Here is a 140,866-nt window from a genome sequence, read left to right on the forward strand (position 1 = left end):
TCTTTTATTTTCTTTTTTCTTTCTTTTTTCTTATTTCACCATGGGTCGACAACTCTGCCAGATCTGGACTAGGCGAAGGCGTCATGGCCCTTGCGCAGCCGTCAACCACCGTTCAAGCCACTAACCAGCGGAAGGAAATAAGAAAAAACAAAAAGTAAAAAAAAATGGCAAAAAATTATTAATGTCAACAGCTGCGCCATGTAAGACATCCATTGTACACATCAGCAATTTCCAGCCAAAAGTGACTGAGAACGACTATACTAGTAAATCGTCAAAAGATTTATGACTAAATTGGCCAAATTGAAAAATTTAGAATTGAATTGGCCATTGTACAATAAATTGCAAACTTTTTTTTGGTAATTATCACCTTGGAAATTGAAGGCTCCTTAATAGAAACAAAGGACAAATCGTCCTATACAACCGTACAAATAATATAAGACCTGAACGACACATACTACAATTATCTCATTCATCTTCACAATTGTCATTAGCTTTAACCTCAGCCCACTATATTGGTCCGACCAAATACATCTCCAGATGCGGCAAATGGTTAAAAACTTAATAGAGTGATTTCCTAGTGTTACTGCTCTTAAGGATCAGCTTCTGCAACACTAGACTGAGTCAATTTCTTCGATCCTATCAAAAATAGATCAAAATACATCCAAACGAAGGTTTCACAAGGAATTCATCTGCTTCAAGTGATTAGACATGCAACGTCGTAGATTAAACAGAGGCTTCATACATATATGTTTATCTAGGCATGCAATAAGTGGGGAATGAAATCACCTCATGATTATTTGAAGCCGAAGAGACAAGATGAAGCAGAACACAAAAAGAATGCATACAAAGCAACACAGAAGGCAGGAATGAAGCTTTGGAGACGAACTGGAAGTCAAGGGTTCCCATCAATGTAAATTTGCCTCAAACTGTACGATTGAGTATGACCAAAGGCAAAGAAGAGTAAGCGACCTTATTTATGGACAATAAACTGAGACTAGGTAGATGACAAGGCGATAAGAGATGGCCCTCAGAACAAATGAAACCATTCATGACATAAAAACAAACCACACCAAAACTATGAACTTGCCTTCAGTAACTTCCCGAAACAGACCAATCAACGCGATTGCAGGATGAATTGCAAATACATAATAGAAGTTGAGCACGATGTGACAGATACTCTTAAAAGACATAATCTGGAAGCTCAACAGGAAATTGTGCCACTTGAACTGAAAAGGGGCCGCCCTTTGGATCTGCCAGCCTGGAATAATACAACGTAGAAATGATTCCAATTAGTCCTCACTAGCGTCATCAAAGAGGAAAATAAAATTTTCACTAAAACTTCTCTGCCCAGCATATCTTGATTCACTTTATCAAACTACAAAACAGAGTGATGGTATTGGTTACCTAGAGTCGAACCGAGACACTGGACCGATTCATTCACCAGTCCGATTTTAAAGACATTCGTTGAAGAATAGCAGATTTAACTTAGAAAACTGGGTTTTAATAGTATACCTTCCGGGCACAAAGGTGAAAGTGCCTTCAATAGATCCCCTGGGAGATCCTAAAGACGTGCAACTCTCGTAAACAAACTCTTTGCCACCCGAATGCAAGAGAGGGAACTGCAATATATATCAAGATATTCAGATCCCAAATAGTCCTCACGAAAAGATTCTGATAAATGAACATTTTGATGATGATCAACACAAACAAGATTCTCATAGAGAATTTCACAAGAAACTCCTACTTGTACGCGTCAAAAAGTCATGGCCAGTTTCCAAACAGGCAAAACGCCATAATATATAACTAGTTCGACAACCGTCCAAGCAAGGCAAAAAGAGAGAGAGAAGTCTGAGAGCTAGGCAAGGATGGCCATACTTTGTAAATCCAAAGGAATTTCTTTGCTTTCTGTTTTCAGCTGGATATCAGTACTCGCAAAGGAATTTGCTTAACTTTTATAGCATCAACCAATACAATAACCTATTTCATATATGCTCCAATGAATGAAGACCAAACAAAGCCACTCAGGAACCCAGACAACTAACAAAACTATAAATCCTTACATAGCCAATTGGGGGTTTAAAATGATAAACCTTGAGGAAAACTACCTCACAGCAAAACCATCCGTGCATGTTAGACACATGAGAAGATGCATGTTATATCTACAGAAGATACAAAACATGAGGAAAATTCCACACAGATCACATCCTACCTTTCCAATGACAGCCTCCCCATTGACATCTGAGACTACAGCATCATTGGCACGGATAATCCAGTGCCTCCAATTCAATTGGCAAAAGTCGTAGGGCAGTCCATTGGACATGCATCCCTCGGGAACGAGTGACATCCGGATTGAATATGAAAAAAAATATTTTTCAGATTCATTTTGGAGATCAGCGAACTCCGGAACAAAGACAGCAGAAGATCGAATCTAGAAATTTGAAAAAAAAAAAAAAGGATGTCAATGTGAATTTCAAAAAGGAGATCAATATAATATGAGCCCCCAAAGTGCTGGCATCGCAGGACAGATAATCAGATGACACATGGCAAAATACAGATCATTTCTACAAAATTAGGCACACTAGTCAACAGAAGGATATAATCTAATCCAACTTTTTTTCAAGCAATTTAAGAGAAAATAATCATCAGAAATTCACTGATCAACAAAAAAGAAAGTGCACATATCAAGAAATAATCATATTAGACTATCTTGAACATATGGAAAAGATGAATTGGCTAGATTGACAAACTAGACACACTTCTGTAAATTAATCAATCGTTGGCTATTTTCCTTCTCCAAATACTCTCCCTCAATCACATAGATACATCTGTATAATTGCATTTTTCAATCGAGTTTGCATTTAACTTTAAAGAACCAAAGTTACAGTTCTGTGTTCTAAGCATTTTCAGATGCTAAATATTGAAGCAACTTTTGTTAGTGGATAGCTCATATAACGGTTTTGTGTAGGTCAGTCAAAACGAAATATAGCAATACTTAGGACATCAAATGCCAAATATAAAGAAAGAATCCATCCCTTACAATTTCAACAAAGGCACAAGTCTCTGCTTTGGAATCCTTGTCATCTTTCACCTCCCTCATCTTTGAATCTTTTATGAATTATGTTGAAAAGTCAAATTTCAAGATACAAGGGCATTATCACCTTAATGACTATGTAGGTCAGAAACTTCTTATAATTTACTCCGAATCTGGAAGAACAATCCATCAAGTTTTCGGCAATGTTGAGGGACTTATTTTAGGTCTCTAAAACCTCTAGAAGACTTTTTATGCCACGGGACTCCAAAAAAAATTAGTTCCATATTAGCATAAAAATTGGTATAATTTGTGTATTATGGCAGTTAAACAAATGTTGCCGCTGAAAAAAACAGAAGATGGACAGATTGGTACTGCTAAAATAAATAGTTATCGGCATGAGCATGAAAAGATAGTTATTGGCCACATATCATAGGAGTTACACATGTGTTGCAGCCGAAAAAGTATAAAAAGGCAGGCAAGGAGACTGACTCGCTTACCCGGACACCATTAGTTATGGCAGTGGAACAGAGTGGAGGTTCCTCCGGAAACTGACAGATACTTCTGATGCCTCCTCCTTCACGAAGTTTGATCATGCCACTTTGCAAGCGACGACCATGTTCCTCTAACCAAAGTAGCATGGCATCCTGCTGCAGATCAGCATTTCTATCATGCACCGAACTTATCAATGCATTTGGAACACATGGCATCATTTCTCCATCAATGGGAAGATTCCTAGTGCCAACATGAAGTTGACCATCTATACAGTTGAGGAAAAACAGCTTCTCTCCAGATGTGCAAGAAGCAGCCACGACTACGTAGTTGGATCTGCTCGAAAATCCAAGGTGCCGTATGATATGATTCGTCTCCAGAATCACCAGTTTTAAAGGTAACAAGTTCACATTTACCAAGTGATTATAGAAAGAATATCCGCCAATGATGCCCAGGGAACCGCCAAGCGTACTACTTGTGAAATCGCTGTCGGCAAAATCTTGACCATCATGAAAACGATAGAGTATCCTCGTCGGGAGAGGTAACTTTACTCTTAACACGCTCTCCAACTCTTGAATATCAGCTTCGGACGCGCCCTTTCTGAGAGTGGCCGCAGCCTCGGGGAAATTCGTCAACAGCCATCCCTGCAGCCCGTCCCAACATCTCTTTACTCGCCTGACAAGGGGCCAAGGATACATGCAGAAAGCGTCCCTCCATTTTTGATAAGCCGCCTAGGTACGGGCATCACATTTAAAAGACAAGCATAGTCAAGTCTCAATCACAAAAATCGCAAATCAGACAACCTCGGTGGCTTCACGATCATGTAAAGGCCAAGCACACTAAAAACCAAATGCGTTCCGATCGCACGCACGGCCTGCAAAGAGAAATTACTAGGTTCCCCTCCGCGCCTCCAATTTCCCAGCGAATTGGAAACTACCCCCCAACACTAATATCCACACGGTATCGAAGCTATCGAATTCGAACCGCTAAGCCCTCCATTTGCCTTCAAAACTCGAACGACATCGTAAACAGGAGCCAATGTCGGAGCAATAAAGAACAACCCGGCGCTTCCAAACACAAAGAATTAAGCTTCTGACGGTTTGGCGATCACAAAAATCACAAATTTCTCGATCGCAACAACAACAACATCGCACAGCACCAGAATCACGCACAGCACATACCGAGGGCGTACGACACCACAGTGGACAATTCGAATTCGACGAAATGAAGCTCTCGAGGGAGAAGAAGAAGAAGGAGGAGGAGGGAGGGAGGGAGGAAAGAGAGACCTTGAAAGAAGGGAGAGGATCGCCGTGAGGATCGAGAGGAGCGGAGAGATCGAGCTCCTGGGAGCAGAATCTGGACCAGAGGGTATCCTCCGCGGCGGAGAGCCGGAGCTTCCGGTTCACGCAGGCGACCCTGCCGACGTCCTCGGGCCCCAACTTCGTGAGGATCACGTGCAGGGCCAAATCGCCCACCGACTCCAGCTCCATCTTCTTCTTCTTCTTCTTCTTCCTCGCCGCCTCTTCCTCGCCGCCCTGAATCCTCCCCTTCTTCTTCTTCCCCCTCTTCTATCCGACGCCTCTCTCCTTCTCTCTCTCTCTCTCTCACTCCTTTCTCTAGAGAGAGAATGGCTATGGCGGTGGGAGCTCAGTAGCCACCACCACCAGCAGGTCACTCCTCAGAGATTTTCTGCGAAAGAGACGAAGGAAATAGTGATCAGGACGCTTCGACTGCTCTTCTCGGTAGGCGTGGGTCCACCCGATCTTTCCTTCTGTAGCATCCGCATATCCTCCACGTGTGCGTTTCGCACGCAAAGAGATGATGACACATGATTATCCATCAACTTTGGGCCAACGCGTCATCTATGAACTTCTAATTTGTTCATTTTTATTCAATTTGATCGCTGAATTTAGATTAAATGTGTAATAAGTTCTCTAAGCTTTTTAATTTGTTCAACGTGATTTTCAAAATTTTGGTATATGTTTAACTCAGTTATTGAATCATATGAAAATGTTCAATGTTGTCCTTTTAGTAACTTAAGTTCAGGGACAATAGGAACGACATTAAATATCTTCATATAGTTCAGGGATTATATTGAAAATGTACCAAAAAGTCTAAAAATTACGTTAAACAAATTGAAAGTTCGAGAACCACATTATGTATTGGGTTACAGTTCATGGACCATATTGCAAAAATTAAAAGTTCATAGACCACATTACATATTGGGCCAAAGTCCATGAACCAATTATGTCATTTGCCCGTTTGCAAACTGACTGATTTGACTCTCCTTTTCACGAATTTTTTTTAGAAAATGATCGTTGCTATCTCTTTTGAATATGAATGAACAAAATTGTTGTCGATAATTAAAATATTTTTCGTCAATTAATTATATCAAGCGATATAATCGATTATTTATTAGAAAATATTTTACCGATCATCCATTTTCCGCGAAACAAACGGAATCCTCGTTACATCTTCATTTGTCCAGTGACTAGGACTCGCACGACCAGGAACATAAAGAACGGTAACAACCTCCGATGAATCGCAGCAACTGGCTAGTCGCTTTGCTTGAACGTTGAGTCCGCATCTATCGCATCGCTTGATATATATTGCCTGTTACTCTCTTGAAGAACACTTGGCAGCAAGAAACTGTCAACATGACCCAGAAGAGTGTGCAAGAAAAATGCCAGACGAAACCGCAGATGCCCAACAAAAGGCCGAAAAGTTGCAGACACTCGCAAGGGATGAGATCAATGGTGGATGCCGACAATGCAGATGGCATGTCACAGACTCCTGAAAGCAACGTTTTCGACCTCAGCGACAAACCGGTTCATCGCGACGGAACCAGATAAGCTCGCATCCCGCAAGCAACTCTGGGCGTAACAAGAGCTGAAAGATGTTTTGAAAACATTCACCAGGGAGAGTATTGACTCATTCATGTCAAACATTACATCATCTCCACACAAGCCGTTCGATTTGTATGGTTTCAGTATACAAAAAATCCTTCATTTTGCTCCATCGAATTCAACAAAGCCCCCCTTCTTCCTGTTAAAAGAGGAACGAAAATAGATACATAAAAACAGTGTGACCCGAAACTTCACAATTTGATAATCGCCCGTGGCTAGCGGCTGCTCCACCTATACCTCAATACCCATGTTGGACTGTATATACACATAACAGGACACTACAGACTAATGGAACTGGCCCCGTTACCGTCTCGACTTTGGCTCCATTGAAGGGACGAGAGGGGAAGACTGGGTGGGTCCATTTCCGAGAGCAGCGGCAGCTGATTCAACATGCGTTAGGAGGTATTCGTAGATCTTCTTTCTCAACCTATCGATGACCTCACCAGAAACGCCCGGTGTTTGTGCTTCCCCTTCATCTGTTTTAGTCGAACCGATCTCATCCAACCAGTCATTGACACTCTTGAGCTGACTCAGCATCCCTGCTATCTGACCATTATCAGACAGAACTGATGCGTCCACGTCAGTATCTAAAAATCTCTCCACGAACCCCAGAAACCAATCTCTTGACTCCACCTTCAGCACCTCGGCCAAGTCGACTGTCTCATCGAGGCCATTCCCTCTTTCCCATTCTAATAAAGGCGGAGCTTGTAATTTCGTGCCATTGGAAGCAGCGTCCCCAACCCGCCGTGAAGTTGCAGGTCCTGCCAGCTTTGCACGGGTTTTGGCCGGTGTTTTGGCGGCATCGTTCTTTCCCGAGCTCCCTAGGAGTACGACAGGTTGTTGGTTTCCAGATGCAACCTTTTGGGTTTGAGCCGGATTCGGACCCAAACTCGAGATAGGTTCTTTAGTATATACACTGAAGGATGAAAGATCTGTGGCTAAAGCTGCTTGTACCCATGAAGCTGCAAGCTTTCGCTTCTCTGCTGTCGTCTTCAGGGCCTCTTCTGGCGGGGTCTCTTCACTAGTGGGAGATGATCCCATCGTGATGGTTTTGGTAAGAGAATCAGCAATGGTGCGAGCATTGTTTAGGTTTGCATGGAGGGTTAAGAATTGCTCCACCGTAGGTTGTGGATTATCCTCTTTTGCATTTGTTGTCAGCTCTGTGTACAGGCTGCCAGAGACACAAACAGGAGATACTAATGAAGACGACAGAAATTAGGGTAAATATATAATCCCTGGAGAAGCAGTTTCTCAGGAGTTGGAAGCCATTAGATTATAGAAAAATAAATCCCGGGCGATCAATAAAAACTTTTCGAGTGTCTTTACGCAATACTTCATATTCGAATTACGACATACGCACTTCATTTTGGAATTAAGACATAATGTACACCATTACAACAAATTACAACTGGAAACCATTCCTCGAGGGACCGTAGAAGGGCCTCAGAAATTGTACATTGGGTTACAGGACAGGGTAACATTGATGAGGAACCAGATCACTACAGAAGAAATTACGGTCAGAAGGTCAAAATTTTCTCTGTCGTACCTGAATAATGCAATCAAACAAACAGAACCGAAGTTTGCATAGTTTAGATAGAGAGATACACAGTAACCTCACTAGCCTTCTCTATGAATTTGACAGCACAATTATGGAAATTAATTTTCCAGTCGGGTTATCAATTGAGATTCACTGACCCTCATCTTTCTAGCAGTATGCAGCCAAATATAGTTTGTCCATGATAAATGCTCGAGCTTACTTTCAGCTTGATTCGTAAGCAACACAATGGACCTCTTGCCCTTTCCAAGTACATCTACATGTAGAAACTTCACTTCTTGAAGAAAGGGTAAGAACCTCTAATCCAGTGATTTCCATGCCCACTTCAAGCCTATTTTGTCTTGTATTTTTTAAGCATTCTTAGCATAAAGGACACCAAGATGAGATTCTCAAAGCCATTACAACTTTATTCCTCATATTTTCCAGATTCTTACAATAACACAAAATCAATACTTCTACATAAGTAGAGCCAGACAAGGGCAGTAATCCTTTGGAAACTTGGGTAGTACAGCCAGGCAAGCACTGGAAATATGGCCAATGTGCTAACAGTTACAATACCACCTTCAGACAACACCCAACTTCTACTATGATTCTACTTCATGATGATATAATGTGATAGGAGATGACCAGTTGAAGGTTCGTTAATCAGGCATTCTAGTCTTCCAACCATGTAATGTTACTGCCGGTGCAGTGGTCTAAAATTGACAAACACAAGAAACAGAGAGCCGTGTCTCGGCCAAAGCTAATGGACGACTGATTTTGCATATCAAAGCCAAAGCTAGAGAAAACTTTTAAAATGCCTTCAAAGATACTCCTACCATACCATGACTCATGTTCACTGAAATCATTTTACCTTAAGCATCGAAGTAAGCTCTCAGCAGCAGAAGCCTCCTGCATAGCCTCTATTGCTGCTACTTGTGCCCCATCCCTATGCTTCATTACCTCCTGAAACAGCAAACACAATGAATTCATTGCACGAGATCAGCAGATATAGGTCTCCGAAGCACTTTATGCAAAGAATCTGATAAACCTCAATCAAGTCTCAAGCTCATGACAATCACATGTTCAGTGGGTGATGCATCAACTAATTTGTATTGTTTGTGTTGCATAAGAAAGGGGAAGTACTAATCAAGCTTAAACAGGGCATTTCATATACAATCAAAACACGCAAAACAAGCCAAACTCCTTGGCAGCTTATATCATCAGATGGGACCTGTCAGCAAGAGGACTCAACTGTGAAGGCATTGTTTCATTGAAGGTGCAGGCATTTTGGTTCTGAGGAGTATTCATGAAGATTGGGAGTACGCTAGCAGCCACTTCAAACTAAAATGACAATAATTTGCACATGACGACCTATTTTCCCTGAATAGACACTCTAATGCTTCACTGAATTTCGATTTCCGCAAACTTCTCCTCCTTATCGCAAAATTTAGTATCAAAGCACGTCTAAAGAATCCAAATAGTCCTCAGACTTGAACATTGATTATTCACTAACAATGCACAACGATTTGACAAATTGAACTTATGAAGTTAAATTGCAGAAACAAAAGCCAAGAAGGTCATGACTGTACCTTCCCAAGCTTCGCAAGAGAAGATGGAAGGGAACCCCATGCAACATTTCCATCTGTCAGTCTCCTGCTATTCAAAGAAACCCTGACAAAGTTCCCTGGTAATCCGTTATTAGATTCCGTCGTTGATTTCCTCACTATTGGTCTTTGCTTAAGAGATTTTCCATGATCGTCCGTTAATCCATTACCACTTCCAGCAACATCTTTTGCTGACATGTGAACAGTGTTTACCTCTTTAGATAACCTTGCAGGCACCACTTTATTTTCGTCTTTTGATGGTAATCTCTCGCTTGAAGTACTTTTCCGCGGAGCCTGAGGGAACGCACAATCAGTTAAATTCACGGTTTAAATGAAATTCACAAACGAGAACTCCAAAAGCATGCAGTTCATTAAACTTACAGAGGCACTCCGAGATTCAGGCTTATGATCATGCTTGGGGGCAGTCAGTTTCGACTTGTCTTTGTTCTTCAGCTCAATGTTGCCTTCCCAGCTCTTCCTTAATGCCTTGGCCCCGTATTCAATCCCTTGGAGCAAATCCTTGATGGGGCTTCCTCGAGGCAACTTCTTCCTAACCGGACTCACACTTCGAACTGAACTGGCCTTCTCCGCTGACCCCAACTTCGCAGCCACCTTCTTCAACCCCTTTATCTCAGCCTGCTGCTTCATCCCATTTGCAAATTTCTCAAAAGAAGTAGGCAATGAGTAACAGCTCGATGGAGAGGAAGGAATCGACCGAGAATTCAATGACTTCATCCTCGCCAGAGATTCCTTCTTCACCTCAACGGTCAACCCCGGTTTCGTTAACTGAGCCTTTGATCTACTGAGCGCCAAGGATCTTTTATCCGATTGCTCATCTCTAGACCCTACACTCAATCTAACCGGTGACATTTTGCCCTTCTCACTGGTTACATTTTTACTAGCAATCAGAACTTTCGAATCAGCAGAAGGTTTCCCTCTCTCCCCATTTTTCGAACTCGAAGAGCTATTGCCATTAAGAAACCCGAGAGAATGAGTTGCCACAATATCCTCAGGGGTGCCCACACAAGGGTGCCGACCCGGAACTGGCCTAACCCCTTTCACAATGGGGACAGGTGAGGCGGGTTCAAGCCTCTCCACATGAATGAACTGACCCAATTGGATCTTATCACTAAGAATGAGGTCATCGTGCTCATCAGGGAGGGACACATATGTGGCGTGAGATGAATCAGAGACCTTGAGGTAAAAGCCTTGGTTTGGGAACAACTCACCAGCAGCAAGTGCAGGGACTATGCTCACCACTTGCAGCAGAGATGATCTGTGCTCGCCCCCAACTTTCACGTCCGTGTTCATGTGCTGTAGAAGCTTGAGGAGGACACCAGGAACGAGATTCGCCATTTTTGGTTGCTTCAGTGACTGTGAGCATCACTCTGAGAAGAGACCCAGAGAAAGAAAATTCAAGATTTTGCGTGCAAGTTCAGGAGATCTAGCGGAACTAGCATCTTCAGTATGACCCAGATTCAAAGATCGGAATTTTTTCTTCACTGTAAAAATGGAATGAGAGAGAAATCTAATTAAAGCAATAATCTTTGCCTGATTAGCAGAAGTTACCAATAAAAAAGGGGGTCAATCGATGAAATTTCGAGCAGAAACTCAAATGCGCCGTCTTGATTGACGTGAAAAGCAGTAAAAAAGGTGGACAGGAAGAAATTTCTTGTGACCGACCCAGAAGAGAGAGAAGATGAAATGAAGCTAGAGAAGGACCAATGGTTCGTGTGATGTGCAAAGTCACAGAGATTGCACAGGGCGAAATCTCCGAAGCTAAAAATGGGAAGAGCCGCAAGATTGGGGAAACATTATACGGTTTCCCACACGCTAACTAAAAGGTAAAGGAGCATTCATTACCCACCAAGAATGCAGAAGGGGTTCGATAAAAAGAGGAACTTTATGGTCTGGAAGAAGAAGATGGGAGGAGCAAAAGGTCATCGAGAAGTGTCCAGTTCCAGGCTGAACATGGGATGGTCCTGAAAGTAACAGAAAAACAGAAGAAATGGTAACTGGGAAGATAGTTCGATTGATGCCAAGCCAAGTAAGCCTCACTGCATCATTGGGTAGATGCACAGAGAGGGGAGAGAGAGAGTGTGCGCGTTTGTGTGTGCGTGTCAGAGTCTGACCACCTATACACATGCAACAACAAAAAAAAAAGACAGACCTGCTCTGGCTCAGCAACCAAAAATGAGACCTGACCCACTATAGATTTCTCTTGGGCTTCAGAATTTCACAGAGAGGGAGAGAGAGAGAGAGAGAGATGCAAAGTACAGTCTTTTGCTTTTTTTCTTTTGTTTTTTGAGGTTTGGCCAATGAAGCAGGATGAACTGTCGAGTTGTCACAGTGACTGGGAAGGAATCTCGGGCAGAGAATTTGATGCTGTTCTCATCGATAACGTATGCCCAAATGAAAAGTCCCTTATTTTTTGTCGTGTATGGTGGAGATTTTTCTCTCTTCTGCTCATATAAAAATGTGAATATTGCTACTGCTTCTGGTTTTGTGTGGTATTGGGAAATTATGGGCATGTGCAGAAGGTAGTGGTGTGGGGTGCGAGCAACAAGGTAGTGGCGTGTCGGCTGGCTCAAAAGACGTCACATCATGAGAGATAATCGAAGCCTCAGTTTGTTCTGCTGTCCCTGTTTCTCTTTCTCTCTCCTTTTTTTCTTCTCTTTCTTTTTTTAATTATTGCTGTTATTATTTCTCTCGAAAATGATCTATGGTGAATAATGTGCCGCATAAGTCTCATCAAAGATGTGCTACAAAGGGAGGAATAGTGCAGAAACATTTCACTGTTTCAGGTGGTGGACCTCAATGGTCCATGTCCTAGAATCACCTGAAAGTAACAACAGAAGGGTATCGAGAATTTTGAGTAAAATGGGGTTGGAAATTGATCATTCACGTTAAGATGTTCCCTGTATTTTTCCTGGTCGAAATCAGATGGACATGTCTGAGTAATGAACCTTGTGGGTAATGCTATGATGATGTCACTTGGAAAATGACAGCAGGATATTTCCAATGGTAATGATAGATGCCATGACCAACCTTAGAGATCATGGGAGGACTTAAACCCTTAAAACTTTGTGATTCAGTGAGGCTTGCCCTTGCTAGTGCCCGGCGAGGTCCTTGCCTCTGGCTTGTTGCGCGACCGGCCAACAGGAAGAAGGAAAAAAAAAACAAAAGAGAATGAAAACAAAGAAAAGAAATAAGAAATAAAAAAATCGAAAAATATTAAAAATATATTAAAATTGTCTACGTTAGCGTCGGCTGTACCACGTAAGACGGTCAACGTCAATGTCAGCGATTTCTGATTAAATTGACCGGATAGACTATATTGACACAAACGTAAAAAGTTCATAACTCAATTATCAAAATAAAAAAGATATATAACTAAATTGGCACAATAATAATATATTTATAACTTTTTTTGATAATTCTCCCCTCAAAACATTGATTAATATTGATTATTTTCGTTTGTATATTTCATTTAATTGAATTTTTATCTTTTCATGCAAAGTGAAAGTACATTTTTCCCTATAAAACGATTCCTTTACTATGAGACACTTAAGATCATCGCACACGCTACTATTCAATGCTTATTTTTAGAAATTTATTTTTCAGTTTTGTCGGATGAGCCCCTCTCATCAGTCTTTGCCTTGACGTTTAACATTATAAGATATTGAAGATAACAATATACAAGTACATTTTGTATATCTAAATACAGATTCATCTTTTCATCTCAATCATTACGTTCACCTCGAATCATCACAGGCTCCAAAACTTGCCGGCACACTTTGTTGGTGACTCATTACCTAATTATGCTTTTGCGTGCGAATCTGATCCAATAAAAACAGCGAACGGTTCCAAATTAATCACTGTTCTGTCTTTTGCCAAAGCACTAATCAATGCAAAGTGGAGCATAGTTAGTGCCAAAGTGGCTGTACTCATTTCTTGTTTTGAAGTATGCCCATAAAGGCACAAAGTCTGCAAATTCTCCCTCGACCTCATTAGCGGAAGCAGCAATCTTATATTCTCCAAGACTAATTCCACTATTGTTAAGCATAATTCCCCCAGCTGACCCTTATTAAATTAGTCTGACCAAATTAAATCCTTGTATCAGAATCATCGTTTTGTCCTTAATTATAAGATCATTAGCAGATCATAATGTATAATTAGCGATAGATGGGGTCCATGTAGCCTGCAATGGAGGATGGCTGGTGTATATTTGACAATGGCATGTTCCATCCACCACATTTGTCCTTGACTTGATTAAACAACTTAGCCTTAATTATTTGGCAATAAGTTGGTAGGAAGGATGGCTTAATTACAACGTGTGAGCTAGCGAAAGGCATCCGGAAACGGCATGAAGACAAAGGGTTACGTTAACATCTGTGCTGTAGTGAACCTAATCAAATGATATTGGTGGCAAGTCACAGGTGATAAATTGACTTATGGCCTGTAAAAAGAAAGATGAAGTTTGACAAAATTGAATAGAGGATGGTAAAGTCAACTGAATGTGTGTTGAGGAATTTTGGGCTACGCCACGAGTGTTGAAGCACTTGGACCCCGTCACTTTTAGAGCTAGGGATGCTCTTCATCTGCAAAGATAGTGTCGTGAGGACGAAGTTGTGTTGCAATTTACAGCGATTAATGTGTGAGAAATCAATTATCAAGTTCTCTTGGCGCGCCATGTCACGTTACTGCCAACTTGTACGTCAACGGTCATTACAATTTGTTTCTTTTGGCTAAGTAACTGGCCTGGTCACTACAATTTATACATGGTAAAACGGAATGTTGCAACGACAATCCATCTTATATTTGAGAACATAGATTGTCATGTTGCTCATACTGTGATGCTTTGATGAAGACAAAAGTGAGGAGATCATGTGGTTATGACTTATAAATCATATGGAATATGAGGGCAAGACCCAAGTCTGTTTTACTAGCTAACATGATTCACCAACAAATGTATCGTTTACTGTTGTGCGCGCGTGTTGAAAATGACTTATTTCCTTGCACAATGCCTCTTTCTGTTTTTTCAAAGAACCAAGACTAATCATCGAATTTGAAAGTGCAACAACCATCAGTGACAACAACATTTCTCGCCAGTGATGACATACTATATACATTCGACACGGATGTGACAACATAAATCAGTTAAGTTCGTCCCCAAATAGATCTAGCTGGTTATGAGAAACCAGTGCGTCCGAAAACATGTTGGCTAAACTCGATGATGTTTTGGCAATCCCACATTTTACTTGTCGCCTTCCCTTCTATTGAGTCACTCCATTTCTATTTTCAAACAAGCTAACTGCTTCTAAGATATGCCACTGCCCCCACATGAAAACGCTGCAACTAATGTGTTGAACCACCCAAGTATGACTTAGTATGCTCATAACCACAAAGGTCAACACCAACTGTCAAGCAAGGAATCACACACATTACTGGAAAAGTCACTGCCTTGAAAAATTAAAATTTTTGTTAACAATAATGTGAATGATCTGATAAGACTTTTGAGCTCCTTCTGCGAGGAAACAAAATGATGTACAGATAATGCCACTCAGAACTACCTAATAGCATACAAACACTAAGTTAAGGATCTGGCCAGTGAGATCTCCACAGATCAACTCAGTGCTTCCATCCTTTCATGTGACCATCCTTCACATATGGCTCTAGAAATCCAATGAACTGAGAGCAAGCAGCCAGATAATGTCAGTACTAAAAGCTCCAGGCCATTGTCGTGAACAAAAGTGTCGCAGCTTCTGCATTAAATATGAGATTTAAATAAAAAGAAAATGTCCTTTTGTTTCTTGTTTCCTGTCCTAGGGCTTTCACTGGCCTATTCCGTGTCAACATTGCAGAGGACAAGGATCATAAGGATGTGGGCACGTCTTTTACCGTATTATTCAAGTCCATTTCACTTATTCTTCCGGTCCGCTGACAGGATTGTCAATGTAATTTTCAGAAATGCAAATGATACTGCTGCAATCTATCCGAGCAGGTTTAAAATAATTGACGCATATATTTGCACAACCAGTAAAAGGGATCATCATAACTAGAAATGTTTGCTCAAGGCGTGTACCTTAGCGCCATCCTCTGACCACCGTGCACCATAACCGCTAACATCCCTTATCTCAAACACAACTCCATGTGGTGGAACAGCATGCAAATTCTGCCATTGACAGGTTGCAACTAAGCGGCTGATTACATCCTTTGCTAGATTATTTTTACATAAATCTGAAGAAAAAAGCTCAGAGATCAGTAACGAATGAAGCAATGGTCAGGAGGAAATTGTAAGCTGATCATTTTGAGAGGTAGGTGATCACAGACGTGCTTAAATTCCACGACAATATGATTTCTGTTTTGAGGTAACTAATTACTTGATGTGCACTGGAAAGTTTATATTTCAGCTTTTAAACAACCAAATTATTCTTCTTCAACAGAAATGTTTTGAGGGCACATAGATGAAGTTAACTAATAGAGTTTATGTTCAGAAACCAGAGTTTGCCAGGAAAATATCATTACAGCTGGAGTGGAAAAAGTCAATTCGGCAGCAATAAAGCATGAGAAGCAAGCCGAAATTCTCACCGCTCCCTATGAAATTCCCCCAATACTTGTCACTACTCCTATTGACATGCTTTGCCAAAGCCCTGGCTCCATCAGTTAAGGTGCTACCTTTAACCTCGTATGGTAAAGGAGAAAGCTCTTCAGAAGATCAAATTCAACGAATTTCTACTTGATAAAAAAGGCCTTGTAATTATTCAGCAGAGCAACGTAGAACACTTGAATGAGACATTATAAAGTAATATATGTACATAAGGTAGAAATTTCACATTAACCTCATGTGATTTGTTTACCATACACCTACATGTAATATTCATCTACTTGAAATTATGTCGTTTGATCAGCATCTTGCAAATCTCTCACTACACAGCAGAAAAGGAATTATATTCTACCAAACGAATGGATTTTATCCATGAAATCATGGAAGAAATATAGTACTCATTAAAATATAATTAGTGACCTCATGAATCCCTGCGGTAAGTACAATTAAATTATATCTAGGGACCCCACTAGCAGATCCTAGCTTTCAGGCCTCTGTTTAAGTCTCTAGAAACATATATAGGACGGAGTAAGCATTATGAGCAAAGCGAAAGTCCCATTACATGTCAAATCCTGCCTGACCTTATTCATCGAAAAGCTGTACTCTAAACAGGACAGGTAAAAGAGACAAAAGTCAGAGCACCATAATCATACATTTGGATTGTAAGGCAGCTGAAATGCGGACAGCAGAGCAGATCTAGGTGGAGGAAGTGACTCAGGAACTGTCCCCGCAATATGAACGAGACCTAGAAGTTTTTGAACACCCTTAGAAGTCAATCCCTGTGTCAAGACAATTACATCATTACCAATTTTGGCACCAAAATGCTCTAAGTTTGTATATCATAAGGGAGACAGATGTAAGATCTGGAGATTTCCATCACCAGCTTCCAATAAAGTATAGAAATACAAGGATTGTAGTCATACACACTCATGTCAAGTCAAAGGGCTAGTGACATCTGAAAAGATTGCCCGTCAACAGAAGTGTAAAGTGATAATGATATTATACATTTGACGATCTATTCCAGAATCACATCACAAGATCGATGAACAATTGAAATGAATTTGATGATGTATTGTCGCTATTTAATATAAAATGTGAAGTGCAGAATCCGTCTTCCTCAACCATGAACGCCCAAGAATGAACTACAAGTCCACAAAAGAAAACCCACGGTTGGATGTACAATCCAGATAATTGAAGGATGGTTCTACAACTTCGCCGATGGTTGTGAAAAATTGCATCAAAAGATCTGGTCATCAGTATATTATGAATGACTAAATCAAATTCTTGGACAGAAGCCAGCATTTCTTGGACTGAAGCCCAGCATTATGAATGATCCACCTAAGCCATGGTCTGCTGCAAGGGATATTTCAAGACCAACAGACTATTTAATAGATGAACTTGCGTGCTTCCTCAGGAATCAATTTGTCTAGTTGATCCTTCAAAAAGGTTATTTAGGAGGGTGAATAGGTTTAGCTGCATTAATGCATCACGAACTTTGGATTTTTGGATTCTTATTTTGGCTAACTAATGAGTTGCATATTCTTTGGCTTGTCCTCATCGGTGGGGCTGAATTTCAAAATCTTTCTGGGCTTTTTTTTTCCTCTTCAATAGTTTGTTTTATCTTTGTAAACATAAAAAAGTATTATTAAGAAAGTACCAGGAGGCACAGCTCCCATACAAAACAGCCTCAGATTTAAAGCCACCTATCCGCAAAGATATGGATAAAAGACCATTTCTAAAATATCCAACAAACTATGAGTATGAAATCGAACTCCGCACTATGCCCAAGGTGAAGGATGTATAACCAATTGTGCCCAGGAGAAACGCAAGACGATCTAGCTCCTTGAAATGCGCTCTAGTTTCTTTCTCTTCAAATGAACCAAAAGACAAGAAAGGTATTATCTAAGCAACTCTCTTCTTTCCAACACAAGAATTAATGGTACCTCTCCAAGCCCAAATTGACAATGCAAGACCAAAGCAAATTTACTTACAGAAATTATTCTAGCCAAAGAGATGTAGGGCTGATCAACCAATCTGGAGACACCAATTGCAAGAACACCATTAGACTTTTCTTTCTCTTCAGTGTAAAACTTCCTATAAACTTGAACACCTGAAAGTAGCTGCAACACATTATACGCAGCCTAAAAGATAACAGCAAGATCATGTCAAAATGGGGGGTTAATACTTAGTCCCCCAAAACAAGTCATACAATTGTCTTTCTCATGAAACATCACAAAAAGAGCATGAATTATTCCATAAGAACTCTCTATTTATCCCACGTCAACAACACCGAAATATACAATTTGTTCAGAAGCAAAATATTCAAAGGTAGACTCTCATTAGAATTTTTAGATGGGTATTAAGTGATAGATCATGTTTCTTAACCTCTCATTTTGTCATACTAGATGAACAAGAACGACTTTTAGTTTACTAAATTACAGTAAAATAATGAGCGACTTCTGCATATTATTCGTTGACAGACATTTGGCACAGCAATCCTGCATTTTGATCACTGGTAGAGTAAATACTGTCACTGCATACTATCCAGTCAGGGAACTTGATGAATCACTGAGGTGCCAAATTGGTGTCTAGATACTTCCATGAAATTGAACCGTAACATGTGACAAAAGACTAAAAAGACATGCATACCAGTGGAAGAATTCGATTTGTATATATGTATATCACTGCCTTGCTGAAGACACCTAGCACCAGTTCAATCTCCAACTCATTGGCCATTTCTCCTTTTTCAATTAGGAAACTGGTCATGGGATGTACTTTAAACTCCAGTGCCACAACGGCAACGGAAATAGTGTCAAGCATCGGCATGGGGAATAGGCACTTAATTCCAACAAATGCAGAAGACACGCAAAAACCGCAAGGCAAAGCAGAAGACATCAGGATATAGGAGGTGAAAATCCAATTGCAGTCTAGTACCTTCATCGACCGAATTAACACCAGGAAGAACTTTACTCAGACTTTCTGCACCCAACATCTCAAAAAAGGAAGCATACCAATGAACATCCTGCAACTTAAAATGTTATAGACGTGTTGCCCAAAGTACCATGACTGTACGTTCACAAAAGATCATCACCTGAACCTCAAGAACCAAACATTTGTTGAACAGAATCAAGTCCGCTGACACAATGCTGAAGATATAGCTATGTAAGCAACTCAAAGATGTTAATTCGCCCAAACACATGATTAAAAGGCAGAACAGAAAACACAGCTACACATTGGAAAAAACAACAAAAGAAAGGCTAACGCCAAGAATACCCTTGTTAATATCCATGTCCATAAGAAATTACACATACCGTTTATAATTTCCATGAGCACACCTTCCTTCAATTGTTTTCAGCCCATCTGAAAATAATATCAAATTCATGATAAAGAAAGGCACTCCTAATGCATCATTATTCCGGGTTTACTTGGGAATATACAACTATAACAACAATGTGATCATAGAAATGATACAGTTTTTTAAAGGCAAGAATTAGAGTTGGAAGGGCACCTCTAAGTTGAGTAAAATAAGGCTCCTGCGCATGAAGTTCAAATTTTATGCTCTTCAAAATCTGTAGATATACAGCATTAGATCAGTACAAAAGGATTAGATTCCGACTCTGGCCTTGAGACATATCTTTGATACAAAATAGTAACTCCCAACGCATGAAAAAGATGCGTACATTCAGCAATTCAGCTCCCTTGCATGAAATCAATTGGTCTAGCACTTCCTTATCGTGTATGTCATCCTCTTGATTAAACCATGCTGGTGACTCGTGCCTCGGAAATGACACTCCAGATGATATAGCTTCCTCCAAAGCTGAAGCTAGACGCTTGTATAAAGGATATGCAGGCACACCTTGACAGCTTTCTGCATAATGTCGATTCCACAGATTAAAAAAAAAAAAAAAACTGATTCTGCCGAAGATACGAGCGTACCCATAAACCATGTTACAGTGGACGTGGAAACAAATTCAGCACTTTTTTACAAGACATTGCATGAGTCTCACTATTATAAATGAAGTCTCTTCCATTCTGATTCAGAGGAGAGAGGATGCTCATGGTCCTCAAGCGGGTGTCTTTTTTTTCAACCTTTTCTGCTGCACTGTCAACTTTTACATATTCAACTTTCATCTAAGGGTAAGATTTATCAAATCTTGAACAGCCAAACACCTAAAGATTGAAACTTCAACATTCTCTTCATCAACTTCTGCAACACCGGCCACGACGAAGGCCATCGAGGGAAGCGAGCGCGATCAAAACCAAAAGCGATAGCGTGAATCGGCACCTGAGGAAGGAGACGGCGACGACGAAGGGTGGTGATCGTGCGGTGGGTCGTCTCTGAGAAGAGCGGAGCAGAACTCCACGGAGAGGCCGAGATCGAAAGCGAGGTTCAGGGTCCCGTCGACGCGAGACTGGAGGGTGAACCTCAAGAGCTCGGCGATGCAGTGTCTCAGCTCCACTGGGCTCGATCCTGGCGACGACGCTCCTGAGCTCGCCATTTCTGCACTGCAACTGCTGCACCAGAGAGAACCCAGAGAAGCACTAAGCTCTCCAGGTTCCACGGGAAAATCGGTCAAAACGTATTACGGCTTACTGTACCTTTTGCCAAATTCAATCATAAACATCTTTCCTCATTTTGTCAATTGAATTCACATACGTGACGCAAGAAATTTTTAAGAATATATTTTTATTCTTTTTTCCATTTTTTTTCTTTCTCCTTTGCCCTTTTTTCGGTGACCGGTGATGCAAGGATCATCATCACCACAGGCGAGGGTCAGTCGTCGTCGCCACAGGCGAGGGCGGGGCTCGCCTTCCTCGTCAAGGGTCAGCCTCGCCCAAGCTAGATCTGGCAAGGCCGCTCACCCATGCCCAGTCGGGCCTTGCCTATGGCGGGCGACGGCAATCTTCGCCCAAGCAAGGCCCGTCCGCCTGGTCATAGCCAGTGACTGGTGACTGGTAAAAAGAAGGAAAAAAAAATCATATGGATAATAAAAAAAATTTTAAAAAATTAAAATATTATTGTTGTCCAGGCATATGATGTTGAAATTAATCATTGCCACCACGGAACGAAAAACACTGAATTATATCTTGGATTATTGCTCTAAATTTGATAATTTATGTGGATCTGATTTTTCCGGACCATATTCGTAGCTGATTTCCATATATACGTCGTCGGCGTCGATTTTGCCAGAGCCGAAGACCGAGAAATTTCGATGGACTGTTTTACGAGATAGGACTTGGTTGTAAAAATGAAGGGAAGTAAGATACATAACTAGAGAAAGTCAAAATTCAATGAAATGAAACCAATGTTCATCTTGACAAATTCCATTGCTTTCCAATTGCTTATAAAATGTAAAATTACATTTGAATTCTATGGCGGGGTTGAATCCCCTGATCGACATTTTCCCTATATTTTCTTTAAAGAAAAACAAAGAAAAAAAGATCATATTTCCCTATCTAAAAGAATTCAAGTCTTTGCTCATGCTTCTTTCCTGGGGAGATACCAGCGACTGTTCACCTCGAAGCTGTGTAACAGTCTCGGATCTCTCTCTCTCTATCTCTCTATACAGTTGACATGCTTAATCCTATAACCCGGGTTCTCGGAATTCGCTTGCGCGTTTCCATTCCGACATTTCCTGCCCGAAAAATCGAACTACGAATTCCAAACATTCCCTAGACAGAGCCATATTCGACATTGTCCTGGAATTCTTTAGTTTTCACAGGTTCCTGCGGATCCGGTGCTGTGGAGTGAGGCTTCACCGAACCGTTGGGATGTCGATGTTCCTCATCCTGGATCGCCTTTGCGGTCCATATCAGAACCAAGAACATCATGATCACCGAAAGGAACGCAAGGGATGCCCAGACCATCCGGGCGTACCTATTTAGCGGCCCGCAATGTTTGGTTAGGATCTGTGAGAATGCGTCTTTCACCGATTGGCATTCAATCAGGCTCTCCATGCCCGGGTAAGCATCTAGCAGGCTCTGGATTGAGCTCGTGTAGGCCTCGACCATCTTGTACTTGCTGGCGGATAAGTACTGGCTGCCGGCGCAGTTACCATCATTGGGGTCAGAACAAGTGAAAATCTTCAATACCTTCATGGGGACCGGGAAAAATAAAAGAATCAGAGAAATCCATAGTCATGGACAGCGGAATGTCCAAGTTTCCAAGCATATATGCCTAGTGTAACACTGCGCATACCTTTGGGATGTCTCCTATTCGAATTGAGTTGCCAGGGCATTTATCCGGCTGGTACTCATATTCGGGTGGTGGCGAGAACGGGTTGCAGACGTACATGATATTCGGGAACGATGTCGCCTGAAGATATGATATGTTTGCATTCACCTGTAGGTGCATTTTTTTTTTCAATTTTTAGTTGTAATCTGATGCTTTACATCGACAAAAGGCAGTGTGATCGATTTACTCATGTTGCACAAATTTTGTACCTTGTTGACCATGTCGTAGATTCCTGCACTGACATCCGAGAGAATGGACTTTGCCGAGAGCAGTTCGTCACAGGGGAGGATTGAGCTCAAGCTGTTGTTGTTCGGATCTTGTTGGAAGTCGTCCAGAACTGTGCATGTATCGCTCGAGAACCTGCACAAGAAAGAGGAAATTCTCTCAATATGTTGCTGCACTATAGGAAGAACCTCTACTTCGTTTTTCATTTCAATTTTGTGATAAGAGAAGGTCATATACGAGAAGCGCCATAATAACTCGGAGCGCATTACTTGTTTAAGAAGAAATACAACCCGAAGAAGATCCAGCAGAGGACTGTCAATAGCCAACATAATGCAATCAACCTGTCCAGAGAAAAGAAGAGGAAAGCCACATTTTTTAGATCCACGAGGATCTTTCAAGCATACACAGGGAATGGCTGTTTGATGTCGGATAGCCAATTTCTTACCAGTAAAGCAGCCGCCGTAGTCTTAAAAACCCAGAAACTGCATCAAGAGGGATGAAATGAAACCATGATCAGTTAATACTCTTTCATGGGGTAAGAAGAACTGTAATAGTCAGATTTTCATCGGATTCCAATTTTCGTTTTGATCGATTTAAGGCAAGATTTATGTTTTCATCAGAAGATTCAAACTCGATTGTCAAAGACATAAGCTTGTGAGACCTTGACTGTGTACCTGACAGAGCTATAACCGCGACCAAGTTCAAGCATATGGTCACTGTGGTTACTATGTACCTGTAAACAGAACAAGCTTGTCACAAAATGGCTTCGGAAGATCTGGGGAAGACAGAAGTTGGGATTACTTACACTATCTCTAAGCCCTTGTCGATCAATCGCCGGTTCTTCCTAGCCTGTCTTCGGATATCGGCAGCCTCAGAGTCCAGTTTCTCGGACGTGGTCGTGAGGAAGCTAGAGGTATATGCACTTCCGTTAGACACTTCTAAAGTGTCCTTGATGTCCCTCATCGCTCCTGTGGTGTTGTGTATCTTTTCTGATGCATCGTCTGCTGTATCGATGATTATGCTCACTACAGTCTTCGCCCTTGAATGGAATTTAGCATTGGCCCCAAGCACTAACCCGACCGCCACTCTGCACAAATTCGGATTCATGAATTCCAGATTCATTCTAACAAAAAATTGTTGTGCTTTTCATGCGACTTACATTGCTAAGACCATGTAGACGAAGGCAATTAGAACAGGCCACAAAGGGCATAGCTTGTGGCACTGTGATCTCTTCTGAAGTTCTCTGCAATTTTCTGCACTCCCACGTAATCTGACCAAAAGCGTGTAAAACCCAAATGCTACTCCAATCAGAAGCCACAACATTGCGATAGTGTATCCATAAACTCCGGTAAATATTGTCGACTGCATGTGTAAGGACCAAATTGTCGTCAGCACCACATTTATGGCAAGCGCATGTGAGAGAGAGAGACAGAGAGACAGAGACAGAGAGGCTTACACTCCAATAGTGCTTGTTGGTGAGGTTATATCCTCCTCTATATTTCTTGAAATTGTCAAGCGGATCAACTCTATCGGTGTTGTCACCCGAGTACTTTGAGGTATCAGAAGCATTGTCAACCTGAAGGAGACGTCTCCCTGAGAAGAAAAACAGAAAGTTTTGAACATAGAAATGTTGCCTGTGCTGGAGATTCCAAAAAACAAAGAGATGATACCAATTTACACAATCATTTAAATGAAATCAACTCAAGTTGGCACGGAAATGGAAAACTTTGGAGCTAAAGAATTCACGACACTGAATATCGAGAAATTTCTTGTAACTTGGTTTTGCACATATCTGCCACTCAATTTGCTGTTTGGTTCATATTTACAAAGGGATAGGGATGGTAACTCAGTGGGATGTGCACTGTGGATCGCTTACGCCGCCCTCCACTGGTGTTTCACTCACCTCATGCCTGTACCTGCCAGTCGTCCAATTCCTAGGCCCCGAGCGGGGCATTATATCTACACAGGACAGGTCAAGGACTCGACGCCTCGCGCCCCCTCTCTCTCTCTTGCTCTCTCTCTGGCCAAAACTTTTTTTTCCAAGCCAATAACATGGAGAGAAGAACTCTTTATTTCATTGGTATTCCTTATTACCGATAACAGAGTTGAAAAGGCACATGTTGATCGGTGATCACTCACCTGGTGCACGACCGTGAGATGACAATGTGTTCTCTGCAATAACTTTCCAGCCGACTCCGAAGATCACGATCAGCAAAAGAATAGGGAGGACAGCTTGTCTGCGACTTCTGGTGCCCATTCCTACTTGAAACCTGTGAAAACAGAAGATAAACAACAAACCATGAAGATTGCCTACAGAAATCTCACAACTCTCATGTTAACAAAATCCAATGTGGGCTATCACTCCATAACAAATCCTTTACCCATAAAAGAAAAAAACTCGTATCAATTCCTCTAGGAATGATCATTCCATGCAGACTCTGTAACAAAAGTTCATCGGTGAAAGAGAGAGAGAGAGAGAGAGAGATGGGTTGGGCAAGAGGCTTGAGGTTCATATGTGCAAGTAGAGTTGCAAGCAAGTAAAGCACAAAACTCATGCGTCCAATCTTCCAATAAATGGCATCATCCTATCACACCTAAAGGAAAAAAAGTGGAGACATTCAGTTTCAATGTGAAAGATACTGGCATTCGTCTCTTTTTGGGCTTTATAAATCAATGACAAACCAAGGATGCCTTTCCTAAAAGCAGATAAATTCTTCCTGTTGCTACCAGATTGTTCCCACATGGACACGAAGGCTTCGCCTTTCTTTTCCATTTCGTTTTTTTCTTTGGTTTGGAGATTCTTGAAACAAGGACTTGGAATGAGGATGAATGTGATCATTCAATGAACTGATTGAAATATTACTAACCAGAGCTGAAAAAAAGAGCGGACGGATTTCTCAACATCCAAAGCAACGCGAAAAGCCGGCAAAACTATATCCGTTCAGAGTCGGGTTCTCTGCATCTTCTTCGAGAATAATCCTCTGTTCTTGATCAGCTTCACCTTCTTCTTAATCTACAGCATAACGCCCTCGAAATCAGCAGCAAAATCTCGTTGTCCGTCTCCAGTCTCGACATGTTCATACGTGAAGAGAGGCATCTATATATCAGCCCCCCCACCGTGACTCAAGGCTGTCCGAATCCAATCCTAATTCCAATTCTTCTGCAACTTATATAATGATAAAACAGAGAGAGAGGTGGACCCAAGTCAATAATCTCAACCGAAACACCGTCAAAAAAACTCCCACTTCTTTTTGTTAAGTTATAAAATGAATCCCGTTTCCTTTTATAATGGTTTAATAACTTAGAGATCTCGGGTTCGAATCCTTTTACCTTTTTCATCAATTTATATACTTTTTACGTTCGGTCACCCGTGTGGCACAATTAGTTTGCCGCCGGGCCCCAAAAGTAGACGGTCGCGCGCTCAACTTTAGACATACATCAGATGAATGTCATTCGTGTAGGTCTCTCTTTTCTCCTTTTTTCATTTCTCGTTTTTCAATCACACGACGTCGACTCGAATTCGGAAGCGGGTCGCCATTCCAGGCAGGGGGGGCGACGAAGGAATTGATAATCAATTTCCCCTTCAATACTTCAGGACCAACGAAACGTGTCAAACACTTCTTTTTATTTGTGTAGACGGAGAGTGGTTTGTTTTTCCCAAACTTAATCCAATTCTCCACAGCAACAACAACTCCAAGGTTTTGTGAAGTCCAACCGAAGGAGGCATCCATTCGACTGCAATGATGCCATTTCATGTCTGAAAACGATGCAGTCTAATTCCAACTAAACTTCGACCAAAAAAAAATAAAATTCCAACTAAAACTGCCCATGCTGCAGATTCCACCGCACTTCTGGTCAAAAAAAATCAAATTATTAAATATAGGGAATTCCTAGTCAAAGCTTATGACTTTATGCCGTTCTTCCGTCTTCGTTCCCGAGTTCTGTGACGAATTTTTCAACGTGGAGATCACGAGTCTTCACGTCTCGAATCAGAGCACGAATTGCTGAGAAAAATGACGACAGAAGATGGGAAAAACAGGGGAGAAATAGCAGAGTGAATTGGACACGGTTTCTCTGGCTTTTGGGAAAGCAGGAGAGAGTCAAAAAGAGACCACAAAAATTGAGACAAAACCCACTTTTGGTCGTTGATGTCCGTCGTTAATTACAAGTATCTCGTGCTTAATTAGTCCATGGTCAATAGTTTGCTACTTTATACACGAATACATTTCGTGCTTCTAGACGTACCCTTTTTATTTTATCCGGAGAAACACCATAAAAAATCCGGAAACCGTGCCCGCTATAACATCAATACCTCAAACTTTTTTTTTTTTTTGCATCACCAGAACCTTGAACTTGTACTGACTTGCCAAAGAACATAATTTAGGGTTTTCAGCAATACGAAAGAAAGTTTGGATATAGACGTCATAGTGGGTATAATTTAGAGTTTTTAAATGGAATTACCTTATTTTTTTAACACGTTACGACCTACCTAATTCAAAATATGATTTCGTCGATTATTACGAGAATGGGTTTATAATAAACGAGTAACAAGAATCTGAAAGAGAGAAAACATAAAGTGGAAAGAAACTAACGAGGCTAATAGCTGGTAACGACGATTTATATTATCTCATCTAAAATCGGCAATTGAGGCACTTATCCTACGATAAATAAGTTGTCAATTTTAGTATTTTAGGGATTTTCTTTTCCAAAGGGAGATAGAAAATCTAATGCATTATCAGTAAAATAGAAATAAAAGGAAAGCCAAATTATAATTAATTAAGGAAGCCTCTACGTGGAAGGTGAGCGTATAGCCTAACTACTACACATGCAATTGGCACAACATTTTGCCGCCAAACATCAAGAGGTGGGGCCCATCAATTATACTCCTAACTATGCCTATGAATAACTTCGATTAGGAAAACTTTAGTGGTCCAATTTTTTTTTTTTAAAGATAAAGACACTATCGTTGTCACATTCACACCATGATTCGATTAAGGTTAACAAATGTGACTATGTAGGCAAAATTTTTGTAATTTCATTTTCTATTGGGTGGCAAAAATTTGAGCTATAGCTATAGGTTTTTGGCATGTGAGGTTGAGATCGTTTGAGAAAAATTTGTCATTGATTAGGCCTACTCGTTCGTGTCCGATCGACGTCCTAAATTTGAGCGCGCGGTCCTTCGCTAAAGAAAATTGAACTATACTAAACGAGGTTACACAATTTCGTACACATCTCGATTACTCTATTTCACAAGGATATATACCAGAGTAGTCCTAAGCCCTATTATACGGATGTCAACTTCCTAAACTTTCCTATTTGACCAATGTAGTTTAGAATTTTTTGTATGAAATTTCAGTGTAGTCCTTGGGTCGAACTTTGGCTTGGAATCACCGACATAGTATCCAGTCATCGCCGACCGTCCTACGTGGCGAACTAACGTGGACAACTTCACTCGAAATGACGCAATGCATGGACTACAACATAAGCAATTGGTTGAAAGATTACATTAAACTTTCGTACAAAAATTTAGAATATGTCGATAAGATTGGAAAGTTTAGAATTGAATTGTCATTTGTACAATAAGTTTAACTCAACATGCAATTGCTCCACTTCGACTTTTGGTGGGCTAGTCGGGACCAAGAAAACAAGAGACTTGACTATTCGAGCTGGTAGCTGCCCAAGTTGTGTTGCCAATTTTTCTCCCCAGGAATTTATTGCTCGGGAAAATTATGGATAAAATTAGAGACAATTGGTGTCAGCCATAATTAGTTGAAAGATATATTTTTGTTGCTCTCTTTCATATATAATTTTCTCAGAACATGAAATTTTATTTTTTTCCGAGTACAACTCAATTGAGTTAAACATATCGAATTGGGGCTCGTGCAATTAATAGCAACATGAGTAATTAATTGCGCGCATCAAGCTGTTGGAAATTGGAGCAGAAAGTCCAATTAACACCATCATGATTACCCAAATCTATGTCCAGCTAATGGTCAAGCGAAGATAAATTAACTAATTTTTTTTTTCTGTTTAAAAGATGAATTAATTCATAATTCCATGTATAATTACCAAAAGATATCCAAAATCTGCAATTTTTTTCTCATTTTTACGGTAGAAATTTTGGTGTGTAGTGGGTAGAGTGTAGCATAGCCAACCTTTCTTCCTTACGGATTAAGGAAACAAGCAAGAAAAGGGAGAAGCTTCCTTTTCCCCAGGCTGCTAAAAAGTAAGAAGCCAAGCACTATCTTATGAAAAAGAGAAAGAGCAAAAGGAAAAAGAAAAGTAGACAGCAGCCCACGAGAAATTCTTGTTAGAAGATGACAGGAGTTAGATTGATCCGCCTAATTGTGTTTACCGTTGACCACAAAGGGCTTTTTTGTTGTTTGATAGTTTGACTCTTGAGCTCAGTTCTTACAATCTGACCATTGTCATTGCCCATATTGACCTTAACTTTATACCACAGCAGCTTAATTGATATATGCTTGACCTGAAAATTAGGTAATTATGCATAGACATGACAAGAGTAGTTACGTATGTGTCACATCCCGAATCCTCCTAGAATAGAGGAGTGACACGGCCGTTTTTTCTCTCAAAGGACGCAGCTTCTAACGACCCAAATCCAACTCTCAAAAGTCCCCGTTGAAATCGCTCTCGCTCTACGGCCACTAACTAAGGAACTTGACAAGATTGGAAAGGAAAGATATGTGACATTTATGGTATCAGAGCGAGACCCCCAGCATTAGGTGTGTGGTTCGGGGATGAACCAGGCGGAAGTTAATGGGCATGTAACAACTCGGTTCGACGAGGGCGGGGAGTGATTACCAGGGCCAGAGGGCTTGGACAAGGAGTGGCTCCCGACAGAATTTTAGGATGACGAAGTGAGCAGGAATAAACTAAATTGTGCACAAAACAAGAGGAGAGCGAATATGAGAGATGTGTGTGTGTGTGTGAAAAATGGAATTAACTCATGGATGCGCCTTTTGACGTAACGGCAAGTTTTGTTTTGGAACTCTAAAATTAAGCAAGCCTAGGCTAGAGCACTATCATGATGAGTGACCTTTTGGGAAAGTGCCTACTTATATGCCAAAAGACAAAACTGTGAGACTTGATATGGGAGTGAGTTAATCCAGCAATGTTACAGTATAAACTCGGGTAATTTAGGAAGTCTAAAAGTGAGAAAGAGAGATAGAAACTAGAAAGTAAAATGGTTATTTATGAAATGCGTAGGCATGAGAGAAAGAGAGGGAGGGTTGGGGATCTACGGGTGAGACGAAATAATGTTTTGGCTTAATAATATACACGCATTGAGTGTATGCAAAAAGAAAATTAATATTTAATAAATTTTGTAGAATAGCTTATTATGAGATATCCGAATTATTAATTAATGGTAATAAATTATAAACAAAATAAAAGTTGTACACATAGATGTGTAAAGAGATAACATTTCGAGATTTGAACTTTATTGTGGCAGGTTGTTTATAAGATAGAAATGATTCAAATTGTAAATTGAAATGCGAATGAGATGAAATAAAATCATAAATTTAGACGCTTGTCCCATCGACAAAATACATACAAAACAAATAGTTGAGAATATTTTGGAAAGGAAAAGAAAAGATTGTGATCCCTTAAATAAGTATTAGACCCCTCGAGAAGGTTCATCGAGCTTTTATTATCATCATTAGTGACGCATAGATTTAAATAATCGAGCGCCTCTCATATCACTATATTGCGAGAACGACAATATTTCCCGTGTCTTCATCAATATGCATATCATACCCTAGTAATGTTGATCCATATTATCGACATGCTTTTCCAGGATACATATGCGTGTAAACTCTTTACCCCAAGCAGAGAATCGAATTATTTGGACACATGGTTCTTTGAAGACCCAAGTTACGAGTCCTTTTTCTTTTTGGTAAAAGTCATGAATCCATTCCAAAAGCACACGCCCAACTTCACAAAAGCCATCAGCCAAAAATCATAGACAATTCAATGAGGAATTGTTCATGATCTCTTTTAGGAATTGTCTAAAAGAGACCATGAACACGACAATTTAGACGGTTTTCGCAACAATTTTAGAGGGCTTCCATAGATTTCGCCGGCTGTTATGTATTCCCATTGCACATGCTCCATTATGGCCCAACTCATTTTTTCTAAGTGACCACCAGAAGAGGATAGTTGTTTCTTTTCCTACTACACAGGCAGCGTTATGTAATGTTGTTGCTCTGCATTACCAATCTGCAGTTGCATCTTCCGGAATACAGGATTGCCAGATGCCTAAAGACGACGTATTCAACAAAGATAAACAACTTGGCCTACAACATAAAGAAACTAGCCGACTGAATAGGGAGACCTACTAAACCCAGAGTGCGCCTTCAAGTTAGAGACAGTTTGACCATGCTAGCATCCTGTCAAGAACCTGTCCTGGAGGGGACTGGTGATGGCTCTCTGCCGACGACTCTCACTAATTTTTACTGGGAACTTACAGCTGGTTTCCGTGCGGTCAGGAAGTCATTTGTCTATGGAGTCAGGCGATAAACATCAAATGTTTACCTGGAGATAGAAATGCATAAGCCGTCAAATCAGAGTGAAGGTGATTTGAAGCAGAAGGGGAATCTAACAAAAGACATAAGTTAAGGTGCTTATTTGCAGCAAACGAATGTATGATTTTGTTAACAAGTACACCACTCATTAAACACCTCACTAAAGAAAATTTTCCATTCTCATTATAATGTATGTGTGATTAGTGAATTAAAAATGAAAAATATTTCCTTAATAAGTATGGTTAATAATACCCTGGGAGACTACTTCTTGCAAGTCAACATCTAATTGACTATGAAATTCAAACTCATCTCAAACATCTTCTTGCATGAGAGAGGGAGAGAGAGAGAGAGAGAGAGAGAGAGAGAGAGAGAGAGAGAGAGAGAGATTTTGACTGCCTGACCTGTGTGAGCTTGTCCCTGTAATAACCCGGACATGCCATTATGTTTTGACAAACTAGTCCCTGCTACTAGAACCTCTCGGCAGTGCTCAGACTGATATCACCAGTTGAGTTCAGCGGCATATCATATGTGCAGACAAGTTGGTACCAATAGATGATCTTACACCACCCGAAAAGTGATATTCGATAATATATACACAATGCAGGACAACTAAACTTAAAGTGCAACAGTCTCCTGCTTCTTTCTAGCTGAATGTTCCACATGCTGAAATAGGTTTTTGCCTTTCCAAGAATGTCATCATTCTGCACATCGCACAGGAGCGCCAGACTCCCAACATTGTGTGGTACCGTTATCATCGGATGACACCCTAGTCGATGACTCAGACTGTTTCAAAATAAAAATGCAACTAAGTTCTTTTCAACAAGAATTCTTCCAAAGCTGCAGCATTTCGAATAATTAAATTCTTCATTGTAGCCTTTAATCGATGTTCTCCCCCATGGAAATTTCAATGGCTACGGCATCTCAGTTACATTGCTAATACTAAAGTATTTTTCGTAAGCTAGTGTTTTATATTGTCCTAGTATCCACTCTTATAGTTCACCACTCTCCGAACATAATGTCTTAACCCAGTAGTGGTCCACTCTTGCAGTAAGAAAGAAAAAGAAAAAACAATGAATATTTCAAATCATGTAGACATAATCCTCACTGAAGAACTAACTCTGTTTTTTGCTAATACTGCAGCATTAATTGTGAGAGGAGCAACTGTGTAATATTTACCTGGAGTTAAAGGTGGAAAAGGACAACAAATGGATGAGTCTTCAAACAACAACATGCTAGTGGCTGAAGTTCAGTATATTTTTGTCAGTACTCAACTCATCAACACCATATTAGAACATGGGAACCAGGCAAAACAGAAGAATTGAACGATCTAGCTGCGTTTCTGCTATGAGGTTGGAGAGGAAGCATGGCAGTAGTCAGAATCCCGAGCAGTACTCTTGCTCTTGATGAGCTGTTTCAATAAGAACTCAAAGGTGTAAATAATGCAACAAATCCAGTTGCAAAAGATGGTGATTTTCAGTATTAGCATGAAGTGAATCTACCAAATGTACAGTTGACTCAAACTTTTGTTGTGAAATACTTTATCATGTTCTACGACTTCAATCAAACCCGCAGCCATTTGAAATTAATTCCAGCGTGCAACATGATGATCATCAATATTACTAAATAGACACTGAATTCACAACGTCTACTCCAAGTCAGAGTTTCAAAGTACCATAATATAGCCAAATATTGTCTTCGTAAAGAAATTACGAAGCAAGAGGCTAGTTCTTTTGCATACATATAGGGAGCATCTTTTCAGAGAGGACAAGGAAAATATAATGCTAACAAGTTTTTCCGCATTAACGAAAATGACAATGGAAAATATCCAAATACTGCCACATATACATCATTGGAGCAATATATAAGAAAGGTACAAGAGCAAACCTTGTAAAAGTACTTTTTCCTAAGTTTTATTGCCATGCGTATGCATCTTTTGACATTGATCTTGAGCATGTTATCATTGAAAATCTGCAACGCATCACATAGAAATGTCACCTTCAGCTCGAAGAAATTACTACAAAGGGAATAATATATGAAAACCCAAGCCAGGTATTGGAGATTTTCTTTCTTGCTTTTTTTCTATAAACAAAGGAAGCCTCTTTTCATATTCATGTTGACACATTCAAAACCTTTCAGAGTTAACTTTTTTAACTAATGGAGGTTCTTGAAGACCCTTACATATTATAGAGCAGTTCAAGCCATGGTTTTTTTCCATAAAACTATCATCTGGCACAGGAATAGTTAACATTAACCCCATAAAAAGGAAGAATGCTATTAATATTATAGGTATGCATCAGGCATTTTAAGTGTGCATCAACATAATTTATTACCAGCAGAAGAAAAGCCAAACAAAGTCTATGGAAGATTTTGACCTTTAACTAAATTAAAGTAGCTCCAGTATACCTGAGAGGCATGCCACGATAAATTCGGCAATCATATAAACGAGGCACATACTTATTATGAGCACACTAGTTCTCTTAACTAGAACAAAAAAATCCCTAGAGTGATCAAGAATGCTCGCATATACATGATCTCAGAGAATAAGCACAGAAGTGGGAAGCACAATAAACCTGCCTTTATCATATCATCAAACGAGTGGGTTTCTTGAATGACTTTCTGGCGGTTCATAATCAGAATTGCTGCCACACAAAAGACAGATAAACTGTCACCCCCTTTTGTAGTTGACGAGACTGGACTGCAGATTGGCACTCGATCATTCCTCGACCAAAAACCTTTTGTCAATCCGCAGAAGGGACGGGTTGATGCAGATTTTACTCCACTATCTCCCTTGCCGTGTTTTGACTGTGCAGCACTTTCTGAATTATCACTAATCTTATTTATAGCTTCTAATGCTGCATCAGGTTCAAAATCCCTAGGGTCATGAATCACCAATAAATCCAGGCAATTCTCCTCCAAATTGTATTGTAGGGATTCGTCAAAATCAGCAGCCCACATCATCTGCATTCTAAATCAAAGTCAGAACTGACATTGAAAAATTGAAGTGAACACACGCCTATTGAATTCATGCCTTCAAAAAAAAAAATAGTTGTAAAGATGCGATTGACCAAGCCAACCTCATTATGTGATCTATAGACTTTTGATTATTACTTTCATCAATAGCAGGCAGAAAAGATAGGAGTTTGATTGTTGAAACAAACTCACACGAAGTTAAATCCCAACAGATTTAATGGTTGTATCATTAACAAGCTCCTCTCAGCAGATTGATTCAATTGAAATACTAAATAGCATGGAATATCTTGTTTCTTATACACCTATTTAAGGGGAAAAAGTATTTTGCATCAATCGAAACTAAAAGAATTCCAAATTAAGATAACTCGCTCCGTGATCTGAGAGAGCCAATCTGTAGCAATAAAAGATAATCTATAATCATTGATTCTCTCGACCATTAAATAAGTTCAGAAAAGACACGAGCCAGACATATTCAATTTCCCATACAGGCAAATAAACAGTAGATGTAAGGCACTCAGGTGAATTGAACAAACACCCAAGGCTCACCTATTGTCAGATTTTTCTCACATAGACAACAGCTCCAGATATTTTTACATATTCGAATCCTTCAAATTCAGTAGTTAATACTACCTTTCCCTAACACTCATTGCACAACTGGCAAAAGGCACCAATAATAACATTATGCTAGTCTGTATCAGGTAACTTAAGTCAATTTGAGTTATTCTTACAGGTTAGAAGCCTTTTCAACAATGATAAAACAGATCACATAGAAACGACTACCTTTACATTAGCATAAGTAACAACCTGACTTACACCGCTATGTTAAGTGGTAAAATGCAGTTATCAGAAAGTATAACATCTCTGCAATAGGCTGATTTTTCAGTTTCCAAATTCTCATCCCTTCTTATGCCCATCTGAGGATGAGCAATTATTCTTTCCAAGTCCTAAATAAGGTTCTTATCCTAAACTTGCATATCTGTCTTATTGCTGTTTTAGTAGTCACGGATATATGACTTAATTAGCAACATCTCGGGACAGTCTCCACAGTTTTCTCCTTCCCCTTTTCTTCTCTCACAAGATATCTGTTGGGAATTATGCGTGGTTTTTTTTGGGCAGGGAGGGGGGCAAGGGGGGATGGGGTGGTTTAGATGCATACAGACCTCCCACATCCGAAGAGAATCATTAAAAGACAATTCACGGCGGAAGAGCACCAGCAGCATTCTGAATGCAAAGTGAAGACTTTCAGCACCAATACGTGACAGATGTGCGAACATCTCCCTGTCTGTGAGTTCCAAAATGCGCCACAAAATTTGCAATTGCTTCATCACTCCTGTCGGCCCTTCCATTTGAAAATTTTCACGCTGGAAAAGGGAGAAATGCTCAGGTTGAGGGGAAACATGATGTTATCAATCTCATTGGTTTCTAAATGAAGGGATACCATTCTCCTTAGAAGCATCTCAAAGCACCAAAATGCGTCAGAATTATCCTCAAAAAGAACCACGAAAGGTGACAGCAGGTCACTCATACCTAAAAAGTTCAAATAAAAGCTCTCTTTGAGTATGAAGTTTAGAATACAACAACCACAATCAAGCTAAATGAATGCAACACGTGGAAAAAGCTGACTTGACTATGATTATAAACATTCACATGCACAAAGAAAAGGGACTGCACCTTGACAATACCCAGTTGCAGGATCAACCCACGCATAGACAGCAAGGATATCAGACATTCTAGCCAGATTTCTTGTATCCTCATAGAATTCAAGATGACTATCTGTTCTCACCACATCTACAACTGAGAAAATAACAAAAGTCAATTCCAATAGAGCAGAAATATGTAAGGACATAACAGACATATGTACCGGTTTTCTGTAAAAATTGAGACAACCATGCTCAACTTACCTATGCGGTGCAGAGTCCATAGCCACTCTGATACTCTCTCTTCACTGACATTAACTTCTCGAGATGAAGTTGCACATCTGAGAGGAGATTCTGGAATACTAGATATCTTCAAACTGCTTACAATTTGAGTTTTACTAGCTAATTTTTGGGACTGTGACACTGTCCCACAGGCATTAGGTGGGATCATTTCTATTTCAGAGTTAATGGGCGGTAAAACACCATTTGAAGGAAAACCATTTTGCTCCACAACTAAATCAGTGTTGTTCGTAATTCGGAAACTATGCATTCTATCATCTCCCGTTTGAAACATATCGTGTGTAGAAAATTTGCTGTCAGCCTCATTATTTTCTTCCCTATCTTCATCATATTTCTCAAACAAATTAGTTACAGGCAATTGAGGAAAATCAAAATAAGTTTGGATTCCAGATTGGGATCCATTTGCTTCTCTCACTACTTCTTGAGAACCAGAAGTATATGGAGCGGCACTGGGCAGTAAAGTAGAAGTGTCATAGGCTGCACCAACATCGTTGTCCCTCACGCTGACAAGATCAGCCGAATCAACGAAACTTTCCCTTTGACATGCTTGTGACTGTGACATATCTGTACAATCATTTTCCAGATGTTGGAAGTTATCTAATCTACTTGCACTATCTATGGAAGTTTGTCTGCTTTCCGTTTTGTCTTCTCTTCCATGGTCATCTTTTGAAGATGTCCTTATGTCCAAAACTTTAGACCCCACCACATAGGCAAGTGAACCAGTCCCTACACTTGAATTCATCATTTGGCATTGTCTGATCAGATTGCTGTATCTATCCCTGCATAAGTTCATACACTGGTTTAACAATTGAATTTTCAGCCATTTTTATCATGATGCAAATGACAAGCTTAGGAGTTTTTGTAATTCCACAAACTCTTCCTGCACTGGGGGGTGGCTATTGTTAACAAAGATGCATAGAATATCAGCACACGTAATATGAACCAACTAATGTGAAAAGCAAATTATCTTAAGAATGTTAAACCAGCACTTAAAAATATCTGCATACTGAAAATATTTAATTCCACAATAATCATCTATCCAGAATTACTAAAATGCCAATTTCCTACCTGAGCACACATTTCCTGCCCCATACATGTACATTATTGTAACATGAGTTAATAATTTTAGCTGATCCGGGTAGCCAATGCTTAGCTCCGATTCTTTATGAAGTTTTCAAGGTGTTCCTTTTGCCAAGACTCATTGGATTGGCATCAAGGAGATCCAACTCCTATTATTTTCATGACAGCATTTCCAGGGAAGATTTTTTTTAAAAAATCATGTTGCAAAACAGTCATAAACAACCCACATACAGTGTAAAATCAGAGCACATAAGTAAAGATCATCAAAAATCATCATCATAGTCAGAACAAATAGAAAACCAAAAGCACATGCACTGTTTGAAATATACTTGATCCTTGTAAAGGAGCTCAGATATCCTGAAGTTTACACAGAGAAATTAGAGGATTCCTCCTTTATCAATTATATTGACCTTATGGCTTGAAAGAAACGGGAGGATTTCTTTCAAGGTTTACAGTTCTCATGTCAAGAGTTACATATGTTGCTTTAAACATGCTATTGACTTGATTGCCAAGTTATTTAAGGACTTTCTATTGTCTCAATTACTTTTCCTTTGTTGTTACATTCATCTTCCCTTTTTTGCATATCTAGAAGGAAAACGACATCCTCAAAGTTCTATTGTTGGTAATCGTTTTCTGCACTTTCAAATATATAAACATGTACACTCAGTTTGTATCTTTGTTTAGTTCAATTTACTTATCATTCAACAAAAGAAGAATATTGTGAAATGTCAACTATAAAGATAACACAAACATCATATTATTCAAAGTAAAGGGAGAAAAAATTGACGTAATAAGTGTAATGGCATATTATACACCAGCAAAGCTAATTGGATCCACTGTTTCGGATCAATCTATTTGCAAGAACAAGAAAAGAGGAGATTGTATCACATGTTTATCATGCAACATTTCAAGCACAGAAATAATATTTACATAAGTGGGCCAAGACCTCCGTGCTTTTCTCAATTGCCTTCGAAACTCATCCGTACTGTCCAGTGCATAGCAGCCAAGTAAAAATTCCCATAGTTCTGGTCTTATAGATGGATCTACACCCTACATGCAGAAAACAAAGTGAAAGATGGTTAGTGTTATTCAATCTACAAAATAAGAACGCAGCCAATTCAACAAAGTTTGATGATACCTATGAGAAACAGAAGCAACATTAAATAAAGTTACCTAATAGTCACAAATAAATCCAATTTGCCATCACATAAAGACATCTCGTGAACTCAGTAACAAAAGCTGAGGCAAGCATAAAGGAAGGATGAAACAGCAGAGTATTCGCCCATAAATTAGGAATTGGCATCAATTTGCTCTGCAGATTTTTTACAACAAAAAGGAGACCATAACAAGTATGATATTGACAATTTTTTGTCAAGCACTCGGGAAATCGATCTTATCACATTTTCTCTAATTATAGCTAAAACCATAAAACTCTCGTGCTTATGACAAATCAGTGATTCAATGATGCCACTATTAGCTATCAAAGTCTCAGCTAAAGCATATAGTAGGTACAAGATTGCCAAACCTGCGAGTAAAGCATGGTCGACAAACCAACCATACTTTAGCCAAAGTCTGGGCTAAATTGTCTACTAGGTAATAGATTTCATTCCGAGAGTATATTATAATTAATCAAAAAACCATACTTTTGAGTGAAGGTGACCGTTAGCTTTGTAAAGATCGAAACGTCTTCATCTAGAATAGGGTCATAAGGCCCGATATAATACATTCAGCTATCAACAAGGGATAGTAAGTACAAACTATATCAACTGGTCTATGCAAGAAGTAGGTCAAGTGAAGCAAGCCTAAGAAGCAAAGCTGAGCAGAAATCTCTCTGGAGAAATATCATCATCCTGGAACTAACTACATAGAGGGTGTGATCTTATCAAAAAACATACTGTACTCAAAGGGCAAAAAGCATGCAGCATGTTTATGCAAATTAAACAACTCCAAAAATGTACATACCCCAAGAATGATCGACCTAAGTGCTTTACGAAAAGCCAAAACTTTTCCATCACTATCAAAACTTGCCTTCCACTTTTCAGGCTTGAGCATTTGGCTGACCTGAATCAAGACGGAAAATAGAAAACTCAAACCACTATAAAAGTTGAAAGTTTACATGAGCCAGATTAATAAAAAAACATACTTTTTAAATTAGAAATGGTGCATGTCACTAATTAACAGTCCATGCGATAACATAGATTTGTCTTTTCTGGAAAAAAAAAAGTTTCAAACCAGAACATGCGCTTCTAGATTAGCATGAACATGTGCTGTTACTTGACAGTCAGTACACTGATTTGAGAAGCTTAAGCGAACCCATCAGAATTAAAAATTTAGGCTCTTTCTTTAGTCGGCCTGTATTATTTTCCCATTTTAGGAATCTAGGATCTTCCTAGGCAGTCAATGTCCTAGTGTTTGAGAAGCTTAAGCGAACCCAAGTAAGTAATTTCCCTTTAAGCACATAATCTTACATGATATAAGAAATGAAGACCTAACTAGGCTATTACTATCTTTATGTGTTTCCCATTAAAATTTCATTCAAATAAATGCTATTTCTTGGCGCATATACTTAGTTATTGTCCCTATTATCTCTCTTCCCCAATACAGAAAGGAGCAACACGGAAGCTGCATGCTTAGAGTGGCCCGCCAATTACATGACTGCCAGTGGAAGTATGGGCACATCCACCCACATCCTTCCAGCTAGTGTGCATGATTGGTGTAAATTACAGGCCAATGTAAAAATATGATTTAATTTTAACAGAGGGATCACAAAATCACATCACAAACTACTTATATATTCCCATCGCATTGGAGACATCTCATCAGCCATCAACACAGTGGTGTAGGTGTTGCACGGATGAATCAAGACAGGGCTGAGTTTCGAGAAGCTTTTTTCTTCAGAAGTACGAACACAATTCGACCTACATTATACATCTTCTGGTGCAGTGAAATGGAGAGTGCAAATTCATGTTGACGGAAGCTAGTGAAAGAAGAGATGGCATCAAAATCATAAACCAAGAACAATAAGCATGGCTACACCAGTCAATCTACTTCATCACGCGCCATACTCATTGAACCATGGACATAAATGAAGGAACAATGAAAGATCGCTGTAGAAAGTTACTGCCATAAAACAACCTTTATAGGAGATTGAGAGAGGCAAGGATCCCCAATATCACGGACAATCGAACTCATCCTCTGCAGATTCACCGTGCTCACTTTCCCGCATCTCCATGGCTTCTCCTCTCCACCACAAGACATCACACTTTCCGAAACCACCCCCTCTTCCTCCCTTACCCAGCAATCATTACCAGCAAAATGCCAACTCGAGAATCACAACAAACTGCAAAACCAACAAGCTACCGAATCATTCAAATACACGAAAACCCATCGGAACCGAACCCGAGAACTGATCCGGGCAAGCGTCAAAAAACCATCTTGCCGATCGTTTTAGCTACAAATCAAGATTCGGGCGAGGCTACGGAGAGATCAGAATCGAGAACCGAATTGCATTGCTCGATCGCAGCCCGAATGCGGACCAGGAGCAGCCGGAGAGCGACCCAGACACTGCAGAGGCGCGGAAATGGGGACTCACCAGGCGATGCGCCGTTCCGACGGTAGCGACGATCGGGGACGGCGATCGGATTTGCCCGGTTCGACGGCGACGGCGAAGGAGATGGGGCACGTGCATGCGGCGGCGGCGGCGTGGTCACGCGAACAGTGGTCAATGCGGGGGTGCGTGTGTGGGGGTGTTGGAGGGAGGAAAGTGAGATCTCCGAAGCAGAGAGAGAGAGATACGATGATGGCGGTGGTGGTGGGTTTAAGGCGGAAGGGGAGGAGTAGGAGGCAAGCCTCTTCCTCCTTTTTGTCAATTGTCACCACCACGCTCGTAGACCGTTTCTTCTCTCTCTATCTCTCTCTCTCTCTCTCTCTCTCTCTTATTTTCTTTCAAATTTTTTCTTTTGTTTTTCTGGTCACCCAAAATAATATTTGTTTTTCAGTTCAGTTCATATTTTATTTTATATATATGTGTGTGTGTGTGAACAGTGAAATGGTGAGGTGATGCTTTGGATGATTATTTTTTTTTCAGAAATTGTCATTTTTTTTTGCTACTCTCGTACTTACTTCAGACACAAATAGTCTATGAATTTTGGCCCAATATGTAATATAGTCCTTAAACTTTTAATTTGTTCAACGTGGTACTTAAACTTTAACCTAATGTGCAGCGTGGTCCCTAAACTTTTAATTTGTTCAATATAGTACATGACCTTTTGATACATGTTCAATTTAGTCCCTAAACTATATAAAAATGTTCAAACGTGTTCCCGATCTTGGAATTAATTCATGAACCAAATTGAAATTTACAAAAATCCACAAATCACATTGAACATTAGGCTAAAGTTCAGGGATCACATTAAACAAATTAGAAGTCCATTCTATTACTAATCCTACTATCTATCTCATTTGACCAAATACCACTATTCTAAAATAATATCGCAACAAAATATATATTTACATAAACTAGAATTTTAATAACATAGAGACTGTGTGTCTTTTTTTAAATATTTTCAAATGTTTATGTTTTAAACTTGCTTGATTTATTTTATCGTTATTCCTAATCAGTTGAAGACATACCACAGAAAAATTATACATATATAATGATGCATCCACGGTCAAATGTGATGCATTTGTTATTTGGATGATGTGTTGGTCTTCTTAGCATAGCCCTCCAAACACTTTTACTAGGAGGACCGCATTTTTATTGGCGGAATGCTTTTGTAAATTTAAGTCGGGAACTTTGAAATTGTTTTATAAACACATATTGGACACTAAATTCAAACACTGTGATAATTATAACGTAAATAAATTGATAGATGGATGGATGAATATTGAATAATAAATGATTTTACCGTGATTCGGCTAAACAAAAATTTAAAAGAAGAAGAAGTCATAATAGGTCGATATAATTTGTCAATTTTTTCTCTTCAACTTTTAAGATGATTTTTCCTAATTTCCATTTCGTAAAGGATGATGCCCTAGCTCTCCCTCCCTCTCTCTCTCCTACTCCTCCGTCGTCGTCGTCGTCTTCTCTTTCGTTCAGCAGTGCACTGGCATTAGCACCAAAGATCCATTCTTTGCCTTCCCAAGAGCTCGCGCACGCTTCAATGGCGCACAGCCTTTGTCGCATCGCGTCCCGTCTCGCCGCCTCCGCCGCCTACCACCGAGCCGGAGCCGGAGCCGGAGCCAAAGCGCCGGCCTTGCCGGTCGGCGCCGCCGCAAAGGTGGCCTCTTCTTCCCGCGCTAGCTCCAGAGCTTTCTCGGCGAGCTCCGACGGAGGCGACCCGTCCTTCCCCGGCTCCGGCCCTTTCGACGACGGGGGTTGGGATTCGGTCTCGTCGTGGTCCACTGGGATGACCAAGGACTACTTCGACGGCGAAGCGGTGGGTCGCAGGACGAGCCCCGGCCCTGGCCCCGGCCCCGGCACGAGCACGGCCCCCGGTCAGAACCCAGGCTCGAACCCTTACCAGTCGATGATGATCTCCGATTTGCAGGAAGTCGAGGACAAGTTGAGGGAAATGGATGAGGAGAACAGGAAGGGCAAGGCGTTTGTGGATGGCTGGGGCGAGAGGATGAGAGAGATCAGCGTGCTGCTGAAGCAGGTGCGGGAGCCGGGGGCGAGAGGGTCGTATTTGAAGGACTCCGAGAAGGCGGAGATGTATCGGCTGCACAAGCAGAACCCTGAGGTTCACACTGTGGAGAAGCTGGCCAAGGATTACAGGATCATGAGGCAGAGGGTGCTCGCTATTCTTTGGTTGAAGGAGATGGAGGAGGAGGAGGAGAAGAAGCTTGGCCACCCTTTGGACGATTCGGTCGAGCTCTTGCTCGATACTTGCCCCGAGTAAGGAATTGTTTTGTTCAATCTTTGTTGCATCGCATTATTATTGTGGTAATTCAATTGGTTTTCAAAAGGTTTGATCAATTTGATGGGATTAATCATGTCATTTGTCGGGGCTGTACTGGTTAAATTTGCTAGTTTGTATGGTTTGGAGGACATTCAATTAGGACAACTAGCGCTTAAACTCAAGAATGCTCAAAATTGACTTTTGGGATTTGTTGTGGAATCTAGTCTTTTGCTACTTTCTGTGATGAGGTAGTATTGTAGCTGGTTTGGAGCTTTAAATAAAATCTCATTGTGCTTAGATCATTAACATTAGCTCAGTTTTGTGTGCCCTGTAAACGGAGAGCTCGCCACTGTCTTTGCATTGTAATCATCTTTCTGTCGAACAAAATAATTTGTTTTTTTTTTTTGGTCAGAGTCGAACAAACTAATTTGCTATAATACAAGCGATGTAGGATTAGATGAACCGATGTAGTAATCTGTTGGCCTTTTAACAGGAGTGGCACACTGTTTAAGTAACTTATTTGTTGATTAAGAAAGAGAAAATCTTTTTGTTCAGCATAATCACAAGTAAGAGGGTAGGTTCTAAGATGTTGCTCTTCTAATTTGCGTTCTGAATTCTTGTATTAGCCTCTTAGGAGTTATTTGTTTTGCTGAATGTCATCTTCTTCATTTCTTTCTCAAATTTGTTCAGGCAATAATTTGTATGCGTCATTTATATATTTGCTGAACATGTGTTAGTTGCTGATAGGACTTCTGCTTTCATAGTTCTAGATCTGAATCTGTGCAGTTGGCATTTTTTTTTTGTGAGAAGGCTTCTTTGGTGGCAACTAAGTGAATAAATATGAGAGAGTTGATAGAACAGGAGATTGATTAGAACTAGCGGCTATCGAAATGCGATGAATCAGGGAGGAGTTTTGGGAAGCATGGAATTCATTTTAACAACAATTTGACCAAACAATCTTCTTGTCATTGCTTTTGAAAGAGAGAAGGGAGATGGTTAGAGCTAGCAGCTCCTGAAATGGACAAGTCAGGGATTGAAGGTTTTACAAAGGATGGAATTCAAGGAGTCAAATGGTCATTTGTAATCTGACAAGAACTGTAATTTAGGGAATTCTGGCATGCATTGGGAATCTGTTAGGTTTTACAGCCCTGAAATTAATCCTTCTATGATAAAGGATTGAACCATATTATTCTAGAATCAGTGCAGTTTGCGATGGCCAGCTGTTGCTGAGAGAGAGAGAGAGAGAGAGAGAGAGAGAGAGAGAGAGAGAGAGAGAGAGAGATGCCTGAGTCCAAGGCTCGTCTTCCTCTCTCTATCCTTACTCTCTCTCTCCCTTTCTTAGATATTGTGGCTGATTTGTACTCTTTTTTATCTTTTTTTTTTGGATAAGAGAAATCCTATCCTGTTGTATGCGGGAATTTGGGGCCAGATTCAATCGGGAGATATATCCAAACATATGCGGTTATATTTCGTTGACTCCAAGTGTCGGATTGGATATGTATATCCTGTCTGGCTCTATGTTAGATCCACCAAATGCATCCTTATTGCGCATGGATTAGGAGTGCACTGTACAGAATCCTTATCCAGAAAACAAAATGGATAGCCTCAAAATTGTTGGCTTTACTTTTCAAGTGATTTAGTCAATCCACATTGTTAGGGGACATGATTTTATGTTTGATTTGCAATGAGGTTTTGTGTGGAGAACTGAAGAGAACTAGCAACTCTCAATCAAGAATATCTTCTATATTTAGACAATATTACTTGGTACTTCTAAGTAACCCATGGTTTCATATTAAATTTGAGATTTTCTAATGCAATTCTTTTAACTCGGGCTAAAAAGTGTGATATTGATCAATTTCTCCTTGCAGATTTTTCAATTCCCATTGCAGGGAGTTCCATGTGGCATCCCTTCCTTACAAACCTGACTTCAAGGTTATGCCAGAGGGTTGGGATGGAACTGTCAAAGATCTAGATGAGGTCCACTATGAGATCTCAAAGAAAGAAGATGAAATGCTGTATCAAGAATTTGTCCAAAGATTGAACTTCAACAAGATGAAAGTAAGTTCAGTTGCCTTTTTTGTCAACTCTTGGAAAGATGGTTAAATCAAATATATAATTGGGATTTGGGTGCTTCTTTGGTTGGTAAATGTAGGTGGAAATGATTAAGTTAGCAGATGAGTCTGGACATTTTGTCAGTCTTCATTTTCATGCCTTCAACATCTAGGATAATTTCTACGATTTCTTCCTTTAATTGTTAAATGCTAAAGTTTCAGAGAAAGCGATCTGTTAGTACGCTAAAGCTTGTTGCATAGGACAAATGCTTCACTAACTGGTGCTGATCAGTAAGCATGGGCAGGATCGTCTTAAACCCTGCAAATTTCCAACTTGCATAAGAATATGAGATATAGGCTCTTATTAAATGGGTCGGTGTCCTGGTACTATGCGACTCTTGAGAAAGCTTATTCTGGCCTTTAGCTCCATAAATGAAGAGCTGCTCTGTGGAGAAAAATGAGATTTCAAATCATGATGGCCTCCTGACTTTTTGATATCTGTTCTTTTTCCTTGTCTTTCCTGTATATAAACAATCTTGTTTTCCATATTGAATTCCAATGGGATATTGATGAACTAATGGATGTGATTTGGTCTGTTTACAGGTGGCTGGAAAGGTTAAATGCCACAAATATAGCCGACGTCGGCCCTCAGAAGGATGGAATATCACAGTCGAAAAACTCGGACCACGTGGGAAGCGTGGAGGCGGTGGAGGATGGAAATTTGTAAGCTTACCCGATGGATCTAGTCGGCCGCTTAATGAGATGGAGAAAATGTATGTGCGGAGGGAGACGCCACGTCGCCGACGCAGGATACTCCCTTGATCGCTTTGGATTCTGGTGCTGCTTCTTTCAATATAGTGGGTGACATGATTAGGTGCTAAATTGTCTGTTTCTTTCCTCTTCCTTTTATGTATCTTTGTGCTGTTGGTGCAGGTTCTTTACTTCTCCTCTTTCTGTTGTGTAGTCACAATTCAGCAGTAGTACTTAGAATAAGGGCCACAATTTTTTGGTCTGCCTGCAATTTATTTTGATCACTGATGATTTTGCTTTAGATGCTGATCATGTTGATAGCTACCTCTAAAACCCTTGATTCCTCAAGGATCTCTCAGGTTATGCGTATCGTCGAATTGTTTTTCTACTAATTCCAATAAGAGCATGATGGAAAGAAATGTTGATATTGCGTTTTGTGGTGGCAGACTTTACATGTGCATTCATTGGATTATGGATAGGGTTAATACCACGAAAAACCTTAAACTGGTACACTTGTGATACATTTACCCCAAACTATTTTTTTGACCATAAAAAACCCCAAACTGGTACACCTGTGACAATTTTACCCTGAACTATTTTTTTGACCACCAAAAACTCCAAACTGGTACACCTGTGACAATTTTACTCTGAACTTACCATAAAAAATTTCAAACTGGTACATATGTGACAATTTTACCTTGAATTAAAATTTTAATATTATTTTTTATTTTTTTTCGAATTTTTATTTATTTTTTATTCTTTTCTTTTCCTTTTTTTTTCATCTTAGGACCACTGGCCGGTCGCCAGGAGTCGACGGCCGCAGGCGGAAAGCCGCGAGGGCAGCCCTCGCCGGCGTCGGGCGAGCGCGACCCTCGCACTGCATCGCGAGGCGGCCCTCGCCGGCGTCGAGCGAGGGCCGTCCTCGCTTGCCTAGAGGCGGCGACCCTCGCCGTGCTCGGACGAGGGCGCCCTCGTCGGATGCGCGAGGGCGACCCTCGCTGCGTCGGGCGAGGGTCGCCCTTGCCCTGGGCAGGAGAGGACGGGCCCTCGCCTGACGTAGGCGAGGGCCGCCCGACGCCGGCGAGGGCGGTCCTCTCCCGACGCAGGCGAGGGGCGACCCTCGCCGGTATCCCTCTCCCGACGCAGGCGAGGGTCTCCCTCGCCCGATACCGGCGAGGGTCGCCCGACGCTGGCGAGGGCGGCCCTCGCCGGCTTCCGCTTCTGGCCGGTCACCGGACCGGCGATCGGCCAGAGGTTGAAGGTAAAGGAAAAAAAAGAAAAGAAAAGAAAAAAGAAAAAATTCAAAAAAATAAAAAAATAATATTAAAAATTAGTTCGGGGTAAAATTGTCACATGTGTACCAGTTTAGGGTTTTTTGTGGTATGTTTGGGGTAAAATTGTAACAGGTGTACCAGTTTAGAGTTTTTTATGGTCAAAAAAATAGTTTGGGGTAAATGTGTCACAAGTGTACCAATTTAGGGTTTTTCGTGGTATTAACCCTTATGGATATAAGCACAAAGTAAAGGGACACCCTAGGGTAGCTCTTCTCGTTGCTTGAACTTGCTAACTTGATCTAGTCATCAACCATAGTGTTTGAGAGAGTAGGGATGTGAAGCATGATCCTACATATTGAATAACAACATGATCAATTATGGGAACCGATAAATTTTACCAACAAAAAATGATTGAAATCTGAACTCAACTGGATATGCATCTGAAATTTAACGTGAAGAAAGGTATCCTGATTGCATACATTTTTACCATTAACGGAGGAAATAAATTAGCACGGAAAGCTGTCTCATTTAACATTAAACTATTACAATAGTAGAAAACACAAGTTATAACACATTACAGTTGAAATTTAGCAAGAATAACTCTATTACAACTGAAAAGATCAGTCTAAAAGAAAAATGGAAAATTCTAAATAAGGGCTTGAAGTAGATTCAGAGTGAATCTTATCTCACCACTCAAATAAGTGTATGAAGTTGTTAATTTAGTCTAGAATAAGTGTTTGAAGCTGAGCTGTTTTCTCAAAAAAGGATCAAAGTGAACATTATCTCACATAATGATTTGAATGGTCAATTTATTCTCAAATAAGGACATGAAACTGGATGGCCAACTCTTTTGCTAGCTAGCTTTTTTCGATGGCTAGAGCAGGGGGCAATTTCGTCAAATTTTTTGTTTTATTTTACCCAAGTTGAAGTTCATGCTGACCAATCATAGGTGGCCGAAACCCTAAAAATCAAAGGCTCCAATTTTAAATTCATTGATTCAGGAAGGAAAGGGTCAGATTTGGTGGGTTTGCAATTGCCATCCTAAGAATGGTCTGGATAAGTCATTTTCTGATGTGATACTGTATGCAATTCCTCCCAAGAGTTTCTTTCCCTCAGCTTCAGCGAGTGATTCTGTTCATTCTTTTTCATCGAGGGGGCCTCGGATAGCGTACATGGTCGGATGAGGACCGAGGCCACTGATTTTATAGATGCTTTCAAAGTTAGTTTATCAAGTGCTGTCAAGGTTCTGGTGTTTTTTGACCCCCCAAAAAAAATATTCTGGTGTTTCAACCTTTTTTTCTGTTTGCAAATTTTGGATAAAATTGCCCCTAATCTAGCCGTCAGAAAAAGGCAGCCGGTGCAAATTTGATTGGTCGGCAAATTTGAACTCTTATTTGATACTAAATTTGCCACTTCATGCGTTTATTTGAAACAAAATCCATTTATACTTTTTTTTTTTGAAAACGGCTCTACTTTAGATTTTTATTTGAAATTTTCCTTAAGAAAACAAAGAAAATCGAGGAGACAAGTTACAAAAGATTCCTAGTACCATGTGCAAGTATTTTTACCTTATCGTAATACAAAAAGAATTGCACGCTCCACAAATTATTCAGCTGATGCTAGCACCAGCTGAACATCAAGGTTTTTATTTAGTTTTCTAAGAAGGCTTAAAGTGTCCCATTTTGAGCTTGAGAATTATGGCATGAATCTTTGTCCCGTTGGAATTCATCTGCTCTTTTATGGGAAGTTCAAGCCTGAGACAATTAGGTTTTATCCAAACGCTCTGGAAATTCAAGCAGACCTTCTTCTTGAGTGTAACCTATTGAATATTGACTTGCATCACTACCGACGCTATCTTCAGGAACAAAAGCGTTTTCATCCCTGGTATGCGTAAGCATCTCTTCAAAGTCGTGAAGGACAAAGCTATTTCCATGGGGACAGTTGAGGATACTTATAGGAACCGCATTGTCCAGAGAAAGTGGGACCTTCCTCCTTCTATCTTTGATTAATGACGATTATGGCTGATCTGATGCCTTTTGGAGCGGATTCCGGAGTTGTGGGCTTCACCTCCATGGTTCGGTTTGGCCCGGCTTATTGTGGTGGTTTTGGTTTCCGGCGCCTTTTGTCTTTGCTTGGGTAGTCTTTGCTCATGTTCGGGGCCCTCTTGACAGATTGCCGGAGTTTTTGGCGTCGCCCATCCAATCTGCGGCTGGATTGGTTGTCTTTGTCTTCTTATTTCTTTTTTCCATGTTCTTAGCCGTCCTTCGGCTTGTTATATAGTTCCTGCTGGACCCTCTTGACCTTGTATGGACATTACTATGTCCTAATATGGTCATGAGCTGGTTTGGGCTTAGGTTGTATTTGGTGATTTGGAAAGTTATACATATTCTTACCTTACCAAAAAAACAAGACACTTTGCTTCAGCTCTTTTTGCTTCGTAAATCTCCTCCTTTTCGGCGCTTGATATTCTGTACCTGGGCCGATAATCTTTTGGCAATGCCATTGATGTATAGTTGGTGTACGGCAGCAGCGCCCTGCGAATCACAACGCCGTGAATGTCATCATAGTATACACTATCTCTTCTTCCTAATTCTACGTGCCTGGCCTTCTCTCTTCTAGAGAGGACTTTTATGGCGACACTCTATACTTTCATCAGAAAGTTAATAGCATCAAAGTTGAGAGCTGGTCCAACATTTGAAGGAGTCTCACCTCTCGAGTATGACTAAGTTGTTTGTCGCGCCTCTTTGTCCATGTCGATGACCCATTAAAACTCTCTGTTTTTACATTGTCATAATCAATCCAAGTCTTACGCTGAGACTGTTGATTTTGATTACATTGGTTATCAACATATTCATTTTCTGATACATGCTTCCAATTACAATATTGTATTGCATCCTTGTACTTATTTCCTTATCGTTTCTCTCATACGCAATTTGTCATCGTTGACGTTTCTTCCCTCAACTCAAGTTTCCACTTTAACTGTTTTCGATCCAGTAGATTGAAACAGTCCAAATATGAGATGAATTCATGTTGCTCATTTTCCAGGCTTCTATCCTGGAGCATACATGAGGAGGAAGTGGAGCACATGGTCACCCGAGATCAAGAGACCCAGCAAAGCTCTCGATACTCGATCATGTTTGTTGCCTCCTGACGATGGAATTTCGACGTGTTCTACTACTTGCAGTCTCTATCTTCTCTCTGATCATCCATTTTGCAGGTTCAGCAACCTTTGAAAAAATTTCTTTCGCTTTCCCACCTTTTAACTCGAGCGTCATATCCAGTAAGGGAGAAGCGGCCGTAACAGGAGCCGGTAACGTTATACAACTTACTCTCGACGACCCATCGGGGGCCTTCACTAGCATCAGTGGTTGGGCTACATATAGTCAACCCATGCACCTTTGGGATAATAACACAGGAAACGTGGCAGACTTCAGTGCTCGGTTTAATTTCACCATCAAATCCCAGAATGGTGCAGCCTTCCCAAATCATGCTGATGGAATGACTTTCTTTCTTACTCCGAATGGATCTCAGATACCCGAAAATTCCTCCGGAGGTTATCTTGCGATTGTAAGTGAGCTGAGTCCTTTCAATTCTAGCACTCCGGTCGTTGCTGTAGAATTTGATACTTTCTATTGGAATTCATGGGATCCACCCTGCATTCATGTGGGCATCGATATAAATAGCATAGCTTCTGCCAAAAATGTTTGTGCCGACTGGATGGAGTACCACATACAATATGGTCGACAACTTCATGCCGAGGTCACTTACAATTCTAGCACACAGAATTTAAGTGTCACACTGGCAGGTGACTACCTCAATTATACCAGTCTTTACCAACCGATTAACTTGAAGAACTATTTGCCAGAATGGGTGACTTTCGGTTTCTCGGCTACAACTGGATACCAATTCGAGGCGCATACCGTTAATACATGGGAGTTTAGCTCTGGTCTCTTAGTCTCTGATCCCGTCGTCTCACCCCCGAGCATCTCTGATCCCGTCGTCCCACCCCAGAGCAAGCCATGGCTGATGCGGGCATTCTTAGGTTTGGGCGCTTTTGTGTTGCTTATTCTTGTCCCAAGCGTTGCTTTGTATCGTTACTGGTCAAAGAAAGATAGAATCGACAGGAGTGGAGAAGAATATGATGTTCCGTCGATGGATGAAGAGTTCGACCAAGTTTCGGGACCCAAGAAATATTCATACAGGGAGTTGGTGGACGCAACTAGCAATTTTGCAGATTCACGAATGCTCGGTGAAGGTGTATTTGGAAGAGTGTACGAGGGCTACCTATCGGATGCAAATTCTCGAGTCGCTATCAAGAAGATCAGAGCGGAGTCTAAACAAGGGATTAAGGAGTACGCGACAGAAGTGAAGATCATCAGCCAACTCAGGCACAAAAACTTGGTCCAACTCGTCGGCTGGTGTCACGAGAAAAAGGAGCTCCTCCTTGTCTACGAATTGATGTCTAATGGTAGCCTAGACTCCCATTTGTTCGACAGCGAAGCTTTCCTAACATGGGAGAGGAGGTACAAAATCGCTCAGGACATAGCCTCCGCATTGCTATACCTCCACGAAGGGTGGATGCAATGCGTCATCCATAGGGATATAAAGCCGAGCAACATCATGCTCGATTCGGATTCCACCGCCAAACTGGGGGACTTTGGATTGGCTAGGCTGGTTGACCGTGCCAAAGGGTCACAAACAACTATACCGGCCGGAACCGTGGGCTATATGGCTCTCGAATGTGTCTATACAGGCAGAGCGAGCAAGGAATCCGACATGTACAGCTTTGGAGCTGTCCTGTTAGAAATAGCATGCGGAAGAAGACTCATCGAGCCCAGAGAAGAAGGAAGCGAAACTCAGCTTGTGATGCAGTGGGTGTGGGAGCTATATGGAACCGGAGAGCTCCTACATGCGGCGGACCCGAAGCTAGGGGAGCATTTCGACGAGATGCAAATGGAGCGCTTGATGATTGTAGGGCTTTGGTGCACTCAAGCGGACCCTCTATGTCGGCCTTCCATAAGAGAAGCGGTAAATGTTCTGAACTTCGACTCTCCGCTGCCTAGTCTCCCGTCTCAACCGCTAGTTCCGAGAGTCCCATCAGCTCCGTCGCACATTTCATCCTACGGGGCCACAACTAGCGGCGAAGCATCCAATTCTCTGATCGAGCTATCCACATTGACTGCCTCTTCTTCTAAGCAATCTTCGGTTTCGTCTTCTTCTGCAATGCTCTCGAATGCAGAATGATCACAATGTCAGTAGCGCACCATTTTCATGGTCTGAACCGCACGAGATGAAATTGATGTTAATCGTCACTTTTTTAAGGTTGATCATTTCAGGACGTACCAATCAATATGTAAAAACTATACGTCCAATGCATCATGTTGTCTTAGTATGTGGCACCTTTGGAGTCTTAAGGCGTTATTTATTACATCGTGTGGTTGACTTTCCGATGTTTATGATGACGAAGCAACCAAGCCTCTGGTTGGGGCTACCGTGGTCGCATGACCCGACCTCGACCGTCGGCTAACGTCGGCCGGCCTTCCGCAACTCTCGATGGAGCTTCACCGGCTATCTAGGTGGAGTAACAGTTCTTACGAGGGCCAAACCAGAAAAGCAAAAAAAAAAAAAAATGGTGAAGGCAGTTTTGAAAGAAAAAGATTATTAATCCTAGGAAATGATATTCTAAAAACACCGAAAGCCCAAGCCAAGTCCACTAGCCTTGGGCTTCTAGCACTTGGCCGAAAAGCGGGACAAAAAACTTTGCCAAAAACCCTAAGTTTCCCTCGAGTTTTTTGGGAAAATTGAATCAAACTGTAAGACATATTGGGTGGACCGTCCAAGATGGGCCAAACCCGGCCCATGAGCCACAAGGGCCCATGAGGTAGTTATTTGTCTATCTATAATAGAAGGCACCCCTTGGAAAACAGACGTGATTTTCCATATATGCAAACACACTCCTTCGATACAACGTTTTCTCTGTTTTCCTTCGGAACGCACGTGAGTACGAAAGACGATCGAAGAACTCTCAAGCACAAAAGCGGCACTTAATCTGTGACAATACCGGGTATGTTCGTTGTGTGATATACCTGTACGATCGGTGATACAAGTTGATGGTCCTAGGGCACGTTTTCCGCATTGATCGAATTCGTTTCGAATATGTTTCGAACGCAATGATCGGGGATTGAGTTTTCCCAACATTGGTATCAGAGCCCGTTTACTTGTTTCCCGATCATGCATGTGTACCGTCTCTACTATACTGCTTGTTTTTTCGTTTCGGCCTTGTTTTTTTTGTTCGTTTTCGTCGCGTCGCCGAACTGTTGATGCATGTTTCGATTTTTGTTTTTCGTCAAAACTTGAATTTTATTGTATAAACAGAAAGGGCTCGTCGAGACGAGCAAAATGATGGGCGGCGCGTCGCCGGAGGACGCCGCACGCGCCCTCCCGCGCTGTCAAGGGCAGTGCGCGCGACGGCGCGTGCGTACCACGCGCGGCCGTGCGAAACAGCGCGTCGGTCGCCGCTAACCGCCGATGATGACGTCATCGTGACGTCATCAGGAGCGGACCCATTGACCCGACCCGAGACCCGACCCGGTTGACCGTTGACCCGACCCGGTTGACCGTTGACCCAACCCGATTTTACCGTTGACCCAACCCGTTGACCCAACCCGGTTGACCGTTGACCGAACCAGTTGACCGTTGACCAGTCAACGGTCGGACCGGTCAAACCGGTCGAACCGGACCGATTCAAACCGGCAGAATGACCCAGTTATTTCTTTCGGCCCGTTCGAGCTCATTTGAACTCCGATTTGGGCGTTCTTGGTATCGACATGCTCATATCAGAATGTTCTACGTTATGGTGTATTCATATTATATTTTTGCTACACTTATGAATGTGAAAATGCACGATAAACCCTATGTACACGTACTTAGGGGTATATTCTTTAGCATTTTCTCTAGTATTTCTCTATAGTTTTTTGAAATACAAGTGCTAGATAATATGTATATGAATAAGCATTCCTTATCTTAATGTATCATGGATTATAAGTAATCCTTTGTTCTGCATTCGTTGCAGGAACAATGGTACATTTGAGACGCACTCCGATAATCCCCAGAACGGCAGCTCAAAAGGAAAAGCTTGAGAATTTAAGAGTCAAGCTAGCTCTTTATCGATGGGACGCTAGAGATGATATGATGACACACATCATCAAGGTCAACAAAATGATACAGGATATCATTTGGAACGGTTTTGTAATGCCGGAATATGTAATGGTCGGAGCCCTAAAATGCACTATTCCTGAGGAGTTGGAAAGAATGCTTGATGAGGTTAGAGAAACCTTAAAGGGTCCAAGCTATAAGATGCTTATGGAGAATTTTCTGCAACAATACATAAGGGTCGGGGCAAGGAGAACATCAACCCTTGCATTGAATGGGTCTCGGCGCAAACCATGGCCCGGATCTAAGGGTTTTCCGGGAGCCTCTGTTTATGTTCCGAAGAAAATAAAACTTTCTAAAGAATTTTATGAGTCCTTTCCTGTCTATGTGTTGGATTGGTACACTTGATGTTATTCTTTTAGGATCTGGAACCAATTCTGTACATGTTTCTAATTGATATTACATATTCTTAAACATTTGTGAATGTGTTATGATATATATATATATATATATATATATATATATATATATGGTTATGAATTTTTGGTGATTTCTCATTTTATATTGCCATATTATGCGTTATGTTTTATGTGGGAAGTTCTTCAAAGTTTGTATAACTTTTGAAGAACCAATTTCATTACATAAATGATTATGTTAATGGTAATTTCAAATTAGGTTTTTTAGACGATGATTGGGAACATTGTGAACTTTCGACTCTAAGACCTTTTGTGAAACTATTCATTAACATGATTAGTTTATGTAATCATGATGCTGATGAAGCATTTAGATAGGCTTTAATAACTCGTGCGTATGTGTCTGAAATGTTCAGATACGATGGCTTCAGCAACTAAGAACATAGTGGCTGAACTTAATAAGGGAGAAAAATTGAATGGCGACAATTATGAGATTTGGAGTCTCAAGATTCAATATGTGCTGGAAGAGCAAGAGGCACTCGAAGCTCTTAACCAGATTATGGAAGAACCTGAGGATGGGACAACTGCCAAACACAAGAGGGACAAAGATGCCTTTGCTGTTTGGAAAAGAAAGAACTCTCTTGCTCGCATTACGTTGCTAAGCAGCATGGACAATGACATCATGTGAGAGTTCGGACGTTTCTAGAGCACCAAAGACATGTGGGCTGCACTGGCATCAAGATTTCGTCGAACTTCTGTGACCAAACTAAGACAACTCACTATCCGTTTCGACTCATATAAGATGTCTCATGGAAAGACCATGAAACAACATTTGAGGCAGATGTCGAATATGATTAGTGAGCTAAAGGATGCCGGGCACATACTCACCGATGAACAAAGCAGTGAGTGCAATCCGCTCTTTGCCTCAAAGTGGAAGCACATGAAGATCCATTTGACCCACAATGAGGGTATCAAGACCTTCGAGGATGCTATGCGGCATCTTGAGCTGGAAGAGGATCGCCTCATGACGGCTAAGCCAGAAACTGATATTTACTTTGCTGGTTCTAGCTCGCATGGAGTTTCGGGCTCCAAGAGGAAGCACCCTGTTGGGTCAAAGAAGTGGAAAGGCAAGGGGCCAAGTCCTTCAGGGAAGAAGCCGAGGCTCAACCAACGGGAGAAAGGAAAGCGTCCTTTCAAGAAGAACATTTCAAGAGTGAAATGTTTCAACTGTGGCAATAAGGGTCACTTTGCTCGCGACTGTGGCGAGCCAAAGAAGGTAGAAACCCTTAGCATTCATGAAAATGCTACTTATGTGTCTAGTTCGGTGTTTCTAACCGAATCTAATCCTTTGTGGATGTAGACTCGGGAGCCAAGACCATGTAGCGAAGAACGAGAAGCTTTCGTAGAGTTCTGACGAGTTCCACAAGGAACGAAGTGGATATACATGGGGAACAATTCAAGAGTGGAGGTCAGAGGCATTGGCACCTGTCAACTACTTATGCGCGGTGGACGCACATTGTTCCTACATGATGTGCTATTTGCTCCGGAGATTCGTCGGAACTTAGTTTCGGTGTTGGTTTTAGTTAGACTTGGTTTTAATGTAAACTTCCATAACAATGGTGTAGACTTGTGTTTAGGTACAAGTTATTATGGTTCCGGATATTTTTTAGATGGTTTCATTGTTTTAGATGTTGACTATTGTGAAGTTAATGTTAGTTATTCCTTATTTACATCATCTGATTCTTATGAGAATGATGTGAACGTGTGGCATGCTAGACTTGGTCATATTGGCCAACAAAGAATGAATAGATTGGCTAAAGATGGCTTATTGGGCAATATTAAAAAGGTTGATTTGCCCATATGTGAGCATTTCCTAGAAGGAAAAACAACGCGGAAACCATTTGGAAAAGGAACAAGAGCTGAATTTCCTTTGCAATTAATCCATACTGACATTTGTGGTCCAATGAATATAAAAGAAAGGCACGGGTCTGTTTATTTCATCACATTCATTGATGATTATACTCGATTTGGACATGTCGATTTGATTTCTCATAAGTCCGAAGCTTTAAATTGCTTTAAAAGATTTTATGAGCTTAGTGGAAAATCAATTAGACAAGAAAATAAAAGCATTAAGATCCGATCGAGGTCGAGAATATCTGTCTGATCAGTTCAGAAATTTATGTGATGAAAAGGGAATAGAAAGACAACTGACTATTCCATATACTCATCAACAAAATGGTGTTGCGGAAAGGAGAAACAGAACCTTAATGGAAATGGTTAGATTAATGATGGCACAAGCTAACTTGCCCATCACCTTTTGGGGTGATGCTTTGTTGACTGCTGCCTACATACTTAACCGTGTGCCTTCTAAATCAGTTGTTTCTACTCCATATGAGTTATGGACAGGCAGAAAGCCTGATTTAAGCTTTCTAAAACATTGGGGTTGTGCTACCTATACTCGTGAGTCTTCTCACAAGTATGGAAAATTAGGCCCAAGAGGCAAAAAGAGTATTTTTATAAGATACTCAGAGCACTCAAAAGGATATGTATTCATAGGTGAGCAAGAAAGCGGAAGTATAACTGAATTTGAATCACGGGATGTCACATTCTTAGAGAATGAATTTCCTAAAAAGGGCGAAGTAGGTGGTGATTACTCACTATACGAATCTGTGGATCGTGATAGTGAAGTTAGTTGGAGCATTGTGACAAATGGAGAGTTGAATGCAACCCAGTCTCAATTGCAACCACTTAAAGAGACGACACCACCATTATCTCATTCGAGTGGAAGCGCAATGGAACGTGGTGAATCATCAGGAGTACAGCATTCCATACGACAGTCAAGTCGTAATAGGATTCCCCGTCGACGTTTTGACATTGAAGGAGAAGCTTTTATGATCGCCCCACAAGATGAAGATGAGCCGAAGAATGTGAACGATGCTCTAAAGTGCCCTGATAAGGAAGAATGGATACATGCAATGGAAGAGGAAATGGAGTCATTAAGATCAAACCAAGTTTGGGAATTGGTTGACCTTCCAAAATGACGCAAAGCTATTGGGAACAAGTGGGTTCTCAAAATAAAGCGTAAGGCTGATGGCTCAATAGAGAGGTATAAGGCTCGCCTTGTGGCGAAAGGATATAATCAACAGGAAGGAGTTGACTTTCAAGAAACTTTTTCTCCTGTGGTTAGATTTACCTCTATTCGCCTTATTCTGGCAATAGTAGCTAGTATGGATCTGGAATTACATCAAATGGATGTAAAGACTGCATTCCTCAATGGAGAATTAGAGCAAGAAATTTATATGGAACAACCTGTTGGTTTCATTACAAAAGGCCAGGAGCACAAAGTGTGTCGACTATTGAGGTCGATATATGGCCTTAAGCAGTCTTCGAGACAATGGTATATACGTTTTCACAATGCCATAATGACATATGATTTTGTAATGATTAGTGAAGACAATTGTGTATATATCAAAAGATCCAAAGATCAATTTGTGATCTTGTCATTATATGTTGATAATATACTAATTGCCGGAAGCAGTATGGAGTTGGTTAATACAGTCAAGAATTAGTTATCTTCCAATTTTGAGATGAAAGATATGGGTGAAGCTGCATACATTCTTGGAGTTAAGATTTCAAGAGATCACTCAAAGAAATCCCTATCCCTTTCACAAGAGACGTATGTGAATAAAATCCTTGAGCGATTTCGTATGCAAGACTGTAAACCAATAGATACTCCTATTGCAAAGGGCGAAGCATTAAGCGATAGAATGTGTCCTAAGACTTCACAAGAAAAGGAGCAAACGGAACAAGTTCCATATGCTAATGCTATCGGAAGCTTGATGTACGCTATGATGTGTACAAGACCTGATATTTGTTATGCAGTTGGAATGTTAAGTAGATACCAATCTAATCCAGGTCAAGCACATTGGATCGCCGTCAAAAGAATCCTGAGATATCTAAAGGGAAGTGCCGACTATGCGCTGACTTATCAAGGAAGTGATCTACACCTTGAAGGCTATACTGATGCTGACTGGGGAGGAGATTTAAAAGAAAGGAAATCTACTTCTGGATACGTGTTCTTACTGAATAATGGCGCCATATCTTGGAGCAGTAATAAGCAACAGTGTGTAGCCTTATCTACAATGGAAGCCGAGTTCGTGGCTCTATCAGCAGCGGCACAAGAAGCTGTTTGGCTTAGAAGATTTTTGGATCACTTAGGTGTTACTGAGAATGCTGCAAACCCAGTATTGGTCTATTGTGACAGCCAAGCAGTAATAGCGTACACTAAGGATCCCAAGTACCATGGAAAGACCAAACATATAGATATCAAGTATAACTATGTTAAGGACATGGTTGCACGAAAGGAAGTGAATGTGAAGTACATATCTACATAAAGAATGATAGCAGATCCTATGACGAAGCCGATTCCTAGAGAAGTTTTCCATGGTCATGTGAGATCTCTAGGACTGTGTAGAATATGATGTACTGAATATTGTAATTTTCCCAGAATGTTCACTATTAATGAAGTTTGTTATTATTAATGCCTATAAGTTTGTATGACGTTTGTGAATATCGATGCTGAGTGTATTATATTGAAAAGGTATGTCGGACAGATGAGAGATTAGCCCACTCACACGGGTAATCGCCTCTACTCACTGTGTGATGAATAGAGATGAGACAGTTTTAAGCTTGTTATCTAGGTGATAATTGAGAACTCAAGCTTGAAGCGTGGACGTCGCCTTAACAGAATGTTAAGATGAGGACATATAGATTATTATGTCCGAAAGTGAAATGACCAACATATTTTCACTTTACCTGTCTTTAATGCCAGATGTGAGTTCTGATAGATGCTTATGAATAGAGTAGATTTGTGAACTCAAGTTAGACATTGAGTATGTCTAAATTATCATATGTACGGTATTGAGAGTAAAGACATACGCTCTATGGGAAAAGGAGAGAATACCGTAATACGTATTTCATATTACGTATGCATGGGACGACCGATAAGAGTTGACAAAAAGTTATGATCTCAACTTTTAAGTCGTGTGAGACTCTTGAGGGAAATAGTTTTTCTCAATTAAAGTGCCCTCACGACTCTTACTTATTCTCAAAATTTCTATTCAGTGTTTGCTATCTTAGGATGTTGCCGATGATCATGATAATTCGATCTAACGGGGCATTTCTAGAAAAGCGAGTTGGACTGAAATGGAGAGGCTTAAGGAAAGAGGAAGATCAATTTGATTTATGATGTCACATTCTATATTTGTATTCACAGGTCGACCAATTATGATTTTGAGTAAATCATAGTTGTGAATACAATATACGAGATACTAAAAGAGATTAAAAGAGATGAAAATTGTGACTGATTGATCTAGGGAACTGCATACTAATTCTACTTTGGATAATGCCCAATTTGAGCTGTTATATATTCCTAACAGATGTATAACAACGAGCTCTCGTAGTATGCTGGTCGCACTGATTATTTGCCAATATGAACTTTGCAAGGAAGAGAGTTGTGTTTAGCCCATCGTGGGCGAGTGGGAGATGTAAGACATATTGGGTGGACCGCCCAAGATGGGCCAAACCCGACCCATGAGCCACAAGGGCCCATGAGGTAGTTATTTGTCTATCTATAATAGAAGGCACCCCTTGGAAAACAGACGTGATTTTCCATATATGCAAACACACTCCTTCGATACAACGTCTTCTCTGTTTTCCTTCGGAACGCACGTGAGTACGAAAGACGATCGAAGAACTCTCAAGCGCAAAAGCGGCACTTAATCTGTGACAATACCGGGTATGTTCGTTGTGTGATATACCTGTACGATCGGTGGTACAAGTTGATAGTCCTCGGGCACGTTTTCCGCATTGATCGAATTCGTTCCGAATATGTTTCGAACGCAATGATTGGGGATTGAGTTTTCTCAACACAAACGTAGCCTAATAATCTACTCAAGCTCATAACTCAAACTCGACTATGTTATTCACGAGTTTGATTACCTTAAAGTACTTTGACTAAGTATAGTTCAAGGTTGGAAAATACTTAAGACCCGACTAAGTCATAAACAGTTAAATGTTTTTGAGTTCTATTTCGAACATAAACCTTGCTGGAGCCTTAAGATTCACCTATAAAATTCAAGATGGGCTCGACCTTAAAGAAAACTTATCCCAAAGCGGGCCCACAAAAAGCAGCCCAAAACTCACTCCTTCTTCGATGAAAATAAGGAAAAATAAAAACAAAAAACACGAGAGATACAAGAAATTATCTTCATCAGCCACTGCACAGTCCAATCATTCGTCCAAGCCATAGGGGGGGATATGGGGATATCGGCGTCGAAGAGGGTGAGGTCCTCCCTCCGCAGCTCGCCGGAGTTCGACTCGGCCTGCGACACCGCCTACGACCACTGCCTCGCCCTCACCCAGCACGCCTTCGACGGCGTCTTCCCCTACCAGCTCTCCTCCGCCTCCGCCCTCCTCCACCGCTCCCTCTCCCTCTCCTTCCCTCTCGTCTCCAGGTGGGTCCCCTCCCCACCCTCCCAGTCCCAGGTCGACCGCGCCCTCCGCCGCGCCACCGCCGCCGATCGCCGGAGTCCGGGCGCCGGCGGCGGCGGGGAGGGCGACGGGCCCCAGCTGCTCGGGGCGGCGGAGTTCAGGGAGTGGGCCGCCGAGCTGTTCGCCGGGGCCGTGGTGGAGGGCGCCGGGAGGGCGGCGATGACGCGGGTGCCGATCGGGGTGGCGGGGATCGCGGGGCTGGGGATGGCGACGAGGAGCGGGAAGGAGGTCATCGGGTCGGCGATCGGGGTCTACGCGCTCGGCGTCGCCACGGCGATTTACCTTGGCTTGTCTGGTTAGCGATTTCTCCTGTTTTTTTTTTTTCTTTGTTTTGCTTGTTTTTTTTAAACTAAATATTGGTACTTTGTAAATGTTAATTTTCACTGTCGGGTCGGGGCAACCCCGTTCGATTGCAATGTGCCGGAAATGAATTGTGTTGATGAAATTGGGGGCGAATTCGAGACATGCTTCTTGATGAGATGAATTGAAATGGTGAAAGCAAAATGTCGGGTGATGATGGGTCAATCCTGGTAAGTGGGTGTGCGATAGAACCGAGAATCGCCCGATCGTGGAAATTCTGACATCATCACAGCCCAATTGGATCGAACAGAGACGAACCGGGTCGGGAGATGGATCATCACCGGTCATTAGGATTGAAGCTGAGTCGGATTTAATCAATCCCTATGGCGAATCATAACGATCAAATCGACCGTCTTACTCGGAAATTTGTAATTGGGGTGGTGCATGAGACGTCTATCCGCATCAAGCATACCAGAGAGCAATCCGTGCGCTCTGTGCACCGATAGCGACCAGGACACTCGAATCGACTCTCTCGGCATTGCCCCCTTCCCTCCACCCTCGCGGCATGAAGCCCGAACACATTCGATTCGCCTAGAGGATTTGCCCACCATGTAAAGGAAGGAGCTCCCTTCCACCGAGGGGGTTGAGTGCTCGGCAACCCAACTCTCTGTCGCCGGTCTTCGTGGCAATGTACAAGGACAAGAAGGGCGTGCGGAAGGAGCGCGTCCATCGGTCGACACCGGTAATCAACGTCCGATATCGAACCATAATCTAAGAGCTAAATATCTCAACTTCATCATCAAATTTAACCTTGATATATGTCTAAACAGAAAACTAGCTCCGTTCTTCGTCCCTCTTTGCACGCATTCCTGTATGCTGAATCGAAGATTGTGACAGCTTATCTCTGCTAGAATCATGCGAAAATCTACGGTTACATAAAGGGAAACAGAACAGAACAGAACATTCGCACCAGTTAAGGAGCAATTCATACGGCGCTTCTTGTCCCCTCAGGCTGATTCCCCAATTCCTCCGGTGAATTCACCCGCCGTTTTCCCCGAAAACAACAGCAGATGATGATGTCAATAACTTGACAGACGACGACGGCGAGGCATGTGGCTGGAAAAACAGTTGGTGCCGCTGCTGCCCGGAGCTGAAGGGTATCTAAAACAATCTTCGGAAGCAGCGACAGCTAAATTGGCGTTGGTTCTTCCCGCAAGCATAGCAAAAACACCTTACGCATCTGCCAATTCATATCCAAAACCAAAGCCAACCTTAAGATTGGTAGTTTCTAAACATGATTTTGGCAGATGAAAGCATGATCATGAAAAAGTACTGTCTACTAGCACTCTTTTGATTACCTGCAATGGATTAGATTGCAACCTTCGTTGCGCTCGACGTACATGCGGCAATTAGGGCACCGCACCCACTTCTTCATGTCCGCTAGACGTTCCAATAGAATAAGGTCCTTGTCATGCGTACTCCTACATCGATGACCTTTGGCCCATGCGCTTGCACACCGGAAACAACCCCTCCGGCGACAGCTAGGGCACTTGAATCTTTTGACATCGCCACTCTGTCCACACTCGTCCACAATGAGCTCTCGGCAATTCAAGTTCGGGCAGTAACACCTCGTGAGACCTACAACGCTCGACTCACATAGAAGGTCACACCACTTGAGAAAGGTTTCGCTCGAGAGGAGCTCCCTGCATCGGAGGGGGTTGAGCCCGGCTCGGCAATTCGAACCAGGGCATCGCACATCCGCAATTCCATCGCCGATTCTCAGGGTGACGTACGAGGACAAGCAGCGGCTGCAAAAGGAGTGCTTGCACCGTGCTGTGGTCTTGAACCTGGAGGTCGACGGGACACGTTCTATGCATATCTCGCAGTACACGGTTGGCGCAGCCCGAAATAGTTTCCGACGTCTGAAATTGAATCTAAACCACAAAAATCTCATTGTTGGTAACTTGTTTCTAGGATGTTTGTGAGACTAAGACCTTAATGGAACCGCAGAAAGCAGGTAGGAAGTTTGTGAGACCAAGAACCCCAGATTGCCGGCATAAGTGCGCTTCTCAAAAGAGTACTCATGCACGGTTGATGCTGAGAAAAGACAATCTCAATTTCATTTGCTGTGGATGAGAGGTTATCTCTTGTTAGATTCGAGAAATTTCATAGATTTTTTTGTGTTGTCTAATGTTTGATATCTATCCTTATTAAATCCGAATTATCATCGGTTTTAGTGGGATTTCTTGGGGAAAGATTCAAGTTTTGAATTAAGGATGGGCTTGTCATATGGATGTTTGATGTACTAAATCGGAAATTAAATCTTTTGGTAGTGATTCATTCAACTTGGTAATTTCGATATGGTATCTCAACTACAATCAAAATTTGGAAAAAAAATATTGGGGGATGGATGGTCGCAATGCTATATTTACTGAAATCGGTTTACAGAATTAGAAACGGAGTTCCCCTTCGTGGGAAAAAAGTAAATCCTAATAACTTGTAATGGCATAGGAATTTCAGGGTGTAAATTTCACTCGTGATTATTTTGAAACATAAGAAATTTACAACCAATTTCGCTAAACGGTGATTTCGATTAATTCCAAAAATAAATTTCAAATTTCCTTTTGCAATTAATACACTTTTACCGGAATTCGATTAATCTTTTGGAGAACCGTAGACGCACCTAAGAGAGGATCAGGTTTTTGGATGCCATGCCATTACCATTGGACACTACACCACCATCATTGCTCGCCCTATTTCCACACCCTCATTTTTTGTTGAATTGATTATATTATCATTTACGGGTAGATTATTTCTTACATTTTTTTCTTCTTTTCCTTCTGTTTCAACTTTACAACAAGAAACAAAACTATTGATGCTTCTCTTAAACAACATTTATTATTGCTTGCCTTCTTTTCTTCATTTTTGGTTTTTTTCCCTTTTCTTTCTCCATTTATAACAAAATCGGTGTACCTCTTTTAAAAAAAATAGTTTATTTGGTAGATAGCTAATAAATTTTCGTGTTTCTGACAAAAATACTAATTATTTTGTTATGAGTTGTATATTTCTTTTTTTTATTAGGAAACTATTATTCAAAAAGTAACTTAAGCACAAGTAAAAGTGAAAAGAACCATCTACTAGATTTAATATGCATTTCGTTTAAGTATTACTCTAGTATGTGTTATTACGTTGTGGTCCGTGTATTTTAATCGCTCAACTTTCATTTTATTCGGTGAAACTAATAATCCAATTTTTAATTATTTATTGTGTGATGCATTCTATATTTTGAGCGACACTAATCCATTCTTCTTTTTATAGGAAAGCTCTTCAAAAGGATAGTCAATCAAACAAGATCCTGTCTTTCTTCTCTGACATGCAATAAAAATATCATGTCGATCACGATAATTATTTCCCCTATCTTATCTGAGAAGAACATATTTGCCTCTCTTTGACTTTTTTTTTATAGAGACAATATAACCTTGAACATATTTGACTCTCTTAGCTGTCTTCTTAATGCGAATTTCCCCATTTTCTCCCTAAAATAATGATGAACTGATAAAGTGAACACGGGCCTCGTGCTACGAGGACACTCAAGAGTCGATATATCGGTCCAAATGGGGGGCGAGAATGTTTAAGAGCAATGCTAGAGCCAGAAGCACGATTGTAGGAATGCTTGGATGACCTGAGCATGGACAAGGACGTAGGTCCTTTTTCTGCCCGCAGTGATGCCAAAACGGCGTTTGGCATCTGCATTAATATCGAAACGAAAGCCCCTTAGGGTGTCTGTAATCATGATTTGCAGCTAATTAGACGATAAGAAAAGCTCGGTACACTTGCTTTCAGCTTAAAAATAACGTAATTTGTAGATTTCTAGCTTAATTAGCAGCATAATAAAAGGCATCAGAATGATAAAGAAAGTGGAAAAGCTAGAATGATGAAATCAAAGCGAAAACTATTTGCATGATACAGATGCGACGTGAGCTACGCTCCATTAGCACTGTATTTCATGTTTAAAAGTAAAAACTAGGTGTGAAACAAGACAACGTTTTAAATTGTCTTTTTTCGCAACAAAACTAAAAAGCCTAGTGAAACATCCGTGAAAAAACTATCTTAACTGAAACAATGCCTAGAGATCGAGAACCTTATCGACCCTAGTTAATCCAAACTCGAATAATATTGAAAAAAGAACTTGATCATGACTGGATCAATAGATTAGAACTCCAGAATCCTTCTTGACCTAGTAATTGAAATTTTAGAAACCCAGAAGAATAATCAAAGCATAGCTTGGTGCACTTTCAATGAAGAATCCTGTGGAGCAACGCTTACTACTTGAGTAATTAATCACTCGTTGTCAACTCAAATTATGTATGGGTAACAAGCACAGAGAAGCCTGTGTAGTGTGTACTTTGCGAAAGAAACCAAGAACATATTACCTGCAGAAGATATAAGAACAACCTCCGTCGCGCTCCACATACATGTGACAATTAGGGCACCGCATCAACTTCTTTGCGTTTGTGAGATGTTCAAATAGACTAAGATCCACATCCTGAGTACTTCTACATTGATGACATTCGGTCCATACTTCCGCACACTGGAAACAACCTCTTCGATGGCATCGAGGACACTTAAATCTCTTGACATTGCCTTTCCATCCACACTCGTTCAAGGTGACCTCATGGCAATTCAAGTTCGGGCAGTAACACCTCTCAAGACCTAGAGCGTACCGCTCATACAGAAGGTCGCACCATGTAAGGAAAGACTTGCTCGAGATGAGCTCCTCACAATGAAGGGGGTCGAGCATGGCTTGGCATTGCAAACCGGGGCATGGCATTTTCGCAACTCCGTCGTTGGCCCTCATGGTGATGTAAGAGGACAAGCAGCTTCTACCGAAGGAGTGCTTGCACTGCGCTGTGGTCTTGAAGCTCGAGGCCAATGGGACATGTTCCATGCATATTTTGCAGTACATGGTTGTCGCAGCCGGAAATAGACGCTAGAAATTGAATCTAAAACCTAAAACTCTCATTGTCGGTGGCTATATCTACTTTGTTTGTGAGACTATGACCTAAATTGAACCAGAGATGCAGATAGGAAGTTTGTGAGATTGAGAACCCTAATTACCAGCGTACATGCGTTCCTCGAAAGAGTACTCTTATATTCTGGAGTTTTCATTTATCTTGTCAGAGCAAATACATGTAGGAGTTGAGAAAGAAAATCTCAATTTCAAATATTATGGATTGGAGATTATCCGTGGTTCGAGATTTACTCAATTTTGTATGTGGTCGATTTACATTGCTTGTAAATTCGACTTACAAAGCATATTAGATGAAAATTTATGGCGGGTTTACTATATGGATGTTTACTGTGCCAAAATTGAAAATTAAAGAGACCTTATCTTTTGGCAGTTGTATAAGTTGGTAATTTGGAGATAATATCTCCACCAGAACCAGAATTGGAAAAGACATCCAGGTTGGATGGTTGCAATGCTAGATTCACTGATAACGATTTATAAAATTGATTTACTAATTGACGTGTCAAACAACGAATGGTGAGTCATATGCAGAAATCAATACGGCCAGTCATATCAAACCAATTTATAAATTAGCTTTAATAAGTTTGACATCTCTCGAACTTTTATAATAGTAAGACATTATAACGAAAGACTAATTGATAAAATGACCATTTATGTTATCTTAATGATTGGATCGTAAGCACAATCTATGTGACTCAAGATGCTACTCTCGTATAGATGAAAACTCATCTTTAAAAAGTTCACAGGCTCCAACATCATAGAGTTAATTTTATCTAAGCATTCATATCTAATTCCTACACTTCCACAAAACTTAATGGTCAGGCCTTCATGGTTAAATTGTTGATCTTCTAATTTTAAAATAAACTAATTAAAGTGAGGGGAGTATTTGAGAGGATACCATGAAATTTTGCAAGTTATGATAATGAAAAAATAAGACGGAAGAGCGATTTTTAGTATAGAAAAGTATTCATCAACTTTTAATGTATAAATAGTGAGAAATTCAATGTGCTTACCGACTTGTTTGTCTGACTAGCAAGTTTCCAGTCAAAAAGTATATGCGGGCATCTCTTACAACAATTATACGAAGAGGAACTTCTATGTATACCGAAGTGATCTACAATATAATTTTCAGGTATGTCAAAAGAATTCAACCCCGGATGCAAATAAAATATAATAGTCAAGTCGTCCAAAGATAACATAACAACGGGAACGACATACTAAATTAAGATAGATGATAGCATAATAATGAACTCAACGCCAAAGAAAGGCGGAGTGCATAATCTTTAGCTGCCGTCTTCAAACAAATAAGATGCTGCTGCTGCTGCTGCTGCTGCTACGATGCGCCTTCACAAGAAAGAACATGACGTTCTTGTTCCCTTAAGCGAATTATAGTTCTCCTTTTAAAATAATTTCTCCTTTTTTCTCCGTTAAGAGTTGATAAATTGCTTTGTATAGATGCCGAAAATAAAGAAGAAGCAACATAGAGCCAAAGCTAGAGCAATACGCGCGTATGCAGAAACGCTTCGATGAACAACGATCTGGCTTTCTCTGCACGGACAAGGACGGAGGTCATTTCTCTGCCCGCAGTGATGGCAAAATAGCGTTTGGCATCTGCATTAATATCCAAAACGATAGCCCCTTAGGGTGTTTTGTAATCATGATCCGCGGCTAATTAGACGATAAGAAAAGCTGGGTACACTTGCTTTCAGTTTAAAAATAACGTGGATCATAGATTTCTAGCTTAATTAACAGCATAATTAAGCGCATCAGAATGATAAGTCAAAGTGGAAACTATCTGAATTGTAAAGATGCGATTTGAACTAACGCTCTGTTAGAACTATATTTCACGTTCCAAAGTAAAACTACGTTTGAAAAAACTTATCAGCCAAAAGTAAAAATCGGGTTTGAAAAAAGATAACATGTCAAGTTTTCTTTTTCAGAATTAAGCAAAAAACCCTAGTAGAGATTTGAGAATGCAGACTTACGTGTGTGTATATACATCTGAATTTCACAGATTCAATGCCTAGAGATCGAGAACCTTATCGACCTTAGTTAACCCAAACTCAAATAACATCGAAACAGAACTTGATCATATTGTATGTAATCAACTATACAATAGTGTAACAAGCACAGAGAAGCCTGTGTACTTTGCAAAAGAAACCAAGAAGATATTACCTGCAGAAGACATAAGAACAACCTCCGTCACGCTCCACATACATGTGGCAATTAGGGCACCGAATCCATTTCTTCCTATTTGCGAGATTCTTCAATAGAGGAAGATCCACATCATGCGTACCTTTATATCTATGACCTTTGGTCCATGCCCTTGCACACTGAAAACAACCTTTCGGATGACATCGAGGACACTCGAATCTCTTTTTGTGGCCACTTTGTTCACACTCATTCATGATAACCTCTTGGCAATTCAAGTCCGGGCAGTAACTCCTCGCAAGGCCTAGAACATACGACTCGCACAGAAGGTCGCACCAAATAAGTGTTGGAGTTTGTGAATACTTCGAGGACCCTTGTTTCTCATACCAGGCATACCCACGTGAGCTTAGAAAAACCGAAGTATGAACTGACGGCATGTGACCCCTACACACGGAATGTCGGGGGTCCTGCTGCTCGAATAGCAGGCGGGGGTTCCGCTCCCCGATGAGCGGACGGGGGCTCGGGGGTAGTGCTCCCGAAATAATATTGGGTTTGCTTACCTTTGTGGGATTAAAGGGATTCGAATAGGCTTGGACTTTGGGTCCATTTTAAGTCCTATATATTGTACTCATATGAGAAATCATTGTAACAAGTGGTTGTGGTTATAAAACCTAAATATAATAGTGGAATCCCTTTGCAGGACATTGCCCTATTCTGGAGTGAACCTAGGTAAACTCGTGTGTCAATTTTTCTATTATCTGTGTGATTGTTCTGATTATGTTTAGGGTAAATCCCGTCAGTAAGGAGGGACATGCTCGAGACGAGCTCCTTGCACCGGAGGGGGTTGAGCCTGGCTTTGCATTGCAAACTGGGGCACCGCACTTTGGCAACTCCGTCGCCAATGGTCGTCATGATGTACGAGGACATGCAGCTTCTGCAGAAGGAGTGCTTGCAGCGCGCGGTGGTCTTGAAACTCGAGGCCGAGGGGATGTGTTCCATGCATATTTCGCAGTACACGGTTGTCGCAGCCGGAGATCGACGCCCGGAATTGAATCTATAACCTAAAAAACTCATTGTTGGTGGCTATATCTATCAAGGTTGTTTGTGAGACATGAGAACTAAATTGAGCCAGAGAAGCAGATGGGAAGTTTGTGAGACTAAGAACCCTAATTACCGGTATAAATGCGTCTCTCAGAAGAGTAGTCCCATATTTTGGAGCTCTTATTTATCTTCTCGGAGGAAATACATGATGGAGTTGAGAAAGAAAATCTCGATTTCGAAAATTATGGACAAGAGATTCTCTGTTGTTCGAGATTTACTTGATATTGTATGCTGTCGATTTGAATTCCTATTAAAATTTGACGAAATATAGCGATTCATTCATCTTAAGCAATTTGTCATGGGTGTTAATAGAATATTTGGGAGATAGTATGAATTTGCTTTGCTTTCATTAAAAACCAAAACCCATCGGATCCTTAATCAAGATGGATATTAAAAATAATGAGATGCAGGTGATGATTATTTTTTTTTTGGTCAGTATGAGATGTAGGTGATGATTATTATTACCGTGTACTAAATCAAAAAAGTACGGAATCACAACATTTCAGACATTGCGTGGCATGATAATCATGCCACCAGAACCTCAATTGATCTTGATTTGGAATTAGAGAATTCGATATGTTAATCATATTCGTGATTTAACACAAAACTTGAATTAATTTTATAAACTTCTACATGTGTTTTTTTCTTACATATACACATTCAAACCCAACAAAAAAATTTGATGAAACCTGTCCGTGTTAATCGAATACTTGCGAAAAACCATGCAAGCTCACTCGAAAAAAATTGAACAATGAATATGTGCTCGAGTTACTATATAACTTGGGATTGAATGGTGTATTCTATTTAACCCAACTATTATACAATTATAATTTATATACATATTATATTACCCATAAGTTTGGGCATTTCAAATTGATTCCCCTATTATTTTTCCTGAATGTTATGTTAATGAAACAAATTTTCGCCTTTTTTAAAAGGAAAATAGGTAAGATCATATGGGATTTGATAAGCATGAATGATTGGATCCGAATGGATAGTTACGTACCTACGAAGTACTTCGAAAGTATCTGTACATATCTCTCTACACATGATGAAATCTGTGTGAATAAACCAAAAGGCACCTCATCTCTCGGACATCGGGCTAAGTTCACAAATTTTAGTTGGGCCAGTTTTGCCTTGCACTCATCAATGCAGGCCTGTAGTGCCCATGGGCTCTGCTCGTCTTCCATAATACAGCCGACCAGCAAAGTACAATCTGGAAGTCTGTCTCCTCAGGTAACAACTACAGGTTTGCTTCTTCTCTCTTTTCCTTCGGAAGAGCTTCCCTCTACCCAATGTGGTAGCTTAGCAAATGGAAACCCTAACTACCAAACTTCATCTTTCCCCTTTCAGACTCAGTCACCATTAATCACCAACAGCTCCCCCGTAAGAGCCTCTCTGTAGTTAAGCAGATGGAAACCTTTACTACCCCACGTTTTCCTTCCCGTTTCAGACTCAGCCACCTTGAATCACAAACAGCCCCCCCCCCCCCCCATAACCTAATGCTTCGTTCACAGTCCACCCACTCAAAACCCATTTACTCATTACAGATCTATAGTTTTGAACGCTTCAGCAGAACCCTCAAATCGCTCTCTGGAGCGGGAACTCTCCTGTGAAGGTAAGGTTTTCTTGCGTCATCTGGTGCGGGAAGCTACAGAAGCACCGGTGTCAAACCACCTCCATGGAGTCGGAAGAAGATGCAGACCAGAGGCTAGCCATGCTCTGTAAAAGATTAGAAAGATTGTGGTCAGATAAAGTCACAAAGAACGTCCAGAGTACTCTAGCATCAGCGAAAGGAAAGGAAGGTAATTTAACGTTGATAGGACAACTCCTCAAGAACCCAAAAATCAACTTTCAAGCTCTCCAAAACACTATGAGGAGAGCATGGCGAGTGGAAAATGTAGACTTTACTCCGTTAGAACAGGGTATTTTCGCTATAACCTTTGATTCTCCAGCTGTGAAGAAAAGAGTAATGGACCAAGGTCCATGGTCTTTCATGAATAACCTGTTGATTTTGAAACAATGGACACCAAATACCACAGCTTTATGTTATAACTTCGACTCGTGTGACTTCTGGGTGCATATTTTGGGGCTTCCTTTTGAGTGGCTTTCTGTGGAAGTAGTTCGTGAAGTAGCTGGTACCATAGGACAAGTGCAAGAAGTAAAAATTGAGACACGAGGAATGGTGTCCTATGGAAGGGCGCGAGTGAATTTGGACCTCAAATTACCCCTGCAGTCAGGTATGCTTGCGGATAATGAAGGAAAGAAAATCTGGCTGGATTTTAAATATGAGAGGCTCCCATACTTTTGCTTCTCTTGTGGAAAAATAGGACATAATGCATCTAACTGCGAGGAGGTGCCATTCAGTGTAGAGGATGTGAACACGGACGAGGACAGACTTTTCGGCTCATGGCTAAAGGCTGAGGTCAGTAACAGCAGCCCTTTCCGGAAGCTATTCCATGGTAAAGACTTACTTGATAATATGGAAGAGGAAAGCATTCCGGAGACACCAATCCACCCTGGACAATTAGTTATTTATGAGGAGAGCAGCTCCGGCCCAATCTAGCAATTCCGGATGAATAAGGAGGACAGCACAAAGAACATACATACTGATAAGAGCAATTTAGCAAGTCAAAGCAAGCAACTGGGAAAATTCAATGTTAATTTGGCTGGAGATCAAGCACTCCCCAAGGGACCGGTTTTAACTATGGTACCACTTAGCGCTAACAAAAAGAAACCAAGTGGGCAAAAAACTCCAGTGCGTAAGAAGATTAGAAGGTTTAGTCCATATGACACTCAAGGAGATAAATCGTTAATAATAGATGAAGACCAATTGCTTGAAACGCCAATCCGGGTAGTGGAAGGCACAGGAAAATGGATTGTGGTGGCTAGCCCTAATAAGCCATCGGAGTTAAAATGAAGATTATAAGTTGGAACTGTCAGGGGTTGGGCACACCCTTGACAGTCCAAGCTTTGGGAGCCATTGTGGCTCAAGAAAGGCCCGACGTACTATTTCTAATGGAAACAAAAAACCGAGAGGAAAAGATCAACTGGGTGAGGAGGAAGTTGAAGTTTGATGAGTGTTTTGTGGTCAACCCAACTGGAATAAGGGGTGGCCTAGCAATTTTGTGGAATGTTCCAGCTGCTTTATCAATCTTACATGCTTCAGATGCAGTAATAGATACTGAATGCGAAGAGGAGAATTGTAAAACAAGAATGAGAGTCACATTTGTTCATGCTCCATCAATACACCAGGATAAAATCAAGGTGTGGGATGAGATATATAGAATCAGCCAGAGAAACAGGCAGCCTTGGGTGTGCTTGGGGGACTTCAATGAAGTTCTGTACCATTGGGAAAAGATAGGCAAAAGATTGGCTGAGCATTACAGACTACACGCTTTTAGAGAGTTCCTGCACAACTGCGAACTAATGGACATTGAAAGCAAGGGCTGTGCATTCACCTGGTCCAACAATCGTGAAGGAGAAGAGCTGGTGAAAGAGAGACTGGATAGAGCAGTAAGCAATCCAAGATGGAGACTACAATTCCCTGAGGCAGAAGTATATGCTTTACCGGCTATTGGGTCTGACCATAGTCCGATTCTATTGTCTATTAGTCAAGCACAAAAGAGGAGAAAGAAGAACTTCACCTTCGAAGCATTTTGGCTAGAAGATGAGGAATGCAGAGGAGTTATTAATAAGGCATGGAATTCTTCGATGTCAGCAACTGAGGGCCTCCCGAGCAGGATGACCAATACTGCTGCTGCCTTACAAAGCTGGAGCAAGAAGAAGTTCTCAAATGGGTAGTCAAGAATAAAGCTTTTAATGGAACAAATCCAGCAAATAACAAATAGGCAAACTGCTGAGGATGAAAAAGAACAACTACAAAAGTTGAGAAATGATGTTCAACGGCTATGGAGTCAGGAGGAAATGTACTGGGCAATGCGTTCGAGGATAAATTGGCTCAAGTGGGGGGATCAAAACACAAAGTTCTTTCACGCTTCCACCATTCAGCGGAGACAACGAAACAAAATTTCTATGTTGAAAGATACCACGGGGAATTGGACCCGAGATCAAGAACAACTAAAGACGATGATTGATAATTTCTTTAGAGAACTATATACCTCAGTTGGACATCGACAATTTGACCCAATTCTTCAGCATTGCTCTTGTAGTGTGAAGGAGGAAACTAACCGTAGGCTGCTTGCAGAAGTTATGATGGATGAGGTTAAACAAGCAACTTTCCAGCTTGGAATCTCCAAGGCCTCAGGTCCGGATGGATTGAATGGCCAGTTCTTTCAACACTACTGGGAAGATATAAAACAAGAAGTATTTTCAGAGGTTAGAAACTTCTTCCAAACTAGACTGTTGAATCCCCAATTAAATAGAACGCTTATATCCTTGGTGCCAAAAGTTAAAAACCCAGAGAAGCTGGAAGAGTTTAGGCCTATAAGCTTGTGCAATTTTGCTTATAAGATCATCTCAAAAGTGCTAGCAAATAGGTTGAAACCATGGCTCCCGGAGTTAATTGAAGTTGAACAGAGTGCCTTTGTAGGAGGACGGCAAATCCAAGACAATATCCTTGTAGTCCAGGAAGTTTTGCACCAGCTAAGAGTTCGAAGGAGAAAACAAAAATTTCAGGCGGTCTTAAAGCTAGACATGCAAAAGGCATATGATCGGATCGAATGGGACTTTCTGAAGGCCTGTATGCTAAAAATGGGGTTCAATGAAAGATGGGTAAACCTGATAATGCAATATGTTACAACAACCTCACTGAGTATCAAGGTAAATGGGGAACCATTGAATTACTTCCAGCCTACTAGAGGAATAAGGCAGGGGGACCCTTTATCCCCATACCTATTCATACTAGTTGCAAACTTCCTATCAATGTTGATGAAAAAGGCTGTGCAAGATGGCACTATAAAGGGGATCAAATTGAACAGACATTGTCCTGTACTATCTCATTTACTATTTGCAGATGATTCAATTTTCTTCCTAGATGGGACGTTGCAAGAATGCCAGAACCTTACTGGCATAATTCACCAGTACTGCTATGCTTCAGGACAAGCAGTGAACTTGAACAAGTCAGGTATATTCTTCAGCAAAGACAGCCCTAGTGAATTAAGAAGGAACATGGCTAGAGAACTAAGAGTCCCGGAGATTGATAAGACAGGGAAGTACCTGGGTATCCCCTCTGATTGGGGAACATCCAAAAAGCAAATGTTTGCTTGGATTCTGGCAAGGGTAAATATGAAGCTTGAAGGGTGGAAAGAGAACACGATGTCTAAAGCAGGGAAAGAAATTCTGTTAAAATCTATTGTCCAAGCATTACCTCAATATGCCATGTCAATTTTCAAGATCCCGCTTTCAGTTTGTCGGGCTATTGAGCAAAAAATAACAGCTTTCTGGTGGAAGAACCAAACAGCAACAAAAGGAGTACACTGGAGGAAGGCCGCAGTGCTAAAACAGAGAAAAGACAGGGGAGGCCTAGGGTTTAGGGACTTAATAGCTTTCAACAAAGCCATGCTTGGAAAACAGGCTTGGCTATTAGCTAAAAACTAGACATATCTGTCCAGTCAGGTCCTAAAAGGCTTATATTACCCAACTAAGTGCTTCTGGAAGGCAGAAAAGGGATCCAGACCATCTTGGGGATGGCAGAGCATACTTATGGGGAGAACGGCAATTGAAGACTCGGTCATGTGGTCAGTTGGTAATGGTCAAAAAAATTAATATCAGGGAAGATAAGTGGCTCAAAAGGGGAACTATAGGGGGACCGGCAAATGAAGGAGACCCAACTTTGGTTTATGAACTTGTGAATCAAGAGGCAAGCACTTGGAAGGAACATGTCCTACGAAGAATATTCGAAGAACAGGTGGTGCGTGAGATCCTCACTATACAGATTAGACCACAGATAAATGAAGATAAACTGATCTGGACAGGTACGAGGGAAGGAGAGTACACAGTTAAGAGCGGATACAACACTCTCCGCAAAAATGAAACAATAGAAGCTCAAAGTGCCTCTTCCTCTCACCAATCCCCAACTCAGCTATGGAACAGAATCTGGAAAATGAAAACCCCCCACAAAATCAGAAACTTCATCTGGTCTGTATGTCAAAACGCACTCCCGACGAAGGAAAATCTGTACAAAAGGAAAATGGTACCTGACCCAATATGCCCAATATGCCGAGCGCATGTGGAGACCCCGGAACATTTACTTCTTCTCTGTAAATGGACGAGGGAAGTCTGGGATGCTCCTGTACTAAACATCCAGATTTCTAAATTCCAAATTTCAAGAATAGATGAATGGCTGATGCACTATATTCACAGAAGAATAGCTCACCTAGTTTAGAGATAGTCTCGGTAGTCCTCTGGGAAATCTAGAAAGCAAGAAACCGTTTCATCTTTAGAAGGCACCCTCCGGACCCAAAGTTGCTGATTGAAAGAGGACATCAATTGCTCAGAAATTTCAGCAGGTGGAACAACCTTGACAATGAAAGCGCAGCCGAGAATAGCGAAAGCGACGACGCCTGGACTCCTCCAGAAAGGGGCGAAACGAAAATCAATATAGATGCAGCTCACCAACCTGGATCACTCGAAGGATCAATCGCCTGTGTGTGCCGCGACTCAGTTGGAACTCTGATCGACGGATTTGCAAAGGACGTTCCTACCTCCTCAGCCGAATGCCTAGCAATGGTAGAAATCCTCAAATTTCTCTCCTCACGTGCGAGATGAAAGACGCGATCGTCCCGGTCAGTTGTCCGAATCTGGTCAACACCTTGAAGTCTTCACAAGCATTGCCGTGGGAACAGCGTGCAGTCATTACTGAAGCACGTGGGTTGATGTCTCTTTTTACTAATTTAAAATTGCAATACTGTAATAGAAATACAAACAGTGTCGCGGGCTGGGTAGCGAAGACCCACAGGAACAAAACACTCACTGATCACTGGTTGATTAGTCCTCCGCGGGCCCTTAGAGACTTGCTCTGTTTTGAGACTCCGAAAAGGGGTTTTGGTTTTTCTAGATATCAATGAAAAGTATTTGATTCTGGCCAAAAAAAAAAAAGTACAATCTGATTGTACTTGAATCTAAACTCCACAGAACTCCTCACGTTTGCTTCTCTCTTCGACAAAGCGTAGAGCGGTCATCAAAGCTAGGGTTTCGTCCACTTTAGCCTATTCAGCAAAGATGGAGCTGGCGAAGCCATCCACCAACACTCCTCTGTAATCTCGAATCACTCCTGCTACGGTTGCTTCCGGTGAGTTCTCCGCTTTGGAGCAATCAACGTTCAGTACTAGAGTTCCTCTCTCCGGCGGCTGCCATGGAGGAGGTACGCTTTTCCTTTTCTTAATTGCACTTTCTGGCCTTGGATTCCATCTCAAAAAAGCAACTGGTGTCAACAAACCTTTGTGGCCGCGTCATAGGAATTCTCACAAAATTCTTGATTTACGTCATTGATGCTGTTCGCAAAATCTACTCTGCCATGCTTTGCTAAGCCACAGTCACAACCTTGCTCGACCCGAAATATGACGCCTCCATAAGGTTTTATCCTTTATAGAGATAAATTAGGTACAAAATTTCAAAAGAGTACGTCACATTTTTAGCATCGGTCCATGCAAGTCGCTTTTATTTGTCTAAGGGAAAAAACCACCAAAAATCCCGAACTTTGCCATCTGTGACACATTTACCCCGAACTTTTTTTTGTGACATAAAAAACCCCGAACTTTACTTTTTGTGACACATTTACCCTAATGTATTTAGTCCATGGGTATTTTTGTCTTTTTTGCTTTTTTTTTTTCTTTTTTTTCCTTTCCGGCGAGGGGGGGCCTCGCCGGCGTCGGGCGAGGGCTGCCCTCACCGGATCCGGCGAAGGGGGCCCTCGCCGGCGTCGAGCGAGGGCGGCCTCCCGCATCCGGCGAGGGCGGCCCTCGCCGGCGTCGGGCGAGGGTCGCCCTCGCCGGGCGAGCGAGGGCGGCCCTCACCCGACTCGGGCGAGGTCGACCCTCGCCGGCGTCGGCGAGGGTCGACCTCGCCCGAGTCGGTGAGGGCCGCCCTCGCTCGCCCAGCGAGGGCCGCCCTCGCTCGCCCGAGCGAGGGCGACCCTCGCCGACGTCGGGCGAGGTCCGCCTCGCCCGGGCGAGCGAGGGTGGCCTCGCCCGATCTGGCGAGGTCGACCCTCGCCCGGGCGAGCGAGGGCGGTCGTGCGACGCCGGCGAGGGCGGCCCTCGCAGATCCGGCCCTCGCTCGACACCGGTGAGGCTCGCTGGGCGAGCGCGGGCGGCCCTTGCCCGACTCGGGCAAGGTCGACCCTCGCCGGCGTCGGGCGAGGGTCGACCTCGCTGAGTGGGCGAGCGGCCGCCCTCGCTCGCCCGGCGAGGGCGACCTCGCCCGATCTGGCGAGGTCGACCCGCCGCCGGCGTCGGGTGAGGTCGCCCGCGCTGGGCGAGCGAGGCGGCCTCGCCGACGCCGGCGCGGCGGCCCTCGCGAGATCCGGCGAGGGCGACCTTCGCTCGACGCCGGCGAGGGCCGCCCTCGCTCGGCGCGCGGCGAGGCCCCCTCGCCGAGATCCGGCGAGGGCGACCTCGCTTGAGTCGGGCGAGGGCCGCCCTCGCTCGCCCGGGCGAGGGCCGCCCTCGCTCGCCCAGGCGAGGGCGAACCTCGCCCGACGCCGGCGAGGCCCCCCTCGCCGGAAAGGAAAAAAATAGAAAAAAAAATAGAAAAAGCAAAAAAGACAAAAATGCCCATGGATTAAATACATTGGGGTAAATGTGTCACAAAAAGCAAAGTTCGGGGTTTTTGGTATCACAAAAAAAAGTTCGGGGTAAATGTGTCACAGATGGCAAACTTTGTGGTTTTTGGTAGTTTTTTCCCTTGTCTTAGAGCCTACTTTATTCTTTTTGTTGGCTATTTCTGACGCAAGAAAATATTTGTTACCACTTGGACTGAAAATTTCAAGAAGCTGTCAATCGACGAATCAATGAGATGATTTCCATTTCTATCACATCCGACTTATAATACAATGGTTAATACCACGAAAAATCCTAAACTGGTACTCATGTAATAAATTTACTCCTAAATTAATTTTTTTACCACAAAAAACCCCAAACTTTTACACCCGTGAAAAATTTAGCCTTCATCAGTTTCCGTTAAAATTTTGCAGTCAAATTGTTGAGTTGGATGACACGTTCCTCCGTTTGTCATAGGCTTATCAATTTGTGATTTTTTGTGGTATTAATCAAATTTTACGGAAGGTAAATTTATCACAGTACGGGATTTTTGATGCTCAAAAAATTAATTCGGAGAAAATTTATCACAAGTGTACCGGTTTGGGGATTTTGGTGGCCAAATAATTAGTTCGAGGTAAATTTGTCACCGGTTTGGAGATTTTGGTGGCCAAATAATTAGTTCGAGGTAAATTTGTCACCGGTTTGGGGTTTTTTGTGGTCAAATAATTAGTTCGGGATAAATTTATCACAGGTGTATCAGTTTGGGGTTTTTCGTAGTATTAAGTCTAATAATAATTCATTCTTTTTAAGCAATTGTGATGGGTTTTAATGAAACTTTTTTGGGAAAATCGAGTTTTAAATTAAGGATGGGTTATCTATATGAATGTTCACTGTACTTAATTGAAAATTAAAAAGACCTTATCTTTTGGTAGTTATATAACTTGGTAATTGGACATAATGTCTCCACTAGAATCACAATTGGGAAAAAATACCCAGGTTAGATGCTTGCGATGCTAGATTTACTAAAGTCAATTTACAAGATTGGTTTACTAATTGACGCGCCGAATCACGAGTGATACGAAGGGCATAATCATGAGTGATACGAAGGGCATACAGAAGGAGTGCAGTATACAGCGCTCGATACTCAAAGCCTGAAATTGAGTCTATATCTAAAAGCTAAATATCTCATCTTCGTAATCGAATTTAAACTTACTACTATCTAAAACAAAAACTAGCCCCACATCTTCATCATTGCTCTTATAGCAACCCTACCCGTTCTTCGTCCCTCCTACCCCAAAGATCCACTTCTGTGGTGCATGAGATGCACATGTGTTTCTGTTAAAATGAAGATTGAGAGCTTATCTTTCGGAAGTTATTCAACTTGGCAATTGGAGATAACATCTTCACTGGAATCAAACGAGATTTGCAGTTACACAAGTCTTGTGGGAGTCATGGATGGTGAAAGGAGGAAAACAGAATTTTCGCAGGCTCAATGGAATGCCAACAAAGTATGTGCAGGTAAAGAGTAATTTCTATGACGCTTCTTGATCACTCAAGAGACATATTATGGCCATGAGGAGTATAATGAATGTGGCAATCAATAAGACGGCGCATGTAGCTATTACGCATACTTCCGAATAGTTATCATCAGTGCGGCTTAGTTGACACAAACAAAGAAATTTGCCTCTTTCCCAACCGCATCTGTAGCAAAACACCGTTTTGCATCTGCAAATTCATATCGAAACCAAAGCCCCCTTAGATTGTTTGTCAACATGATTTGCAGATAAAAGCATGATCAAATAGTATCATCTCCACATTCTATTTCTCATGTAATGGTCTTATTGCAATATGTAAAAGAAAAACTACAAGAACTCTTACTTACCTGCAATAGATTCGATCGCAACCTCCATTGCGCTCGACATATATGTGGCAATTAGGGCACTGCACCCACTTCTTCCTGTCCGCAAGGCGTTCCAATAGACTAATGTCCACATCATGCCTTCCCCTACATCCATGACCTTCGACCCACTCGCTTGCACATTGGAAACAACCGCTTCGGCGACAAATAGGACACTTGAATCTTTTGACATTGCCACTCCGTCCACACTCGTCCACAATGGGCTCTCGGCAATTCGAGTTCGGGCAGTAACACCTCACGAAACGCAGAACGTACGACTCAAATAGAATGTCGCACCATGTAACAAAGGATCTTCTCGAGAGGAGTTCCTTGCACCGGAGGGGGTCGAGCTTGGCTCGGCATTCCAAACCGGGGCACCGCACGTTCGCAACTCCGTTGGCGATGGTCGTGGAGATGTGCGAAGACAAACAGCTTCTGCAGTAGGAGTGCTTGCAGTGTGCAGTGGTCTTGAAGCTCGAGGCCGAGGGGACGTGTTCCATGCATATTTCGCAGTACACGGTTGTCGCAGCCAGAAATAGGCGCCCAAAATTGAATCTAAAACCTAAAATTCTCATTGTTGGTGGCTATATCAAGATTGTTTGTGAGACTACGATCTAAATTGAACTAGAGATGCAGATAGGAAGTTTGAGACACCAAGAACCCTAATTTCCGGCAAATATGCGTTTCTCAAAAGAGGACACTCTTATATTTTGGAGTTTTCGAGCAAATACATGTTGGAGTTAGAGAAAGAAAATCTCTATTTCAAATATTATGGATAAGAGATTTTCTGTTGTTCGAGATTTTCTGTTGTATTTTCTGTTGTTTGAGATTTACTTAATTCCACATGTGGTCAATTTACATCCCCTTTAAATTCGACGGAATGTAACGATTCATCTATTTTAAAGGGTTGTCATGACTTTTAATGGAATATTCGGGAAAGTTTGTGGTTTCAGATTAAGTATGGGTTTGCTTTCATCAAAAACCAAACCCATCTGATCCTTAATCAACATAGGTAATTAAAATAATTAGATGTAGATGGATGCTTACCGGGTACTAAATCGAAAAGGGTATGGCCATTTTCACCACATTTTGAATGGAGCCACGACTTTCTGGTTAAAGTGACAAAAACACACTTACGCGGTTAATACTCAATCAAACAATAACTAACATTATTTTAAAAATGTTTGCTTAGTTTCCATTTAAAATAGGCACGGAAATAACTCCTATATATTCATACATATATATTTAATTTTATCAATGACCAATATAACTCATGGACAAAAAACGAGACAAGTCTAGCCCAACTGCTGCATGGGCTTAGACCTGGCCTAAAAGTGAAGTTATCATGGGCTTCCTTCGTACGAAAAGTTGCATCCTTTCCTCCATTCATTTTGTTTTGGCTTTTATTTTTTTGTTCGGTTTTATTTACCCGATTAAAAACGCGTATTATTACATGCGCCAAACATCTCCGACATCGCATGACATGACACATGTGCCACGAGAACCTCGGTGGATCTTGATATGGAATTAGAGATATCATATTCGTGATTCAACATTCAACTAGGTGAATGTGCGGTATTTTGTAACAAATACATACTCAATCTCAAGAAGATATTAATGAAACCAGTCCATGTTAATTAAATTCACGTGAAAATCAATGCAAGCTTGAATGAAAAAAAATTTAATAATGAATACATGCTTGAGTTACTATATAACTTGGGATCAAATGGTATAATATATTTAACCAAAATATAACATGATTATATATATAATGTTTCGGATGCCCAGAACATGTTCATAAGCAAAATTCACTTTCTAGTTGACCGCCAAGGAATTTTGGCCATTTTGTCTGTACAACGAGCGGGCAATCGAAATTTGAAGGGCGGGAACTTGGAAGTCGCAACAGTAAAAAAAATAGCCATTTGAAGTGAGTCTAACGACTAGTTTGGCTTTGGTTTAGTATAAATACGACCTCTAGGGCTTGAGGTAGAAAGCACATATTCTCTCGCGTATCTAAGTTAGAGAAACCTCTGATATTCATATTTTGCGATTGAAAATCAAGTGTGAGGAGGGTAACACTTGTGTGATGTGTAGAATCGAGTTGGCTTGAGTTTGTACGCGGAGAACTGGGCTCCGTGATCAACCAACCTTTTGTAATTTTTAGATTGTGTTTTTAGAACTGGAGAAACTCTTGAGTAAATACGGGGATTCGAGAATAGCTTGTCTTACTCTACCATACTTAGCTTAGCCCCAGTCGCAACCTTTCTTGACTTTAGACATGTCGCCTCCCACCAGGTATTATTTTTATGGGTTATACCCGAGGTACAAAGGTCCGGAATTATCGGTGAGATGAAGCTCACACGGGCTTAAAGGACATGGTGTGGGTGTGCAACAAAATTGGAACAAGGGCCGATTTGAAATCTCGCGACATTTCAAAAGGGTACGTCGCATTTATAGCGCCGGTCCTCGCATGTCTTGAATATTGTTTGTCTTAGAGCCTACTTTAATCTTTTGGTATATCTATTGCTGACGCAAGAAATAGTTAGATACAACCAGTCAATTAGTTGAATCAACGAGTACATATCGTGCATGACCAACTGATGAAATGTAATCTTGCCCGGCTGCTTCCTCGGAGAAACCAGTAAGTAAACGCCTATTTAGAATTTGTGGAGAGAATCTATTCAAAGTGTTGGAACAGGAGCAACCAGTCAATCCTGTTCAAACCGTCCTAATTTAAACGTGCTTCGCTCATAATGTTCAATTTTGAATTTTGATACAATCCCGATTAGTGTGATCACATGCTTGGACTTGACCAGAAGAAAGGCCACCGATTTGCCAGGGGAAGCACTGACCAAATTGATTTAGAGCTACACACTTAAATTCTTACAATGACAGTCCACTCTTGGGAGCTGGAAAATGTGCGCAATTTAGGATTGGTAAACCCACGTTTTGGAATACGTTGTCCTCAAAACGATCGTTTGCATTGCTCACAAAAATATATGAACGAAAATTATTTTTCACCATCCACGAAAATATTTAGGCATAAATTGTTGTTGATAATGAATACATTTTTTGTTGACTAATTATCCTAAGCGATATGATTACTAATTTTTAGGGATTTCTAATTATTCATTTTTCGCCAAACAAATGGACCGTTGGGTAAAATCCAATTGAGGCCTTAACGATTACCCTCTATAGATGGAGTCCTCGATATGTACAAGAAATAGCCAATGTATTTAGCAGTAATAGCAATGCTTGTCTCAACATCATATGATTTCTCCATTATTAATTCTTAGTGCCCTCATTGTCGTGCCATTTAGGATCTCCCATAATTAACTTTATTAGAAACCTCAATGGACTTATTTTTCTCGAATTGTGATCGTCCGAGAATCGCTCATAATGCGGTAGGCATTAGAATATTTAAATATTAAATCATGCGTTTATTTAAAAATTTAAATTTTTACAATAATTGACAGTGATATCACGAAAATTTAACAAGTTATCAAGTTGTGCAGGTGATTTCGCATATGTTATGCTCAACTTGCGGTCCCATGGATCATCAGTCAGCGCTTTGACCCAAGCCACGTTCGGTCTTCGACATTGATTTTGCTTGGTAAATCGTTGAACTTGTCAGGGATGAAGACTTTTGGGCTCACCAAAAAGAATTCCTTGTTTGTGCATAACCTTAAATTCTTCTTCTTCTTTGTTTTTTTTTATTTATATTTAACTCCCACGGACTTTTAAATTCTTGTAAATTTAGTCCTCGGAATTTGCAACGGCGTTTCGAAAGGTCAAATTCCGGCAATTTCTCCGTCAAACAATGCGGGATGAGTTCCATTTTGTCTCCCATACTTTATTCCTTTATTATCTGATTTTGGCAACCGGAGTTTTCTTCTTTGTCCTTTTGCATCCCTAGAGTTTAGGGAAGTAGATAAAAATATATTCCCTATTGCTTTTCTATTCTCTTTATTGAGTTCAATGCAGGGATAAGAAAATTGTAACATCCCAAAATCTTAAGAAATGTTTCGTTGAATGATTCATAAGACGATACCTAACCCAAATAGTCACAACTTAGAGTATTCTTTTCAGAGGTTTGTTCCATATTAGAGAAGGGCCCCTTCCAATAGATCTGTGATTCGTCGACGGACTAGAACAATACCCATTTTGGTGACTTGGACAAGGTTCGGCTCCCGGCAGCCTTCTAAAATGGTGGCGAGTCAGGATTAGGTTGGGCTCCACATTGGATAAGGGGAATGTTGATTCTTTAAGTGGGGAATTTTATGACATCCCAAAGTTTTACGTCAGTATATAGTGACCTATTGAAGAGGTTCAGTTGAGTCATTCATTAATCAATACTCACCCCCAAAATGATCACCACAAAATACTATTCATGGGGGCTTACATGGACCTAGCTACGCCGTTCTAGAACTAATTCACACTCGTCATTGGATTTTTCGATACGTGTGAAACAATTCGGTTACAAAACTAACTTCAAACACTACTTTCATTCAACAGTGATTGGATGAATATATATAATATTATTTTTTTGCACCGAGGGCGAATTTAACAGTAAAAACTTATATTAAAGCGTACAGCATCAAAATGAACTGCGAATAATACAAAAGAGTACTTCATGCTGTCCGGAGAACACTTTGGGCGAATCCCACCATCCGTTCGGCATTTGGGCAATACAAAACATAGTAGTATCATAATAATCAGGAGCAAAACGGAACATAGGCAAAATTACAAGGCACCGAATTGAACTTTATGCTGCGGAAAAAGTCCACACGAATACTCCATTTCCAATATTTGAAGGATTCAAACGTGATCAAGTGGATGGGAGAAAAAGTACACATCCATCCATGGAATTAATGTACCTTTTCAAGAGTCAAAAGGAAATGTCTATTGGGTCAACTATGATAATATTAAATGGGTTTTATCTTTAATCATTTAAATACCATCATATAAAAGAAAGAGGACGTCCTATAAAAAGGATCGCCATTTGTTTTTTTTATCCCTAAAATATGCACAATTTTCAATGTATTATCAATGGCAAGATTTGTGACAAACGGAGCGTAAAATCCCAAACCGGTATACCTGTAAATTATCACGTGTCAACTAACTCAACAATTTGATGGTAAAATTTAACGGAAACTAACGGAAGATAAATTTGTCACAAGTGTACCGATTTGGGGTTTTTAGTGGTTAAAAAATTAGTTTTGGATAAATTTGTCGTCGGTATATCAGTTTGGGGTTTTTCATGGTATTAACCCATAATATTATTGCATCACTTATGGTCAGAAAAAATAAATAAATTACGAAGGAGGGCATATATAGAGAATAATAAAAACGAAAGTGCATGAGATTAGAGGGTTTATTGACTTATTCAAACTTTCAAACATGGTGAACCGGCAGAGCCCCCTCCTCCACCACCCACCCGACTCAGTCCACCATCGCGAGTCAACACGCAATCGCCATAACTCATAAGCCCGTTCTCACTTCTAACTAGCGGGAGTCGGCATCGCTCGCGCGAGGCTCTCTTTTCTCGCTATAAATATCACACCACCTCCCAAGCTTGCTCTCCAACACATCACACCCCAAAAAAACCAACCCAAAGTCTCCAACCAAAAGTTGAAACACCGATTAATATATTGCGTTTCGCATTTGAAAAGGAAAAGAACAGATGGGTTTCTGCAAGTTCATCGTCGTTCTGCTCATTCTCGCGACCGTGGCGAGCCATTTCGGGGTGGAGGCGGCGCGGGCTTTGCCGGAGGATTTCGCGAGGGAGAACAACCTCGTGACGTACTCGTCGGCGGCGTACGAGAGGGCGAGATACACCATGTCTTGCTGGTTGGAGCGCCTGGCTTCCGGGCCGAGTCCGAGAGGCCCCGGCCACTAGCTTCATAGTCATACCAGCGATACAGAAATCAGAATACACACGTTCTTGTTGCTTCTTTTGTTCTATTTATTCCTTACTTTTTTTCATTTCCATGTGAGCCAAGATACAGTGGAAACGATGTAAAGACGAGCAATAATAACGTTCTTCCCTTCATTCAATTCTTTCGTTTATTCTCTTCTTCTTTTGTGCTTCATTAATCCTTGGGAATATCATCTCGCAAAACACTAAGAACGCAAATGCTTTGAAGCGTTCTCTTTGAAGAGCTTCCCAAAGTTGACGTGCAGCATGCACTAAACCTTCAATGATAGTCGTGATGTGGGAAGATTCATGTAATGGGCGATTTTCACGATTTGGACATTCTGAACTACGTTCTTAGATAATGTAAAAAGATAAGTTTCGCATGTTTCCAAACTCGTATATATGAAGTTGTGATACACTTTTGTCATATCCATTTGTCAATTCTTAACGTTGCATGGTGTTGATGTGTTTCCCGAAATTCGCCAAATGAATGCCAACCCTCTAAAAAAAGACTTATCAATGACAACAAGGCTCGAAACTGACAAATATAAATAAATAAAAAAATGCAGTCCTTGTATTATTGATAAAACGATTACAATCCAGTAAGGAATACGAATTAGACTTGAAACTTGAAAGATGACTTAAAGTTAAAATCCAATAGCACAAGCTCAAATCAAATGCACTAGCATCGAACAAGGTCATTACCGATTTCCCCCGAGATCTGGAGAGTCCCCGTGACTACTTCAATTTTTGGGTTGGTACCACGGAAGTTGGTAACACGGAGCTTTGCAATGCGACTCTTTAACTACCGTACCCATCTTTCGTTCCCTTCTTTTGTATCGGCCTTTTCATGCCAAAAATGTCAATTTATGGTGTCGACACGGTGATCCTGATTTGTTACTGAAAATTCGTACTTTATTTTTCTTGAAAGTGCCTGCAAATCTGCTACATTTAACATTTATTTTGCCAAACAAATAAAGAGTAAGAGAAACCCCGCAAGTATGTATATATACAAATATTTACGTGTATGTATTCAGTCTTCTGATTTAATGAATTTGAGATTTTGGCTTCTTATTTTTGCATCAATATGCGAAGTCATGTGAAACTGTTCTAAATAATTTTTGAATATTGGCGTACTTTTTTCTATTTTAAAACTCTTAAGTTCTAACATCGCACGAAGAGCGCGAGCCATTTGTTTTGTATTTTTTTAGGGAGAGGAAAAGACAATCCCACGACGAGCGGTGGTGTTAAATTCAAGGCGTAACCGGTCAACAATTCCACCGCACGATGACTTATGGACACTCGCTACACTCCACCATACGCCACCTCAATTCTCTGCACTTTCCCACTAAAAATGCTCCCCTGTGCTAGAAAACATTTCAAATAAGAATATAAAGAGGATGTATTTTCTCAAAAGAAGGTTCAAAATGAATCATGCCTAAAAAATAAGGATCATAAGTGATAAATTCAATCTCAAATAAGAGCTTAAAGCGGCAAACTTAATTTCAAATAAGGCCTCAAGATCACCGACTAATCAAATCTTAATATGACCAGGGGCATATTTTCGTCCGACAGCCTTTTTATTTTTTATTTTGTGTTTTCTTTCCTTTTTTCTTTTCTCTCTTTTCCTTTTGTTTTTATTTATCCCTTTTCTTTTACCTTCTTCTTCCTTCCGCAACCTCACCGCACCTCGTTTTTTTTTTTTAAATTCTTTTTGCTAAAATCTCACCACACTCGAGAGGGTTCCTCTCAATTAAGGGTGAGCATGGTTCAAGGGTAAAACCTAAAATTTGAGAACTAGACCAGTGGGAACCTATCGATTCTAGGTTTCAAGGTATGCAAGATAAGTTATAGGTTTCAAAAATTAGGGAACCTATTTCGACGGATAAGTTCTGGGTTCTAGATAGGAAGAATCTGGAACCTGAAACAAGTTTTTGTGTTTTTCTTGGTTTATATCATCGCGTGATTCTGCAGTATTCCATGGCGGCCGATGATGATAGTATAATCTGGAATCATTAGTCCGAGTTTCTATTTTATGACTTAGACTTTTACTTTGTTAATGTTTCATATTTATCGTGTACCTAAATATAAGCTATGATTAGTGGATTGGAGCAGCAAATAATGGTAATTAAAGGTGATGATTCGCAGCAATTGTTCAATTAACAATACAGATAGAATCTGGATAAACCTTGGAACCGACCCTGGAACCTATGACAGAGTAGGTTCCAGATTTCAAGATTTGCAGAGTAAGTTTCAGGTTCCAAAGAATGAGGAACCTATTCCCACGAGTAGGTTTTAGGTGAAACCTGTACGGAACTTGGAACCACTCACCCCTACTCTCAATGTTGATGCCCAGCTTGTTCACCACACTGCTTGTGCTTGCTGTTGATGTTTTGATGGATGTTAATGCTAAATTTCCTCTCTCTGAATGGTGATTGAGAGATTTTAGTAGCTCATTGATAGCCATTGCTGCTCGCATAAGAACATCCCATTTCTTTTCTCTTTTTCCCTTTTTTAATATTCCTTCTTTCTTCTGCTGCTTTATATGTTGGACTAAACTTCGTTGGCAGCCACTCGTTTCTCATCCCATTACTTAGTAGATGCATGTCAAGTCATGAAGAGATGAAAGCAACTTATCTCGTTGTGCTCTCCATCCCACAAATTAGGAATTATCCATGAATCGAGATCGAGGCGTTGGCTTTCCTCATCTAAGCTACCGCTCGGAGGACCGTTGAGGCGGACTCCATTGACCGAGTCTGAAAAGGTGGCTGCCCCGGCCGGCAGAATTCCTACATTGGGGCCAAAGCCACTTATCACCATTGGCTCGACAATGCGCAGGGCTTCGTTGAGGCGGACAAGACAACAAAAGCGAGTAATGAGCGTGTCGATGGCGCTCTTGTGGGGGAAGCCGCAATCGAGGCTGGCCAAGTGAAGATTTGAGTGATTGGTGCGTTTAGGCCTTTATTTGAGATTAACTTCAGTGTTTTATTTGAAAAATGATTCATTTTGGACTCCCTTTTTAGAAAATATCTCCACTTCATATCTTTATTTGAGATTTTCTCCATATGTTCCCTAAAACTTCAGATTTTCTTGGGGAAAATTGTCAAAAAAGTCATAAACCTATTGTACGGCGGCCAATTCAGTCCTAAACCTTTTAAGTTTGTCAATTCAGTCCTAAACCTTTTTAATTCTTGCCAATTCAGTCATTCCGGCCAATTTTGGCTGGCCGGCGCTGACGTGGCCGCCGGCCGGCGCTGACGTGGCCGCCGGCTGTCTGGCCAACACTGACGTGGCATTTTATTATTATTATTTTTCAATTTTTAATCTTTTTTTTTATTTCTTCCTCTAGCCGGTCCGGCGACCGGCGGCCGACCAGAGGGGAGGGCCGGCGAGGTCGACCTCGCTGGCCTCGCCCAGTAGAGGCGAGGTCGACCTCGCCGTCGCCTGGGTCGACCTCGCCGTTGCGACCCAGGCGACGGTGAGGTCGGCCTCGCCGTTGCTGGGCCTCGCCTCGCCCAGGAGCGGTGAGGCTGACCTTGCCCTCGCCTCGCCCAGGAGCGGCGAGGCTGACCTCGCCGTCGCCTGGGTCACGACAGCGAGGTCGAGGCTCGCCAGATCTGGGCGAGGCTCGACCTCGCCATCGCGACCCAGGCATCGGCGAGATCGGCCTCGCCTCGTCCGATAGCGGCGAGGCCCGGCCTCGCCGTCGCACGGGTCGCGACGGCGAGGTCGAGCCTTGCCGGATCTCGCCTCGCCCGGGAGCGAGGAGGCCGACCTCGCCATCGCACGGGTCGCGACGGCGAGGTCGAGCCTCGCCGGATCGGGGCGAGGCTCGACCTCGCCGTCGTGACCCAGGAGTTGGCGAGGTCGGCGAGGTCGACCTCGCCGGCCCTCTCCTCTGGCCGGCCGCTGGTCGCCGGACCGGTCAGAGGAAGAAATCAAAAAAGAAAAGAAAAAAAGGTTAAAAAATTGAAAAATAATAATAAAAAATTGCCACGTCAGCGTTGGCCGGACGGCCGGCGGCCACGTCAGCGCCGGCTGGCCAAAATTGGCCGGAAGGACTGAATTGGCAAGAATTAAAAAGGTTTAGGACTGAATTGGTAAACTTAAAAGGTTTAGGACTGAATTGGCCGCCGTACAATAGATTTAGGATTTTTTTGACAATTTTCCCGATTTTCTTGGTATGTTCAAATCTGCCTTTACCTGCCCAAAAGATAAAATCAATAAAAAATGAAATGAAGATGCCAGGAATAGAATTTCGTGTATTGTAAGCCTAAAAAGAAAAAAAAATGAAATATAGAACACGGAGCACGCGATTAGTGTTTTTCCAAATTTATCCACAATTGCCGAGCTTGTGTTGCATGCAAAAAATAAAATTAAGACGGTCGATTGGAAACCATCTTTTTCCAAAAAGAAACGAGATATTGTTATGTATTTTCATCGTATCGTCTCGTAATTATTTTGTGGAGAATTAGGTATTTCATTAATGCTTTGAAGGAGAAGGTAGTCTACACTAGATCTAATCATGGACCTAGTCAATCAAGTCGGAGAAGTTTCGCTCAATTAAAGGTGATGGGTGTCGCTTAACATGAATAGTAGTAGATGTCACACATAGCATTTATGTTAAATTGGAAAAGAGCGAAAAGCATTGAAAAGTCAACAAAACAGGGGAAAGTGGCGCTCGGCTTGTTCTGGGACCAAGAGCACGCACAGAAACAGGGAAAAGAAAGGGCCTCGTCGAGAAAGAAAAGAAAAGGAGGGAGGGAAAGAAGAAGAAGGAAGAACGAGGGTACTCACTATGGACGCCTCGTCAGGCCGATTCAATTACGTATCGAAGCACTTATCAAGAGCACGCGCCTTTCGTTTCTCCAATTAGAGTAATTTTTGGAGTTAGGTCGTATATTCAAAGTTTTGAGAAAATCGAACGACAAAATCCAATTATTGAGATATTTAGCTATGGAATTTCATGGGAACGATGGATTATGAGATTTTAGAGTCATGAGTTTGACTGGAGTCAGTTTAGAGCAACGGTTGGGTCAAAGTGAGAACTTAGAGTTTTGTGTGTGTGCGCCATGTTGCACTTAGGTTTGAATAGCCACTTTGAACGAGCGATTTGTTATTGTGTAGGAGTCGTTTTTTTAGCGTTTAAGCGTAGTTTAGCCATTTCGTAATTGTCGTAGTGTTTTAGTTGGTTTCGACGTGAATTGTCGTTTAATTGTTAGGATTACGAGAACGTCGACGCGTATAGCTAGGTTGTGGGCAATCCCAAGTGAGTGCTATCATATCTTCTTTTGTAAACTCATGTCTTGAAAGTATTAAGTATTTGAGTACCGTACAAGTTATTCAAGCATGTTTATTGCATAAAATCTGGATCGGACAATTACTATCTTTTAGTAATTATGAATGATTTGAGGATGGTTTTATGAAATGTATTGTGAAAGGATTTTATATATATATATATATATATATATATATAAAAGCTTTACGAACTGGTTAATGAAATGAGTTCGAAAAAGATTTGAGAAATGCTTTGAGAAAGGTATTTCTAGAAAATGACATGTGTAGCGAAAATGTTATTTGTTTCGGTTTATAAAATGTGTTATGATTTATAAGATTGATTTTGGATTGGATTTCCTGATATTGGAGGATGATTGTTTGATACTCAATATGAATATAAACCCGGGTATGGGTTTTTGAGTATGCATACTAGTGTTAGATATCCTTCTAAGTTGAGCCACCATCTGATAGTAGGTGGAGACCTTGCCAAGGGGGAATATTGATTGCCTTGTCACAAGATGTTGTATCGTGACCATGGTTGATATTGAATAATAGATTAGTTGATGGATGGACCATCGGCATGTGATTTAATATGACTTGGATCAATAGAATAAATCATTGATGTGTGGCATGAGATTGGCCAATGGAATGGACCATTAACATGTGATTTTGAAGAAATTGATCAATGGACTGGACCATTGTTATTTGTTCTGATATTATTGGGTAATGAATATTTTTGCTATAAATATAACTATGTTGAAGCGTATATAACTCATTCTCTTCTTATAAGTTTGTTATATCTTGAAATTTGGTGTGATGAGTTATGTTTTGTCTTAAACATGCATGGTGGATACTCGAACTGCTTATATGAGATACGCACTACTCACTAAGCTGTGGTTGCTCGCCTCTATCCTTCCCAATCTTTTCAGATTCCTCAGTTAGCGGTCAATAGAGCGAAAGCGATATTGACTAGGATTTTTTAGAGTTGGTTTTTTTGTTGTGTTTGAGGCTGCATCTCTTGGGTGGAAGCACGGCCGCGTCACTTCCCCATTCTGATAGGATTCGAGGTCTAAGATATTCTTTCTAGATGTACCATGGACGAATTTGCATTATCAAATGCCTATTTCCCTTTACTATTCGGTCATTTTAAATTTTGGCATTATGCCTATATATATATTGTTTCGCCAAAAATTTGATCATTGATTCTTTGTGAGATGGGTTTAATGGTGACTTCAAAACAAGAGTTCAATCAGCATTGTAACAAAGATGAATAAGATGAATTTAAAGGTAGAAGACTATAAATGATGGAAATAAAAAAGATGGTAATATTAATAAACCAGATAAAAGCATATAGGGGATATGTGTTTTGGATGATGGATCCCCTACATAATTACATGCAACCATATATATAATCCCTTTATTATAACCGCTCACTGGTAATTATTCTTCTAAGTACGGCTATAACTGCATTTCCGAGATTGTAGCCCCTTTATTTGTATGCCTATATCATCCATAAACAGTTGTAACTTCCAAGACCGTTAGGTTACTCAACCATCACTCACTGTTCTTGCCCTCAATCGATATCCTTGTCCTCATGTTCTCTCCTTTCTTCCAACACTTAGCCGAATTTAGAATGGCCTAGTCTTTGCTTGTTACATCGATGAACTTTGTTGGACACCCCTTTTTACTTGTCGATGATGGTTCCACATAACTGTTGATTCTTCTCCATAGATGTCAATACTCATGCCATGAAGCGCTCTCGTCAATCATCTTTGATCAACTGCACTTTGTCGCTCAATAACAACCGTATTGTACAATCATTGAAAGCTTGTGGTCATTGATAGACTAGTCAATAGCTACATCTATGGTTATCGATAACCATATCGATCATAATTAACCAAACTTATTTAACTGAAGTAAATGGAAAGAGAAATGTAATGCCTCGGTGTATAAGATAACTTCACTTTGAGTTTTCATGTAGGCTAATGACATAAGCAGTTCGTGAACTTCGGCTGAATGTGCAATATGGTCTCTAAACTTTTAATTTATTCAATGTGGTCAATGGACTTTAACCTAATATGCACTGTGGTCCCTGAACTTTTAATTTGTTTAATATGATCCTTGGACTTTTGATACATGTACTACATTGAATATTTTTATATAGTTCAGGGACTTTCAAGGACTATATTGAACAAATTAAAAGTTCATGAATCACATTACACGTTAGGTTAAAGTTCAGAGACCGCATTGCTTATTGGACTAAAGTTTATGGATTATTTGTGTTATTTTCCTTTGTTGTGCTAGTTTTCAATGGTTGAGTATGAGTTGCCTATTGACAGGAAGCAGACAGGAAGTTCCCCCGGATGACATTGGTCGTGACCATCCTTGTTTGACCATTGCTTCGGCGTTTTTTTTTTCCTCTCTTTAATTGGAATAATGTAAAAGCAAAAAGACTTGGACGTAGGTGGCTTGTTTTTGATTCTGAAAAGGTTGATCGCATGGAAGACGTCAAGCTGGACTGGTGCCCAAGAAAGTCCCAAAATCCAGTAATTCGTGGTGCTGCCAATAGCATAAATTGATTAAATTAATTCAAAAAACGTTTTATGGGGAATTCAAATAAAGGATTAATCTCAGGTCTATCGAAATTATAAAAATATCCTTATACATTCACTGTTAAATAAGTGACATGCGTGTTCTGATTTTGTAAATATCTTAATACATATCCTTAAATTGAAAAATAAACCGAGTATTTTTTGACATATTCAAACCTGGGAAGCACATGCATAGAATCCTGGAATTTGCATACAAGAAGATCCTTGGTCAACACGTAATCTCCCCAAAGTCAAAGACTTTGAGCTTCCCCCAGTCTTAGCATTTTGGCTTTGACCCTACTACGCCTGCTTCCCCCCCTTATAAATGCACCCTCATCTCTTTCCAGCAACCTCACCCCAACACATTTCGACCCTCAACTACTCTCTCTCTCTCTCTGGCTCTCTCTCAACCTACATTGTTTTGGAGATAATGGAGGCCCGAAGGTCCGTGATCGGCCCCATCGTGCTCGCTTTGGTCATCTTCATGGCGGTTCTCAGCCTCCGGTGCACGGAGGCGACGAGGGTGCTGCCAGAGGATTTCGCGAGAGCGAACAACTTGGCATCATACTCGTCGTCGGTGCTGTCCGAGCGGGCCAGGGAAAGCATGGCATGGTGGCTCCAGCGCTTGGACTCAGGACCCAGTCCTAAAGGCCCCGGTCACTAGGAAAGTGAACCTGCAGACCTCCGCCCCCACCGTCACGAGTCATCACGCAATCCCCCACAACACAAAGCCCGTTCTTACTTCTAACTCAGCGAGTCAGCATCACTTGTGCGAGTCTCTATTCTCGCTATAAGCATCACACCACGTCCCAAGCTTGCTAACCAACACATCACACCCCAAAAAACCAACCCAAAGTCTCCAACCAAAAGTCGAAATACCAATTAAAATATTTCGTTTCCCGTAGAAAAAGGAAAAGAAACAGATGAATTTCTGCAGGTTCATCGTCGTCCGAGAGGCTCCAGTCACTAGCTTCAAAGTTATAGCAGCAATACAGAAATCAGAATACACACGTTTTTCTTGTTTCTTTTATACCGTTTATTCATTACTTTTTCATTTTCATGTGAATCAAGATACAGTGGAAACGATGTAAACACGAGCAATAATAACACTCTTCTCTTTATTCAATTCTTTCGTTTCTTTTATTCTTGTTTTGCGCATCATTTTATATGAAGAGAAGATCCTTGTTAATATCATCTTGCAATAAAGGGAAAATGACACAAATGATTCTTGGGCTTTGGCCAAAAAACTAATGTGGTCTCTGAACTTTAGCTTAATGTGTAATGTAGTCCCTGAACTTTTAATTTGTTTGATGTAGTCCTTAAACTATTGGTACATGTTCAATTTAGTCCATTGACCATATTGAAAATGTTCAATGTTATTCCTAATCTTGAATTAATGAAAAGACTACATTGAATATTTGTACCAAAAGTCCATGGATCACATTAAACGAAATAAAAATTGAGAGACCACATTGAGTAAATTAAAAGTTCAAGGACCACATTACATATTAAGTAAAAATTTAAGGACTATTTGTGTCATTATCCCTGAAAAAAACTTAGGACGCCAATGCTTTGAAGAGTTCTTCCTGAAGAGCTTATCAAAGTTGACGTGCAACATGCACGTAGCGAGAGATTTTCACGTTTGGACATTCTGATTGAAGGATAAATTTTATGTACATCGTCACATGCCAAAAAATAGTACTTTTTTTTTCGTAAGCGTTTGTCATATCGATCGTAATAAATTGCAATGTCTGTAAGTATGATATACGTGTTACTTCTAGAGTATGTTAATTCAGCCGAATTATGTTCTTAAATAGTGTAAAAAGATAAGTTTTGCTAAGTTTTGCGTGTTTCCAATTTCGTACATTTAAAGTTATAATACACTTTGTCATGTTCATTTGTCAATGCTTAATGATGCAGCGTGTCGCTGTGTTTCCTCGAAATTCGCCAAACGAATGCCAACCCTCTAAAAAACGACTCGTAAATGACAACCAAGCTCGAAACTGGCAAATGTAAAAAGTATGCGGTCCTTGTATTATGTCCACAGAAGAATATGAACTAGACTTAAAAAGATGACTCAAACGTTAAAATCCGACAGCATAAGCTTAAATCAAACGCATTGGCATTGTCCAATATCGGCATTGATCAAGGTCATTACCTCTCTCCCAGGATCTAGAGAGTCGGTGTGACTACTTCAATTTTCCAGTCAGTACCACGGAAGTTGGTATCGCGGAGCTATGCAACACAATTATTTAATTAGCATACCCATCTTTTGTTCTCTTCTTTTGTATCGACATTTTCATGCCAAACATGTCGATTTTCGATGTCGACACGATGATACCCGTCACCAAGATTTCATATTTTATTTGTCGTGAAAGGGCCTGCAAATTTGCGACGTGTGTGTATATATACATTATGTAACTTCTGATTTAATGAATTTGAGAGTTTGGCTTCTTATTTTTGTATCAATATTCAAAGTCGTGTGAAACTTTTCTAAGTACTTTCCGAATGTTGCAATAATTCTTCCTATGTGAAAACTCTTCTAAGTCCTGAGCAGGCACGAAGACGAAGAGCGCGAGCCATTTGTCGTTCTTTTAGTGTGGGGAAAGGGCAATCCCAGAACGAGCGGTGGCGTTCAATTCAAGGCGCGACCGGTCAACAACACCGTGCACCCTCCCTCAATTCTCTGCATTTCTCGCGCAACTTCCCTATGTTCTTCCCCAAAATTTCTTATTTTCTTGGTCTGAAGCGAATCTGCCTTCACCTACCCAAAAGAAAAATGAAAAGATAAAAAAAAAAATGAAGATGTCGGAAATAGAAAATCGTGCATTTTAAGCCTAAAATTGAGAAAGGGAGAATAAATATGGAACACGATGCACGTGGGCACGTGAATGGGATTCGTCCAAATTTATCCACAGATGCCCGAGCTTGTGTTGCCTGAGAAACTAATTTGAGTCGATCGTTTGGGAACCATGTGTTTCCAAAAAAGTAACGAGATAATGTCATGTATTTTCGTCGCATCGTCTATTAAAAATTTTGTGGGGGATTAGGTTCGTTTATTAATGCTTCGAAGGAGAAGGTAGTCTATACTTACTAGATCTTATCATGGACTTAGTCAATCGAGTCCAAGAAGTATTGCTCAATTAGAGGTGATGGGTGTCGCTTAACATCGATACTATATCGATGTTACACAGAGCGTCTACTTTAAATTGGAAAAGGAGGAGGCCATTGTTCGATATGTGACAATAATGATTTTATGATTTTATGAGATAGGCATGCGAATAAAGGAGTTCAATCAGCATTGCAACAAAGACGAAAAAGATGAATCTAAAGGCCAAAAATTGTAAATGATGGAAATCAAAAAGGTGCTAACATTAATAAACCATATAAAGGTATATCGGAATATGTGTTTCGGATGATAGATCTCCTACATAATTACATGTTGCCATATATATAATTCCTTTATCGTAATCGCTCACTAGCAATTATTCTTCTAAGTACGGCTATAGCTGCACTTTCGAGATTCTAGCCCCTTTATTCGCATGCCTATATCATCCGTAAACGGCTGCAACTTGGAAGGTCATTGGTTATTTGACCATAACTCGATATCCCTGCCGTCAACCGATATTTTTTGTTCTCATATTCTCTCCTTACTTCCAACACTCAACCAAATTTACAATGGCCAAGTCTTTGCTTGTTCCGCTGATGAACTTCGTTGAACACCCCTTTACTGTAGGGTTCATCAACGAAAACAACGTAGCGGAATATAGAACTCTAGACATGATCCATGTGTCTATTGAAATCGAGACAGAAGTTCGATACGTACCTTTTGCAAATCGAAGATAAATCGGCAACCGATTGTGTCTGGATTAGCGCCCCAAGTGTTGCGCCTCTACCGGTATCCACACACACGAACGGAATTCTCCAACGATCCACGTGCTAGCGAAAGATCTTGAAGTTTCTTATTCTTGAACACCTTTTGCTTTTCGATACTCTGTCGAAAAAAAACCCCAGACAGAGAACGATTTTCTATCTATTTATACAGCCTCATTATCTAGCGGAATTAAAAGAAGTGGGCCGGGCTATTTGGGCCCGCCAAACCATCCACCTTCAATCGTACGTTTAATCGTTATCTCATAACGCGCACGACCGCATAGATAATTTAAATAGGAGAATAAATTAAAATCTACTTCTTAAGTAGATCAAGGTGCATAGAAAATATTAAGTCCGTTCGCTATTGTGTGCGACCCTGTAGGTTCACTAAACATTAGCAGTGTGCCCAAAACTCTTTTGGCCCACAAGTCATAAGCGGTCTCTAGCAAGACATTATGACTACCTAAGTATAGTGAAGGTCGATTTCCGACACAACCTAATCCACAACTAATATTAGAGTATCAACCTTGATTGATTCCTAGGGCAGACCACTAACATTTACTACTCGTCGATGATGATTCCACATAACCGTTGATTCTTCTTTGTAGATATTGATACTCATGCCGTGAAGCGCTCTTGTTGACCAATCATCCTTGATCAACTGCACTTTGTCGCTCAATGATAACTGTATTGTACAGTCATCGAAAGCTGTACATTATGGTCATTGATAGACTGGTCAATAACTTTGTTATATAGTTATTGATAACCATGCCGGTCATAATCAACCAAACTCACTTAACCGACCAAACCCATTATGTGTCGTTTTAAAAAAGTTTTGCCAGTTTTTGATGGAAATATGTATGTATGTATGTATGTATGTATGTATGTATGCATGAAGTAAATGGAAAGAGACGTGTAAAGCCTTGGTGTTTTAATTTTTTTTTTTTGGGTCAAAGTGTATTAGATTAACTCACTTTGACTTTTCATGCTAGTTAGTAGTTTTCAATGGATGAGTACGAGTTGCCTATTTACCCGGAAGGAGACAGGAAGATTGCTCCACGTGACATCAGCCGTGACCATCCTCGCTTGACCATAAGCTTCAACGTTTTCTTTCTTTTTTTCCATGGAATAATTGATAAGCACAATGACTCAGACAGAAGTGCCATATTTTGAATCTGTTGCATGGAACACGTCAAGCTGGACTGCAGCCCGAGAAAGTCGCAAAATCAAGTAATTCGTGGTGCTACCAAAAGCATAAATTACTAGATTAACTTGAAATATATTTTATCAGGTATTTAAATAAAGGATTAATATCATATCTGTCGAAAATGTAAAAATATTCCTACGCATTCATCATTGAATGCGCGACATATGTGTTCTAATTTTGTGAATGTCTAGATACATATTCTTGAATTAAAATTGCACCGAGTAGTTTTTGACAGATTCAAACCTGGGAAACACATGCGTAGACTCCGGGAATTTGCAGACAAGGAGATCCTTGGTCAACACGTAGCCCTCCAAAGTCAAAGACCTCGCGCTTCCCTCAGTTCTCATCATTTTGGCTTTGGCCCTACCATCTTCTTCCCTCCTTATCTAAATACACCCTCTTCTCTTTCCAACAACCACACCACAACACATTCGATCCCTCAACTACTCTCTCTCTCTCTCAACTTACTTTATTTCGGTGATAATGGAGGCCCGGAGGTCCGCGATCGGCCCCTTCGTGCTCGTGTTGATTGTCTTCGTGGTAGTTCTCAGCCTCTGGTGCACGGAGGCGACGAGGGTGTTGCCGGAGGATTTTGCGAGAGCTAACTACTTGGCGACGTACTCGTCGTCGGTACTGTCCGAGCGAGCGAGGCAAAGCATGGCATGGTGGCTCCAGCGCTTGGACTCAGGACCTAGTCCTCAAGGCCCCGGTCACTAGGAAAGTGAACCTGCAGACCCCCATCCCCACCAACCCGACTCAGTCCACCATGTTCTCACTTCTAACTCAGAGCGAGTCAGCATCGCTTGCGCCAGTCTCTCTTTTCTCGCTATAAATATCATCCCACGTCCCAAGCTTGCTCTCCAACACGTCACCCCCAAAAAACCAACCAAAAGTCTAATCACCAATTAATATATCGCGTTTCGCGCTTGAAAAAGGAAAAGAACATATGGGTTTCTGCAAGTTCGTGGTCGTTCTGCTCGTTGGCTTTGCTGGAAGATTTTGTGACGGAAAACAACCTCCCGACGTACTCGTCGGCCTCTTACGAGAGGGCGAGATACACCATGGCTTGCTGGTTCGAGCACCTGGCTTCGGGGCCTAGTCCGAGAGGTCCCGGTCGCTAGCTTCATAGTCATGCCAGCAATACAGAAATCAGAATACACACTTTTTTTGTTGTTTCTTTTATTCTATTCATTCATTACTTTTTCATTTTCACGTGAATCAAGATACGGTGGAAACGATGTAAACACGAGCGATAATGACACTCTTCTCTAGTTGCAATTCCTTCGTTTCTTTTATTCTTGTTTTGTGCATCATAATATATGAAGAGTAGATCCTTGAGAGTATCATCTTGCAAAGAACTCAGAGCGCCAATGCTTTGAAGAGTTCTTCTTGAAGAGCTTATCAAAGTTGACGTGCAGCGTGCATTAAACCTTCAACGACAGTCATGATGTGGGAAAATTCACGTAGTGGGAGATTTTCACGATTTTGACATTCCGATTGATGGATAAATTTTATGTACATCATCACATGCCAAAAATAATACATTTTTTTTTCTTGTTAGCATTTGTCAAATCGATCGTAAGTTAACTTCGTCAAACCGCAACGTCTGTGAGCATAATACACGTGTTTCCGACATCACGTGTTTATATTTTCTAGAAAATGTTAATTCAGATGAAATATGTTCTTATAGTGTCAAAAGATAAGTTTTGCATGTTTCCAATCTCGTACATATAAAGTTATAATACGATTTTTGTCATATTCATTTGTCAATGCTCAATGATGCTTAGTGTCGATGTGTTTCCCGAAAATCCGCAAATTGAATGCCGACCCTCTAAAAAGAGACTCGTAAATGACAACCAAGCTCGAACATGGCAATGTAAAAAGTATGCAGTCCTTGTATTATCAATACGACGATTACAGTCCGGAAAAAAATATGAATTAGATTCAAAGATGACTCAAAGTTACAATCGGACAGCACTAGCTTAAATCAAACGCATTGGCATCGTCCAATATTGGCATTGATCAAGGTCATTATCGATCTCGCCCGGGATCTAGAGAGTTCGTGTGACCACTTCAATTTTTGTGTTGGTACCACGGAAGTTGGCATCGCGGACCTGTGCAACGCAATTATTTAACTAGTGTATCCATATTTTGTTCCCTTCTTTTCGTATCGACCTATCCATGCCAAACATGTCGATTTTTTATGTCGACATGATGATACTTGTTACCAAAAATCCATGCTTCATTTTTTTGTGAAAGGGCCTGCAAATTTGCGACACACACATATATATATTCTATAACTTCTGCTTTAATGAATTTGCGATTTTGGCTTCTAATTTTTGTATCAATATTCAAAGTCACGTGAAACTTCTCTAAGTACTTACTGGATGTTAGAATAACTTTTCCTATTTGAAAACTCTCTTAACTTCTAAGCACTAAGCAGGCACGAAGAGCGCAAGCCATTTGTCGTTGTTTTGGTGTGGGGAAGGAACAATCCCAGAACCAGCGGTGGTGTTAAATTCAAGGCGCAATTGGTCAACAACACCGTGCACGCCCCCTCAATTCTCGGCAATTTTCCTGCTGCTCCCCTACGTTTTCCCCCAAAATTTCTTATTTTCTTAGTCTGAACCGGATCTGCCTTACCTACCCACAAGAAAAAAGAACAAAGAAAAAAATAAATGAAGATGTCAGAAATAGAAAATCGTGCATTTCAAGCCTAAAATTGAGGAAGGGAGAATAAAAATGGAACACGTAGCACGTGGGCACGTGAATTAATTTGAGTCAATCTAGCTGGGAACCATGTTTTTTCCGAAAAAGTAACGAGATATGGTTATGTATTTTCGTCACATCGTCTCTTAAATATTTTGTGGGGGATTAGGTTCGTTTATTAATGCTTCGAAGGAGAAGGTAGTCTATACTAGATTTGATCATGGACTTAGTCAATCGAGTCCGAGAAATATCGTTCAATTAGGTGGTGGGTGTCGCTTAACATCGATAATAATAGATGTGACACAAAGCATCTATTTTAAATTGGAAAAGGAGGAGGCCATTGTACAATATTCAACAATAATGATTTTGTGATTTGAGTTTGCTTTCTCTTGTATGTATGATCGACTTAAGAACGATCCTTTTTTAGGTTAAAGTAGCACTTTTTTCGCCAATTTTTCATAGTGGGTGATATATTATTTCTAGATGTATCATAAACGAATTTGCATTATAAAATGCCTATTCCCCTTTACCATTCAGTCATTTTACATTTTGGCATTGTGCCTATATATATTGTTTCCCAAAAAATTTGATCAATGATTCTTTGTGAGATGGGTTTAATGGTGGCTTCAAATAGGAGTTCAATTGGCATTGCAACAACGATGAACAAGACCGAATTTAAAGGTAGAGGACTATAAATGATGGAAACCAAAAGGACGGTAATATTAATAAGCTAGATAAAAGCATATTGTGAATGTGTTTTGGATGATGGATCCCTTACATAATTACATGTCGCCATATATATATATAATCCATTTATTATAACTGCTCATTAGCAGTTATTCTTCTAAGTACGGCTATAACTGCAGTTCCGAGGTTTTAGCCCCTTTATTTGCATGCCTATATTATCCAAAAACGGTTGCAACTTCCAAGGCCATAGGGTTACTCAGCAATCACTTAGCATCCCGCCCTCGATCAATATCCTTGTCCTCGTGTTCTCTCCTTGCTTCCAACACTTAGCCAAATTTAGAATGTCCTAGTCTTTGCTTGTTACATTGATGAACTTCATTGAACACCCCTTTGCTAATCGTCAATGATGATTCCGCATAACCATCGATTCTTCCTTATAGATGTTGATACTCATGCTGTGAAGTGCTCTCGTTGGCCAATCTTCCTTGATCGACTGCACTTTGTCGCTCAATGATAATTGTATTGTATAGTCATCAAAAGCCGTACATTGTGGTCATTGATAGAATGGTCAATAACTATATTGTACAGTTATCGATAACTATGCCAATCATAATCAACCAAACTCACTTAACTAACTAAATCCATAGTTTGTCGATTTAAAAAACTTGTCTTTTTTTATTTATGGAAATACATATATTATATGATATAAATGGAAAGAGAAATGTAATGCCTTGGTGTATAAGATAAATTCACTTTGACTTTTCATGCTAGTTAGTAGTTTTCAATGGTTGAGTACGAGTTCCCTATCTACCGGGAAGGAGACAGGAAATTCCTCCAGATGACATTAGCCGTGACCATCCTTGCTTGACCATTGCTTCAACGTTCTCTTTTTTTTCCATGGAATAATTTATAAGCACAATGACTCGGACAAAAGTGCCGTATGTTGAATCTATTTGCATGGAACACGTCAAGCTGGACTGCAGCCCAAGAAAGTCGCAAAACCGAGTAATCCGTGGTGCTACCAAAAGCATAAATTACTAGATTTACTTGAAATATATTTTACTGGGTATTATAATAAAAGATTAATATTATATCTGTCGAGAGCGTAGAAGCATTCCTGCACATTCATCATTGGATGAGTGATATTTGTGTTCTAATTTTGTAAATATCTCGATACATATCCTTAAATTAAAATTGCACGGAGTATTTTTTGACAGATTCAAACCTAGGAAGCACGTGCATACACTCCGGGAATTTGCATACAAGAAGATCCTTAGTCAACACGTAATCCCTCCAAAGTCAAAGACTTTGAGCTTCCCTCAGTTCTCAGCATTTTGGCTTTGACCCTACCTCCTCCTTCCCTCCTTATATAAATACACCCTAATCTCTTTCCAACAACCACACCACAACACATTATATCCCTCAACTACTCTCTTTCCTTACATTATTTTGGAGATAATGGAGACCAGGAGGTCCATTATCGGCCCCATCGTGCTCGTGTTGGTCATCTTCGTGGCGGTTCTCAGCCTCCGGTGCACGGAGGCGACACGGGTCTTGCCTGAGGATTTTGCGAGAGCAAACAACTTGGCGTCGTATTCGTCGTCCGTGCTGTCCGAGCGAGCGAGGCAAAGCATGGCACGGTGGCTCCAGCGCTTGGACTCAGGGCCTAGTCCTCAAGGCCCCGGTCACTAGGAAAGTGAATGGCAATCATATTGTAACTTCTTTTCTATGTTTCCTCTCCATTTTTTTTTTCTTTATTTTGTTCATTGAAATGTTTCCTGGAACGGTAGAAAAGACAGCAGAATATGCAGCTTCATATGTAAAGAGTTCCAAAAAGAGACAGATGTTGAGAAAAGAAGACTAAATTCTTTCTTTCTTTTAAGTTGCCCTAATGTATCGATGTTGATGTGTTTGATTACGATGGTCGATGGTGATGTAATGACTTAAGGGAGCTTATGCGGATATTTCATATTCTATAAGTTTCACATGAGATCTATAAAGCATTTCATTGATGGGAAGGTTTGGCACCTCGATGTCGGCTCTTCAACACCTGGGGCTGTCTTATGTTCCAAGGGTTGGGCTGTTTGCCTATTAAAGCGGTACGTGAGCTGGCCTTTCAACCAATCAAGGGCCCCGGAGAGTGGCTAACCCATAATTTAATTACATAAATCGGGCTTTCTTATTTCACAAAAAGAAATATATGCAGCTTACTATCAATTCATTTATAGTGATACTAAAAAGGGGCGACCATATATCTATACAAACTTTACATTATGATAAATAAAATTTGTTTCTTTAATAAGATTCCACTTTAGTTCGAACTAGTCGCGCCCTTCTGTTTTAATATTCCACAAGGTGGCCCCTAAAGTTTTGAGTCTTTCACATATCGCCAACATTGAAAATACAGAAACTCATGTTCTAACTTTCTGGGATCCATATGGTTCAAGGTCTACGAAACAACCCTGGCAGTTAAAATATAATGAAATTGCCATTGTCCGAGCTAATATTAATTAAACTGATGTTGACAAGAGGCAATAGTTACCTATAAATCACATAAAGTAACATAGCCCATGATTTCTGACCAAAAAACATAGCCCATGATTACACACTTGATCATTTTCAAGCGCATTAACATTCTTCTCTGGAATTTTATATGGTGGTGTAAAAAATCATTGGACAAGCGAGAGTTAGGCGCTAAGGTTTCTAATTTTGGCAACTGTATTCATTCCAGTAATAGGCGAGAGAGTTTTCATTTCATGACTGGATTTTGTAAAAAGTACTTTTACATTGACGATGTACCTCATATAAATCCTTCTTTCTTTTTGTTAATATCCGATAACACGATTAAGAAAGAGAAGTTCCAACCCTCCATGCGAACTCTAGATGGCTTAGGCGACATTTTAAGACCGCGAAGCCGGAGTTGACGTGGGCTCGTCCCCCTTTAGGAAGTATCCCGATCTCATTGACTAAATAAGACTCGAGTCTAAGTATGGACGAGTGCGCCGAAACGAGATCAATTTGTCAAGCGAATTTTTCAAGACATTGGAGATGCGTTGCAATAGTCATAATGTTGCAACTGCACTTTGTAAGCTAGAAGAAATTGACCTCAAGGACATGAATGGATCACGCACTCCTCAAGCTATCTCTAGTTCTTCCGTGAAGGGCTCTTCAACCATATTATTTAAAACACGAATAATGCTCGGATCGATCGCGTGTTGTCTGATAACAACGTGCCATTTCATCAAATGTCAACTGTTTTTCCCGTTCATCTTGAAAGGCACATTAACAATTTTAAAAGCATTGTGACAAACTATAAATAGGCTACATACACACCACACCAAAAAATCCAAATTGATGGGGCTTCCTAAGTAATCTAAAATTTAAATTTCTCTCTATAATCCTTTAATTTTCCGAGATACTATACCATTGCAGATCTTTTGGCCGTCACTTTTATCATCTAGGACATGGAACCTGACATTTAATCCATAATACACTGCTATTGATAGATTGATCCCAGATTCACATCAAATCAGTCGAATTCAGACTATACAAACATTGGAAGGAAGTCCAGTTTTCAACGTAATTCCCCCACAATTGAAAATAATCAATTGAAAGTGAAAGTGAAAGTGAAAGTGAACAGGTGGAAATAGCCAAAATAGCCAAAGTGAAGACATACAATGATACATGAGAGCTCTGTTTATTTCATGGAAAATCAATAATTTGAAAAATTATATTTTAATTTTGATAATTAATATTTCTTAGGAAAAGAGGTAACGAAATTCTTTTTCATTATCAATAAAAATGTTTAGGCATGAGTTATTGTTAATAAATGATGATAAACATTAGAGAAGAGTTCGGGAGGAATTGTGTTTGTATTTCTCTATCTATATTTGTACATGTACATGGGTATATTTTATAGTACAAGAAGAGAATAGGAAAGAATATATAAAATAACGTCTTCCTGTTTTACTATCTAAATATCTTATCTCACATATTGATTGAATCAATTAGTTCGCAATATGTGTAATTGGAATTTGAATTAGAATCAAAACAAATCCTTTCTTCCAACACTCCCTCTTGTCGATACCTAATTTTTGCCTATCCGTTTTAGGTTAATTACTTATAAAATTATGGGTTAAATTAACCCCTAAACAAAAATATTCTCATTAAATCGCGTGACATATAGACACTAGGTGCATTGGCATTAATGGGGTCTATTAGACATATTTTTCTTGTTAAAAAAAAAATTTCGGGCCGGTCCGACCCGGTTCGAGTGCACCGGATCAGCCCGGCCCGGTCTTATTTCCCTTTTTCCTTTTCTTGCGCGGCCTGGCCCAGTCCTCCTCCTCCTCAGCTCGGCTCGGCCTAGTCCCTCCTGTCCCCTTCACCTTTTCCCTTCAAAGAAGTAGAGGAAAGATGCTCGTACGGGAGGGTCGCATAGCAGCAGGAGGCGTCGTGCAGCAGCAGGGGGTTGTCGCGCGGCGTCGCCGGGGGGGGGGGGGGGCGGTGGCATGGGTGGGGTGCGCAGATGTGAGACCGTTTGGGGGTAAAGAGGCCAAGAGAGAGAGAAGGGGAGGCTGGAAAGGGAAGAAACAGAGAAGAAAAGGAGGAAAAATGGAGGATTGAGGGGTTTTAGAGAGGAGAGTGTTCCGGCCTCTCAATCTAAAAGGAGGTCGCCGGGCGAATCTCTTCCCCCTCTCTGCCGTGCATTGAGAGCTCGCGAATACCAGAGTTAGCCATTCTCTCATTTTTTGTCGTTAGATGGGAACAGGAAGTTGAAAAAGAGAGAAAGTTTGAGAAGAGAACGAGGAGACCGAGAGAGAGTTCGAGGGGAATCAGAGAGGTCCGAATCTCACCCACTTGCCGGAGGGCCACCTGAGCCGCCGCCGAACCCCCCAGCCATCGTGCCTCGCTCCAGCTAGCCGCGAACAGGTGGGTCTTCCTTGGCTCCCTCGTTTTGGCCTCCCTTCCCCTGCCTCTCGGGTGCCGAGCACACCGAGCTTATTCGATGGTCGCCCGGCCGCATCAATGGAGGCTTACATTCGTTTCGCACTGAAATAAGTTGGTTTAAGCATTATATGTCGAAAGTAGGCCCTGAGCTCTCTCAAAATCGGACCTGTGCTTCCATTCTTCTATCTCGCTTCACATGTTTGGTAAAATGCCTCAATGAGACAGCATAGCTCCAGAACATCGAACCTGGTCGTGTTGATTTTTGGGTAATTCATTGTAAACTGGAGTGATTCTATGGTGTAATGAGGCTATTTAGATATTTACATATCACTCTTGAGCCAGAAATCGCCCTAAATCTCAGTTTTTAGCCCTTGTTTGAACTCGCCTACCTCCCGTTTGACAAAATGCTCGAGAGCTCCGAATCTGTTTTTGCGAAACCGACACCCCAAAGCTTTGTTATATGCTTAATTGGTTCTAATATGGTTACTCATCTCAAGTATTTTTTGCTTTTCATGGGTTTATGGCACTCGCGCGCCATGAGTCGGCAATGTTTGAACGGGTCGCCGGAGGCGTTATGCCCCCCCTCCCCGCCGGAGCAATGCCCGCGGTTTGAGACCGCAACTGTTGGCCCTCTATCTCTATTTCATGTGTATTTATGTTCGTTTGTTCAATCTTAAGGTCTGTTGTTGGGGTCGAGAGTTTGAGGGCCGAGAAATCGAGTTTTTGCTCGTTGATGTCATTTCTGTGGCCGGAGTTCACTGATGATTCGGTAGCCACGTTGGCTGGCGGCAACGGTGTAGAGCCGGTGGCGATCGTCGGTGTCGTTGGCGTAGGCCGATGGTCGGGGGGACGGTGAGGTTCCCGGCGTGGTCTTGGTTGGAGGCGTGAAGAAGTTCTTGGTGAAAGCGTGGGGAGAAAGCTCTCGGGAAGAAGAAGACGCCCAAAAGGGGAAGAAAAGCCAAAGAAAAAAAAAGAAAAAGAAAAAGAAAAGAAAAAAAATCAGAAAAGAAATAGGTAAAAGGGATCCCGGGCAGGTCAAAGAGAGTCGGGTCAAGTGTCGGGCGGATCGGGTCAGGGACCCTGTCCGGAATTTTTTTTTATTTTATTAATAAAAATATTAAAAAATTAAAAAATATTGAAAATTCCAAAAAATTCGGAAATGTTTAAAAAACCTAAAAAATTAAAAAGTCTGAAAAACATTAAAAAAATTCAAAAAATTTAAAAAAAATAAAAAATTAATAAAAAGAAAATAAAAAAATCAGAAAAATTCCAAAAAAATCCAGAATATTAGGAAATGTTTAGAAATCAGTTTTTGGCTTAATTTCACTAGATCTTAGTGTTTAATCTCATTCTAGACTTAGTTTAAAACTTGTAAAAATTGAAAAAGCCTTTAAAAAATTTTCTAAAAATTTGAACAAGCCATTAGGGCTTTTGATTGCCTTTTCTTTTTAGAGACAATGCTAGGTCGCTGGTTGTTTATTTTCTTTATGATGATTTGGTTACGCACCTTTAATATATTGGTTGTTATTTTCCATTTTTAGCATGGCTAGGTGGAATCGTAAGTTTTCTCGATAGGCTGCCCGGTGTGTTAGTTTGTGAGCGTTCAAGTTTAGGTACCGAAAATGGCACTAGTTAGATCGCTAGTGTAATCAAGTACCCGATCTTTAGAATCTCTGATTTTCACGTATATCGAGACGATACTCTCACGTTTTGATTAGGGTTCTAGCCAACCCTTGATTATGGCTAGTGGCGACTCCATTCAAATGTGCAAATTAGACAATTCTCGTCGTGCGAGATTTGAGGTTTGGGAGTACCTCGTTCTTTGGATTAATGAACTATTTGGTTTGTCCTTCAAACGAGTCAATTAATGTTTACATCTTTCGATAAATACCTCTTGGCCTAACCAATCAAGACGGGTAGGTCGCGACACCCCTCAAGCTAGTGGCCTGTATATGTCGAAGATGCCTCGCTTGCTCAGTAGATACGCATGTTGTCTTTGACACAATGGTTTAGTGAAAATGTCTGCGGGTTGTTCCATAGTTCCAATACCCCGTGTTGTAACTATCCCTTCTTGAATTTTGTCTCAAGTGAAGTGGCAATCAATTTTTATATGTTCTATTCTTTCATGAAAGACGATTTACCGCTAGTTTGAGTGTGGCACCATTGTCACAAAATTGTTTGCTTGGTCCATCAACTTGTACGCCAAGGTTTGAAAGTAAATCCCGTATCCAAATTATTTCACGAAAAGTTTTTTCCATAGCTTGGTATTTTGATTCGGTTGACGATAATGAGACAATTTACTGCTTCTTTGTCTTCCATGAAATCAAGGATTTTCCCAATTTAATGCAAAAACTAGTGATACATCTTTTGGTCAATGGGCAAGTAGCATCATTTGTATTGCAATAGGTCATCACCTTCATGTTGCAATTACAAGATAAAATAATTTTAAGTCCTAGGCATCCCTTTAAATACTTACAACCTTCAGTGCTGCATTCATATGGGACTGTTTCAGGCTATGCATGAATTGGTTGAGTATCTACACTGCATAATATATATATCCAGCTTGGTAATGCTGAGACAGATCAACCTCCCGACAAGCCGCTAATATCTTGATGGATCCTTGAGCAATTGATCTTCTTTAGATGATGATGAACTCACATCATATTCAAGCATTGTTAGCTTGGCATTTTGTTCAATAGGTATAAAAGCTAGCTTGCATCCTAACTGTCATGCTTCTGATGTAATTTCCAAAACAAATTTCCATTAGTCGAGGCATATTCCCTTGTTAGACCAAGCCATCTCAATACCAAGGACATATTTGGGAGGTCCCAAATCTTTGATATGGAAAATAGATTGCAGATATTCCTTAAACTTTCTAACAGCAGAATCATTATTTCCCATAATAAGTATATCATCAATATATATCGATAAATAGATTGATGAAGGGGTCCATGTGAATAGGACATAGTCATGCTTGGAGTGCTGAAACCCTGCATTTGTGAGCGCAGTGGTAAATTTGGCATAGCACTGCCGAGAAGCTTGCTTAAGTCCATATAAGGATTTACAGAGACGACATACCCGAGACTCCTCCTAACTTCATAAACCTTGTGGAAGTTCCATGTAGATTTTTTTTGTCCAGATCGTCATGGAGAAAAGCATTGTGGACATCCATTTGATGCAATTGCCAATTGCGAAATGTGGAAATGGACAAAAAAGAACGAATATTTACCTCCTTGGCAACTAAGGAAAAGGTTTCATAATAATCAAAACCTTCCCATTGGATGAATCTCTTGACAACTAGCCGAGCCTTGTAGCGTTCAATGAAATCGTCTATCTTGTATTTGATTTTGTGTACCCATTTGCAACCAATTGGCTTTCTATGTGAATGTATGGAAACGATGTCCCAAGTATGATTCTCTATGAGGGCATTTAATTTAGCCTCCATAGCCTGTTGCCAGTGTAGATCACATGTTGTTCCATCATAAGAAGAAGGTTTTTGTTTCTTATATATGTGACTAATACAATACTTGTGTTTTCATAATAGTCGACTAAATGAGACATATGAAGATACATGATAATAGGGAGAACACTAGAAATGCCAAAACTTGTGTACGGTGCTCACTTTAGTGCCAAAAGTTTTTGCCGGCTCACTTAAGTGTCAAATCGGAGAAAAAACGATCACTTAAGTGCCAACGACGAGAAATTTCGGCCAAATAATACGTGGCTTTTATAATTAAATTTTAATCTGAGTTGGATTTTTTTTAAAATCAGTCTACATGGCATTTTCATGTATATATTTCGATTTTTTAAATATTTTTTCTGATTTTTTTTCCTTTTTTCCTTCTTTTCTTTCTTCTTCTTCTATCTTTGGCCACTGACCGGTGGACACCGGCCACCGGCCATGGCCGGCCGCCTGGCCTCGCCTGGACGAGGCCAACGTCTCCCGCCATAGGCGAGGCCCGGTCGACCCTCACCTAGGCGAAGGCGAGCGAGCCCCAGCGAGGGTCGGCCTCGCCTCGCCTCGCCTAGGCAAGGGCGAGCCCCGTCGAGGGCGGCCTCGCCGGGGCTCACCCTTGCCCAGGCGAGGCGAGGCCGACCCTTGGCAAGGCTCGCCCGCCCTCACTAGGCCGGGCCTCGCCTGTGGCGGGCGACGACGGCCTCGTCCGACGGCGGTCTCGTCTGGGCGAGGCCAAGCTGCCGGCCATGGCCGGTGGCCGGTCACCGGTCAAAGATAAAAGAAGAAAAAAAAAAGAAAAAACGAAAAGAAGGAAAAAAATCAGAAAAAAATATTTAAAAAATAGAAAAAATATTAAAATATTATTAAATATTATCCCCGTCAGTGCCGATGTGCCACATAGGATAGAGAAATTAATAAAATATGGCAATACCAAATTTCTGGCGACCCAAATCGGAGTTAGCACTTAAGTGATCGTTTATTTTTAAAAAATGACACTTAAGTGATCCGGAAAAAACTTTTGGCACTAAAGTGAGAGCCGTACACAAGCTTTGACACTTCTAGTATTCTTCTCCCCGTGATAATGTGCACCTATAGGATCCAATGTGGGACATATGTGGTCTTTGGTCCATGTAGGTGGGCAAATATGACGTCTAGAGAGTTGATGTTGCTAAGTAGTTATTTGCTCAAGAACTAGTGAAGAAGAAATCTATCAATATATGGTTGTTGAGATGAAGCGGGTGACTAGTTCTACTCACAAGAAGATAATGGAGACTCGATCACTTGATTTGAGGATTCGGAACTAGCTTGCATGAATGCCATGTGGTCTGGTGAAATGAAGACATATTGTGGAGTCACTTATAAATCTTCTTCTGATAAGAACCGACGACGATTTGATGTTGATACATACGATTGGGATGAAGATGTCATCTCCTGGAATAAGAATATATATTCGTGGAAAACAACATCTCAGCTTACAAGCAACGGCCTGTAGTTATCTCCATAACTCGATAATTATTCTATAGATAGGGATATCCCATGAAAATACATTGAAGGGCATAAGATTCATTTTATCCCGAGGGCCTATAGTTGTCACATAATACAAACAGCCAAAAACTCTTAGGTGATCAATCTCCAGCTGTTTCTTAAAGAGCATCTCAAGAGGAGTTTAACCTTCAAAAATTCGAGTTGGCATATGATTAATTAAATAAGTTGCTGTGAACACACAATCTTCCCAAAATGTTTCGGGAATGGAAGCTTGGTACTTGAGTGCTCAAGCTACTTTTAAGAGATGTCGATATTTGCGCTCAACAATCCCATTTTGTTGGGGAGTGTAAGTGCAAGAGCTTTCATGAAGTATCCCATAAGAAGATAGAAAAGAATTGCATTCAGTAGTGAAAAACTCGTGTCCATTATCTCTGTGAATTCATTGGACAAATTTATTGAATTGTTTTTTAATCAAGGAGACAAAATTCGACAAATGGGAAAAAGTTTGACTCTTGGATTACATAAGGAAAACCCAAGTAGCGCGGGTTTAATCATCTACAATGGTGAGGAAAAAACTCAATCCGTCATGATGTGAAATGTGATAAGGACCCTAGATATCTACATGAATCAAGAAAAATGCACTAGTAGCTCGAGATGTACCGGTTGGAAATGATGCTCGTGATTGCTTTGCCAAAGGGCATATTGTATAGTTGGATAAGGAAAATGAGCACTATGGCCTAAATGTTGATGAGAAAGAAGGATTTTTTATTAGTGGTAGCATTTCATGAAATGCTTTTGTTTAATGAAGACAAGTCAAAGTCTTTTGGAAAGCTGATCCAAAAATATAGTCTTTGTGCAACGCTACCCAAGCCCATCAATTTTGCCAGTCGAATGGTCTTGAAAGGAGCAATTTTTGGAATTGAATATGGCACAACAAGAATTGTCCTCACAGGCCTTGGAAACAAATATAAGATTGAACTCAAATTCATTAATATAGAGGACATTTTTTAGGATAATATTCGGACTAAGATGAACTATACCAATTTAGGTGACATGAGTGACATTTCCATTTGGAAGATGTATTGATACGGAAGAGTGGGGTTTTTTGTGAACATCAGAAAAAAAAATGTTGATTGTAAATTATATGGTCATTGGCACCTGAATCAATTATTCATATATTAACTGAGACAACATTGGTCTTGCAAAAAGAAGTACCTGAAAAACTCACAATCTTGTTAGTAGTCCTCAATTGACTGAGAGCCTTCATAATAATTTTGTACTATCTTGGGTAATTGTTTGATTTGCCCTTTAGTCCCTTAGGTTGAAACCTCACAAGCAAAAAAATCTTTCTCCCTGTTTTTCTCATTTGACTTTCCATGCAATTTCCAGCATGTATCAATGATGTGGTGTGGGCGCTTATAGTATTCACAGTATTTACCTTTTGTTTTCAAAATTTTCCCCATCCCTTTTTGTGATGACATGGTGCTCTGTGGACTATTGGATGGCTTAACGTGGCTTGATAAGAGCCGGTCGATTCAACCGCATAAATGGAAGGATGATAGCCATCGGATTTGTGCCTTTGATCTGGGCTGTCTCTCCGAGCCGTCTATCTACAAACCTTAGGGTTTGCTTCTTCATAGGACACTCGCCGCACGATGTGGCCCAAGGGTGCTGTGAGCTTTACTATGATAGCCTAGCTGGAGCAGCGAGCGTTACGCTCTCTCCCATCCTCACATACTTCGTTGTGGCCAGGCATTGGTTCTCTCTTGGACAGCTAGCTGCTAGATTCGGCCGAGCGGCGGGACAGGTTCCATGGCGAGGATTTGCGATCGAAAAGGTGAGTAGTTTTCATCTAGGACTAAGATAAATCGAGTTACCTTCTCCCTCTCTTTAATTTCTCGGTACTATTTGTTTGTCACCTCAGATCCTTTGAGTTGTTATTTAGCCACCTCGTGCTTGTTCCATAGAGCCGAGAGTCAATTGGAGCAAGTGGTGATCGAAAGGTATCCTTGCTTCAATTCCGACAAGGCTTGGGTGAGCGAGAAGATCTTGGCTCAATCAAGTTTCCTGTCCATCTCGTGGATGTTGTTCCACATGATTTTGAGTCTTTGGTTGGTGAGAGTTTGGCCGTGACCTCAGGAGCTACACAGTTCCCGATCCATGTGCGGACAAGTTGGTTGCACTTGTGTCAATATCATTGCATTCAATCGTCGATTGGAAAAGGCACAGTTTCGTCGAGGAAATCGTCCTTGCCTTTTGACACGAGGCTCGCCGGAAATCTTGAGCCCAAGTAATGTAATTGTCTGGTTCGGCGAGCTGTAATTTGATGAGTCACAGCTCTAGTCCGTCAGTCGGCGACGTGTAAAATGGGTCACCGGGTTTTGGGCGGCCACTGGTAGCTGGGACGGCCGAGGGCATGAAGCCAGGTTGAAAACCTAGGTAGAGATTCATCCCTAAACCTACCAGGTTCAATTTGGGTTTGTGCCTTGGAGGTGACTAGCCCAACCCACCATTTGGGTTGGTCCCGAGAACAAACGGGACACGCCCACCTCCATTGGGTTGGGTTCCGAGGCCCGAAGTTGTTTCTTCTCTGGATGGGCCATGTTGAGCCCACTGTTAATTTGGTCCATCGGCCCATTGGCCCTAGACCGGAAACCAGTTAACTAGTGGCCACTGGGCCAGGCCGGAATATTGAGCAGGGACGGGCAGGATTTTGAGAAGAAGGTTCTTCGTTTGAGTTGGATTAATTTGATCCAAAATATGATTTTGAGGGGAGTTGGAAGCTTCCTCCATTGCAGGTATGATTGGATCTCGGTTTTCATTGGAACTTGAGTTTTGGTTTTGATATTTCGATATGGTATCGTTGATTGACGGTTATGTGGATTCCTATCGGAGTGCCAACTTTGTTTTTCAGGATATGGTTTGCAACAACAAATTAGAAAACTAACCGGGGCAATCCAGAAGACTTTGCGGAAGTTAGGCCAAGAAAAGAGGCTCTTATACCACGACAAAAATTGAAGAAGAGTTTGGTATGAATTGCGCGTGCAATTTCTCTATCTATCTTTTTACATGTACATGGGTATATTTATAGTACAAGTAGAAAATAGGAAAGACTATATTAGATAACGTCTTCCTATTTTACTATCTAAATATCCAATCTCACGGATTGATTGAATCAATTAGTCCGCAATCTATGTAATCATAATCAGAATTAGAATCAAATCAAATCCTTTGTTCCAACAAAAGAAATAATTTTCATTGACTTATTACTGTAACCGAAAACAACGATTAGAGTTGAGGAAATATTATCCACAAAACAAAACCGAGTTTGTTAACAAATTTCAGGCTCTTTCCTATATAAAAATGTGAATTATGCTGGCTTGACATTGTCGACCAATTGGAGACGCCTTTGACCACTACAGTAAAGCTTGTAGCATGGATAGTGCGCCATCAATTAATTCTCCCACAATGCTTGAAGATTGAGGTTTTTTCATGACGCCATGCCATGCAAAGATAACTGGGGAAGAACAGTAGAAGTGCCAAAAATTGTGTACGGAGCTCACTTTAGTGCCAAAAGTTCCATTTGTATCACTTAAGTGCCAAATCGGAGGAAAAATGATCACTTTGGTGCCAACGGCGAGAGATTCCGGTCAAATTAATACGTGGCATTTATATTAAAGAAAAATAAGTTGACGTGGCAAATATTTTAAATCGCAGTCCACGTGGAAAGGCATAAACGACGTCGTTTTCCATCCTCCACAAGAAACGACGTTGCTTCATTTTCCTACGTGGACTGCGTTTAAAAAACGACGTCGCTGAAGAAGGGGGACTAAAATTAGGGCTCGGATCTTGAGTTCTCACGTCACTCCCTCGCTCGCCATAGCTCCCTCGATCGCCTTCCGTCGCTCACCCACCGTCGCTCACCCGCCGTCGCTTGGCCGTCGTCGTAGCTGCACCATTGTTTGCTGGCCCACCGTCGCTCACCCGCCGTCGATCAACCGTCGTCGTAGCTGCACCATTGTTTGCTGGCCCACCGTTGCTTAGCCGCTTCACTCAGGTTTGTCATGTTCTCGTCGTGGGTCAATTGGGTGGGGAATTTAGGATTTCGACAGGCAAATTGGGGCACGGAGGGCAAAATGAGGGCTCGGTTTGGACTGCTTTTATGGGGAGGGAAAAATGGTGGGGACCTCACTTTTGTTTAATCACTTTTGTGGGGAGGGCAAAATTGTGGGGACCGAATGTGACTGAATTGAAAAATGGGGCGTGAAGGGAAAAATGAGGGCTCAGCGCAGAGGGAAACTGGTTGGAGTGCTGGGGACAGTGGTGGGGACTTGACTTTATTTAGTTGGTTAGTGTTTCTGTGGGGACTGAATGGGGTCGAATTGAAAAATAGGTGTTGGGGACCTCACGTTGTTTAATCAATTGAATAAATCGGCTTCCTTTGTTTCTTTCGATAATTGTTTAATCAATTAAATGTAAAGTTGTTGATGATTCTGCTATGTGGTCCCAATGAATGACTTTTTATTTTTATTCTTTGGGTGCAGCATCGAAATGGAGGGGAATCATGTAGGTGTCATTGTTTGCTATGGTGGAGAGTTTGTTATTGGCGCTAACGATTGGGAATATTGTGGTGGGAACGAAGGTACTATTTACGTCAATGTTGGGAAGCCATCATATATTGATTTTGTGAGGGATTTGGTGTATTTTTGTAGATGCAAAGTGCAAAAATTGCACTATTGTGTTTCTGGGAATGAATTGAAGGATAGTTTGAGATTTTTTAGTGACGATAATGTTTAGAATTGAAGGAATTGCACTATTGTGTTCAATTCACGATTAGTACCAAGGCTATGAGATGCTATGTTTAGATTTGCTTCATCATTTTCGTATCGCGGAATGGATCTCTCTCTTTAGCAGCTACTCGGTATAGAGTTTAACTAACTACGTTGAATCTTACTTTAAAGAAATGACAGTCTTGTGTTTGCAATGCCACTTGCATATATAAGTGATAACCACTTGGCATATCAAGACAAATCATAGAAATCTTTTTTGTCTATATTATCTTCTCGTTCAAGTTGTCTATATAGCAGAGGCGGCGAAATGGATCATAGACATGTATTTGAACTCATACTCAATAGGTTAAGTGATGTATAAATCGCAAAGAGCATAATAAAGCAAAATCCAATTAATGATTGGTTTTTATGGGTCCAAAAAGAACCAACTTTCAATCCATATATCTGCTGCATTTGGTAAGGGTTTTGGGGAAAGTCACTGGAAAAATGCATAGAACTCTATGTAAAATGGTTCTTTTTAAATGTAATTTAAAAGTGCATTGGGAAGCAACTATTTGGAAAAATCTACATTTGTAAAAGAATTTAGCTTTTAAAAAAAAAAAGAAATCCTCACTCATCGACAGGGCTCGAGCGATTGTCGAGCCAAATTTAGCAATGGCCACCCTCGACTGAGGTCGTGTGACCTTAGCAATCACCGTCTAGGTTGCGCGACTCTAGGCAACACCTGAGTGGGAACTTAAGTGAGGTTAGCCGCTACTAGATTTGACTCGCCGGCGACGTCGCATGATGAGGTAATTTCCGAGATTTCAAAAGTTTACTTTAGCATTCCGAAATGGTAAAGCTCAAAGCTAGTTCGGATCTACTTGGATTAAGGAACTTTAGAGGATTTTTGAAAATACAATACATACTTCGCTAAAATTCTCTAAAAAAATTTATCAAACGCCTCATTATTTGCTAGAGGACCTTTAGAGGTCCAAAAACCTTTGGGATTGCCGTTTCCAAGTGCATCGATCACCTATCCCTTGAGATGCGTCCGAGTCTATGGAAGATCAAGGAGGGTGTGGGAGTTGATAGACAATGTACCAATCATATGTTCATCGATTCCACTCTAGTCTATGAATTTTTTTTTGGGCTTTGTAAATTGTAACAAAAAGAGGAATATGGCTTTTGTAATTGTTTCGTTGGAAATGTTCTTGCGACGAAATATAATTTTCCTAACGTCGTTCTTCGGCTTTTAATGAAAGGAGGTTGGGTTCTAGATCCAATTCTGGACAGGAGCAATCCAGGCGTGAATAACGAACTTGATTTTTTACAGAATATTCAGACGAAACTGTCCAATTACTGGCGGCGTCCAAAGTTCATTGACATGATATAATGAAACTACTAACCAAGGACCTAAACAACTACATCTATGGAAACTGAAAGTGTGAAACTGGAAAGTAAGGATAAAAGACAACATTTGTTTTGTTATGTGCCGGGGGGGGCCTCCTGTTGATAATCAGACACTATTTATAATGCAGACTTGGTAACCGTTCTTGGCGTTGTATCCGATACCCATCATCGATTTCATATTCACCGTTCATTTAATGAAACCTGTTTATCAACTGCTATCGATCTTATCTTTTGTACGAAGTGATAACCGCTCTTGAGCTTTCTCTGTGCTGATATCTATCCTTAGTATGATAACTGTCACCGAACCCCTTTTATCTTTTGAATTGATAACCATCATCGAGCCTATTTGTTCTCTAAAACGACAACCGTCATCGAGCCCATTTATTCTCTAAGGCGACAACCGTCATCGAATTTTTCTTTACTTGTCACATGTTCTTTGGGATGGTAACCGTTATCGAGCTTTTTTCCGTTTGACACCTGTCCTTCGGGACGGTAATCGTCATCGAGCTTTTCTCCGTTTGATACCTGTCCTCTAGGATGGTAACCATCATCGAGCTTTTCTCTGTCTGACACCTGTCTTTCGGGATGGTAACCGTCATCGAGCTTTCCTCCGTTTGACAACTGTCCTCTAGGATGGTAACCATCATCGAGCTTTTCTCCGTCTGACACCTATCCTCTAGGATGGTAACCATCATCGAGCTTTTCTCTGTCTGACACCTGTCTTTCGGGATGGTAACCGTCATCGAGCTTTCCTCCTTTTGACACCTGTTCTCTAGGATGGTAACCATCGTCGAGCTTTTCTCCGTCTGACACCTATCCTCTAGGATGGTAACCATCATCGAGCTTTTCTCCGTCTGACACCTATCTTTCGGGATGGTAACCGTCATCGAGCTTTTCTCCGTCTGACACCTGTCTTTCGGGATGGTAACCGTCATCGAGCTTTCCTCCTTTTGACACATGTCCTCTAGGATGGTAACCATCGTCGAGCTTTTCTCCGTTTGACATCTGTTCTCTAGGATAATAACAATCATCCTTTTTATCAATGTCATCGATGAAAAATACCTCTAGCACTTTTAATCCAGTCTTTCCTGGTTTGACACCCGCTCTTCTGGAGCAAAGGCCTTCATCGAGTCCTTCCTAGCTTGGCATTCACTCTTCTCCTTGTCGACGTCCTCAATGAAAATACCTTCGGCACTTTTGGTCCCTATTTATCTGAATTTCAAATTTCCCGCTTATGACTATCAGTACTTACCAGCTGTCTTACATGAATCATCTTAGTACAGGCGACGTTATCTCTTGTTGTTTTATTCATCTATTCTAAGCGTCGACAACCCTAATTAATTTCAGGTGTCAACAGTAATCAATTCTTTTAGTAGTTAGTTGGTTTGGCGCTTTTATGTTCAGACGACTTTGCTTGCATTGTCTTTTATTTTGGATAGGCAAGTTGAGAATATGATATTGACAATAGATGTAGTCATGGCCATAGGCCGGTTTTGGCCCGGAACCGGCCCGGGTCAAACCCGGGACCGGCCCGTTGACCGGGCTCGCGATTCGGAACCGGAATCGGCCCGTGGCCTACGGGCCCGGTTCCGGTTCCAAAAAAAAAAAAAAACTGCTGCTGCAGCATCCATTGATATATATATCTCTCTCTCTTCTCTCTCTCTCTCTCTCTCACGTGCTCTACATCTTCTTCTTCTCCTTCTTCTTCTTCTTCTCCTCCGAGGCTCCGCCCGCCCCCTGTCTTCCCAGATCTGACCCCCGCCGCCGTCGCCGCCGCCGTCCCCGCCCATGGCCGCAGTCGCCGACGCCGACGCCGACGCCCCCTCCTCCTTCCCCCTCGCTACCTTGCGCCTCCTCCCCTTTTCTCCTCCGCCGGGTCCGCCTACCCCCCGTCTCCCCAGATCTGACCCCCGCAGCCGCCGCCGCCGCCGCCCATGGCCGCAGCTGCCGACGCCGACACCCCCTCCTCCTCCCCTCCTCCTGACCCAGGAGGAGGAGGACCCCCCACTCCTCCTCCCCGTCCCCATCCCCGTCCCCCTCCCGGCCCCCTCCTTCTCCCCCTCTCCGCCGCCCCCGTCTCCCGCTTCATCTCCTCGCCGCCTTGAACCCCGCCTCCACCACCGTGGCCAAGGCCGCGAAGCCCGAGCGACGACCGACGGAGACCAGACCTGCAATTTTTTTTTTATAATTTTTTTTATTAATTTTTAAATTACGAACCGGAACTGGCCGAAACCGGAACCGGCCGAAACCGGAACCGGCGGTTCCTGAACCGTGGCCATGACTAAATAGATGTACTATGACTCAGAATTTGAGGAGATAATTAGGCCGTGGAATTTGATGCAAGCTATTGAAAAAGGATTGAATTGACTTTTCTAGTCCGTGCATTCGTAGGGTGTGCCGTTACAACATATACATACTTCTCTAGTTTTTTTTTAAGTTTTTCAATTTTTAGGTTTTTCTGCTTTTTTCGCAAATCTTTTTTATGTTGTTAATTTACTATTTTAATTTGATATATAATTTTATCCAAGTAACATATTCTCCTGAAGAGCTTAAGGTGAGTTAAATATGTGGGTATAAGTTTTGATAGATTAAGTTAAATATGAATGTGTTATAGTAATATAAGTTTGGTTGAGTTCGAATAGAGTATGGTATGAGTCACTAAGGGCGCGTTTGGTAACATTTCTACTTCTCTATTTTTCCGTTCTTTTGTTTCCTGAAACAAAAAAAGAACAGAAATTCGTTTGGTAATGTCAGTTGATTTTTCTATTTCTCGAAATAGAAAAGTGACCAGAAAATAGATTTGGAACAGAAATAGAAATAGAAATAGAAGCAAAGAAACAAAAACAGAAACAGAAAGGTAAAAGGGTAGAGAAACTGAGGACCATCGTCTGCAGACGGTCTTCTTCCCTTTCAAGCCGTGGCTTCAGCTCCTCCTCCATCCTTCGTCGTCTGCAGACCATCTCAAAGCACCGGCCACCACCCCGTCACTCGCGGCGAAGCCCCGGCCAGTCGAAAGCTGCCGGTACGCCTTTCTGTTCTCGTCTTTGTTTGATAGTGTGGCGATTCTATAGGGACACCGTCGAGCGAGGGCAGCCCTCGCCGATCTAGGCGCGGACCGCCCTCGGTCGACGGTGGCGAGGGCGGCTCTCGCGCCCAGATCTAGGCGCGGGCAGCCCTTGCCACCGTCGACCGAGGGCGGCCTTCACCCAGATCTTCGAGGGCGACCCTCGCTCGACGGCGGCCCTCGCGCCCAGACCGGCAAGGTACTCGTCGTGGTTCTACCTTCCGCTTCACTGATTGGATGCTCTTCTTTCCCTTCCGAGCCTCTCGCGTGTGCTTGTTTAGATGGTGCTTGGCCTTTCGAGCTAGGGTTGTTGTTGGTGTGGATTGGGTTGGAGTCAGATTCTGCTGCTCGTGGGGGGTTTTTTGTGTGGTGAAGTTGGTTTTGCGAACCCTTTTAGATGGAATAGTCTTGTTTTTCTGATTGTGTGGGTTGTCTGGCTATTCGGTAATTGATCAATGTTGATGTTTTAGTTGATATGTGGAGTGTGTGTCCGGATTCGGATGGATGGATGGATGTCATTACAGCTTCTTCTGTGTGAGAATAGATAAAATTTTCGGAGTTTGGTTTCGCTTGAGTGTTCAGCGAAAACCCATTTCCTCCGGGCATGAAACGAAGCCCGCGAGAAGCAATGCTTCAGAGAATAAGGAAATATTAGGTCGACCTAACCAGCCAAAGCATTTTCTAGTTTGAGTACATAGTCAATTTTATCTGGAACTTCCGTGAGAATGATAGTTCATCTGATAAAAACTTAGGTAGTGTAACGTAGGGAAGATTTTCTATGAGCTCTATCGCAATTGGCAAAGTCTCCTCCTTGTGAGTCGTACGAATGTTGTCCCTGAAAACTGCGTTAGGAACTTATGGTTTACATATCTTGGATGACACCACCTTCCATTTTACCTCCAACATTGCCCGGAGTTACGATCCTTTTAGAATGGTTGCCACCACACGTCTTCTGGAATCCTCCATATCTGACCCGTCATTGACTCATGTGAAGATTATGTGGGGACTCCATCACCCATACCAAACCATCATAGGGAAATCTGCAGAGAGTCAAGTTCTGTGGAAGTCAGTGAAATGCGTCTTGTGGTTTCCTGATTTTGAAGTTTGTGGACATAAAAAAAATTTTGAGGGACAGATAAGTTTCATGAAGAATTTCTTCGAGTATCTGGCAATTCGGCTACTTGCCGACACTTTATGTGAAGTGCCTGTTGTTCTTACCATGAATAACCTTAGGTTTTCAAAACTGCAGGTAATTACGGTTTCTGAAAGATGGTAACAATTTTTTGTCATTGCTGCGTTTGCTTGCTCATGGGATCTTGTAAGGAATAGGTGATCAACTGATCAGGCTTGGTAGAGAGCTCGCAATTTCCATTCATGGCCCCGTAAACTAGATTTTTATGTTTGTTCTCGAGTGTATCTTTACTAATCGGTAGTTACACAGATGAATCTTTCAGCTCGATTTTGAGTAGCATCTTTAAACTCGTTTGCTAAAGTTCATAATAGTGTGTTCAAGACATCTTTTGTAGATATCCGTTGTTAGTCCCCAGTGTTGTTTTGACACCTTTGTGATTATTGTTCCAGGTGGAGAAGCTGGGAAGGAGCAGCTTCTTCTTTCTCACCCAGTCATTTCCTTTCGCTGAGCAGAGCTTCGGGGAACTGTCGGATGTTATACCCACCAAGAAACTGATGGAGGTATCCAAGCCCATCTTGTATGTTTTTAGCATGTACCCTCCTCCCACAGACGTCAAGTCCGATGATTTCCAAGCTGCGATTCGAAAATGCCTGCACGATGTTCAGTAACTTTAAGTGGCGTATGGGATCAAAAGGGATTAATTGGTCATAAGAAGTTTCGAAAGATTCCTCCTGTGAGGTTCTTCGGTGAATGCACTTAGGTATCGCCGTGTTACGTGGGACAGATGACAAGATGTTTATTGTATTGTATGTAGTTGAACTATACCCGTTGCGACATTGCTTCTTTGCAAAGTGTGTATTTTGATTCAGAATACTTGAGTAACGCAAACATGTCGAGGTCTTCTGGGCCATTGGAAGCTCTTCTTCAATCCAGTCCTTCCAGTTTGACCCATTTTTCGACCTTAGCAAAATTAGCCCAACGCTCAGGAGAGTCTTGTTGAAGATGTTTGATATTGAAGCTGTCATGGACAATCCAAATGTCGAGCGAATTGAGAGAAAAAGTAGCACATTCGCATCATAACGTTAATGCCTCAGAAAAATTGTATAATTCTAACTAGTGAGCCAAAAAAAGGTTTAAATCTGTGGTTTGAGTACTTTCTTGAGAAAAACCAGTTCACAAATCGAACAAAACCGTTTTCTGTGGTCTAATTTGGTTTCAATTTTTTCGTAACCAAATCAAACCGCAAAAACGTATTATGCGACCTACTAATTTTTTGATTATATTGATTTTTTTCACTTATAACTTGTACTTATAGTTAAATAAAAGATATAGACTTGAATGAAAAAAATTGGGAATAGAAATTTTTTTGGTTGTACCAAACACATTTCTATTTTTTTTTTCTATTTCAGGAATAGAAATTTTGTGCAGTTACCAAACGTATTTCTGTTCTTTTTCTATTCTAGAAATATAAATTTTATGTAGTTACCAAATGTATTTTTTTGCTCAGAAACTCATCCAGGAAATAGAAATAGAAAAAACTATTTCTGAAAAGAAATTGTTCTCAGAAACAGAAACATTACCAAACGCGCCCTAAAATTTCATCATATGAAAATGGGTCAATTTGGATTGGACCCATTTTCAATCCTTCCAAACTCAACTTGGGCCTCTGTTTGAGAGTTACGATGATTACCAACTTTTTTCTGACTAAGTTATCAAACTATAATTTTGCGTTATCAACTCTCGTTTGAGTTAGTAACTAAGGTTTATTTAAATTTTGCAAAATACCAACTTCTCTTATCTCCGACAAAAAAAGCATCTCCTATCTTTACCAAATTTTATTTACCTTTCTAACCAATGACTTAAATTTACCAACTATTATATGAAGTTATCAACTTTTATTTATGTGAACACAAACTTTCCTCCTATTAGATTACCAACTAGTTTGGCTTACTCATTTTCATTTGAGTATTTTAGTAACATTTATCTACCATTACCACTTTTGTTTGTCTTATTTATTAACTATTCGAATTTATCTACCATTATCAACTCTTTCTAGGAAAATTATCCAAAAAATCCTAAACATATTGTATGTCTGTCAATTCAATTCTAAAATTTTCAATTGTGCCAATTTAATCGTAAAACTTTTAATTATTTGCCAATTTAGTCTTCCGACCAATTTTGGCTTGATATCACTTATGTGAACGTTGGCCAACCATCTAACGTGGTGTGGCCAGTGTTGAGTTTGCTGACGTAGATAATTTTTGTATTTTTTTATAAAATAAGTTTTTTTCCTTTTTTCTTCCTTTTGCTACTGGCCACAAGACATAGGACACAGGCGAGAGCATTGCAGCCCTCGCTAGATCTAGCGAGGGTTCAATCCTCACGACCTGGGCAAGGGCGGGCAACCCTCGCCTATGGCCAATCGCCGGCAATGATTGAGTACTCACCATAGGTATGGGCGACCCTCGCTTGTGGCCAATCATCGGCAATGACCAAGTACTCACCACAAGCACAAGCGACCCTCACCTGTGGTCGGTTACCAATTATGGCCATGTACCAGCCACGGAAAAAAGGAAAAAGAAAAGGAAAAAAAAGGAAAAAAAAGGAAAAACAAAGGAAGACTTTAGATATTTTTTTAAAAATGCAAAAATTGTCTACGTCAATTTCGTCCAAGCTAGACGTCACATAGTACGACTGGCATTCACGTCAGCAATATCTTGCCAAAATTGGCCAAAAGGAATAAATTAGAATTTCATAAAACGTTTATGATTAATTTGTCATAATAGAAAGGTTTATGAGTGAATTGACCATTGTACAATAAGTTCAAAAAATTTTGGACAATTTTCCCACTCTTCTCCAATCAGGTAATCAACTTGTTTTGCTTCAGCGACTCTTTTTTGCATTAGTTACTAACTAATCTTGCATTACCAACTCTTTTTTATTATTTCGAAATAATGTAAATGCTAATTCATGGTCATGAAGTATCGGACACTTGCTCAACAAGATGCTGATATTCCTTTTATTTCTCAGATCCATTACTAAGAGGCGTACATTATTGGTAATCGAGTATGGTTATGGGTCTAACCGAGATTGGCTATAATGCCATAAAAGAGACTGGTTTTCTATGCTCTCTAACAGGTCAGATTACTTCCGGGAGAGACGCCAAATTGGTTACAATAATCAGTGTAATACTTGACCCGAGCTTGGACGGCACCCGAGTTTCCGCCGCTGCACTCTCCTCCGTTAATGGCTCGAATCGTCGCGCCGAAGCCTTGACCGGAAGTAATAACGGAGTGGATGTTGTTCATCCAAAACCAGAAGGCGGTTTTAAAAGACACAACCACGTCGTTGGCCACGGTTTCGGGAGAGTTGAGGCCGTCGATCCCGATGCTTTGTCCCGCGGGTCCGTAGTTGTAGTTCCAGGATATTTGGAGGGGACCACGACCATAGTAGCCTTTGTTGGGGTTGCATGGATATTGGGTGTTCGTTTCGTCACAGTAATCTTTCGAGGGACCATCTATCTCTTCAATGTAGCAAAAATCTGCACCCAAGAAGATTAATCGTTATTTGTTGCTTTTATTTTGGGGGTTTGATAGTTCGTGAATGATCTCATCTTAATTATATATCTAAAGTAAAGCAGATCATACGCTCTCCCCATCCCAATGACACTGTATGTCCTCTAGAATTCTTAGTGAATAAAATTCGTGGCAAAGGGCAAACATGGCAAGTATAGACTAAAGGACTTTAAAGATTTTGTTGAGCATCTTACGTCCAGTCTCGTGCGTAACATGAGCGAAGAAAGAAGCAATCTCGCGCTTAGAGTCATCGGGGGACCCGACTGTGCCGAATTCGGGGTAATCACCGGCAGCATTGAGGAAAGCTTGCCTAGTGTAGAAGCTCTTCCCCGCGCAACTTGCGGCGGCCTGGCCAATTATTGAATTAAAGAAGCTATCCGTCACCACATCCTTCATCTGCGGAACCGCAATACCCGTACTGGCTGCAACACAGGTCAACAGCACAGAATCTTGACCGAAGACGTGTGCCGGCGAGAATCCGGCCATGAGGCCAGACACGAGGAGAATGTTTAGAAGAGCTCTTGCTGTTTTGATTGAATTGGCCATTCTGGATATGGGTGTGAGGGATGTGAATATGCAATGAGAGGTCTTCGTAGTAATAAATTGAGAGAGAGAGCAGGGGCGGTTGATTTGAGGCTGCTGAGGTTGTGCAGAGTTAGCTTTGAAAATTCAAGATCTTGATGTGAAGGAGGACGTGTCGTGTGCGTTAGGAAGCGTTGACTTTGACATTGACGAAGAGACTTTGTGAGATTTATGTTCCTCTCAAAAAATAAAAAAAGAAAACATTATGCAATTACTAAGATTAGCTTACCGAATTAATTTCTCTTGGATTGTTGAATATGACTCATCTTCAATCGGCCGCATCATTTAAGAAAATTAACTTTTTAAACCAATCTCAATAGACTTAGCACTAAGGGTGAGCGTGGTCCCGGGGGGCGATTCCCGACATGGAACCGGGAACTGGCCACTAAGAACCGGTTCCAAGAAATTGAAACCGAGAACCATCCGTTAGTTTTATGGATCCACCCGAAAACCGGACTACCGGTCCGGTACGGTTCCCGGGTGAGTCCATGGAACCGGTCCCACCAAGTTTCACGCAAACGGAGGTTGAAAGGCATAATGGGTAGGACGCCCAAGATGGGCCAAACCCAGCCCATGAGCCACAAGGCCCACAATGTGGTTATTTGCCTATCACTATAAATAGTTAGCACCAGTTGGAAAAGTAACGTAATTTTCATATGCGTAAGAACACACCCTTTAGAACGTAAAGTCTTCTTTGTTTTTCTTCAGAACGGAAGTGAGTACGAAAGACGATCAAATGACACTCTCAAGCGCAAAGTGGCATTTAATCTGTGATAATTCCGAGTATGTTCGTTATTGTGATGTGCTTGTACGATCGGTGATACAAGTTAATGATCATTGGGCACGTTTTCCGCATCGATCAAATTCGTTTCAAGTATGACTATCAGGGAATGAGTTTTCCCAACATTGGTATCAGAGCCCGCTTACTTGTTTCCCGATCATGCATGTGTACGGTCTCTGACATTGAAGTGTATACTGCCTGTTTTTCGTTTCGATCACATTTTGGGTCCGTTTTCTTCCTGTCGGCGAACTATTTATGCATGTTTCAATTTGTGTTTTTCATCAAAACCTGTTTTTGATTAGACAACCAGGAAGTACTCGTCGAGACGAGCAAAATGAGGGGCTGTGCGTCGCCGGATAAAGATGCACGTGCCCTCATGCACTGATAGCGCAGTGGGCGCGACGGTGCATGAGTCCCACACGCGGCCGTGGCAAAGCGGTTCGTCGGTCGCCGCACCGCCGAGATGACATCGCATGGTGAGGTTATTTCCGGGATTTCAAAAGTTTACTTTAGCTTTCCGAAATGTTAAAGCTCAAAGCTAGTTCGAACCTACTTAGATTAAGGAACTTTAGAGGAGTTTTAAAAATACAGTACATACTTCGCTAAAATTCTCTAAAAAAATTTATCAAACGCCTCAGCATTTGCCTAAAGACTTTTAGGGCGTGAATGGTAACCATTCTGCTCCAGAAATCAAATTCTTGCCAGAAATTGATTTCCGGAATTCTTGCCAGAAATTGATTTCTGGAGGAGAAATCTGTTTGATAAAACATGACTAATTCTGCTCCATAAATTGATTTCTAAAACATAAATCTATTTTGATTTGTTGATTTTTTTGGGCACGTCAAAAAAATTAAATTTCACTCAAAGTGGGTGCCCAAAGGTATTCTAAGCCATTTTGTGAAGCTTTGAAATTTTTGATTTTTTGATTTTTTTGGGCACCTCAAAAAAATTAAATTTCACTCAAAGTGGGTGCCCAAAGGTATTCTAAGCCATTTTATGAAGTTTTAAAATTTTTAATTTTTTGATTTTTTTTTGCACCTAAAAAAAATTAAATTTCACTCAAAGTGGGTGCCCAAAAGTATTCTAAGCCATTTTGTGAAGTTTCGAAATTTTTGATTTTTTGATTTTTTTGGGCACCTCAAAAAAATTAAATTTCAATCAAAGTGGGTGCCCAAAGATATTCTACCATTTTGTGAAGTTTTGAAATTTTTGATTTTTTGATTTTTTTGACACCTCAAAAAAATTAAATTCCACTCAAAGTGGGTGCCCAAAGGCATTCTAAGCAATTCTGCGAAGTTTTGAAATTTTTGATTTTTTTATATTTTTTGAAAAAAATTCACCAAATTTCCTATTTTCCCGAAATCTTACTTTTTTTTATTTTATGGAAATTTTTATGAATTTTTTTGGAATTTTTAAATTTTTATGCATTTTCTAAAAAAAAAAATTAGTGAGATCTCAAAATGTGTTGTAAAGGCCACGAAAAAAAGAGAAAATAGGGAGAAAGAATGCATTCTGGAAGAGAGAAGCTACAAAAAGTAGCTTCTCTTTTTCTTGCCCAAAACTCATTCTGGAATAAAAAATGCATTCTGAAATTAAGAATGCATTCTGGAATCAAGTATTTTTAACAAACGCAATTTTATTTCAGAATGCAAAAATTGCTCCAGAATGCATTCCAGAAATTTTTTAACAAACGCATTTCTGCTCCGGAATGCATTCTGGAGCAGAATTTCTGAATGGATTCCATGCGCACCCTTAAAGGCCCAAAAACCTTTGGGATTGCTGTTTCCGAATGCACTTATCACCTTTCCCTTGAGATGAGTCCGAGTCTTTGGAAGATCAAGGTATGTGGGAGTTGATAGGCAATGTACCAATCATATGTTAATCGATCCCACTCTAGTCTACGAATTTTTGTTTTTGGGGCTTTGTAAATTGTAACAAAAAGAGGAATATGCCTTTTGTAATCAATTCTTTTAGTAGTGAGTTGGGTTGGTGCTTTTATGTTCAGACGACTTTGCTTGCATTGTCTTTTATTTTGGTTAGGCAAGTTGAGAATATGATATTGACGATAGATCTACCATGACTTGGAATTTGAGGAGATAATTAGGCCAGGGAATTTGATGCAAACTATTGAAAAAAGATTGAATTGACTTTTCTAGTGTGTGCATTTATAGGGTGTGCCGTTACAACATGGACATACTTTTTCTAGCTTTTTTATAAGTTTTTCAATTTTTAGGTTTTTTCTACATTTTTAGCAAATCTTTTTTATGTTGTTAATTTACTATTTTAATTTGATATATAATTTTACCCAAGTAACATATTCTCCTGAAGAGCTTAAGGTTAGTTAAATAGGTGGGTATAAGTTTTGATAGATTAGGTTAAATATGAATGTGTTAAAGTAATATGAGTTTGGTTGAGTTCGAGTAGAGTATGGTATGGGTCACTAAAATTTCATCACATGAAAATGGGTCAATTTGGGTTGGACCCATTTTCAATCTATCCAAACTCAACTTGGGCCATTTGTTTGAGAGGTATGATGATCACCAACTTTTCTTCGACTAAGTTACCAACTATAATTTTGCATCATCAACTCTCATTTGAGTTAGTAACTAAGGTTTGTAAAAATTTTGTAAAATACCAACTTCTCTTATTTTCGAAAAAAAAAGCATCTGCTATCGTTACCAAATTTTATTTTCCTTTCTAACCAATTACTTAAATTTACCAACTATTATATGAAGTTATCAACTTTTATTTGTGTGAATTCAAACTTTCCTCCGATTAGATTACCAACTAGTTTGGCTTACTAATTTTCATTTGAGTAGTTTAGTAACATTTATCTACCATTACCACTTTTGTTTGTCTTACTTATTAACTGTCCGAAATTACCAACATTTTTTAAAATTATCAACCTTGTGGAGTAATTACCAACTCTTTTTAGGAAAATTGTCCAAAAAGTTCTAAACATATTGTATAGCGGCCAATTCAAGTCTAAATCTTTCAATTGTATCAATTTAATCGTAAAACTTTTAATTATTTGCCAATTTAGTCTTCCAACGAATTTTGACTTGATATCACTTCTGTGGACGCTGGCCAACCTTCTAACGTGGCGTGACAGTGCTGATGTAGATGATTTTTGTATTTTTTATAAAAAAAAATTTTCCTTTTTTTCTTCCTTTTGCTACTAGCCACAAGACACAGGCAAGGGCATTGCGGGCAACCCTCACCTGTGGCCGATCGCTAGCAATGACCGAGTACTCACCACAAGCATGAGCGACCCTTGCCTTTGGTCGGTTGCCAATTATGGCCATGTACCGGCCACAGGAAAAAGGAAAAAGAAAAGGATAAAACGGAAAAACAAAAGAAGACTTTGGATATATTTTTTTTAAAATGCAAAAATTGTCTACGACAATGCTGGCCAAGCTAGACGCCACGTAGGACGGCTGGTGTCCACGTAAGCAATATCCAGCTAAAATTGGCCAAAAAGACCGAATTAGCATCTCATAAAAAGTTTAGGATTCATTTGTCATAATAGAAAAGGTTTAGGAGTGAATTTGCCGTTGTACATAAAGTTCAAAAATTTTTGGACAATTTTCCCACTCTTCTTCGATCAAGAAATCAACTAGTTTTTCTTCAGCGACTCTTATTTGCATTAGTTACTAACTAGTTTTGCATTACCAACTCTTTTTGGTTATTTCGAAATAAGGTAAATGCTAATTCATGGTCATGAAGTATGGGACAGTTAGTCAACAAGATGCTGATATTCCTTTTATTTCTCAGATCCATTATTAAAAGGCGTACATTATTGGAAATCGAGTATGGTTATGGTGCTAACCGAGATTGGCTATAATGCCATAAAAGAGACTGGTTTTCTATGCTCTCTAACAGGTCAGATTATCTCCGGGAGAGACGCCAAATTGGTTACAATAATCAGTGTAATACTGGACCCGAGCTTGGACGGCGCCCGAGTTTCCGCCGCCGCACTCTCCTCCGTTAATGGCTCGAATCGTTGCACCGAAGCCTTGACCGGAAGTAATAACGGAGTGGACGTTGTTCATCCAAAACCAGAAGGCGGTCTTAAAAGACACAACCACGTCGTTGGCCACGGTTTCGGGAGAGTTGAGGCCGTCGAACCCAATGCTTTGTCCCGCGGGTCCGTAGTTGTAGTTCCAGGATATTTGGAGGGGACCGCGACCATAGTAGCCTTTGTTGGGGTTGCATGGATATTGGGTGTTCGTTTCGTCGCAGTAATCTTTCGAGGGACCATCTATCTCTTCAATGTAGCAAAAATCTGCACCCAAGAAGATTAATTGTTATTTGTTGCTTTTATTTTGGGAGTTTGATAGTTCGTGAATGATCTCATCTTAATTATATATCTAAAGTAAAGCAGATCATACGCTCCCCCCATCCCAATAACACTGTATGTCCTCTAGAAGTCTTAGTGAATAAAACTCGTGGCAAAGAGCAAACATGGCAAGTATAGAATAAAGGACTTTAAAGATTTTGTTGAGGATCTTACGTCCAGTCTCGTGCGTAACATGAGCGAAGAAAGCAGCAATCTCGCGCTTAGAGTCATCGGCGGACCCAACTGTGCCGAATTCGGGGTAACCACCGGCAGTATCGAGGAAAGCTTGCCTAGTGTAGAAGCTCTTCCCCGCGCAACTTGCGGCGGCCTGGCCAATTATTGAATTAAAGAAGCTATCTGTCACCACATCCGCCACTGAGACCCCGCTGCTCGGGGTGGTGGGCGTGGACGATGAGTAACATGGCCCAGATCGACAACCGGTCCCACAGTAGTCATCTCCAGTCCCGCAATACCCATACTGGCTGCAACACAGGTCGGCGGCACAGCCACAATCTTGACCGAAGACGTGTGCCGGCAAGAATCCAGCGATGAGGCCGGACACGACGAGAACGTTTAGAAGAGCTCTTGCTATTTTGATGGACTTGGCCATTCTGGAAATGGGTGTGAGGGATGTGAATATGCAATGAGAGGTATTTATAGGAATAAGGTGAGAGAGAGTAGGCACCGTTGATTTGAGGCTGCTAGGTTGTGGAGAGTTTGCTTTGAAAATTCAAGATCTTCATGTGACAGGAGAACGTGCCGTGTCCTGTGCGTTAGGAAGCGTCGACTTTGACATTGCGAAGAGACTTTATGAGATTTATGTTCCCTTCAAAAAATGAAAAAAAAAATACAATTACTAAGATTAGCTTACCACATTAATTTATTTCTTGAATCATTGAATATGACCCATTTATAATCGGCCACATCATTTAATAAATTAATTTTTTTTAAGCCAATCTCGATAGACCTAGCACTGCTCAAAAGAAAAGAGCGTACAGATTTGTTTACCGGTATGGCGAGTCTTGTGCCGGTCATTGCTAGTGTGGGCAATACCATCGTTTTCAAAGAAAGAGTTAGGCAATTACTCGACTTTTTCGTCAGTCGAGTAATTGCCAGAAGTTGGAGATGCCAAGTCAACTTTTTCGTTTGGTCAAGTCCAACAGTTTCATGAGCTTTTCATTTATGTTGCGTAATGTTATCGACTATCGATTTACTTCGAGAAATTGTACATGTATGTACTAAGTTAAGTTCATCCTTCACATTCCAGACAAGAATAGATCGGAGAATCGAACTTGAAATCAAGTTTTTTGTACCACTCAACCAACCGTTGCGGTTGTGGATCATCGGCTTAGTAGAAACATAGTCGCGTGTACATTTTACTTCGACAAAAATCGAGTGTAAAATTGACGTTTGGCATAATTTTCTCCTCATCCCAGTGAACAATTCTTGCGTCCTCTTCAATTTCATCTCAAAAAAGATTCATACCTTAAAGGTTCTGGAGAAATTCCCCGACTGACGAACCTGAAGCTTCCTCGTCCGAGCACGAGTCAACACTGCAGGATCTCGAGATTCTTCATGCTCTTGTAGCTGATGAACCTCATTTCAAAATTGCTGAATTTGACCTCACTTTTTATCTCATATGCTTAACGCGATATAAAATTAAGCGCTTTTACCCAACCATCTCCTAACCCGATTTTCAAACAACGACAGCGGTATGTGCTTAACGAAAAACTGACTTTTCAAGCTTGTTGAGGTCAAAGAATAGAGGCAGTACGGCCGAATCACTACCTTGATTAACCAAAGGTTAAAAGCCTCTTGAACGTTCTAAGAACCCCTAGTAATGCACAAGCTCTCTATAGAAACCATTGATAAACATTTCTTGCTTTTACAAGCGATAAATAAGTAAAACGAGATTATGTTTAATATACATCGTGTGATCATAGAGAGAGGTTGCATTTATAGAAAACACCTAATATACGTTAAGACTAATAGTGTCAGTTCATTTCTTTCAATTTAGACCGTAGAATCTATCCAAAAGTTTTGTGATACGGTAGGGAAGGATAAATAAATAATGGAATTGCTCAAGTATTCCACCAATCACGTCCGATGCGATGAATTGGTCAATTAGGCATGGGATGCGACATGCCTGAATCTGTTCCTCCGGTGTTCAAATTGAAGGGTCAATTCAGGGACAGCCCCCGTGGTCAGAATAGAATGTTAACATTCAGACCACATCTTCTTCACACCTTCACAGTTGCGTAGTGGAAACCTCTTTTTGACCTCGATTCTCTGGAATATGCGAAGAACATGGCATTCGTTTCTTCTTCTCATCCATTGCCAATTCACTTGAGAATGGAGACCGCATACTCACAGGGGAAAATTATTCCAAAAGTCTTAAATCTTTTGTACTTTTACTTATTTAGTCATGAACCTTTTAATTTTGCCAATTGAGTCATAAAAATTTTCACGTTTTGCCAATTGAGCCCATCTGGCCAATTTTGATTGAAAATCTTTCACGTGAATGCTGACTGTCCAACGTGGCGTGACCGTCACTGATGTGAATAATTTTTAATAATATTTTTATATTATTTGAATTTTTATATTAACTTTTCTTTTTTCTTTCCTTTTCCTTTTCTTTTCTTTCTTTTTTTTCCTTCTCTTCTTCCTCTAGCCGGTTACCGGGACTTAGCAATGGCCGACGACCGGCCACAGGCAAGGTCTGGCGAGCTCAACCTCGGGCAAGCCTCACCCACCCCTGGCGTGGCTCAAACTTGCTAGATCTGGGGAGGTCGAGTCTCGCTGCCCCTGGCAAGGTTGGCCTCGCTTAGTGATGGTGAAGTCTAGCCTCGCCGACCCTCGCCTCTGGCCAGTCACCATGGCCCAATGACCGGCTAGAGGAAGAAGGGAAGAAAAAAAGAAAGAGAAAGAAAAAAAAAGGAAAAATATAAATATAAATAATTCGAAAAAAATATTAAAATATTATTATGAATTATTCACGTCAGCGTTAGTCGTGCCAAGTAGGATGACCGGGGTCCACGTCAACGATTTGGTCGGATGGACTCAATTGACAAAACATGAAGATATTTGTGACTCAATTGGCACTTTTAAAAAGTTTAGGATTGAATTGGTATTTGGACAATTTTCCCTATCCTCAGCTACTCGATCTCGACTAATACTCAAAAAAGAGTGAGAAAGAATCAATAAAGACTACATATTTACTCAATTGGCTTGACTTTACACGTTATTAGAGGAGGGTATTTTATACCCGAACAATATACATAAGAAAGGAAATTTACATTCTTAAACAATAACGAAAAAAAAGACCCCTAATATCTAATAATATCTCTAACAATATTCTCTAATAATAAAATCTCTAATCTCCATAAATATACTCCATCAGGTAAATTGCTCAAACTCGGCTCATGATTTTCCAGATCTGGTAGTTGTCAAAAAGTTTAGAACTAAATTGATACCAATGAAAGGTTTACGATAAAATTGACCACTGTACAATAGGTTTAAGATTTTTTGGACAATTTACCCACTCTTCTCTAGTCAAGTTATCAACTAGTTTTGCATTACCCAGTGCTTTTTGTTATTTCGGAAAAAAATGCTAATTCATGGTCATGAAATATCATACTCCTCAACAAGAAACTATAATGCCATAAAAGAGACTGGTTTTCTATGCTCTCTAACAGGTAAGATTATCTCCAGGAGAGACGCCAAATTGGTTGCAATAATCAATATAATACTGGACCTGAGCTTGGACGCCGACCGAGTTTCCGCCGCCGCACTCTCCTTCATTAACGGCTCGAATCGTCGCGCCGAAGCCTTGACCGGAAGTAATAAGGGAGTGGACGTTGGTCATCCAAAACCAGAAGGCAGTCTTAAAAGACACAACCACGTCGTTGGCCACGGTTTCGGGAGAGTTGAGGCCGTCGAACCCGATGCTTTGTCCTGCGGGTCCGTAGTTGGAGTTCCAGGATATTTGGATAGGACCACGACCATAGTAGCTTTTGTTGGGGTTGCATGGATACTGGGTGTACGTTTCGTCACAGTAATCTTTTGAGGGACCATCTATCGCTTCAATGTAGCAAAACTCTGCACCCAAAAGATTAATTGTTATTTGTTGCTTTTACTTTGGGGGTTTGATATTTTGTGATTAATCCAATCTTAATTACATATCTGAAGGAAAGCAGATGGTATGCTCTCACCATCCCAATAACATAGTAGTCTCCTAGAAGTCCTAGTGAATAAAATTCGTGGCAAAGAGCAAACTTGGCAAGCATAGTCTAAAGGAATTTAACATGCATAGGTACTGTCTGTAAGCATAAAAATGAACGAACTCAATCGTGAGAACAAAATTAGAGAAACAAAAAGGACATAATGAACTTCTCGATGACTAAATTGGGATCACACAAGGTTGCATTTCATGTTTTGGGAGAGGTTCTTACTTCCAGTCGCGTACGTGACATGAACAAAGAAAGCAGCAATCTCGCGCTTAGAGTCGTTGGTGGACCCGACCGTGCCGAATTTGGGGTAACCACCGGCAGCATCGAGGAAAGCTCGCCTAGTGTAGAAGCTCTTCCCTGCGCAACCCGCAGCAGCCTGGCCAATTATCAAATTAAAGAAGCTATCCGTCACCACATCCGTCATCTCTGGAACCGCAATACCCATCCTGGCTGCAACACAGGTCAGCAGCACAGAATCTTGACCGAAGACGTGCACCGGCGAGAATCCGGCCATGAGACCGAACACGACGAGAATGTTTAGGAGAGCTCTTGCTATTTTGACTGAATTGGCCATTCTGGATATGGGTGTGAGGGATGTGAATATGCAAAGAGTGGTATTAAAATGAGAGAGAGAAGGCACGGTTGATTTGTGGCTGCTGAGATCTTCATGTGAAGGACAACGTGTCGTGTCGTGCGCCTTAGGAAGCGTCTGACTTAGACACTGCGAAAAGACTTTGTGAGATTTATGTTCCTCTCAAAAAATCAAAAAAGAAGAAATTATACACTTGCTAAAATTAGCTTACGAAATTAATTTTTCTCTTGGATTGTGGAATATGACTCATTTATAATCTTGCCACATTATTTAATAAATTAATTTTTTAAACCATCATCTTCAAAGAAAGAGTCAATCCATGAAGCGATGCGAGTAAGCGAAAGAAAATATTGAGTGGTTTGTCATATTTTACTCTCATCCATTTACAAATGGACATATGGCTGCTGATGTGTATTAAAAAAAATGATGTGAAATTTCTCTTTTTTTCTTCCTTCTTCAACAACGCAATCCTTCTTCATCTGGGTTTCCATGGACGGCGGCGGTCGGTATGGACGGCCGCACATCCACAGGCGACGGCGTCACGACTTCTCTTCACAGATCTGAAAACGCGCAGGAGGGGTGGCCATGGACAGTGGCTCGTCCATAAATCGCGCGGAGGTCGGCTATGGACGAGCGTTTCGTCTTTTGTTCATCCCCGAACAAACTCCAGAACTGGAGCAATCGGTCGACGAACTTTAAATCTAGGGTCAAATGACTCAAGGCACCATCCATGGCCGCGAGAGAACACCAGATCTGAAGCCATGACTTGAGTAGGTTGGGTGGCCATGGACGGTGGCTTGTCCATAAATCGCGCTGAGGTCAGCCATGGACTAGCGCTTCCTCTTCCTCTGTTCATTCACCAACGAAATCCAAATCTGGAGCAGTAGGCATCTTGAAACACAAATCGAGAAAACCCCACGCAGTTCACAGAACTTCATTATAATCCATGAACCCTAAAAGAAACCCAGAAGAAAAGAAGACGAACCTGCAATTAGCGGAGAGCCCGACAGCGGCGAGCCCGTCGGTAGGGTCAAATGACTCGAGCCACCGTTCATGGCCGTGAGGTTTCAGAAAGAACTCCAGATCTGGCCACGGAGGTCGTTGCTCAGATCTGTGGACGAGAGGCCGTCCATGGCCGACTGCTACTCTCGTCCATGGCTGCCGGCGGCTTGGTAGTGGAGATAGCCAAGCCCAGCGGAGCGGAGGATGAAGATGGAAGACATATAGAGAAAAAAATTATTTTTTTAATTTTCAAGTCAATATCCACATGTCAGGATCTAATTGGATATCAATAAATAAGCGTGTAATGTTATTCCAATTCAATATCCACAGTTGCGCTTACAAACCGCTCAATATTTCCTTGGAAGTTGGAGATGTCAAGTCCACTTTTTCTTTTGGTCAAGTCAAACAGTTTTATGAGCCTTCATTCATGTGTCACGGCCCGAAGAATTGGATCGTTCCTGAGGTTTTCTTGACGATGGACCGTGACAGACCCTTGGACGAGAAGGCGGGCCCCGAGTGTTCTAGTACAAGGGTTTTCTTGATGTTTTCTAGAATACTCCTGGGGGCGGGTGATACGGTAATTGTACCCTTCCGTAATCAATGCGGTAGGTGGGGTAGTTGGGGAGTACGATCTCGACCAGTTGAGATCGGGGAGAGATCTACGGATACTGGTCGGCCTGATACTTGTATATAATGGGGTCTCCTCCCCTCATTTTATCATCTCTCATTTTCAAGAAGATCTACAAAGTTGAGAGCTTCTCTCTCTAGAGTTTCTCTCTCTAAAGTTCTTGTGAGTGTGAGTGTGGAAAGGCTAACTTGGGGAGAAATTCCTAAGGCCGCACGGGTGTGGGAACGCTAGATCGATCGACCCGTGACAAGTGGTATCAGAGCAACGATGGGCAAAGGCGCGACTGAACCACGATCCGATGTATCGTCCCAAACCGAGAAGGGCGGAGGCAATGATCGTGGGAGGGCTCCCGAGAAGCAAGGCGCCAAGGCGAAGAAGGACCGTGCTAGCTCAAGTTCGAGGGATATGGTTGGTGACTTGGAGACCCGCATGGCGAAGGTGGAGATCGCCATGGCAGACGTCCAAGGAATGGTCGAGGATATGTCCGCACGCATCGAAGGAGGCGAGACCGGAATGGGGGAGCTTAAGGCCGAGGTGTTGGAGCTCAAATCCAGGTTCGGAGAACTCCGAAGGGAGATGCTGGGCAACCTGACTGACACCACCAATGAACTTCAGCAATGGGACGATGCCTTGGAGGCCTTGGTGGAGGCTATGCACGCGGAGATGGCTGAACTTAAGGCGAAAGTCGCCGAAATGGAAGGAGCATGCGTGAACGGGGTGATCACCGTGCAAGCCAGTCCACGAGTGGACGCCCCGAAGCCAAAGGAGTTCAAAGGCTCACGGGTGGCTAAGGACGTGGACAACTTCCTATGGTACATGGAGCAGTACTTCCTAGCGATGGGGATCACCGACGGGGCAATTCGGGTAAGTACCGCGGCCATGTACTTGTCTGATAATGCACTCTTATGGTGGCGTCGTAGGAGTGACGATCGGAGTGGTGAACCGATCACTACATGGGAATTGTTCGTCGAGGAATTCCGACGACAATACTATCCCGCTTATGTGGAGAAAGAAGCTCGAGATGAACTCCGTCGCCTTGAGCAAAAAGGAGGAGTCCGTGAGTATGTCCGGAAGTTCTCGGAGTTGCTACTCCAAATTCTGTCCATGAATGATACGGAGGCCTACCACCAATTCATGGGTGGCTTGAAACCATGGGTCAAGCAAGAGTTAAAGCGATGCAACGCGAAAGACCTTTCAACGGCCATGTCCGTGGCCGAGACCTTGGTGGAGTACAAATCGACTCCCGTAAGCAAGCCGGACACCCGACCGAGGGACAAGGGTGTTGGTGGGGGAGATCGTAACAAATTCCACCGCCCAGGTGGAAGCAAACTACCAATGGCCCCTCCAAGGGCGAGGACGGAGTCGAGCGGAGGAGAACATAAGAAGGGACGCATCTTCAAGTGTTTCTTGTGCGACAGTGCACACATGGCTTGTGATTGCCCAACTCGAGGCAAGCTAGCGGCGCTTGTCAAGGCACACGACGAGGAACGAGAGGGGACGCGACTTGGTTCGTTGCGAATCCTAAGTTCCATAAAGTCCAAGAAGGCAAATAAGCCTAAAGGCTTGATGTTCGCGGACGTGACGATCGGAAAAACCACGATGAGTGCACTCGTCGATACGGGGGCATCCAATCTATTTATCTCGGAAGAAGCCGCGAAGAAACTCAATCTTCGGGTTGAGAAGGGGGCCGGTTGGCTCAAGATGGTGAACTCCAAGGAAGTCCCTACCAACGGGTTGGCTAAGGATGTGGAGTTCCAACTTGGACAATGGAAGAGCAAAGAGACGATCGAGGTAATTCCACTTGACGATTATGACTTTGTCATTGGCTTGAGATTCCTTGATAGAATAGATGCTCTTATTGTCCCATTTGCCGATTGTATTTGTATCTTGGACGCACGTTGTCAATGTGTGATCCCGGTCAACCGAGAGTCGCGTCGTGACCAAAAGATAATATCGGCAATGCAAGTTACTAAGGGAGCAAGGAAAGGGGAAGCTACTTTCTTGGCAACTTTGAAGGTTGAGGATCCAAGGGGTGAAGGGAGTGATGTCCCAATGGAAGTAACTCAAGTCCTCGACTCTTTCAAGGACGTGATGCCCCCCGAACTCCCGAAGAAGCTTCCGTCTCAAAGGGAGGAGGATCATAAAATCGAGCT

At 41.2% G+C, this 140,866-nt stretch overlaps 13 protein-coding genes and 2 long non-coding RNA genes across 30 annotated transcripts; 5 read left to right on the plus strand and 10 right to left on the minus strand.

Moving 5' to 3' along the window:
- Positions 1-886: 886 nt before the first annotated feature.
- On the minus strand, positions 887-5,232 carry LOC115679693 (F-box protein SKIP16). The gene is made up of 5 exons (XM_056315339.1): positions 4,807-5,232; positions 3,529-4,251; positions 2,210-2,428; positions 1,513-1,619; positions 887-1,258 (listed from the first exon to the last, which is right to left on the minus strand). The coding sequence occupies exons 1-5, from the start codon at positions 5,008-5,010 to the stop codon at positions 1,180-1,182; spliced, it is 1,332 nt and encodes a 443-aa protein (XP_056171314.1). The 5' UTR covers positions 5,011-5,232; the 3' UTR covers positions 887-1,179.
- Positions 5,233-6,419: 1,187 nt separating this feature from the next.
- Positions 6,420-10,923, minus strand: LOC115679656 (uncharacterized). Its single transcript, XM_030603318.2, has 4 exons — positions 9,949-10,923; positions 9,553-9,861; positions 8,835-8,926; positions 6,420-7,597 (listed from the first exon to the last, which is right to left on the minus strand). The coding sequence occupies exons 1-4, from the start codon at positions 10,921-10,923 to the stop codon at positions 6,730-6,732; spliced, it is 2,244 nt and encodes a 747-aa protein (XP_030459178.1). The 3' UTR covers positions 6,420-6,729.
- A 3,645-nt stretch (positions 10,924-14,568) lies between these two features.
- Positions 14,569-20,775, minus strand: LOC115679721 (uncharacterized). Of its 3 annotated transcripts, none has more exons than XM_030603395.2 (11): positions 20,460-20,775; positions 19,855-20,042; positions 19,683-19,743; positions 19,486-19,534; positions 19,266-19,332; positions 19,109-19,196; positions 18,166-18,284; positions 16,828-16,953; positions 16,159-16,252; positions 15,653-15,807; positions 14,569-15,258 (listed from the first exon to the last, which is right to left on the minus strand). In XM_030603395.2, exons 1-11 carry the CDS (start codon positions 20,671-20,673, stop codon positions 15,199-15,201), a joined length of 1,221 nt encoding a protein of 406 aa, XP_030459255.1. In that variant the 5' UTR covers positions 20,674-20,775; the 3' UTR covers positions 14,569-15,198. The 3 variants fall into 3 exon arrangements, with proteins under 3 accessions (XP_030459255.1, XP_030459263.1, XP_056167671.1); XM_030603403.2 differs by having other exon boundaries at positions 19,266-19,320; positions 20,460-20,774; XM_056311696.1 differs by lacking the exon at positions 16,828-16,953.
- Positions 20,776-21,506: 731 nt separating this feature from the next.
- On the minus strand, positions 21,507-25,832 carry LOC115679679 (uncharacterized). 3 transcript variants are annotated; one of them, XM_030603341.2, is made up of 11 exons: positions 25,502-25,832; positions 24,774-24,904; positions 24,091-24,227; positions 23,794-23,996; positions 23,440-23,721; positions 23,309-23,367; positions 23,080-23,116; positions 22,904-22,975; positions 22,619-22,769; positions 22,374-22,517; positions 21,507-22,267 (listed from the first exon to the last, which is right to left on the minus strand). In XM_030603341.2, the coding sequence occupies exons 2-11, from the start codon at positions 24,889-24,891 to the stop codon at positions 21,848-21,850; spliced, it is 1,623 nt and encodes a 540-aa protein (XP_030459201.1). In that variant the 5' UTR covers positions 24,892-24,904; positions 25,502-25,832; the 3' UTR covers positions 21,507-21,847. The 3 variants fall into 3 exon arrangements, with proteins under 3 accessions (XP_030459201.1, XP_030459208.1, XP_056165728.1); XM_030603348.2 differs by lacking the exon at positions 25,502-25,832 and adding an exon at positions 25,016-25,225; XM_056309753.1 differs by lacking the exon at positions 25,502-25,832 and having other exon boundaries at positions 23,794-23,904.
- Positions 25,833-30,737: 4,905 nt separating this feature from the next.
- LOC115679670 (uncharacterized) lies at positions 30,738-41,037 on the minus strand. Its single transcript, XM_056317669.1, has 13 exons — positions 40,757-41,037; positions 40,300-40,504; positions 39,127-39,225; positions 38,111-38,214; positions 36,049-36,863; positions 35,819-35,941; positions 35,586-35,674; positions 35,308-35,508; positions 33,752-34,135; positions 33,062-33,145; positions 32,354-32,585; positions 31,579-31,960; positions 30,738-31,187 (listed from the first exon to the last, which is right to left on the minus strand). Exons 2-11 carry the CDS (start codon positions 40,420-40,422, stop codon positions 32,520-32,522), a joined length of 2,088 nt encoding a protein of 695 aa, XP_056173644.1. The 5' UTR covers positions 40,423-40,504; positions 40,757-41,037; the 3' UTR covers positions 30,738-31,187; positions 31,579-31,960; positions 32,354-32,519.
- A 1,131-nt stretch (positions 41,038-42,168) lies between these two features.
- On the plus strand, positions 42,169-46,257 carry LOC115682794 (protein GAMETE CELL DEFECTIVE 1, mitochondrial). Its single transcript, XM_030607133.2, has 3 exons — positions 42,169-43,060; positions 44,933-45,122; positions 45,719-46,257. Exons 1-3 carry the CDS (start codon positions 42,327-42,329, stop codon positions 45,935-45,937), a joined length of 1,143 nt encoding a protein of 380 aa, XP_030462993.1. The 5' UTR covers positions 42,169-42,326; the 3' UTR covers positions 45,938-46,257.
- Positions 46,258-50,085: 3,828 nt separating this feature from the next.
- Positions 50,086-52,438, plus strand: LOC115682853 (L-type lectin-domain containing receptor kinase IX.1-like). Its single transcript, XM_030607216.2, has one exon. The coding sequence runs from the start codon at positions 50,293-50,295 to the stop codon at positions 52,381-52,383; it is 2,091 nt and encodes a 696-aa protein (XP_030463076.1). The 5' UTR covers positions 50,086-50,292; the 3' UTR covers positions 52,384-52,438.
- Positions 52,439-60,995: 8,557 nt separating this feature from the next.
- Positions 60,996-61,790, plus strand: LOC115681288 (uncharacterized). The gene has a single exon (XM_056317428.1). It carries the CDS (start codon positions 61,023-61,025, stop codon positions 61,554-61,556), a length of 534 nt encoding a protein of 177 aa, XP_056173403.1. The 5' UTR covers positions 60,996-61,022; the 3' UTR covers positions 61,557-61,790.
- An 827-nt stretch (positions 61,791-62,617) lies between these two features.
- LOC115681295 (uncharacterized) lies at positions 62,618-63,616 on the minus strand. Its single transcript, XM_056320115.1, has 2 exons — positions 62,915-63,616; positions 62,618-62,796 (listed from the first exon to the last, which is right to left on the minus strand). Exons 1-2 carry the CDS (start codon positions 63,508-63,510, stop codon positions 62,718-62,720), a joined length of 675 nt encoding a protein of 224 aa, XP_056176090.1. The 5' UTR covers positions 63,511-63,616; the 3' UTR covers positions 62,618-62,717.
- A 7,515-nt stretch (positions 63,617-71,131) lies between these two features.
- LOC130140774 (uncharacterized) lies at positions 71,132-76,514 on the minus strand. Of its 12 annotated transcripts, XR_008818766.1 has the most exons (8): positions 76,414-76,514; positions 76,175-76,266; positions 75,996-76,088; positions 75,794-75,894; positions 75,167-75,682; positions 73,959-74,141; positions 73,485-73,610; positions 71,132-71,559 (listed from the first exon to the last, which is right to left on the minus strand). It is a non-coding gene; the product is annotated as an uncharacterized LOC130140774 (long non-coding RNA). The 12 variants fall into 12 exon arrangements; XR_008818771.1 differs by lacking the exon at positions 75,794-75,894; XR_008818763.1 differs by having other exon boundaries at positions 74,029-74,141; positions 75,167-75,894.
- Positions 76,515-114,191: 37,677 nt separating this feature from the next.
- LOC130140804 (uncharacterized) lies at positions 114,192-115,757 on the plus strand. Its single transcript, XR_008818816.1, has 2 exons — positions 114,192-115,405; positions 115,522-115,757. It is a non-coding gene; the product is annotated as an uncharacterized LOC130140804 (long non-coding RNA).
- A 1,106-nt stretch (positions 115,758-116,863) lies between these two features.
- On the plus strand, positions 116,864-123,917 carry LOC115681322 (DExH-box ATP-dependent RNA helicase DExH8-like). The gene is made up of 4 exons (XM_056309430.1): positions 116,864-116,955; positions 117,152-117,249; positions 122,705-123,102; positions 123,435-123,917. The coding sequence occupies exons 1-4, from the start codon at positions 116,864-116,866 to the stop codon at positions 123,651-123,653; spliced, it is 807 nt and encodes a 268-aa protein (XP_056165405.1). The 3' UTR covers positions 123,654-123,917.
- Positions 123,918-125,992: 2,075 nt separating this feature from the next.
- Positions 125,993-127,121, minus strand: LOC115682932 (endochitinase EP3-like). The gene is made up of 2 exons (XM_056315834.1): positions 126,755-127,121; positions 125,993-126,526 (listed from the first exon to the last, which is right to left on the minus strand). Exons 1-2 carry the CDS (start codon positions 127,104-127,106, stop codon positions 126,117-126,119), a joined length of 762 nt encoding a protein of 253 aa, XP_056171809.1. The 5' UTR covers positions 127,107-127,121; the 3' UTR covers positions 125,993-126,116.
- A 4,538-nt stretch (positions 127,122-131,659) lies between these two features.
- LOC115682922 (endochitinase EP3-like) lies at positions 131,660-132,905 on the minus strand. The gene is made up of 2 exons (XM_030607293.2): positions 132,437-132,905; positions 131,660-132,208 (listed from the first exon to the last, which is right to left on the minus strand). The coding sequence occupies exons 1-2, from the start codon at positions 132,870-132,872 to the stop codon at positions 131,799-131,801; spliced, it is 846 nt and encodes a 281-aa protein (XP_030463153.1). The 5' UTR covers positions 132,873-132,905; the 3' UTR covers positions 131,660-131,798.
- A 2,932-nt stretch (positions 132,906-135,837) lies between these two features.
- Positions 135,838-137,088, minus strand: LOC115665128 (endochitinase EP3-like). The gene is made up of 2 exons (XM_056315838.1): positions 136,714-137,088; positions 135,838-136,360 (listed from the first exon to the last, which is right to left on the minus strand). The coding sequence occupies exons 1-2, from the start codon at positions 137,063-137,065 to the stop codon at positions 135,951-135,953; spliced, it is 762 nt and encodes a 253-aa protein (XP_056171813.1). The 5' UTR covers positions 137,066-137,088; the 3' UTR covers positions 135,838-135,950.
- Positions 137,089-140,866: the final 3,778 nt, after the last annotated feature.

The sequence above is a fragment of the Syzygium oleosum genome, unplaced genomic scaffold (genome assembly GCF_021117445.2).
Source record: "Syzygium oleosum isolate NSW1041296 unplaced genomic scaffold, Sole_v2.1 Sole_v2.01, whole genome shotgun sequence".
Taxonomy (NCBI): domain Eukaryota; kingdom Viridiplantae; phylum Streptophyta; class Magnoliopsida; order Myrtales; family Myrtaceae; genus Syzygium; species Syzygium oleosum.

Bases quoted from the DNA above. Each gene is read 5' to 3' on its own strand.
- LOC115679693 (XM_056315339.1), bottom strand. From the start codon at position 5,010: ATGGAGCTGGAGTCGGTGGGCGATTTGGCCCTGCACGTGATCCTCACG. The intron at 2,429-3,528 runs GTAAGCGAGTCA...TCAAATTTCTAG, and splicing joins CCATAACTAATGGTGTCCGG to ATTCGATCTTCTGCTGTCTT. The intron at 1,620-2,209 runs GTAGGATGTGAT...TATATATTGCAG, and splicing joins GGGAGGCTGTCATTGGAAAG to TTCCCTCTCTTGCATTCGGG.
- LOC115679656 (XM_030603318.2), bottom strand. From the start codon at position 10,923: ATGGCGAATCTCGTTCCTGGTGTCCTCCTCAAGCTTCTACAGCACATG. The intron at 8,927-9,552 runs GTACAGTCATGA...TTGCTGTTTCAG, and splicing joins CTCTTGCGAAGCTTGGGAAG to GAGGTAATGAAGCATAGGGA. The intron at 7,598-8,834 runs GTAAAATGATTT...TGTCTCTGGCAG, and splicing joins AGCTTACTTCGATGCTTAAG to CCTGTACACAGAGCTGACAA.
- LOC115679721 (XM_030603395.2), bottom strand. From the start codon at position 20,673: ATGGCGAGCTCAGGAGCGTCGTCGCCAGGATCGAGCCCAGTGGAGCTG. The intron at 19,333-19,485 runs GTATGTGTAATT...TTGCTTACATAG, and splicing joins GCTCATGGAAATTATAAACG to CTATATCTTCAGCATTGTGT. The intron at 15,259-15,652 runs GTACACGCCTTG...GCTTGCTCTCAG, and splicing joins GGTCAGAGGATGGCGCTAAG to TTCATTGGATTTCTAGAGCC.
- LOC115679679 (XM_030603341.2), bottom strand. From the start codon at position 24,891: ATGGGCACCAGAAGTCGCAGACAAGCTGTCCTCCCTATTCTTTTGCTG. The intron at 23,722-23,793 runs GTAAGTCGCATG...GAATTTGTGCAG, and splicing joins GTCTACATGGTCTTAGCAAT to AGTGGCGGTCGGGTTAGTGC. The intron at 23,117-23,308 runs GTACACAGTCAA...CTCTTGATGCAG, and splicing joins CGCGGTTATAGCTCTGTCAG to TTTCTGGGTTTTTAAGACTA.
- LOC115679670 (XM_056317669.1), bottom strand. From the start codon at position 40,422: ATGTCTTGTGGTGGAGAGGAGAAGCCATGGAGATGCGGGAAAGTGAGC. The intron at 35,942-36,048 runs GTAAGTTGAGCA...TTATTTTCTCAG, and splicing joins ATGGACTCTGCACCGCATAG to TTGTAGATGTGGTGAGAACA. The intron at 34,136-35,307 runs GTCTGTATGCAT...TTTAGAATGCAG, and splicing joins ATTCTCTTCGGATGTGGGAG to ATGATGTGGGCTGCTGATTT.
- LOC115682794 (XM_030607133.2), top strand. From the start codon at position 42,327: ATGGCGCACAGCCTTTGTCGCATCGCGTCCCGTCTCGCCGCCTCCGCC. The intron at 43,061-44,932 runs GTAAGGAATTGT...TTCTCCTTGCAG, and splicing joins TTGCTCGATACTTGCCCCGA to ATTTTTCAATTCCCATTGCA. The intron at 45,123-45,718 runs GTAAGTTCAGTT...GTCTGTTTACAG, and splicing joins TGAACTTCAACAAGATGAAA to GTGGCTGGAAAGGTTAAATG.
- LOC115682853 (XM_030607216.2), top strand. From the start codon at position 50,293: ATGGAATTTCGACGTGTTCTACTACTTGCAGTCTCTATCTTCTCTCTG.
- LOC115681288 (XM_056317428.1), top strand. From the start codon at position 61,023: ATGGGGATATCGGCGTCGAAGAGGGTGAGGTCCTCCCTCCGCAGCTCG.
- LOC115681295 (XM_056320115.1), bottom strand. From the start codon at position 63,510: ATGAGATTTTTGTGGTTTAGATTCAATTTCAGACGTCGGAAACTATTT. The intron at 62,797-62,914 runs GTAATCAAAAGA...ATGAATTGGCAG, and splicing joins TGCAATCTAATCCATTGCAG to ATGCGTAAGGTGTTTTTGCT.
- LOC115681322 (XM_056309430.1), top strand. From the start codon at position 116,864: ATGGGGCGTGAAGGGAAAAATGAGGGCTCAGCGCAGAGGGAAACTGGT. The intron at 117,250-122,704 runs GTACTATTTACG...AAACTGCGTTAG, and splicing joins ATATTGTGGTGGGAACGAAG to GAACTTATGGTTTACATATC. The intron at 123,103-123,434 runs GTAATTACGGTT...TTATTGTTCCAG, and splicing joins TTAGGTTTTCAAAACTGCAG to GTGGAGAAGCTGGGAAGGAG.
- LOC115682932 (XM_056315834.1), bottom strand. From the start codon at position 127,106: ATGGCCAATTCAATCAAAACAGCAAGAGCTCTTCTAAACATTCTCCTC. The intron at 126,527-126,754 runs GTAAGATGCTCA...TCTTGGGTGCAG, and splicing joins TGTTACGCACGAGACTGGAC to ATTTTTGCTACATTGAAGAG.
- LOC115682922 (XM_030607293.2), bottom strand. From the start codon at position 132,872: ATGGCCAAGTCCATCAAAATAGCAAGAGCTCTTCTAAACGTTCTCGTC. The intron at 132,209-132,436 runs GTAAGATCCTCA...TCTTGGGTGCAG, and splicing joins TGTTACGCACGAGACTGGAC to ATTTTTGCTACATTGAAGAG.
- LOC115665128 (XM_056315838.1), bottom strand. From the start codon at position 137,065: ATGGCCAATTCAGTCAAAATAGCAAGAGCTCTCCTAAACATTCTCGTC. The intron at 136,361-136,713 runs GTAAGAACCTCT...TTTTGGGTGCAG, and splicing joins TGTCACGTACGCGACTGGAA to AGTTTTGCTACATTGAAGCG.